Below are 132,543 nucleotides of genomic sequence, written 5' to 3'. Positions count from 1 at the left end.
CAAAGTACCTGTTCCGGGGCATTATTTGGGAAAAAGCAGGGGTGGATATTATGGGATCTGTGCTCCAATAGGAGCGTATCGTGGGCTTTTTCACAATGCCCATCATAAGGGTCAGGGCCCAAAATCTTCTAATTTCATGGGAGTCAGTGGGGTACCAGGTCTGGCTTCTGTCTCCTTGGTCAGCTGCCTGACACTGGGCTGCATAGAGGTTTGTTTGAGCTGCTAGCAGCTCAAAAAACTCGGGGGCAAACATTAAATGGAAAAATGACTTTGGCTCGCTAGCATCAATGTCACATCTGATGCCAGGAGTCCCAGTAAAAGCAGGGATTACTGGGTCTATCATATTTGGGGGCACCCAATTATATTTAGAGTCAGGCTCTCCACGCCTGGCTTTGGCAGATGGACCCTGGCCATCATCGTCTTCCTCTGACTCGTCATTATCTGACGCACAGCAGGATTCCTCAGATATTGGATCAATATCTGATGCAGTCAGAGTGGCCTCGGCGTCTGACGCGGTCAGAGTGGCCTCGGCGTCTGACGCGGTCAGAGTGGCATCGTCATCAGACTGAGTGAGGCAGTCATGAGCCTCCTCAGCGCTGAAGACATGTTGCGCCATTGTACCTACCTGGCCAATTTCTAAAACACTACACTATCCCCAATATATAATGTGGTTTTGCACTAAGCACTGCAGCTCTGCAAAACGAACTCTCTCTCTCTCTCCCCCAGTGTCGCACATCCGGCAGTAATGTCACTGACCCGGATGTGGTTCAGTCCCCCAAGGCTAATGACACACCAAGTTGTTACAGGAGATCGGGCAGCAGAAAGCCAGCGACGCTGGCTTCTGCTGCCAGGGGGGGGTCCAGGCTGTCAAACGACAGCCTGTTCTCCCGTGCAGCGGCAGGGATGTGTTCCTGACGCTGCACGAAAGGCTAGACGTCCCGGTACGTCTATAGGGGATTGAAGGGGTTAATGGCTTAATAAATTGTCCCTTTTTAGTGTCACTTCACACATGCACAATTGGACAATTGAATGATCATAAACAGAGCCAAAAGTTACCTGCATAATAAAATAAAAATCATAAACAAGTCAAGCTCTTGTTCTTCTAATCTTATCCAGCTGGGCCAAGCCAGACGTTTGGTTTAATAAAATATTGGTTAAAAAAACAAATGTGTGATTGGGTGCCAGCCAATGGAATTGTACATATTTCTATTAAAGTTTATATTCATTGGGGATATGTTAATCAACACTCTCATGGATTAAGAAGAGTGTTGGCATGTGTGAACCAATACTTCACCCCTGCTGAAATATTGAGGAGCCACGTACTTGTGGTTATATATTAATAATGCATTAACAAATACATTTTCAAGTAATGCATTGTGTGTATATCTGGTTCTGAATGAGTTTAATCAGTCCCAATACACAATATGTACATGGAAAATATGAAAGACTTTGTAAATGCCTGACCTTGGTTCATGACATGTTTACTGTTATGTGTTTGCCTCTCTACTGGTAACTATGATTCATGCAACTATTTATCAGCTACACTAGAGACACCTTGTGGCCACTGATAAATATTAAAGTGGACCAGTAAACGGAAAACCACATTTCGCAGTAATATTTTCTGATGCATCTATTTTTAATGTATCTTTCCAAAGTTATTTGAAATACGATTAAATTTTTCACACTCTTAGAACATAATTATTATGTCTGCAACTAACAATTATTTTCATAATCGATTAGTTGGCCGATTAATCGGATAAAAAAATAAATGTAAATTTTTCATTTATTTAAAATAACTGAATGTTAAAAATGGCAGAATAAAAAAAACTGATAGAAATGCATTTCTTGTTTTTATTTCCCAACCGGCCCCCCAGTTATGCACATCTGAGCCCAGGCTTTCCACACTACCTCCTAGATATACCACTCTGCCCTCCCCACAATATGCCTTATATACGCTATATGCCTTATACCACCCTGATATGCCACTGTGCCCCCTGATATGCCTTATACCCCAGTATGCCTTATACCCCCAGATATGCCATAGTGCCCTCATAGATTCATAGACTTGATCACAGCACACTGACACAATACTTTTTTAAATAAATATAGGATTAATCTTCACTGCCCCCAGGATTTAGATTCCCCTTAGTTTGCCCCCCCCCTTTACGTCTAACTGCACTTTAAGTTAACCTTATTAAATTAATTAAATTAACCCTCAGTTCTCAGCATTAAAAGAATCCTAAAGACCCCATCAACCTTAACTGCCCCTGAATTAACCCTAAACACCCCATCAACCATAACTGCCCCTAAATTAACCCCCACCTCCCCTAACTTTCAGCAGCCTCTAACAATTAGCTGAGTTGCTGAGCCATGTGGACGCTATAGGAAATGGGCAGGGCCAATCATCAGAGTGACTGCAGGGAGGGCCTGGTAAGTAGTAAATGCTGTGAGTCACACTGAATAAAACGGATTATAAAACGAGGGATATTTTTCATAGCATCCCCTCATCTTATAATGGATAAAAATCGATTCAACTAATCGATAATAAAATTCGTTTTTTACGTCCTCTGGTAGTTTCTATGATTAGTAGTTATTTAGTTGGAACTAAGGCTATACATCCTAATACCAAACAGTATAAGCACTTACTATTGTATTGCATAAGTATAAGTCCCAATATTAATATTGATGTCATAAATAGAATTATTAATTAGTTACTATTTTTCGTAACATATTGCAGAACCAATTGGCCCAACTCAAGGGAAACCTGAATCCAGTCACACATAATGCAAATTTTAGTGATAGGTTTTCTAGTTTTCTCATCCATAACAGTAAGTCTTAACAGAATTCTTTGTTGAGCTCAATAAATATATTGGTACTATTAACAAAATAGGAAACAATGATGGTAATGTCATAAATTAATTCATAAATGAAAGCTATACACACACACAATATAATTATTGCTACATGCATGCCAAGTTTGTAACAGGATTTAGGCAGATGTTTTTAAGTAAACCTACTCTCTTACAATCCAAGTAAGGTTTACATCAACAGGTTTCCACATAAATTATCTATTACATTTGTAGCTGACGTGGCACCATAGCACCTGGGATTTATCCAGACTTGACACATAACTGATACCAAATAAGTCCTTTATAAGTCCAAATATGTCCATTTTTCTATTTTATCAGCAAGGTTTAAAAAAGACCATTCATAAAATCCCATTCCCTAAATATGTAAGGAATATTAGGTTAAATTAGAACCTTACACTTAATACACTTTGCTGGAAAAAAATACATTATTATATACCTTAAATCATGTCTATATCAAATGCCACCACTTTTGTTCCAGCTTTGGATAACATTTTTATATGCTTTTTAGAGCCAGCCCGGTGAAGACAAAGACAGATGTTTCACCATTCCAAGGCAATGACTTCGACAAATTCCTTAAACAGTTTGGAATTCCACATCAAAGGAAATTTTGTTAGCTACATGCTGAATTTTTCAGACTTGACATAGATAAGGCAACATTTCTATTTAGCTTCTTACTACAGGCTCTTAATTTGTTTCCTGCTATAGGTCAGTGCCTACACTACTGTCAAGTCCACCCACACTCACAGCGGAAGTTCTCCCAGAATACCACTACCAAGAGAGGGGTACCCTTAGTAATGATAGTCCAGGATTTAGATGATCCCAACAGCAAGGAGGCCTAGTGCAGGCAGGTAATATAGGTACTGAGTCAAGCAGCAAGGTAAGATCAGCTTCAGACACACAGGGAGTCAGCACAGTAGGGGTTAACACGAACCAGATGCTGGGTCGATACACAAAGCGGGTAGTCGTACAAGCCAGAGGTCAAAACACTAAGCGGGTAGTCAGACAAGCAGGACTGGTACACGAGAAATCTAGGCAAAGGTGCAGATTCGCTAAGAAGAGAGAGTCGTCAAGCAAGCCAAGGGTCAAAACATTAGAGATCAGCAGTACAGGCAACAATACACGGTAATGGACCACAACAGGGTGCCAGAGAGAAGCATTTCCAGATTTTTAAATGTTCTAGACCCTGCCTCCTACGTCATGGCCACACATCCAGCTGTCCATCAAAGTCTCAGCATAGCCGCGACGCCCGCTGTCTAGCAGCCGGAGCTTTCAGCGACAGAGAAGTATCCTCATCTGACCCATCCTTCTGACTCCTGTGCTGGTGGTAAAGACTCGAGACTCTCGAGAGTCTCGGCTACCCGTCGTCCGCAAGTGGATACCTGCTCGCGGGCGACGGGACCCGGGACCGTGACAACTACCTTTTAGACAGCTAGTTAGATCTCAAGTAAACACTGTGAAAATAACTGACCTCTGAATTGATTTGCAACCCTTATGATAAACATACAAGAGCAAGGACTGCTCTCTTGCTTATTAGAAAATATTTTACTGCCTAATCGCAAGCGCAACATGTCAAATGACCCCTAAATAATTCATTAATCATAGCATAATCACACTATTCAATAATTCATGTCAAAATCCTTATAATTCATGATTACTAATACAGCAATCAATATGCCAATTCATTCCCAAGGGGCATAAATTCATAGATATATCTAATAGACTTTGTGTATTTTGTCAATTTGTACAAATCTCCGAAAACAAAGTGAGACTCCCCCGAATGCAAATGAAGCAAAAAGCTCAGAATTTTCTAAATTCATAGGCTCATTCACCCCCACTCTCACGGTCTGAATGTCTTCCTACCTTCTCCACTTACCACTTCTATGTCTCGCAACTCAGCTTCTTCTTCATTTCCTCGTTCTTTCCCTTCCGCCTTCTTTTTTGACAAAAATGTCAGTGCCATGACATTGAAGCTGTTGGCGGAGAAGGTAGGGGGACATTAATTTACTGCTTGCTGCCCATTCTGAGATTTATCTGTAGAAAAATGCTTATTGATCTAAAAACCAGATGCAACTTTGACTCAAATCCATACCATTTTACAGGGGGGATTGGGACAAGATGTACCTTTACTGAGTACTTTTGTTTCCAAGTCATTGAAAGTCCTACTTGAGATATTATGGATTAGTTCTTGGGTAGTTGGTCCCCATGCTTTGGTGGGTTGTTATCTTTTCACCTCATTGTGCCTAAAAAAGATGAGGAGCCCAAGAAGGAAGAAGGGGGCGAGGCCCAAATACATCTCCATTCTGGTTGACCTCTGGGTCCTCTTGGACATAAGGGAAACCTTTGTTGTCTCCTTCTGGTACCAAGTATTAACCCTGTTGCTCTGGCAATCAATATTGTTTCTTTAGATTTTTTTTTCAGGGTAAAATAATGAAATTTGTACAATAATGAAATTCCTGGCTGCCTGCCACTCCTGTGAACAACAGACAGAGCGACAGCGTGAGATAGAACAAGGTCATATAACAAGCGCACCAAACCCACACATTAAATAAAATTATAATTTTTTATTATTTTTAACATAAAAAAACACTGCGTGGTGGTCAGTGACTTTTTAGTTCAACGACCATTGATCAATCTGACAGATAAGTAGGCAGTGACTCAAACCTGTCATATATGTTAATTGATTTGAAATTGTTATCTGATTTGTAGTCACACCAAATATTGATTTTGATTTAGATTTTTCTTTTGTTCACCGTTTACATTTTGTTAAATGAATAAACTATTAACATGTCTATTTCTGAAAGCATTCTTACTTTAAAGCATTTTTACCCTTGCCTAAAACATTTGCACAGTACTGGATATTATTAGCATTCATTACAACCTACTGTGGATGGCTTTAGTATGATGGTCAGCCCTGCTGAAAACAGAACAATAGTAGTTATTTACTTATTAATTTCATGCAGTTATTACTTAAAATGCTAATGGCTTTGTAAAAGTCTTTTTTGTATTCATGTAATTTGTTTTTTTTTTGTTTTTGTTTTGGCTTAAAATATTTTTATTAATTTTCAATACCGTGTGCATCAATTAAAATATGAATTACAAGTTACATCTCACAGCGTACAGTGTAAAAAATCAGATTTTAAGGTAAGAGTTCTTTGTTGTAATGAGAGCACTTTGCTGAACACACACAGGCTGTGTATCCAGTAATATTTAACCAAAAGCTGTTGTTAACAAACTTAACGTAAAGACAAAAGCTGATCTATGACATTAGAAAAAGCAAAATAGTTAGCTGGGAGAGAAGGTTGCTCCCCACATACTAAAGCAACCTTAACCCCTTCGTGACAAAGGCTGATTCTATTTTTTGTACCCTTCGTGACAATGGCTGTTTTATCGTTTCTGCGGTGTTTGTGTTTAGCTGTAATTTTCTCTTAACCCATTTACTAAACCCACACAAGTTATATATTGTTTTTTTCAGGACAAGAAGGGCTTTCTTCAGACACCATAATTTTTTATATATGATGTAATTTTCTATAATAAAAATAATAAAGTATGACAAAAAATTGAAAAAAAAAAAAAAATTATCACTTTTATTTGAAAAATCTTTTATTCATCATAAAAAACTACTGAAAAAACCTGCTAAATAGATTCTACTATTTGTCCCGAGTTTAGAAATACCCAATGTTTTTATGTTTTTTTGCTTTCTTCTACACGTTATGGGGCAATAAGTACAAGTAGCGTTTTGCTATTTCAAAACCATTTTTCTCTGAATCTGGTAATTCTGTCTCCATGTGGTATTTGGGGCATCTTTGAAGCCAGCAAATTAAATTTACCCCACCAAACCATATATTTTTGAAAACTAGACACCCCAGGGTATTTTAGATGCTGATAGTTTAACCCTTTCCATGCACTAATCCTACCACCAACCCTTGTCAAAGTTTGTGATAGTAATTGTTTTTGCTGTTTTTTAAACATACTTTGTACTTCAGGTGTAAAATTACAGCTCCTGGTATGTTGTTGCTGTCACACAACACCCCGATATGTGTTCAGCAACATCTCCTGAGTACATTGATACCCCACATGCATGGGTTTGTCAGATTGTTTGGGGGCAAAAGGGCCAAATTTGGAACATGCCTCCTCAGCCGTATACCGCTGCATGGCAACAATTGCAGCAAAAATAGTGGGGAAGGAAAGGGTTAATGGCTCTAATAAAAAAAATTTAAAAAACCCTAAAAAAAAGTACAAAAAAAAAAAAAAGTAAAAAAAAATGTAAAAAAAAAGAACCCCAAAAACAATTGCCACTATGCAAGATCACTGTTTATGCAGTGATCAATGGCAATGAAGGGGTTAATATTAAATGGGTGGCTCTTATAAGAGCCTTTGGATCAATATATATATATATATATTATTGAGAATACCTAAAAACACACTGATCTGTCTCTCTCCCTCACTAGAAGCAAGTGAAGGAGGGAGGCAGATCCAATACTGATCAAAGGCAATGTTTAGAAAACATTGCCTTTGATTTATCAAATCATGATCACTCTTATGAGTGATCTGACCACTAGGGGTGTTATTCACTGGATGTCCATGACATCCAGCAACACCCCCCCCCCCGATGATGACAGCAGGCTCCGCCCCCGGCTTGATGGGCGCCGCCATCTTGAAACACCGCATGTGTTTCGAAGACGCCGGCACCGGGAAGGTAAGTTGAGCATTTAGGAAGCGATCGCGAGTCGCTTCCTTTGCTAAACAGGTGTTGCAAAGATGCCTCGATACTGAGGCATCTTAGCAACACCAGCTAAGCAAAGGAAGCGACTCGCGATCGCTTCCTAAACCCGTTTTTTCGGCGGCGGGCGCCGCCATGTTTGAAAGACGTGCAGTCTTTCAAACATGTTTTTTTATTTGCTCCTAGGAGCGATCGGGGGGGGCCGGGAATGTTTTTTTTGGTGTTGCTCAATGCCTCGATGTCGAGGCATTAGAGCAACACCGTTTGAGTGAAAAAATCGATCACGGATCGATTTTTTCACCCGTTTAAAGACGTGCCGGTCCTGGCACGTCAATTGTCATAATCGTCACGATTTTCGGTGACGTGCCCGGACCGGCAATTGTCATCAAGGGGTTAAACAAGTACCTGCTTGACCTTAAGGCCTTTTGGGAGCTGCTGCTGATGGGATTCACAACATTTCTGAGCGTCGGCTAGGTTTATGGAAGTCTGTCCAAGGAAACCAACCTTTGTTCATGCTGCAGCCCCCTACCTAATGCTGCGTTTGCGTGAGACACTCCTGTGCTGGACAGCCTCCGCCGACCCATTCCTCAAACGTAGGCAAAAATTTGCTTCCACGTCTTAGGTACTAAAGCTTTGGCTGTATTGAGCATGTGAATTGTGAGTGACCTTTTATTAGGTACCTTTTGCCTGTGGGATATTGTGTAGTAAAATCCTTGCTGGGGTGGCTTGAAGTTTTGGATCTCGCACTGCTCTGACCTTGTCTAGGACTAAGGTCCAGATGTTTTGTAGCTTAGGGCATGACCACAAGAAGCGGAGGTATGTCCCAGGGGCCTGTAAGCATCTCCAACAAATAGGGAAAACTAAGTTAAATATACGGTGCAATTCAGTCACAATCCTATGCCACCTAGTCAGCAACTTGTACGCTGATCCCTGATACTGCGTGTAGATGGAGCGCTTTTGTGTTAGGATAAACATTTTGTTCCATTCCTTCCTAGTGAGTGAGATTCCTGTATCTCTTTTTACCATCCTGTGTACCCCTACCCATTTAAACTTTTAACACTCCCTAAAACCCCACTTGTTCATAAAATATTTATATTAAACTAATTACAACCACCTGTAGTTGGCCACACCTTTGACACCTAAATATTTGCTTAAGCAGCCCCTTACCTTCTCTCTCAATCTGCCTCAAGTTTCTTATAGATTGTAAACTAGCAAAGAGAAGGGCCCAGTTTTCCTTTTGGCCCATATGTCTTAATATTATTTTGATACCATACCATATAACACGATTGTAAATAGGTGCACATAACAGAGTAAGTGCATCTTTATAGACCCTCTTCCCATTTGTTACATACATTGTGCGAAAGCACGTTAACAGTAACTATTACCATTTGGGTTTTTATTTTGCATTTACTTTTTGCCGTGGTACAAAGCTCACTAAAATTCAAAAGGGAAAAATGTCATTATAGCAAATTTCATTTTTTATCATAAGATCAAACATAATTTTCAAAAATATATTTTTTTTAAAAAGAAAAACCATTCTAGCCTTACTAAGCATACTTTTTTTTCGCAGACAGCTACATATTATCCATTTGCATGTGTTCTAGCTTTCTCACTCCTTTCTAATGAAAGTCTGTGTATGTAGGAACTCCATAACATTGCAACAGTCAGCTCAGTGTGGTGATTGTGCAGGGAAAGTCATCCAAAAAAATCACATGACTGAAAACAATGACAGCCTCCAAGTCTGTATTTAAAGGATGTTTATTGGAACAAAAGGAGATAAAACCAGTTTTTTTTTGTCAACGCTAACCTACATCACTGCATAACGCACTGTTTTCTGCTCAAGTTGACATTTTTCAATGAGGTGTCCCTTTTAATAGTTATAAAGCAGCGCTCTTGATTTTAAATTTCTGTAGGAGTTTATCACATTACAACGGGTTTGTATTATGGAGACTATTTGTTCCTACCAATGCGTGTCACTTTTTTCCATTAAAAACCTGTGTATGCATAATAACAACATGCAGCACAAGAAAAATACCTACCAACCACAATCATATTGGACGATGGTAGAATTTTGGGAATCAATTTGGTTAATTAATACATCTTCCCACAAATTGTACATTAAGATGGCTAGAGTCTCATCGGTGCCTGCCATGCTGTATCTTAGCAGGTTCATGCCAGGTTGTATGGGTGCAGCTTAAGCACATAAGTGCACCAAGGCAATCCTACCTATATGCGGCCTAGCTGATCATATCCCATAGGGATGTTGGCCCAGTATTTGGTGACCTAACACATTATTTTTTAAATCTGTTTGTGTGTAACAACGTATTATCACGGGACATGCTAATGAAAATATGGAATGCCCATAGACTATAATGGAAGGGAAGAGACTAATTGATTTTTAAAGAAAAGCTTAAGATATATCATTTAGATATTTGGCACATATACTCCCCTAGTATAGCTACAGTTTCTAAAACTCATATTAAGTGAAATTATAGCTGTGTTCTATGGAATGACAGGTGAATGACAGTATTGAGTGAACGCCTATAGGATATAATGGGAGAAAAATTAAACATGGTTTTCTCTGAAAACCATGTTTAATTTTTCTCCCATTATCTGACATATCATTTAGATCTTTGGCACACATACTCCCCTAGTACACACAGGATCTAAAACTCAGATGATGTGGGATTATAGCTGTTTTCTATGGATTGACAGGTGAATGCCCATAGGATATAATGGGAGAAAAATCAAACTGTTTTTTTCAGAGAAAACCATCTGACATATGAGATAGATCTTTGTCATTTTGAACACTGGTGACACTTGTAATATGTTGGCAGTATGGAGGTGCTTTGTAAGAGGCATGCTGCATGATACCATTTGAGACAGAGGCAGCATAAAACCATGCAATCAGAGGGAGAAAAAGTTCCTGGGCATGCATCCTCTGCACATGTGGACCACCTGCTACTCTCGTTTTGGAGAAGAGATGACAGATATGAAACCAATGGTTTTTCAAGGACAGTGACATTCATGTTCATTTTCAGAAGGGTTTTGTGCTTTTTGCTATATGAACCACGGCCCCATTTTCTGCTGTTCTGCTTTTTACATTTGCACTCTGTACTATGTTAACAGCAATCCATTTCCAGACCTCACACAAGTATACCATCCACTCTTCTCTGATAAAACATGTTTGCTAGCTGCTAACAAGTAGCTGCAATAGACAATAATATGTCACAATTTACTTTTGCTCTTTCTTTTTCCTTTATGGAATCTATGACTATCACTTCCCTGGTATTAAAAAGGACTACACCATGGCACCAGTGCTGTCCAGAGCCCTAGGAATCAGTGTTAAAAGGAACCAACAAAATGTCTTTGTTTAAGGCGACATTTTCCCCCACTGTAGAAAATGTCTGCTCTTCCTCGCACCAAACTTTGGTAAATGTAGGTAGGGCACATGGAAATCTTTTCTGTAAGATTTCTCTGGCAGATAAAGTCACTTATGACTTCTTCAATTGCTTCATTCCAAAGCCATTGTCCAGGATCCAGTTTTTTCAAAATATTTTCTTGCACTGTTTCTATCAATCTGTTATCTGAATCTGTTGGTGGCAGGTCATCCCATGCAACAAGCTTATTCATTTCATGCCCTTCTTTTCTTGGTGTGGAGGGTTTAGGCAGTTGGTCCAAGGATTTGATGTAAATATCAAACTCAGACTCCTTTTCGGTATTTCTTTCGTGTGACAATCCTATTTCAGACAAGCAGCAAAGAATGGAATCTGGTGCAGGCTCAATATCATAATCTCCTTTCCTTGCCTTCTTTCTTCCAGATCTTTTTGATCATCCATATTTCTTTTTGCAAAGCATTGACAATAAATATGTTTGTTTATCTGTTATGTCCTTACATCCAATTGACAGTTGAGCGGCTATGATGTGATAACACAGCCCTGTGCTGGGGCACGGACAAGAAGCAGGCTCTGGTAGGAGTTTTACGGCATGTGCGTGTGTACCATTAATACTGAGCACAACAAAGAGAGGAATATGGACATAGAGATACACCATTAGATTCTAGACAATGTTTTGCCAAAGATCTTTGACTCATTCAGTAATGTTTTCCATTCTCCATCCCTTTTAAATTCATGCAGATAATAGCACTGCATGTAAAAAATAGCAAGCACAGGGACACCAACAGGCACTTCTTTCCATCCAGTCTGGTCAATGTTGTTAGTTGCATTTCCATCATTTTCAAATGCAGTAAATTTGGATGTTACAAATTTTGCAGAATGTTTGGAGATGCAATTCTTTAGTTTCTAAAAATAAAATAGTTTCTAAAGTCTTTGCTCCACTGCACCTAAATAAATTGTAACTAGGGCTGCAACTAACGATTATTTTAATAATCGATTAGTTGGCCGATTATTTTTTCGATTAATCGGATAAAAAAATGCAATTTTTTTTTTAAATGTAATAAAAAAAAATTACAATTTACACTTTTATCTCTTTATCACAATGGCATTTTTCTATTCACCTTCTTATTTTACTGACATAATAATAAAAGCTACAAGGCAGTCATACGCGGTCATCTCATTAAATTGGGGGCCACTATGAAGAAATCGAATTTAGCCGCTATCCTGTCCCTCACGCAACAAATAGCGCGTCTAGAGATGCGCCATAAATTAACCCTCCTCCCAGCCCTTCAACTTGAACTTTCTGTGCTGCGGTCCCGGTTGGCTTCCCTTCTTGATACTAAACTTAAACGTAATTATCTACTGTCAGTTTTACGAGTTTGGGGACAAGCCGGGCAGGCTTCTTGCGAGGGCCTTGAGAGCCAAGCGCGCCCAGAGTTATATCTCGCGTATTAGAGATGACACGAACCGACTGCACTTTCGATCGGACCGGATAGCTGCATGCTTTCGCCAATATTACTCGTCATTATATAATCTGTCGGGTCCGGGGGAACCCCACTCTGGTTTGAATTCGGCCATGGACGACTACTGTCACGGAGCTGGCTAGTCCGACCGACTACCTCCGCTGTCTTGTGCTCCCTTAGCCTGGGACAACACACTTCACCCGGTTCCCCAGTCACTAGCCGAGACTCAGTGTAGGGTAAAACCAAACGAAGACTGATTTATACAACATTAAACATCAAAGAATGGCTGTCCTGGCTGTCTGCTGGAGATAATCCCCTCAGCCAGTGATGAGATGATACTGCTGGGGGTAGCCACAGAAGCCTTTACAAACGCAGGGCCCATAGTCAATAGGGAGGAGGCTGGCAGTCAGGCTTCTCCAGTGGCCCCAGTGATGGAGGCTTCCGTCACAACTACCTTTCCAAATTTATCAAACGTACTCTCACTGGGGATGACAGTTCCCTATTAGATGAGCCCATATCCCTGGCCGAAGTAGAATTGGCTATCAAAAGCTCCCCAGCTGGCAAGAGCCCTGGCCCTGATGGCCTCACTATCCTCTATTATAAAAAATTCTCCTCTATTTTAGGTCCTCAATTGGTTACTTTTTTTAATGCCATCGCTGGGGGTCTTCCGTTTGACCCACACTCGTTGGCAGCACATATAGTGGTTATTCCCAAACCTGACCGGAATTTGGATTTATGTAGCAGCTATAGGCCCATCTCCCTAATAAATGTCGACCTCAAATTATTTTCCAAAATCTTAGCTAACCGCCTCCAGCCCTTTTTGCCTTCCCTGATACACTCTGACCAGGTGGGGTTCGTGCCGGGCCGTGAGGCACGGGATAATACTATAAAGGTTGTTAACATAATTTCATACGCACAACTTCATAAGCTTCCAATGGTCGTCGCCTCTATGGACGCCGAGAAGGCGTTCGACCGTGTGTCGTGGCCCTTTCTTTTCAAGGTCTTAGCGAGAATAGGGCTTGGACCGAATTTTCTGGCTTGCATCAGGGCTCTATATACCTCACCCTGTGCCCAGATAGCTCTCAATGGGATCCTGTCAGATAGGTTCTCCCTCGCCAATGGTACTAGACAGGGATGTCCACTTTCCCCTCTCTTGTTCCTATTAGTCCTTGAACCTTTTTGCAATGCGATTCGGGCTAACCCGGGGATCTCAGGTGTCAGTATGGGTCCCCGTAGGCCGGTTTTGTCCGTGTTCGCTGATGATATTCTTTTAACCCTTACCGATCCGATCCAATCTCTGTCTGCGGTTTTGTCGGAATTGAATATTTTCTATGAATTATCAAATTATAAAATCCACTTATCGAAATCAGAGATCATGGGACTCCACCTGTCCCCGCATACGACTCACCGGATTTGCTCTACGTTCCCCTTTAAATGGAAAACTGATTATATTAAGTATTTAGGGCTGCTGATTCCGCTTGACCTCTCCAAGTTGAGAAGCTTGAACTTCGACCCCCTTCTTAACACTCTGCAGTCGGACCTGAGGCGTTGGGCTTTTCCCCACGTCTCGTGGTTTGGCAGGCTGAGTGTGATAAAAATGAATATTCTCCCCCGCTTCTTATACCTCTTCCAAACCCTTCCTATTGCACTTCCTAGATCATTTTTCCGCAGCTGTCATAAGGCCTTTAGGCTATACATTTGGCGGGGTGAACCCTCTAGATTATCATTTTCCTATCTGACTCGGTTGAAATTACAAGGTGGTTTAGGTTTGCCCAATCTAGAACTATATTGGAGAGCTTCACATCTGCGCAGAATCGTTGAATGGTCTCTATGCCTATCTAAACAATGGATTTCCTTAGAGGATTCCTTCGCTCTTTGTCCTATCGGGGCTTTAGCTTGGATCCGTGACCCAGTGCGCATGGTTCCCCATACTGCCCACCCTTTTATGATCCCTACTCTCAGGGTCTTTCGGAAGGTTTTGGGGGAGGGCGTGTTAGTCAGGGCTCCCAGCCCTCTGACACCCTTGAGCGGCAATCCAGACTTTCTCCCTGGCCTTTCTATGGGTGGCCTGGCGGCTTTTTTCCCCCCGGGACAACCCTTGCTTAGATTGTACCAGGTGTTGAATGATGCTGTGCTCCGTCCATTGGCTGAATTGGTGCAACCGGGTCATCCAGTTTCTTTCCTCTTAAAATTTTTGTATCACCAATTGAAACATTTTATATCAGCCTCGGTCGACGTGAATCTGGTGGCCAGACCCTTGACACAGTTTGAGAGATTCTGTACGGATAAAACAGCACTTCCCCACATGGTATCTAAATTATATGCTTTACAGGTGTCCCCAGAGCCGCTGTCCAAGCCATACTACATTAGCCTTTGGGAACGGGATCTAAATTGTACGTTTTCTCCCGCGGAGTGGTCCAAGATTCTTCTCATAGCACACAAGGGCACGGTTTCTAGTCGGACGCAAGAAACTACATTCAAGATAATAACTCGTTGGTACAAGGTCCCCGCGGACCTCCATAGATTCCTTCCTTCCGTTTCACCTATGTGTTGGCGTTGCGGTTCACATCCAGGTACTCTCCTCCATATTTGGTGGTCGTGCCACTTGGTCCGGCCGTTTTGGGACTCGGTGTCAGACGCAATCCGTGTGATTGCAAATCCGGATTTCTCTGCCTCTCCCGAATCCATTTTGTTGCACCACAACGACCTCCCGTTCGCTAGTTACAAAAAGTCAATGACTTTCCAACTCATTAATGCTGCCAATGCCATTATCCCTAGACACTGGAAGTCGGTCAGCCCACCCTCCTTTTCAGCATGGGTTAGTCAGGTTGAGTTTGTATATCAAATGGAAGTTCTCATGGTGTACTCCCGTGGAACAGATCATACAATCGAACTTAAATGGTTCTATTGGCGATCTTATGTGGCTGGACTGGAAAGGGCTCCGACCGGTAACTCGGGCATACCTTGTAGTGCTCAATCTACATGATTGCTATCTCTACGGTTCCCGGCCTACTACGTTCATGTACACATATCTCACATACTCTTTCCGCTGGACCGTTTTCTTATTTAGTTTTGTTTTTATGTTCACCCTGGTACTTAGCATGCCTTGTTGATCCTCTCTCCTCTAAGGTGTTACGCCTCATATTTGCATAGGGTCAATTTTTGTTATGAAGGTATGCGTATTGTTTATTCGCCTCCGTGTATTCATTTGGTGATGTATCGCTCAACTACCCTTACATCTGCACATGTTTTGCACTTCCATTTGCGATGATGTGTTCTTCTGCCTCTTTTCGGTGTCAGGTCCCTATTCAGTTTACATTCGGTATATTCCACCCCCAACCGTGTAAGAACTAATCTTGCCTTATCAACTGACTCTGTTTTTAGGCTACTTCTAGGGTCACTGTATAACTCCGGAACGCTATGGAATGTATTGTTTTGCCATTGTGAGCGGCTTCTTTATTGTATATGTTCTACTATGTACTTCGCCTGTTGATACCAGATGTCAATTGTTACTTTTATTCGAGCGATTTTGTACTGTTTTCTTTTACCAAATGTGCAATAAACGGAGAATTGAGGAATAATAAAAGCTACAAGAACCCAAACACAGTGTTTCTCAAACTAGGTTTTAATACAAAGTTATTAGTAAATATTAATTCATATGTTAACTATTTTTCATATTTAATAAAAACTATGAGAAAAAAGCCTTGTTTATATTTTCAGTTATGCACATCTGACCCTCAGCTTGCCACTCTGCCCCCAGATATACCTCCTAGATTCCACTGTGCCCCCTGATATGCCACTGTGCCCCCGATATGCCTTATACTCCTTATATGCCAGTGATATGCAACTGAGCCCCCTGATATACCTTTTACCCCCAGATATGTCTTATGCCCCCCTGATATGCCTAATATCGATATGCCTTATACCCCCTATATGCCACTGTGCCCCCTGATATGCCTTATAACTTCCAATATGCCACTCGCCCCCATTTATGCCTTATACCTCCGTATATGCCACTCTGCCCCCATAAATGCCCTGCACCACCCTGAAATTCATTATACTCCCTGATTCACCACTCTGCCTCCCCAAGATATGCCACTCTGCAATTCATTATAACCCCCATACACCACTCTAACTCCCCCAGATATGCCACTCTGCCTCCCTGAAATTCATTACACCCCCATACACCACTCTGCCTCCTCCCCTCCCATACACCACTCTGCCTCCTCCACCTCCCATACACTATTCTGCCTCTATCCCCCCTCCCATTCACCCCTCTGCCTCTATCCCCCTCCCATTCACCACACTGCCTCCTGCCAGCAACTGAGGTTCACAAGACACCAGGGAGCCGGGTAGAGAGGCAGAGTGGTGTATGGGAGGAGCCAGAGTGTTGTATGGGAGGGTGGCTCCCATACATCCCTCTGCCTCCTCCCCCCTCCCATACATCACTCTGCCTCTCTCCCGACTCCCTGGTGTTTTGTGAACCTCCGTTGCTGACAGGCACTTTCACTGGAGCTTCATAGAAGCCTCAGCGTAAGTGAAGGGCAGTAACGGAGGCTGTCTGTGCGCATCGCACAGACCCCCACCAGCTGACAGAGAGGATGATCCTCTGCACGATGTGCACAGACAGCCTCAGTTACTCCGGTTCTCTTTCGCTGGGGATTCTACATCATGTGATGCTGGCGCGGCATCGTAGAATCCCCAGCGGAAGTGGAAGGGAGAGACGGAAGTTGTCTGTGCGCATCACACGGACACCCGCCGGCTGACAGTGAGGGGAATCCAGGTCTCCTGCAGTGTTGCGGGGGATCTGGATTCCAGTGTTATAATCCGATCTCAGTTTGAGGTCGGATTATATAAATTGAGGAGTTTTTCAGAGCATTTGCTCTGAAAAAAACCTCTTCTTATAATCGATAAAAATCGATTTGACTAATCGATAATGAAAATCGTTGACAACGATTTTCATTATCGATTAGTTGTAGCCCTAATTGAAACGGGTGTGAAACATAGAAAGATATTCACTGTCGATCATCTGGGTTACGTGGTCTTTCAAAACTTTAATGTCGTTGGTTTTTCCGCTATGTTTCCTTAGCCACGTATTAACATCTCTTAAAATACTATTTGTACAAAAGTTACGATGAATCTTTGGAAAAGGTGTTTGCAGAGGTCTTGCAAAACCCCTTTCTCTGTCAGTAACAAATGGAATGGATGTAATCTGGTACCCATTTAAACTGTCACATAAGAAATCACTATGGCAGGCTTTGAATTTTCTCTCATGCAGAAGAAAAGCAAGAGGAAATATTGGGTTACTGATTAAAGTAATATTTCTCATTACCAACGTTGAAAATAAACCGAGATATTGGGTTATATCCAATTATGTGAGATAAATCACTTGGTTTTTTTAACTAAAAATTTTGTATTTCAGTCTATGGTATTCAATGAGGTGAGATAAATTAATTTAAGCCTCTGAATAGAGGAGGCTATTTCAATATGCTTATTTAAACATGTGTTAAACTGGACCAACCTAAGCTTATTCTGCTGTTTAAAACATTGCCAAATTAGCCCTGCATAATATATAATTGAATTGGTAAGATTTCTTTAAGGATGTGATTAACCCCAGCATTATTTTACAATGCTTTCCAAAAACCAACCAGGTCGATTCCCATCTTTATTCAATTATGATTTCCTACCAACCCATTCAGTGCATCCCCACAAATTATATATCGTGTTTTTAGAGGACAAGTATTATTATTATTATAAAAATTTTATACATAAACCATTTAATATAGAAAATAAATTCTTGGAAAAATGCAATTTTTTCAGTTTCTTCTAAATATGCATAGCCAGTGCAAAGTAAAAAAAAATATCTAACTTTATTTAGGTATGGAGAGAAGAGAGAGAGATTTACTACAAGACCCGCAGCTCTCATCAGTGGGGCCGAGTATCACAGGAAAACCTCGCGTGCTCCGTTAAAAAGAGCGCAGGTTATGCATGTGCACATTTTAGTTTTATTTCTACCCGCCTGCACTCAGTATCAGGTGTCACAAACACCGCCTCTAACCATACGTTGCTAAAGCAAGCGCTCGTCTCCTGCATCCATCTTATACTAACAATCAGTTTAAAATCTGATTGAAGGAGCAATACAACCTCCACAACCGACCAGTTCATTTAAAACGACTAGCACACTACGACCATTTAACAGCAAGCAACACAGAGCGGTTTGACCCATATCACTCCCCTTCCTTTTTGTCGCAGCGTGGTGACGTCGGCGAGCGTCATCTCCCTGGTAGCGGAAAATGGCGGAGGCTTTACCGGAACCCGGGCGGTATTTCTGTCACAACTGTTCAGCTGAGATTAGCCCCCGACTCCCGGTAAGATATAGGAATGTTTTCGAGGTAGACGGCGAATTTTGTATATTGAAAGGAAAAGGGGTAGCCTCGTTGTCCTGAATGCATGACTCGCATAAGTCTATGTCTGGTTTCGTGCCCCGGTGTTTGGCACAGGATACACCGATCGTAAAACCGGGGAGTATTTATGCCACCCGGGGAAAGAATGACACGTCTCATATGAGATTGCCGCCAGAATATGGCAAAATGCTTGTGTTTCATTCACAGGCAGTAAAACTGGCTGTCCTAGATAGATATTCCCAAGCATCTACTCGGTTTCTACTTGCATACGTGGTCATTCGAGATTGTCCCACATTGTCCTAAAGAACAATTATGCCAATGTATGCCACGTCTGCTTGTAATGTTTAAATTGTGCTTTAATGAAGGTGAACTCTATACATAACATACGAGTGTTAAACAGTAGAGACAGAACAGCACTGATGTGTGATTCGTATTTCTGTTTTAACATCCCTCCCCAACACACACACACACATACACACACACACACACATACACACACACACCACAGTGGATGTCATTTAATTTAAATTGAGTTAAGGAAACATAATACAAGTCCTTTTCTCAGTTAACTAATTTGCTTTTTCTAGAGCTGGGGTCTTCTTACATCTTGTTTCTCTGAGCCAAATTGTAACTAAGGCTATTTGTTATGTCATCAAGAGTATTAAAATGATAAATATCAGGTGCTGACCCCCCTCCACTTCGCTGACTGTAGCCGTATAGCTCGTTTTATTTATTGAGTGCCGACTGATTCCATAGCGCCAATAAGGAGACAAAGAAAATTGAAAATGGCAAAATTATCAATAGTTTGAACGCACTTTAAAAACTACTGGTACGAAAGGAGAAGAGAGCCCTGCTGTTGCAAGCTTACAGCTTATTGAGGGGAAATAAAACCGAAGGTGAGGGGCTGCTTGGGCAAGGATTATGTGTAGAAGTCAGCGGCATGGAGATCTCAAAGGTGGTTAGAACAGATGGATTTTTTTGGATGCAAGATTTGGGGTCAACTCAACTACTTCAGTGACAATTATAATTGCCTAATCATACACAAATTGGCTTTTAAAAAAAAAATTATATTGGTAATAACAAATGTTGGACTGTACATCTAAAAGTTGTATCAAAAGAAAGCCCTATCTGTCCATGGAAAGGATGTGTAACCCTTTACTGAGTATAGTATAAATGAAAAAGGGTATCACACCTAATGTTTCCTCTAAGCTGTGCAGGCGCACACGCATTGCGCAGTTAGCGCAAAAGGAAACTTATGCACTCACAAAGGGTTACTAATATATTTCTCACCTCACTGCCCTCGGCCTCTGAGTCTGCCGTGCTGTACTCCTCTGTGCATCTGGCAGCGACTGGCTGACGGGCAGAGGAAGACTGCGCCGCAGACTGCCGGACTGGGGTTGGGGAGGTAAAGGGTGAAAATTTGTTTGTATGAAGGGGAGGTAAGGGAAGGGTATGGAGATGATGGGGAAATAAAATAATGATGGATGTTTTGGTGGTTGAGGGACTTTGAATTATCATGTGGGGTGTGATGGTCAGCTCTACATGTGCTTTAACAACCTACACATGCATTCACACGATCACTCTAACACCTTGCACATAATGTACATGCGTACCTACATCATACCACTCTAACACCAGAAACATTTACATACACACACACCACTCTAACCCCTTGTACATAAATATATATGGTCCAAACGTTCTTATTTAATGGAACAACAAACTGAACAAAGTCGTTCAAACACCAAATTACAGAATAAAATCTCAACTAAAGACGCAACCTCATTGATTGCATTTATAATTCCAAGATTTTACTATTACATGACGTAAAGTCATGATTTTATTAATGACACGGAGGCGAGTATTATGCATTCTCTTTCTTTATTACTCCCTCAGCAGCAAAGAATTGAGGGGAAAAACTTGACTGAAAGAGTTAAAACAAATGAAATAGTAACAACCATAACACTGCCCAACGATAGCCCAACCAATCAGCAGTCCTCATCATCCTCAGGGGGAATGCAATCCCAACGAACTTCCTCTTTCTTTGCGGATCCAATGAAACCGAAACAGAAGAAACCAAACAGGAAACCGAAGCAAGGCCCCATGTAGAACTCCAACGAAACATCCATAGCAGATCAAGCTAGAGAAAATGAGAAAAGAGGTGATAGTAGTGATCAAACAGTAACCAAATCGGGTATACAAAACGAGAAATCGACTAGGCAGCTAAACATAGACGGGAAGAAATACAGAAATCGAATAAACATGGTATAAATACAGAAGTCGAATAAACATAAAAAGATCTTACCTGAGACCAGACCACAATCATTTCTCTCGCCCGGGGAGGGAAAGAATGGGTGGGAATAATACTCGCCTCCGTGTCATTAATAAAATCATGACTTTACGTCATGTAATAGTAAAATCTTGGAATTTTATTAAAGACACGGAGGCTCCTATTATGCAATTTTAAAGCTGATCAACCAGGCGTTCGGAGAAATGTTGAATAGGATGGAGATAAAATTCTTTAAATGTGGTATCCGAAGACCAGTCAGCGGCCTTAATGATATCTTCCATGCGACAACCAACCGATGAAGCCTTAGACGCCGAAGCACCCCGAACAGAATGAGGAGAAAATATGGACATATCGATACCTGCCCGAAGCAAAATCCATTTAAGCCATCGAGAAAGGGTGGAAGTAGACACCGGATGATGCGGATGTTTGAAAGAAATGAACAAAGGAAGAGACAAGGGGTCTCGAAGCATACGGGTGCGAGATTCATACTCGCGAAGACAAAGAACAGGACATAAGAGAGGTCTATGAGGAAAGGCCGGATAAAAGACAGATTTAGTATTGGATTTAGTTCTCCTAGAAATATCAAAGGAAACGCCACCAGGACGGAAGACTTTTGCATGGAAATCCAAAGCTCTGACATCGGAAACACGTTTACAAGACAAAATACAGAGGAGAAGAAGAAGTTTGGAAGACAATTCTTTAAGCGACAAATCCTGATTAGAGGACCATTGTTCTAAGAAACGCAAGACCACATTAACATCCCAAGTGGATGAATAACGTGGTAAAGGAGGCCTGGAAAAACGAATACCCTTAAGCAACCTACAGACTAGAGGATGCTGACCAATAGGGACACCATCCAGAAGATCATGACCGGCGGAAATAGCCGAGCGATACAGATTCACCGTACGATATGCTTTATGATCCTGAAACAATTCAGTAAGAAAAGACAAAACCATGTTCAAAGGGGCAGAAATGGGATCCAATGATCTGTCCAAGCACCAGCTAGACCAACATTTCCACGCAGAGGAATAGGCTCTTCTAGTACCTGGGGCCCAAGCATCGGCCAAGAGAAGGAGAGTCTGTTGTGAAACTCCCTCGACAGACCAGGGTCCCCTGAAACGCGCCAAGCTATTAGTTGAAGCTGGCCCTGGACGATCAAGTCGTGGGGTTGAAGGTCTGGATCAAGTAACAGATCCTGGAATGGTCCTGGGGAAGTCCACTGATGTTTCCAGCAGCCTGGGAAACCACGGTTGGGATTTCCACAGAGGCGTTATGAGGACCAGGGATGTCGTGAACCGTAGCATATGAAGGATTGTCCTGGCAATCATGTTGAAAGGGGGAAAAGCATATAGTAGAGACCGAGGCCACTGTTGGAGAAATGCGTTGGTGGCCACTGCTTCCGGATCTGGTCTCCAACTGAAGAACTTCGGCAGGTGGGTGTTGAGACGTGAAGCGAAAAGGTCCATCTCCATAGGACCCCAGAGCAGTTGGAGCTTGAGGAAGACGGATGGATGAAGACGCCAATCCCCTGAATCCCTGAGAAAACGTGAGTTCCAATCCGCCGTGCAGTTGGAAAGACCGGGAATGTGAACAGCTGTCACCGAGATTCCTTGAAGGAGACAGAACTTCCAAAAATCCCTCGCGAGACAAGCTAGCATCTTGGATTTCGTGCCTCCCAGGTGATTGATATATCTCACCGCTGCCACGTTGTCCATTTTGAGGAGAATGGAGCACGACGCTCCAGAGGGAGCAAGACTGCGGACGGCAAAAGATCCTGCCAAGAGTTCCAGGCAGTTGATATGCAGGTAAGATTCCTCTGCGGACCATCTGCCACCTGTAGATATGGTCCCGTAGCGCGCTCCCCAACCATGTAAGCTTGCGTCCGATTCTATGATGACGTCTGGAATGGTACCAAAGATGGCTCGGCCGTTCCACGCCTCCATGTGGGACAACCACCAATTCATCTCGTCTCTGGATTCTTCGTCGAGAGAGATGCAGGTCTCGTACGAATGAGTAGAAAGCAGCGAAGAACTTTTTAGTCTTTGAAGCGCTCTGTAGTGCAGGGGGCCCGGAAATATGGCTAGAATGGAAGAGGACAAGAGACCTATCAGTCGTGCTAACTGCCTCACGGTAACAACATCCAGTCGAAGCAATCTCCTGATCTCCTTCTTGATCGCCATTATCTTTGGCTGCGGGAGGAAGAGAGACTGTTGAATGGAGTCTATCCGGAATCCCAGAAACTCTAAGGATTGGGAAGGAACGAGGCAAGACTTGTCCCAGTTGATAAGGAAACCCAGAGACTGAAGGAGATGTAAAGTCCAGTCGAGGTGAGTTTGTAGAAGATGAGGGGACTGAGCCATGATGAGAATATCGTCCAGATAAATGATCAGACGAATACCTCGGGACCGAAGAAACGCTACTACTGGCTTCATAACCTTCGTGAAGCACCACGGGGCCGATGAGAGGCCAAAGGGAAGGCACGTAAACCTCCATTTCTGATCTGCCCACACGAATTGAAGGAGATTCTGATGATCCGCTGCAACGGGAATAGTGAAATAAGCGTCCTGAAGATCCAGTTTCACCATCCAATCCTCTGGTAACAATAGATCTCTGAGGCAATGTATCCCTTCCATTTTGAAGTGGTGATACACCACGAACGCATTGAGAGGACGAAGATTGATGACGGGTCGGACACCCCCACCTTTCTTCGGGACTAAGAAGAGGGAGCTGACAAAGCCTGGGGAGTCTATGGGGATCTGTTGAATAGCCCCTTTCTCTGAAAGTGACTGAACCTCCTTTGATATCAGAAGGACCTGCGACACGTGAAACTTTGCCGTGGGAGGAAGACAAATCTGTTGAGGCAATGCAGTTAATTCGATACGATAGCCCCTGATCGTGTCTAGGACCCAAGCATCTGAGGAGATATGAACCCAAGCCTGATAAAAAGAAGCAAGGCGACCGCCCACCTTTGGAAGGGGAGAATGAAGAATGGTACTTACCATAAGGCCGTCTGGAAGAGGGGAAACCTCGTGAAGTCCTGGAAGGCCCGGCCCGTCCACGATAGGGGAAGAAAGGCGCTGGTCGCTGCTCGTAAGAAGCCGGGCGTTGTGAAAAGGAGCCTCTGTAGGTTCCGCGAAACCTGGCGTCACGGCCGGACGAACGGCCCCTGCTTCGTCCAGCCCCTGCAAAAATCTTAGGAGCAAAAACCTTTTTCATGGAGGTTTGAGCCTTATCCAAAGCCGTGAATGTTTTGACAAATGAACCGACATTCTTGACGAATGAATCACCAAACAAAAGACCTTTAGCTGCTTGGCCGGGTTCTTGAGAAGCCATATTAATTAACTTGGGCTCAATCTTAAGCAAGATCGACTTGCGTCGTTCAGAGCAGAGCGCAGAATTAGCATTGCCAGTAATACATATAATGCGCTGAAGCCAACCTAAGGCAACATCAAAATCAAAAGTTTCAGGCGCAGCTTTACCTGACTCCAACAACTCAAAGAGTTTAGTAATCGGACCCAATATGTCTAACAGTTTGTCCTGGCAATGGCGCAGGGAGAATTCCAACCCTTTCCTGGGTTTCCAACCCGTTTTAGCGAGAAACTGGGTAATCTGGGGATCAACGTCTGGAGTTTTACAGACCCCATCAGGCACTATGGGCCGAGGGCATTCGGCCCTAAGCTTGCGCCTACTCTCTTTAGAGAGAGGCTTGCGCACACGAAGTGCCAGATATTGCGCAATATGAGATGGAGGATCCCACTCAGCAGACCAAGGGTGGCGCAAGTTAACAGGGTCAAACAGGGGGGTACCCTGAGGGTCCCTGACACCATCGTCCTCACCCTCTGTTGCCGGGACAGGGTCTGACCCTTCCCCACGAGGGGAGGATGAAAGGTCAGGAAAATCTTCAGCCTCTGATCTATCGGACTCTGGGTCTCTATAGGAATCCAGATCCTCCTCACTCAAGTCAAAATCTGACAAATCTTGAAGAGCCCTAGCTCTTTTCCAATTTCTGGCCGCTTTTTCCCGGTCAGTGGCTCTCTTGCGCGGTAAACCAGCGCTCTCAGAGACAGGATTCGAAGCCTTGTCCATCTCAACAGCAGCAAGGCTGTGCATCGGGAGTGAGGCAGTATGCTTAGACTTAAACAGAGCCTTTTTGCCAACAGGAGCAGGGATAGAAACAGCAGGTATGGAAGTAGAGGGTAAAGGGGCCTGGAGTAAAGCCTGCTGAATAGACTGGCCAATAGAATGAGACATGACCCCCATAGCTGAGGACAGAGCCTTAGAGATGGAATGGGACATAGTAGCATCTAATAAGGTTTGAAAATCCTCTGAAGATAAAGGGTGAGAATCTGTAATTTGGCCACCAGAGGGAGTGCCAGCCTCTCTAGGAGAAGCAAAATGAGCATCCTGCTGATCCATGCTGACTCTGAAGCAAGGTAAGGAAACAACCAAGGGACCTGAAAAGGAAAAATCGTGGGTTGATTAACCCAGAAAGAAAAGGGGTACGAGGATAGGATAAAGGGCACCAGACAAGAAGAAGAAAATCAAGAAACAAAGCGGCACCACGTGACCGCGACAATAAACGCGGACGAAGGTGCAATAAACAAAATGACCGCTATGGAGAGAAAGGCGCATGCGCGGATAAAACAGATACCTGCAAACCCGTGAAACGGGAAGAGGAGGAAATGCCGTGATAAGAGAATCGAAACGGAGACGGAGGTAAGAGAAGAAAAAACCGCAAACGCATAAGGAAACCCAGTTAGAAGGGTAAAGAGGAACGAAGGGAAACAGACAAAAAACGGGGCATGACAGCGGCACAAATGGAAAACGGTAAAGGGAAAAAATATATACAATAAAATATATAAACCCCGGTATAAATATGAGACAAAAAATACCAGAAATATATATAAATACAGAGAGCAAAAAATACTTAACCGTTCCTGAGGGAGCAGCAAAGAAAGAGGAAGTTCGTTGGGATTGCATTCCCCCTGAGGATGATGAGGACTGCTGATTGGTTGGGCTATCGTTGGGCAGTGTTATGGTTGTTACTATTTCATTTGTTTTAACTCTTTCAGTCAAGTTTTTCCCCTCAATTCTTTGCTGCTGAGGGAGTAATAAAGAAAGAGAATGCATAATAGGAGCCTCCGTGTCTTTAATAAAATTGTATTATATTAAAACATAGCAATACGGTCTTATTAACCTGCATGTATTCCAACAGGATGATTCATCTGGAGTAATCCGCCACATATAAGTAAACAGCAGCCTTAATTTTTGCCCTGGAACTGCCAATGACATTCCCTAATGTCAAATGTCCACATACAAAGAGGAGCGAGTGTTTTACCGACACGCCTCGTTCTCATTGATGTTTTGAGATACGATAAAGTAAAAATATCTATCTTTACTCAGAAATATATAAAATCAGATCAGCATGAAGGAAGTATATTTCACCCTTTTCGCCACCAGTCTTAGTCATAGTGCACAGGTTTACATTTGTAGAAACTTTTTGTAACAATAAAAATTTGCGCAAAAACGTAAGATTTACGAGCATGCCAACTACTAAAAGCTAGAGGAAACTTTGAGCAAAGCTAAAAAATATGAAAAAAAAAAAACCCCTCTAGGTTTTTAGGCATGTAATACCCTCAGCAAAGTGAGATTTAAGCACGCCTGCAATTTGCTTAAGGCTGCGGTCTCTAAGCAACTTTGTAAACACAAGTACATTATACCGAAACTAGTAGTTTTTTCCAGTAAGCCTTTGGGTAAAATCTTAAAGGCATGTTTCACATATACTACATAAAATGGATGAGCGAGTTGTGTGTTTTTTTTGTTTTTTTTTTGTTTGTTTTTTTTACTCTGCTATTCGCTTTTGCTATCATTTTATGTAATATGGTAGTAGGGTAGTGTTGCTGCAGTGGCAAATCATTCATCCTTGTGTGTTTATTTTTTATTTTTTTTTATTTTCACGACAAACATTACAAAAAAGAAAAACTTAAAAACCTTTCATTCTTACATCATACAAATAATAATTTTGCTAATGTATCTTTATATCATTCAAGTACACGACGGTAGTAGGACCAGGTTACTTCCTAGATCTTCAAGGAGGGAGAAGAGAGAGATAACAATGATCGAAATCATACTATATTATTAATCTGATCTATCAATTGCCAAGGTTATATCAAACTTTTAAGATATGTAGCCATTTCCGGAAAACCATCTACGCCATGGAGACCATATTGCATCATAATTTTTTATATTATGAATTCGATAAAAATGTTTCTCCATTGTATATTGATAGTTTATTTGAGCTACGATTTGGGGCCAAGATGGAGCTTGTTCCATCTTCCAGCAGTGTGCTATACATATTTTAGTTGCTGCCAAAATATTAATTGCCAGATATAATTTCATATTGTTTTCCCAAGATAAATCTATGTGAAAAAGAAAGGTATGCGCGTACAATGTCAAGTCAGTCCCAAATAGATTCTTAAATAGATTAATAATTTCAGATCTTAAAGTTAAGTCTATCACACTTCCACCAAATATGTATCATAGACCCCAATTCGGATTTACATCTCCAGCACTTGTTAGAAGTAGTATTATACATTCTATGTACATTCATCTGTGAAGGAGTTTATAGTACTGTTCATAAAGGTTTATACAATGTATCGCTTTCCTTAACTTTATCCAGGATTCGCACCATATGTCGGAGGAATAAGAACACCCAGATCGCTTTCCCATTTCACAATAGTGTTTTTGGTTTGGCGGGAATATTTTCTTGATCCAATATATTCCTTAGTCGCCTAATTACATTTTTTGCGTGTTTAGCGGTCAGGTTATGCCATCTCGTGTATTTAATGTTTAGATAGACATGGATTGGTGGGTTTCTTCATAAAGTGTTTTTACAGTAAATGCTGCTTTGTGAACGGACAGGTTTATGAAGAAATTCTTTTGAATGAAATATACCATAGCATACCATACAGATAGTATCACTATAAATAGAAACTTAACACATTTCTGTTTGCCTTGAGAAGTGCCTCTTAAATGTGCCAGAGCTAGACCCCCCCCACACATACACACACTTTGGGGTTTGTTCGTTAAGAGTTGTGGTTTTAACTGACTCGCTTAACTAATTGTAACAAGGGGCCGCACTATTCTTCTGGCTCTGCATGATTCAATGTGTAGGGATGAAGTCTTGCTGAGCTATCCAATGCTATTTTAATGTATATGATAGCTGTGTGATCCATTTACATTTTTGTGATGGCCTATCAATGCAATCATTGTCAGACCATGGAGGAGAAGGGCAGCTACAAATTCTACCTCCGGTATTTTATTTTTCAATTATATTTATTTTTTTAAAGACTGTTAGAGGTTGGCTCTTCATGTTGTATAGTGAGGACACTGACACATAACTCTCCTTTTAATGAATAAAACCCAGTACCACTTAGGGGTTCAAGATATACACTCACTGGCCACTTTTATTAGGTACACCTTGGTAGTATCAGGTTGGACCCCTTTTGTCCTCAGAACTGCCTTCATTCTTCCTGGCATACTTTATACAAGGTGCTGGAAACATTCCTCAGAGACTTTGGTCCATATGGACATGATTGCATCATGCAGTTGCTGCAGACTTGTTGGCTGCACATCCCATTCCACCACATCCCAAAGGTGCTCTATAGGATTGAGATCTGGTGACTGTGGAGGCCATTGGAGTACAGTGAACTCATTGTCATGTTCAAGAAACCAGTTTGAGATAATGTGAGCTTTGTGACATGATGCTGAAAGTAGCCATCAGAAGATGGGTACACTGTATTCATAAAGGGATGGACATGGTCAGCAACAATACTCATGTAACCTGTCACATTTAAACGATGCTCAGTTGGTAATAAGGGGCCCAAAGTGTGCCAAGAAAATGACCACCACCAGCCTGAACCGTTGATACAAGGCAGGATGGATCCATGCTTTTATGTTTACGCCAAAGTCTGACCCTGCCATCTAAATGTTGCAGCTGGAATAGAGACTCATCAGACCAGGAAATGTTCTTCCAGTCTTCTATTGTCGAATTTTGGTGAGCCTGTGTGAATTGTAGCCTCGGTTTCCTGTTCTTAGCTGATAGGGGTGGCACCTGGTGTGATCTTCTGCTGCTGTAGCCCATCTGCTTCAACGTTTGATGTATTGTGCATTCAGAGATGGTATTCTGCATACCTTGGTTGTAACAAGTGGTTATTTGAGTTACTGTTGCCTTTCTGTCATCTCGAGCCCATTCTCCTCTGATCTCTGACCTCAACAAGACGTTTTCGTCCACACAACTGCCGCTTCTCTGTAAACCTTAGATATGATTGTGCGTGAGAATCCCAGTAGATCAGCAGTTTCTGAAATACTCAGACCAGTCCTTCTGGCACCAACAACCACGCCACGTTCAAAGTCAATTAAATCTCCTTTCTTCCCCATTCTGATGCTCGATTTGAACTTCAGCAAGTTGTCTTGACCACGTCTACATGCCTGAATGCATTGAGTTGCTGCCATGTGATTGGCTGATTAGCTATTTGTGTTCACAAGCAATTGAACAGGTGTACCTGATAAAATGGCCAGTAAAAGTATATACTAGTAAAATGTGACAGCTTCGTGAGAGTTATGTGTTTCTAATTAATATTGCTCAGCAGCTTTTGCAGTTCCGTCCAATGGGGGCTTAACATATTAGCGATTATGTAAATGTTATAAAGCTCCAAAACGGCAAAACAACTGTGTTCCTTTAAATGAAGACAGAAGGTCAGGTCATGCTTGCTATTGTTTTTGTAGTATAAAATATAGTATTTCTCTCAGGGGCCTATAAATTTGATGTGTTCAATGCATAAAATAGCCTTGGTCCTTAAGGGGTTAAACCACACTACTCATTTTATGTGCTGTTAAATGTAATTTGAGGATTTCTGAGGATTTCACAGCATCTCTTTTATGTTTGGTGTGGGCACCTGACCCACCTTTGTCCTCTATGCATTAATGGGGTTTCTAGAAATTGTCCATTATTTCTGTCAATGGCAGCGTTCAGCTGATTTGGCCTCCTTTGCTCCCCCTTTAAATAACTGGAATAATTGAGTATATTGGTAAAACTGTATACAAATTATTGCCAATCATGGTATCAAAAATTCGGCCCCTTACTCTAAATGTTTTTGAGCAGAAAGCATTTTCCCTGTTTTTGAGGCACAATTGGAAATTTCTTCAATGGGGACTTTTTGCCTTTCTGGATCCAGAGCAAGGTTGGACTTGTCTTTTTTTTTTCAGGTTAAATTACTATGTTACTATGTAAAAATATGTTATGAACAGAGCAATCACTGTTTAGTGTACTATTAGACATTTACGTGCTATAGATCTGCGCAAGACCACGAAAATAGTTTGGAAGAACTGAGTAGTTTTTGTTCCAAATGGAATAATGATTCCATTCATCCTTCCTTGCAAGTGTTCTAATTTTGTTTTTGGTAATGTTCTCTGTAGGAGTATACGTGCCCTAGATGTGAGTCAGGCTTTATAGAAGAACTTCTTGAAACAAGGTACGTGTCTTTGTAAAGTCCATCAGGTAATGCTTGATCAGAAATATAACTAAAATAGTTTGTCTTAAAAGGCTATTTCAGGAGAAATGTTTGGTGATTGTAAAGTAATTGTATTAGAGAATAGCCTGAAGTGACCACTTTCATCTTTGGGTGTTCACCAACTCACAGTGATTGATGCTAATGAGAAGTTGCCACATCATCACCAACCACTCAGCAGCATTCTTCCTATCTAGAGCAGATGTCTTGCATTGTTTGTACACACCAAAACATCTTTCGGTGGGAAGTGGAGGTGCTGCAGATTGGACCAGACTTTAGAAGACCATTGCACTACATAAATGTTTTGTTCTTCCCTTATATCCTCCCCTTCCCCTGTGTAAGCATATAACATGTGCGCCCTGGCTGGGTATATTTGTAAATCAAAATCTGGTAACAATTTGTTGAAATCATGATGCAGTAGGTGTCTATACCTGATACACACCCATAAATATATTACTGAAGACAAAAGAAAACTTAAAATAAATATTTGTATCTTTTCATAAATACTATCTTAAAGTTGTATCCAAGCCAGTATTTTACATGTATTGGTAATATTGCTTGTATTCCTTTGGCTTAGATATCATTCAATACATTTCATGTGTGTTTCCTGTAGGAACACAGAGAACAATAGTGGATCTTCTAGCACAGAGCAAAACAGACATCCGTTTGAGGTAAGGTTGTGAAACTGAGGGATCAGACTAATTGCTTTCTTTAATCCGCTAGCTTTCTGATGTCTGATTTTCACATTACATTCCTCCCTTAAAGGGCCTAGAAGGTCTCGACCCTACCCAGTTCACCTTACACCCAGGCTATGGCCAAGTCACCTTTGGAATTTTCAATGAAGGCCTGGACTTCCCCATTTTTGGCACCAGTGGTCCAAGTGAGGAGACTCGTGAAGGGGAGAGCAGAAGAGAGCAACAATCTCGACAGAGATATAGTGCCAGGCAGCCACGGGCCAGACTGAGCACAAGACGGACTGCAGGAAGGCATGAAGGTGTGCCCACACTAGAAGGGTAAGTTGAAGTGATATAGACTTGTCGTGCTTCTTCTGTCGGTGATTTCTGTTATCTGCTGGAGTTTTGTGATTACATGGCATGATCTCGATAATTGCAAATCTAGCTCTTAAATGTCATTTTCAGCTGCTCACTCAGGTAGTTCACTTTCATGAACAGTCTTGGCATATGTTGCATTTTGAAATACCGTATTTGCTCGATTATAAGACGAGGTTTTTTCCAGAGCAAATGCTCTGAAAAATACCCCTCGTTTTAAAATCCGGGTCGTTTTATAATCAGACCTCAAATAGGTCTGACTAAGATCCAGATCCCCTGCAGCCATGCAGGGGACCTGGATCCTCCGGTGCTATGCCCCCCCCGCTCCCCCCTCAACTTACTGGTGCTTCTGAGTCGCTGGTGCTTAGTCTGGGCAGCGTGTAGAGCTCTAATGATTCGCTGCCCGGACTAAGCACCGGGGACTCAGATGCAGGGGACCTGGATCCTCCCGTGTTATGCCCTATACCTCCCAATATGCCACTCTGCCCCATAATATGCCTTTTAACCCCCTAAATGCCAGAGTGGCATATAGGGGTATAAGGCATTTCTGGAGGCAGAGTGGCACATAGGGGGTCAAAAGGCATATCATGGGGCACAGTGGCGTATAGAGGGTTAAAAGGTGTATCATGGGGCACAGTGGCATTTAGAGGGTTAAAAGGCATATCATGGGGCACAGTGGCATATATGGGGTATAACGCATTTCTGGGGCAGAGTGGCAGGTTGAAAAAAAAAAAAAGGAAATAACAAAATATTTTTCTCAATCGTAGCTTTAATTAACAAACAATTGTTCATAGTTTACATGAATTAACATTTACTGGTAAAACATTTTTCCTATAGGGGCGACTTATATTCAGCCTTTTTCTTTTTTTCATAAATTAATATTCAGATTTTGGGGGGTCGTCTTATAATCAGGGTCATCTTAGAATCGAGCAAATATGGTATTAGCAGATAGCAACTTGGAATTTTGTGAAAATGTCTGTTTTTAATATGCAACAGGCTAGTTTGTAAACAGAAATGTACATGTGCAGGTTACTGGAGTTAGCCATCCTTTTAAATATTGTATAGTAACTTAAATACCAGATGGTGATATTTAATGTTTAGTCAGCTGCTCTTTTGCAATGCGGTATTCTTGGCTATTTTGTGTTATCAAAATAATGGGACTCCTGCATCCTTAGGTTTTTGTAACGTTTTTCATCTTCTGCATTTGAAAACCTATAGCACAGCCATTGAAACATTACTTATTTATAGTCCTTTTTAGTTACATATGTGCTTTCCTTCTTTCCAGGATCATTCAGCAGCTGGTGAATGGAATAATTGCCCCCACAGCTATGCCAAATTTGGGACTAGGACCATGGTATGATTTTGCAGTTTATCAATTCTGTATTATTGTCAATAGAGCCACGTGTCTTCACCATACAAGAATAAGTTGTGTAGAAACCATATTATGGTGTGTGATTTTATGCTTTTAGGACAAAGTAGCCCTGACTGCAAAATGCATGTCCTTTAAACTGGAATGTTCTATGATTGAACAAATAGCGCATCCAGGCATTCTGTAATGTGTGTTCACTTCACATAATACAGATTGAAGGCTAGTCACACTTTATTGTATAGTAAATTATACTGCAAGAGTGTGTTAAGTTGCTTGCTGAATGTTTGAGTAGCTGAAACAAATACTAAATCTAGAGTTAGCATCTCTTTACCTGTGGCTAAGATTTCATTTTCTTTCTATGTAGGGGTGTACTTCATTCCAATCCAATGGATTATGCTTGGGGAGCAAACGGCCTGGATACAATAATCACCCAGGTATGTGATCCTTCTCGTAAAATCACACACAATACAGTCACTGGGCTGATGGTTTGGCCTCCATGTCTTCTAACTATCTGGTGCCATAATATTTGTAGACATGAACCCTGTAAATAACCTTTACTGAAATTGGATTGTCTCATCTAACAACCTGTAGTGGCCCGCCATCTTGTGTTTCAGCATCATTGGCAGTTCCCCTACTGGTCACCTCTCTTATCGGTGGTCTAAATTTAATAAAGTGAATGTGAGCGACTTGCAGAAGCTTTTAATGAGGCTTGCCAGGATCTCAGGCTGATAATGGACCTTGGTGAATTTCCCATCCAAGAAGTGCCATGTTGGTTGTTCATAGTTAACACAATCGGTGTTTTCATCGCGCTGCAACTTCCATTTTAGTCCGCCCAATTTTTATATACATAATTTCCTAATTGCTCTCTGCCTCGTTCTTTTTTTTTTTTTCCCCAGCCCCCAACCCCACTTAACTTTGGTCTCTCCCCATCAGTTACTCAACCAGTTTGAAAACACCGGTCCCCCTCCTGCTGACAATGAGAAAATCCAGGCTCTCCCCACTGTTCAGATAACACAGGAGCATGTGGGTAAGTGAGGTTTTGTTTGGCACTGTATAAAGTATTTTTTCTTTAAGTCACTAAGGGAAGTACTTTACCCCTTTAAATGTCTTTGTTTTGGTCTTTTTTGTAATATGGAATATATATATATATATATATATATATATATATATATATATATATATATATATATATATATATATATATATATGCATCTAAGGTTTTTTTATGGAAAGAAAAACTCTTTGGACAGTTAAGCTAATTAAGTGTTTCAAAAAAAAAAAAAAAATATATAACACAGTTTTGAAAGCTTTATGTAGCTTTATTGTGACGCAGTGTAGTGGGAACTACAAATTTATACGTGGATGCATATATATAGGCTTAGGTGTGGGGCACTCCAGCAGACGCTTGGCACTTTGCATAGTGATCAGTTTGGAACTCTGTAGTGCTCTAGCACTCAGCGGTCCCGCTCAGTGAGTGTTCATGGTCTACCACTTTGTGGCTGAGCTGTTGTTACTCCTAGATACTTCTGCTTTACAGTTTTAGCACTTACTGTGGACCAGGGCTGATCTAGCAACGCAGAAGTTTCGCAAACTGGCCTTGTGGCAAAGGTGGCATACCAAAGTCCTTAAGCTCTTCAGTACAATCCATCCTACTGCCAATGTTTGTCTATGGAGATGACATGGTTTTTCTGCTTGATTTTATATACTGTTAGTGGGTGTGACCTACACTCAGTTAAGTACAAGCCTTTGGTACAATAGGTTAAAATTTTACTTTTTTTTTCTTCTATTAAACGTAGCAATGTGAACCTACATAACGTAAATATGTATAACATTTATGGTTTCACCAACAATTGTCCCCAAACCACTCTAATGCCCGGTTCCTTATAAAGGTTAAAATGTACAGCTTAATTTTTTATTTTTTTACGTTGTTTAGCATTTGTCTGGTGGAATCTAGACATACTACCTCACATGCCTCTAAGTTCTCTAAGTGCAGAGCATTTTATGTCCCGAACTCCCACATCCAAATTTTTCACAGCTGGATAGGTGCTAAAAAGAGACCCGTAGTTAGGTGGAGGGCAGTGTTCAGCTGTCTTGACACCCAGCGGTGAAAAGTTGTGTGCTTGACATGAGAAGCAGTACGTGCCCATCTGTTGATTTAAATAATATTTGCTGAAATGTATGTAGTCGTGCTATTAAATACTAGTATGTTTATCATTATCTTTGGTAATTATGGTAGGTGTATTGGTCTAGAACAGGCATGTCCAAAGTCCGGCCCGAGGGCCAATTGCGGCCCGCATTCCGGACTGATAAGGCCCCACAGATAAGTTGCCCAAATATAGATCTGTTTTTTTATATTAAAGGCAGAGTGATTTAACACCTGTTTTAGATTTGTCATCCAAGTCACAAAATGAAAAGTATGCCGTTTTCAATAAACTTTGCAGAAAATAGTTTATTTGCATTTAATTTTAATGGTTCAAAGAATGTCAGGCAAAATGGTCGGCCCTCACACATGTTCACTTCATCAAATCTGGCACTCTTCGAAAAAGGTTTGGACATGCCTGGTCTAGAACATTTGCTCCTCCCATGGGCCTATTAAAAGCAGTTATTACTAATAGACGTTACAGAAGTAACCCATATACAATTCACATCTTTATTGAGTATTTAAATATTTGTATGTTCCATATTCCGCTCTACTACTAGCTCTTTGCTACCTCTGGTAATATAGTAGATCGCATATAGTGAGTTTCAGGTCAAATGTGAAAACACTTCCATCTTATGTAGGCAATAGTTATGGTAACTTCTAGATATCTACATTACTACCGGTTCTCCATTTTTCTTTGTTTGTAGGTTCTGGTCTAGAGTGTCCTGTTTGTAAAGAGGATTACACAGTAGGTGAAAATGTGCGTCAGCTTCCATGCAATCACTTATTTCACAATGACTGCATCATCCCTTGGTTGGAACAGGTCAGTAAGATGCCAACACATTATTCTTAATATAACTGACCATTTATTTTTTTTTTTAGTTTGTTTATGCTACAAAACTATAAACTATGATAATTGTAGGCTACTTCCTGGTTTATTCTGTACAGCATTCCCACTGATTTTTCTGGTGTTAATGTGACCAATATGGAACGATAGATGTCATATACCGTGCTGTAACAAAGTGCATTAAGAAAAATAAATCTTACACTTTGGTAAAATGTAGCTGTTATTTCTATGTAATTGTTGACAGCATAGATAAATATGGAATCTGTTAACACAATCGATATTCTCTGCAGTGCCATTGAATGCTATAACCCTAAAATAGATCAGTAGAATACGTGTATAACAGCTAAAAAAAAAATTCAGGTAAAGTCACCTTTTATTTATTATTGCATCTAGGATATTCAAATGACATTTACCTGCCTGAAAAGTCCATAGGTTCTATTGGTTAACTGTATTTCGTAGCACCTGTCCTTCCATCTGTGAATGGTGTAATCTCACCCACAATAAAATTTGCAACCAACATCAAAAAGCAGAATGCTGTATGGACAACATGGTATACATAGATCAGTTTTATATGTGCCTTGTTTCTGATTAGCTTTTGCAGTCCAATGTTGTAGTCAACAACTGTAGAACTATATCGCCTATAGTTCTCCTTTTAGGCTGACCAGCCGGGTGAGCTCAAAAGCATTGGAGATTAGGTCTGGCGGGCTGACAGAGCCAACCTTTGGCTAGCTTTTTTTTATATGGGACATTTAGAAGTAAAAGGGTATTGGTTGAGTTATAGTATACAAAACCATTCTTTTCAAATGTTAGCGTCTTGCAGTGTCGGTTCTCACATTGCAAGAAGGATCAACCTACTAGAGACTCTAATTTACTGTGATCAAGAAATATATGAGCTGAAGGACCCAGCATATAGAGAGATCAGATTAGGAACAAGAGTGAACAGAGTTCTCCTCTCAATTTTTATTTATAGGGCCATCACGCAGATGTTTCTGTTACATCAATGTCAATTCATGTTGCTCTGCTCAACAGTGGAAGAAAAGCTGAAAAATATTTTAAATAAAAAGAAAAGGATAGTACAACCTCAAAATATCTTGTACCCTTCCCAGTAGAAATATCAAATTTACAAAAGCAGCTTTTGCTCCACACCAACCCAATAGTACTGAACTGGCTTAGGCAAACACATTTTTTTAGTCTTGTTGTGACCTGCTACAAACTCTTCATGTCTTCTTCTCTGCAGCATGATACATGTCCTGTGTGTCGGAAAAGCCTGAGTGGCCAGAATACAGCAACAAACCCTCCTGGACTGTCAGACATGAATTTCTCCCTATCTTCAGCCTCTTCTTCTTCCTCCTCCTCCCCTATTGATGACAATAACTCTGCCAATAACTCATGAGCCTAAAGTTGTGGTGGGGAGCAGCTGCAGGGTTTATACTGGTCATTTACCTCTTACCTTCAGAGCAGACGTGAAGCCCTGCATGTGGGTCCTCCTCTAGGACACGTTGCAGCCTCTGGTTGTCTCCTGCCCAATGGGTAGCAGCTGGGAACCAAATGTATTTGTGACATTCATGCCACCCAAAAAAGATGAGGACATCAATATGAGAAGAGACTTTGTGGGTGTGAAACTATTAATATATATATATATATATTATTTTTTTTTTAAGAAAAAATGGGTGGCACAGTTTTAAAAAAATGGAAGTGTGGTGACTCCTTTTTTTTATTTTTAATGCGTTGACATTTTTAATCTTTAAATTAAACATCTATGGTTGATTTGCTCGTGATGCGAGCAGCTACTGCATATTGCTTGTCTTGTGAACCTTTTTTTTTTTTGGTCACACGGGTTGCTGTGGTCCTGCAGTTGGAATCTATAACTGTCCCTATACCACTGAAGTAACAACTACACTAGACTTATGTTGCATGGCCCATAAGAAAAATGTGAACCACTTGTCATATTACATGTCCCTGTGCTATAAAACCTTCTTTTTATTATTGCTTTAGCACATTTCCCCCACCGTCACTTCTAGGAACTTTATTTATCAAATGCAAAATTTTCTACAGTTCCCCCCCCCCCCCCCCCCCCCGTGCCACTAGTGTCTTATTTTACCTCCACAGTGGAACAATCCAGGGAATGTTTTGATGGTAAAAGTGAGATATAAGCAGGGGATTTTAGACATTAAATGTGCATGAACTCATAAAATGTAGCAGAAGGGTAAAAGAAGAGAGAAGGGTTTTATGCTTGCATAGGCATTATCCCCTCATGCCCACTCCATGATGTGACAGTGAGTTCTCTAGTACCAAGTGAAAAAAAGTATATGGTTATATCAAGTAACAAAGAAAAGCGGTAAGATGGTTGTGTCCTCTTCTACGGAATCACACAGACAAGGGTATGAAATGTGTTGATGGTTGAGTATAACGAGTCCGTCTCCCCCTTCTTGCCTGGCCTTTGAGACCGATTGCCAGATACATTGAATGTTTATGGTAATGCCACCTTACTGAAGCATAGGTATTGTATCCATTCTCCTCAATACGCTCTTGGAATTGGCAGTTTGGACCATAGTTCTTCTGTGGAGACAAAAAAAAAAACAGGGTTACTGTAAAAGTAGAAACCTAATGTGTTAAATGACATTGACGTTCTGAGCATCTGTCTACTACTACTACTACTTTTGCTGCTTGTTTAAGTCCTTTCCACACACTTCTGCCAAATCTTGTCAACGCTTGAGGATTTTAACACTTAATGAATCTGTTATCATATAGTCCCTCTGCAAAACCTCTACATCCTCTTCTAACAGCAGCTCTGCTCGCTGCAGCAAATATTTTGGTCCCCCACGTCTTTCTTTCCTGGAACCACAAGTCTTCTAGGTTATTGAAACCGTCAAAGATTAGACCACCCACTGTTGAACGTTTGTTTCGCAGTCCTCCTACTTGTTTTGTAAGTTTAATTGTAGGGGATGGTATGGTAGGATATTGTGTCTCAGGCCTTTCTATCAGTAGGTCCCATACAAAGCAAGCCTTATAGGGATGCAATGCATGGGTGAGAGTTCAGTTTGCTCGTCCCTTATAATTTATATCCGTTTTAGCATAATGGCGATTATGTGTGAAGGGGTTCTTTGAAAAAATGTCTAGTCAGTAGGACTATTTCATTGGTTCTGGTGGAAAGACCACATTTAGTAACTGCAGACCATAATCACTTTTTTTTTTTTTTTTTAATGAATCACACCCATTTTCCCCTACCCCTGCATCTGAGTATTCTAAAACACTGAATACAGACTGCAAGGTGATATACGTACCGCACCATATACTTTTCCTTGCTTGTCCATGGCTAAATACAGCCCACTGTCAGCAGCATATATTGCAACTATCCCCACACTCACGGAATAGATTTGGAATACACCTAGGAGTACAAAGGGAGTTGTGAGCAGACATCCATATATTTTGCGTAACTTTGGGGGGATTAGCCATTTTCTCAAGCGTTATTGAAACACAGATGTATGTACCACTACATATTACTGGGTTACTAAATTTGTAGTAGACAGACTTTAGAGATGGGAAACGTGTCTAAACACTGAGCTTTGAGCGGCTTTTTATAATGTTTTTATTTTTACTTTTTTTTGTTACACATTTACCTATGGTCGGTGAGCATTTGTCCTTCTTTTCCCTGCTATCTTTTGGCATACTTGAGCACAATCCTGCACCTCCAAAATTATTATGAAATGGGAAGTGCTTTTACAGCACTATTTAAGGCACTATTTAGTACGCTTTTTATATAGGAGACAAATGCAGTTGCCTGAAGTTTTACTAGTTCAGTGTGTTAGTGTAGCTGGTGGAAATATGTAGGCATAATGAGCAGGTCTTGCAGCCTTTCCTTTCTCAGAGCTGTCATTTCAGTTTAAAGTATTGGAAGGGGAGAGCGAAGATGCATACCAGATCCCTTTGATATGTGTTGCCAAGCAACAGATCCCAAACCGCTCAGAAGAAATTGTTACAAAAGGCAAAGGGGAAAAAAAAACATTAAAGTGGAACTCATGCTACAAATGAGCATTAAATATGGGGAGGATTATAAATACATAACAAAGATACATTTGCACATACAGATACAACAGGAGTTAAGTAACCGGAGTGTAGGAAAATGCAGGAACAACTTTCCTAGCAAGATGGTGATGGTTTATGAGAGCCCTGCTCGTGAACTTACATACTGCAAGAGAGTGCGGTACTTTTGCCTTTTTTTGATATGCAGTGTACATCCAATATAATAATGAGGAATTTACATACACTATATGCTAGTTTGCTTTCGATATCATATTTAAGTATACAACCAGAATATCTTATGGAAAAAAAAAGATAATTTGACCCCAACTAATCAACAAGATGACCTTAGAAAGCTCACTAGGTGATTTATGCATTATACAGGAGCTGCACAGCACATCTTGTAGGTTTTGCCCTGCATTCAGTCTACATTCATTGCTAACAGGTGTGTAAAATAAAGCACATTGGCAGAAAAAATGTCATAGGATGCCACCTTTGCTATAAGCTAGTTTTTAGCACTGTGCAGCAAGAGCTTCATGAAATGGGTTTTCATGGCTGAGAAGCTGCACACAAGCCAAAGCTCACTATGCACAAATCCAAGTGTTGGGTGGAGTGGTGTAAAGAACCCCACCACTGGCCTCGGGAGAAGTGGAAACGCAAATCTCTGTAGTGATGGATCATGCTCCACTAACTGGAAGCCTAATGGACAAATCTGATAAATAGGAGAACGATACCTAATGAAATGCATGGTGCTTAGTGTACGGTTTGATGGAGGAGGGATAATGGTCTGTACTGTTTTTCGTGGTTTGGTCTGGGCCCTTTTTTCCAGTGATGGGTAATGTTAATGCAGCACACAGTGGGTTTTAGACAATTTTATGCTTTTTAGACAATTCTGTGGCACCTTTTTGGTGAAGGGCCTTTCCTGTTTTGACATGACTGCCCCAAGCACAAAGCAACGTCCATAAAGATATGGTTTGACAAGTTTGGTATGGCTAAACTCAAGTGGCCTGCAGAGAGCCCTGATCTAAACCCCACTGAACACGCTTGGGATTAATGTGAATGCTGATTGCGAGGCAAGCTGCCTTGTCAAACATCTGTGCCTGACCTCACAAATACTATTGGGGCTAAATGGGCACATTTGCAAGGTGAATTTTTACTGCGCACCAATAAACTTTAACCAGTGATTTTCAGTCAGTTCCCGTTGAGTATATGCTGTCCTTATACACTAGATGGCACATGTACACACCAAATTTTGCTCACTAAAGGTAAGTGGTTTTAATTAAAAATAATACCTTACCATAAGGAGACCAGTTTTTTTAAAATGAAATCTAGGCACATTTTTTTATATATAAATTGCCAAATGGTAAAAAAAAAACATTTTATAAGCATATTTTCTTCAAACTATATATATGCAGTGTATTTGATACATGTTTATGAAGTAATTGTATGATATATGTTATTTCTCACATTTTGTCCATGAGGTAAAATACTTCTTAGAATCTTTTTGGGCAGATTGAGAGCATCATGGGCCTGGTGCTGAAGATTTGGGTGGCCTTTTTAGGGAAATAAATAATTAGACAGAATCTTAACTCCTCGGCATCCGTGTGTTCTGGATAAAGATTACATCAGAGTGGTCACAGAACGTCCTCGGGTGGGTGTTCGGTGTTCCTGAATGCCTCGCTATCGAGGCATCGTTGATGCCCCAGGGAGGGACCAGACATGGCCCCTTAAGCTGATCTTGGTGTTGCTGAATGCCTCGACATCGAGGCATTACAGCAACACCGTTTAAGCGAAGAAAGTAATCGTAGATTGGTCATTGGTCTTGCATAATTTAAAGTACTCCGAGACTATGCATTTTTCAAAAGCAAATTATAGAAATGTAAAGGGATCTCTCGACTATCATAAGTGTATATGATGGTTGGAGTGTCCACCATTGTATTTTATATGCCCTTAGTTTCACAGATGACTAGGCGTGTGTCACAATGCAAAACAATGACATTTTGCCAATTTATTAGATTTTAACATCTCCGTACTCACTGTCGGAGCAGAACCTCCGGGTTCCCTTCACATGACCTGATTGATCAATGGTCAGAAAGTAGTGGGTAGCAGAATAGAAACATCTCCATCTGACATCTCCTTCCAGGTGTTTGTAGTTGTAAACAGGATGGCTCTGCTGTCCAGTAGGACAAAACAATGAAGTAGTGAGGAACAGCAAGGCACATGGGGGTAGTGAGCAAGGACCACATTTCATCCTATGCCTTGTGGGCAGAAAAAAACTTTCATAAGTCCACCTTGTAATTACCAATGTATCCACCCTTATTACAGTTATGTTCCATTTTGTTTTTCAATTGCCCTAGGAGACCCACATTTCCTAGACACACATGTGAAACATTTATGAACTTCTTTCTAAAGAATGAGCCACTAGTACAATATACAATATATTTCCAATTGCACATCAGACATAGAGAAACTATATAAATTACAAACGTTTGACTTACATTGTCAATGTTCATCACACAATAACCAGCATTGTTTGCTGTTCATGCTTCAGTTCCTCTGCTCAAATCAAGATCTATGTTGTTTAGGCTGTATTCCATTCCTTCCTATCCCATCATATCTTCACCTTGATTTCCTTCTCACATCCTATTTCTTGGATCACACAGGCAGGTATAAATCTTAATGTGAATCACTCAAGGGATAAACAACTCATCCCGATATGCTACATTCCTGCCATCTTGCGCAGGATGTCAAGAGACTGAAGACATGTTTATACTATGAGTTGTCTGTTGCACAGGAAATTAGAGTGTAATTACAGGTGTGAGCTGGATAAATTCCTGTAACTATTTGCAAAGCTTTTATACCACAACTCGTTTATTTGCAGGCGTGATACTCCCCGGTTGCTGCTTTTTTCACAGCGGTTTACTCTTTCATTTTGCAATTTTACAATGGTTATACATTGTAAAACAGCTACTTGGTACTATAATACTGAATCTTCCAAAAGTTAATCTTGCACTATTCCTAAAATTTTAGATGTCTAATGGCAACTGAAAGAAATCTGGATCCGTGATACCCTGGTTTCTGGGAAATGATCAACGATTAGATTTTTTTTTTATCGTATTTTGCATTTTTTCACCTTAGGTTGGCTGTGATTGGACAAAACCAATCTGCTTATATAAAGTTACCAACAAGAACAAAAATAGCTTAGTAATGATCATTGCAATTTCGTTTTTTTATATATGCACACCGATCAGCCACCACATTATGACCACTGACAGGTGAAATGAATAACACTGATAATCTGCACCTGTCAGTGGGTGGAATATATTAGGCAGCAAGTGAACATTTCGTCCTCATAGTTGATGTGTTAGAAGCAGAAAAAATGGTAAAGCGAAAAGGATCTGAGTGACTTTGACAACGTCTAAATTGTGAGGGCTAGATGATTGGGTCAGAGCATCTGTAAAACTGCAGCTTTTGTGGTCCCAGTCTGCAGTGGTCAGAACCTATTAAAAGTGGTCCAAGGAAGCGAACGCAGTGAACCGGTGACAGATTCGATGGCAGCCAAGGCTCATTGATGCAACGGGGGGGGGGGGCGAAGGCCAGCCCGTGTGGTCAATCCAACATACTAGCTACTGTAGCTCAAATTACAAAAAAGTTAAAAAGCCTACAAAAGAGCTGGACCACAGAGCAATGAAAGAAGGTGGCCTGGTCTGATGAATAACTTTTTCTTTTACATCACGTGGAGGGCCAGGTGTGTGTGCGCGTCGCTTACCTGGAGAACACATGGCACCAGGATGTACTATGTGAAGGAGGCAAGCCAGCAGAGGCAATGTGCTGCTTTGGGCAATGTGCTGCTGGGAAACCTTGGGTCATGCCATTCATATGCAGTGGCGTCTCCAGCTTTCATATTTAGGGGGGCACATGGGGGGACAGGGACCAAAGTAGGGGGGGCAATTAAAAAACACTACATATACACTATATATATGTATATATATATATACATATATATAACGCTTTATATACACTATATATATATATATATATATATATATATATATATATATTGTATATAAAGCGTTAGACATACATAATATGTACTTATCTCTTTGAAGGAAAGACCTTGAAAGACCTTGATTGAAAATGTGATTTCAAAATAACAGCTGAACTGGCAGTTATTTTTCATTCTTTAATATTAGACCCTGCTGCCAATATATACAGTGGGGCAAAAAAGTATTTAGTCAGCCACCAATTGTGCAAGTTCTCCCACTTACAAAGATGAGAGAGGTCTGTAATTTTCACCATAGGTACACTTCAACTATGAGAGACAGAACGAGACAACACAGTCCATAAATCACATTGTCTGATTTTTAAAGAATTTATTTGCAAATTATGGTGGAAAATAAGTATTTGGTCAATAACAAAAGTCATAACATATCAATACTTTGTTATGTACCCGTTGTTGGCAATGACAGAGGTCAAACGTTTTCTGTAAGTCTTCACAAGGTTTTCACACACTGTTGCTGGTATTTTGGACCATTCCTTCATGCAGATCTCCTTTAGAGCAGTGATGTTTTGGGGCTGTCGCTGGGCTTTCAACTCCCTCCAAAGGTTTTCTATGGGGTTGAGATATGGAGACTGGCTAGGACACTCCAGGACCTTGAAATGCTTCTTACGAAGCCACTCCTTTGTTGCCGGGGCGGTGTGTTTGGGATCATTGTCATGCTGAAAGACCAGCCACGTTGCATCTTCAATGCCCTTGCTGATGGAAGGAGGTTTTCACTCAAAATCTCATGATACATGGCCCCATTCATTCTTTCCTTTACACGGATCAGTCGTCCTGGTCCCTTTGCAGAAAAACAGCCCCAAAGCATGATGTTTCCACCCCCATGCTTCACCGTAGGTATGGTGTTCTTTGGATGCAACTCAGCATTCTTTCTCCTCCAAACACGACGAGTTGAGTTCTACCATGGTTTCATCTGACCATATGACATTCGCCCAATCCTCTTCTGGATCATCCAAATGCTCTCTAGCAAACGTCAGATGGACCCAGACATGTACTGGCTTAAGCAGGGGGACACGTCTGGCACTGCATGATTTGAGTCCCTGGCGGCGTAGTGTGTCCTTTGTTACTTTGGTCCCAGCTCTCTGCAGGTCATTCACTAGGTCCCCCCGTGTGGTTCTGGGATTTTTGCTCACCGTTCTTGTGATCATTTTGACACCATGGCGTGAGATCTTGCGTGGAGCCCCAGATCGAGGGAGATTATGAGTGGTCCTATATGTCTTCCATTTTCGATAAATTGCTCCCACAGTTGATTTCTTCACACCAAGCTGCTTGCCTATTGCAGATTCAGTCTTCCCAGCCTGGTGCAGGTCTACAATTTTGTTTCTGGTGTCCTTCAACAGCTCTTTGGTCTTGGCCATAGTGGGGTTTGGAGTGTGACTGTTTGAGGTTGTGGACAGGTGTCTTTTATACTGATAACAAGTCCAAACAGGTGCCATTAATACAGGTAACGAGTGGAGGACAGAGGAGACTCTTAAAGAAGATGTTACAGGTCTGTGAGAGCCACATATCTTGCTTGTTTGTAGGTGACCAAACACTTATTTTACCGAGGAATTCATCAATGAATTCATTAGAAATCCTACAATGCGATTTCCTGTATTCTTTCCCCCCATTCTGTCTCTCATAGTTGAAGTGTACCTATGGTGAAAATTACAGGCCTCTCTCATCTTTTTAAGTGGGAGAACTTGCACAATTGGTGGCTGACTAAATACTTTTTTGCCCCACTGTATTAATATTAGACCCTGCTGCCGATATATATAAATATTAGATAAATATTTGCCCCTGCTGCCGATCTCTCTCTCTCCCTTCTGCCCTATCTACCCCTTCTCAACCCCTTCTGCTTAATCTATCCCTTCTCACTCCCTTCTCCCGATCTACCCTATGTCACTCCCTTCTCCCTATCTACTCCCTCTTCCCTATCTACCCCCCCTTTGAAGTTCACTTACCTTGTAGAAGTCCTGCAGTGGGATCGTGAGGCCTCTGTCTCCCTGCTCTGCCGCAGTGCGTGATGCATCACTGCTGAGCGCCGGAATATGATGTCATATTCCGGCACTCAGCATGAAATGCCGGCACTACGACCGAGCCAGAAGCCTCGCAGAGGAGAGTGAGAGGAGCCGAATGGTTGCTGAAAACGTATTCATGAGCAACCGCTCAGCGCCTCTCTCTCTCCTCCTGCTCCACAAAAAAAACCCACGGCGTTTGTATTGGGGGGCACACAGGGGGGGCCTCAGGAATGGCCTTAGGAACACAACAATGAGTCCCAAGTATTAATTTGACCTCCAAATTCCCCAGATATCAATCCAATCTAGCATCTGTGGGATGTACTGGACTAATAGGTCCAATATACGGAGGCCCCACCTCGCAACTTACAGGACTTAATGGATCTGCTGCTAACGTCTTAGTGCCAGATACCACAGTGCACTTTCAGAGGTCTAGTGGAGTCCATGCCTCGACAGGTCAGGGCTGTTTTGGAGCAAAAGGAGGACCTACACTATATTAGGCAGGTGGTCATAATGTTATGGCTGTGTGTGTCCACGTGTATATGTGCCGGAAGTTGGGACACATTTTTCACTATATTTATATTTAAGTGACAACCATACCTGGAAACTTCTCGGCTCCGGCCCTTCCCTTGTGGGACGCGGCCAGGACTGCACACTGACGTCAGCAGGCGAAGTCGGTGGGCAGTCTTGCTGACTTTGGGGGAGTTCCCACTGATGTCGGTGGCGTTCCCACTGATGTCGGAGGCGTTCCCGCTGACGGCAGCAGGAAACACCCCCATTTAATGGAAAGAATGGGCGGGGAGCGGAGCCCGGAGAATTTAGGTCTTGACCCGGAGAACCGGAGGAGCAGCGCTCACCCGGCAATCTCCGGGGCAAACCTGGAGAGTTCCCAGGTATGGTGACAACTTATCAACAGTTTGCACTAAGGGAACAAGTTGAGCTATTCATTAGTACCTAGTTTAAGGCAAAACGTGCATGCAGTCACATGATATAATACTGACAGGGACAGATCAAATTCAGGTGGCCCCTGAGGCAAAACTGTCCCAAGGGGCCTCTTTCATTTTATATATATGTGTGTTACACCACAGTGCCAATAGGTTTCCCATAAAGGCCATTTCTGTCAGGACATATTTAATCTTTACATGTTGATGTTCACTATTTATGCTGCCTTACTTTATGTGGGATGGGAATTAATTATTTAATCAAGTTTGTACATCCTCCGTAACGCAGGAAAGCATGTTATGGGTTGTGGTCAACAACATGTAACAATAAGATGTGTCTAGGAAATAATGGCCAATATAGCAACCCTTATTTGTCAATTCTTGGCTACACAGTATGATACCAGTGTTTCTTTTTTACAGTTCTTTTCTATTTTATTTATACAAGAGACAGCCACAGCAAAATTCAGCCTTAGATTGAAATCAGTTGTGTCCCCCAGAACTAATATTGAAGGGGACCACAGACAAAGCTAGCAGGGCTGTTACGCCAATCTAATTCCAGCTCTCGCATTCCCAAGAGTCAGGACATAAGCCTATTTGTTGGGACGTTAGGCAACTATGGCTATTGTCTGGCTCCACTTCTACAACATTTGGACAATCACTCCCTCTATACGGGTACAGACATTGAAATTAGAAGCACTTGTTTATGACTTGATCGGAACTTAAAAGATAGTGTCCATGCCTATAAGAGCACTGTTAGTGTAAACTAAATATAGAATGTAATTTTGTGCAGTATGCTAAATCCGTAAAATAAAGATAGCATTAAGGTTTACGAGAGGATACAGATGCTTTCTTCTACTTATAGAAGTATTACCATTTTGGGGATTATCCACAGATTTCAGTAAATGATCTGAAAAACTAAGGATATTAGATATTTGTTAGGATAGAGTACTGATGAGGAAACATTTATTATACTATATGATATGTTTCATATCTTGGTTTTATTTGAACATTTATGTACAATAAACATGTAGGTTTGCAGCTATATTAAACCATACCCCTCATTTAAGTTGGTTAGAATAGGATAGACAACTGTCCATGTTTCGCGTGGACAGTAATTGTCCTTGATATATCTCTTTATATGGTATCATGACACAGGATGACAGCATTTGAATCATAATTCATTTACAGCCCCCAGCACTATCATTGGCCCCCAACCACCAAAATTTCCATCCCCTTCCTTCTTCATGACCCTTAGCATAACTTCTCATTATCTCCATACCCACCCAGTATTTCCTCATCATCTTCATACCCTTCCAATTGAACACCCCTTCATATCATACAAACACATTTCTCCCCTCACCTCCCCGGTCCCTGAGTCTGGCAGTCTGTGGTGCAGTCTTTCTTTGCACGTCTGCCAGTCAGCACCGTGTTGGATATGATGTCATATATGGACTTTGCTTTGAGCACCGCTTTATGGACAAAAGTATTGGGACACACCACTTAATTATTGAAATCAGCATTTGGGCTAGGCCCAGTGAAGGAAAATCTTAATGTTTCCGCATACCCAGGGCCACTTTTAACGCAGGGCAAAGGGGTCAGCTGCCTTGGGCCGTCATTCCTGGGGTGCCCATAGCAACTGCCCCTTGAGCCCGCAGCAACAGCAGTCACGGGGGTTGCAACTGCGCCCATCACTCTAGGGGGCCCGGGCGACCCCCACTGTGCAAGCAACGTCTCTTTTACTGCCCAGTGGATGCAGGAACTCAGCAGAATCAAGTTACGTCATATTACGATACGTCCCGTGACCTTGCTGCATTCCTGCTTCCTCTGGGCAGTAAAAGAGAAGTTGTTCACACAGTGTACTAGCAACCCAGAGGTAAGCAGCGAGTGGCACATCTGCAGTTCATACACCCTCTCCACCCCCTTGCCTGAACGAGTGAATGAATGAGGAAATGAATATCTGTGAATGAGGGAATAAATGAGTATCTGTGAATGAGTGAATGAATATGTGTGTGTGATAGCATGCCACAGGCAGGCTGTTTGCGGGCAAAGATGCCACAGGGAGGCTGTTTGGGTGGTCCACTCAAAACTGGCTGGGAATGAGATGTAAGAGATACTAGCCCTACTGCTAGCCAGAGTCATACATTTCCCAAGCATGCTGAGGGGTACACCGAGCTCTCACTAGTGGCTGTGATAGTACGAACACAGATTGCACCTTGAAACCTTGAAACACCTTCTTATCCCCTCCTCACACATTGCACTTTTTGGTTGATATATTCATGATGAAATTTTCTACGCGCTGAAATTGCCATAATGGCGTCAGGCCTCTCAAGACTCTCTTTGCCAAAGGAACATATCCAAATTGTGTGTCCCCAAAAGAAGCCTGGGGTTCACCGTGGCCTTACAAAAGTAAGTGATATTTTCCACTTTTTTCACTGAAAACCGTGAAAAAATTGATACATCGCCCACAACATGGAATTTGGAATACTCCAGGACACAACTGTGTTTTGTACATTCCAGTCAAGAAGCATTAACACTTGTTTTACTTCCAGACAATATTTTGTTTACTATTCTTCAGACTTGTTAAGAAGCACTTTTTTGATGAGTAACATTTAGCGCTAAAGGGCTAAGAGAGAAGCAGTAGTGATTACACTGCTGACCGACCTGCCAGTTACATACCCTCAACATAGTGTGTCCTCCCAATAATAAATAGAAATGTAAAAGAAACTACATTCCCCGACAACCTGTCTGATCAGGAAGTGAGGAAGCCGTAGTTCTTTTTCCTTTCTGTCAATGTGTTCGACCTATCACTGGAACTACACTCCCCACAATACTTTGCTGTAATGTACGGTTCCGGTTGCGGCACGTTGTTCGAGATGATGGCCGCAGTTTAGGAAAGCATAGGGCACCAAGATCAAGAGGAATGTCTGTCCTGAGGCTGAGTGTTCTGTCCCGAATATTTCGGGAGCAGTATGTATCAGGGAACGGGCCGTGTCTCCTGTGCAGGCGGGGTCCTGCCAGAGGTGAGTGTGGAAGTGGGTGTAAACACGTGAGCCCCTGACCTTCCCAACTCCAGTCACCCCTGAGATGTAATGATACAGTAAACAAGTGGCAAACTATTGCCCGTGCATCCCACATTATACTAACATTTCTAACTCCGGAGGGGGTTCCGCAGCTATAAATACCCTCTGTGGGGGCCATTCTCAGACATACTGTGTCTACCCTCCAGTGTGTTATGGAAAACCTCTTAGAGCTATCATGGCCCAATATGCCCAAGTAGTTCTGACCAGTCGTTTGTTACCCTTCAGGATGCCTGCTGGGGAACGTGTACAGATGGACATCCTCTGCCAGGCCAAAGGACAAGGCTGCTGCCTTTACCAACTGCAAAATAGAGCTCCTTGAAGGTAAATAATGTTCAGTAGGCATTTACTTGCAGCAAATCATTATAGTGTGATATCATTGTAATGGAGATGGCCACTTTTATGTTCGTCTTTACTTAACATATCCTTTTGACGTTAATATCAGAATACCGCATCCTATGATCAGCTGTATTTATGACACAATGAGACAGAGCTATCATGATTGGGGAGAGTCAGTACTATCAATCAGATTATTATTATCTTTTATTTATATAGCGCCAACAGTTTACGCAGCGCTTAATACAATACATAAATTCAAGGGATATGACAAGACAAGAATTGAGACTAAGACAAACCGATACATTAGGTGGAGAGAGCCCTGCTCGCAAGTTTACAATCTTGAGGGAATGGGGTGAGGACAAACATAAGGCACAGAGATGGGTGAGAGATAGTGTGGTGGTTGTATCAATGACAAGGAAGTTCTAGCAGCTAAGATGGTATGCTTCTCTGAAGAAGTGGGTTTTGAGATGTTTCTTGAATGTCGGGAGGGAGGGTGAATGCTGAAGGTTCCTTGGGAGTAGATTCCAGAGATATGGGGCAGCTCGAGTGAAATCTTGTAGAGAAAAGGAAGAGGTGATAAGTGAGGAGGCGAGCCTTAGCCCATGGGAGGAACGTAGGGATCGAGTAGGAATCAGATCTTTCCTTTGTATTATAACGGCTCACACCGGCAGTGGTGGGCTTTAAGGAATACGTTACTAAATAGCATGTTTTTTTCCCATTTGGTTTTTGGTTAAAACGTTCACGATATTAAATAATTGCTGGAGAATCATGTGATGTTGGTCTGATCTTTGCCTTTTAAACCATACACTTCACCAGATCATTTAATATTGCCTTTTCTTTTCTGTTGGGATTTTCAGTTCTGGAGCACCGGGTACAGCAGTTGCAGGCAGAAGAGACGGCTTCAATGTTAGAACACAGGAGTTCAACAACTACTGTCCAGCTGAAAGGCAAAGGGAAGGAAGAAAAGAAAAAACCTGTTGAAACACCCAAACGCTGGATGGAAAAGCTGAAGAATGAGCAGGTGAAAATGCATCAAAGAAAAGAACGTCTGAATGGCAAAACATTGAAAACTGTTTCTCATCCTGATGAGACGTCTCAACAGGCACCAGTGCCAAAGCCACCAAAGACACCTAGCAAAAAGTCAAAGAAAACGCTTGAACATAAAAATAACATCCAGGTACCCATTGCTGCCCCAACAGAAGTAGAGGAACCTCATGTAAGTAAACTGTTACTGGAGGATAAGGATGGGAACAGGTATGGAGGAGTTCAGATGAGCATCCTTTGCTATTTGGAGACCTGCATTTTCCTGGGGGATTTGGACAGAGCTCAACAGTGCCTGAATTATTATCACCAGAATCATTCAAGGAGGGCTATGCTGACCACTGCTATGTACAACCTTCTCATGAGGGCCTGGGCCAAAAAGGTGAGAAATGGGGGGGTTAACCAAAGTGTTATGGCTTTAAAGGTGAAATGGGATGGAGAGCTGTACTCCTCTTCAGTTACTGGTGGGCAGTTGCATACATGTCACCTAAGCCAGTCGCACCAGTTGGGAGGGTATTTGGATTCAAATGAAAAATTATAGAAATTGAGGATTTTTTTAAAGCCTTGTGTATTTTTATTTGTCTTTATGTGAAGAGAACTTTCTGTAAGCCGTTTTTGTTTTTTTTGTTATCTCTGCCGTTAGAGCTCCTTGCATCATATCGGGCAAATCTTTGTAATGTTGGAGGAGGCTGGTGTGAAGCCAAATGTTGGGTCCTACGTGGCAACTTTGGAGTGCATGGGCCGCAAGGATTCTACCAAAAGCACAATCGAGAAGTAAGGATCACAAGGCTTGTGTTAACATATCTCGTTATCCCCACAAAGGGTACATAGCTGGCTGGATGTTACAGCAGAGCCTTACAGTGATCCGACTGATCATAAGAGGCTGATTAGATATGGCTTATAGTTCATTACTTCAAGATGCTTCACATTTAGTTATCATGGACTAATCTCTGTTGATCCCTGCCAGCTCTGAAATGATACATGGATTTGCCCACTCCACTATCATTGGTTCTTGATTGTACAAAGAGCCAGTATGATTCTCATAAGACAAAATATGATGTCTTAAACCCATAGCTCTTCACAGTATAATTTCTGTTCTCGTTAACTGAAGCCCTATAAAAACCTCCGAGGGCATGTAGGGGGCTGCATTGCAAACAAAGCACTCGTGTAACATGTGAAATTGCAAGTGATCATGGTATTACGTCTTCTTCTATCCCTCCCTTACTAAGAGAGTAAAATAAAGTTTCAAAAAATCTAAGATATGTTGGCAATAGGAATAAGGTAAATAAACTAAAATACCCAACCCCAGCCATCATAAATTATACATCATGGCAAATTGATCTGTGACATAGATCTCTTATTTTAGTTTCTTTCTGGGTTAGTGAGGTGAATGTATATTAGGGATGGTTTTCCTAGCTACGCTACTACATGTCATTTTTTTCTAGAGGGAATTCTGTTCATTTAGTGTTTTCCCATTCATTAGAGTTTTTAGACTAAATGGTAGGTCAAATAAATATAGTTTCTAAAAAGAGCCATTTTTATCTTTAAGCAGGATATAAGTTGTATGGGTACAATACTGGGGTGTTTTATTGTTGTACAAAAACTTAGCAAAAATGATCAATCTTTGTTCTATAACCATTCAACAAGCAGCCAGGAGCTAAACTGTGACTGAGCCAGGGGTGTTCTTATAGAGGTGTTTGCAAGCCTCTATTCTCTACACACTTCACACAGGCTACTGCCACCATATGCCGCTGACACCATCTCCCCATTTGTTCTCTCACTTATATTTCGTGGCTGGTTTGTGCATTAAAAATTATTCGGGATAGAATCACTTCTTGGCCCCAAAAAGATATTTAGTAAATATATAATACACACACACGTATGTGTTTTTGGTGGAGCTGTCTAGGGCAGTGCATTGTCTGCTTCTCATCTCTTTGGGCTGTGATACTCATTCTTAGTACTCTTTTTCCAGGTGCTTGATGCGCATGGAAGCATCAGGAATCTCAAACGAGCAGCTGTTCAAGGACTTTCCTTATGAGGGAGATGAACAATATATGGTTCTAAAAGCCATTCACACTGTACACAAGGACTTCCAACCTCCCCCTCCGACTAAAGTTGTTTGTATGTCCCCACTTGTGCAAGATTTTTACAGAAAGGTGAGCCAAACGATATAATTGGTTTGTCATCGCAAATTCCACTCTGCCTTGTACCCATTAAATAGGTGTTATGAGTTTTATGTTTTGTACTGTACACAAAGTAGTAGCTTGGCTGTAAGGCATTGCATTTCCTAACTGATAAAATATTATTAATTCCCCATTTAACTAAATAATTCTTACTTTGCCTATCTTTATAATTAAATGGACTGCAAACCTTTAACCACCAAGCTGCAGCTAATGGTTATCACAACCCATATGTGCCCATTAACTAATCAGTGGTTTATTAAAGATTTTTCATAAATTGCTGACAGCGCATGTTATTCTCTTCTGAGTATAAATTATTCATATCCCATTACCGAGACTATAAAGCACCATGAAGCACCTTACAGTTCTACATACTAAGTAACTATGTTACAATAAGCAATACATTTACTTATTGAAACCTAATCTAATATATATATATATATATATATATATATATATATATATATATATATATATATATATATATATATATTTACCACACTATTCTCCACTCTAAATAAAGGAGCCACATCCACAGTATCCCAAATTGGACTTCACGGTTTCTGATTTGCGTGACCGGTTTGACAGGCAGCTGGAAACTGAGAGTTGCGACACGGTCACGATAGCTTCTGTGGAAGCTGTCCAACCTGTGACAGATGATAAGAAGGAAGCGGTGAGTTAACCCAGTAACAATCCAATGCCCCAGATCCAGAATATGTTCCACATTGCATGAATTCATTGCCTGGGCTGCTCACATCTATTTATGTGAAGCAGTGGGAACCATTGGTGCTCTGTTATTGGAAATCTGGGTGGTTCTTACTTGTGTTTTTCATAATTTTCAGAGAGCTTTGCTGGATACTCTTCGTTCTCAGTGGGAAAAGTCTCTGCTTCTAGCCTTCCGAGATTCAAAGAAACACCTGGAAGCGATCAGCAGGAAGATACGTAAAATAAACCTGTACCCATATCTGTGTTTGCTGGATGATGAGCAGTATGTGCAGATCATGATGCAGGTGTGGCTATATACTGTGAATAAAATAATCTAATATGTACTACTATGCAAGGTTGATTACTTAACTATGAATAGTCAAATTATAGTAGTTTTACTTTTCTGATTTTAGACACCCTCCTATGGTTATGGTTAGTCTGTTAAGGGAAGCAATTGGAAGCCCCCTTACTAGTTTTTTTTTAAATATATATTTGTAACTTTTTTGTTAACATTTATCATTTATATCTCCATGTATTGTTGCATATTTAAGCTTTGAGTTTCTGCCAGCATTTCTAGTGCATACCATTTATGTTATCATAGCAGCTTCTTGTACTCGTTCTATCTTTCTCACTTTATTGTTTGTTTTTTGTTTGTTTTTTTTACTTTTGCAGTCTCTGACCAGAATACCACCTACTGGGGAATCATTTCTCTTAATGTCTCGGGAACTGGGGAATAAAATCTTTAACAGAATCTCCATCCGCAGAAAACTGCAGGGACGCTACATGGAGAAGATGCGAGAAATATACACAGAGTACTGCCAGCTTCTGGCCAAGGATGGACAAGTGAGTCTATGTGATCTGCCTGGTTAGGAACACTAAGGGATCTTTTAGTTGCATCTATTTTTTATTTGCCCTGCATCACATGTTTTATCTTTATCTGATATATCTTCTGATTTCTAAAATAGTTTTTTTGTTTGTTTTGGGTTTTTTTGTTTTGTTTTTTTAAATCGAACTGCACCTAGGTTTCTGGACTTCTGCCTCGGGAAATGTGGGAACAGTTGGAGGCGGATAGGTGTCGGAGTCAGCACCTTATTAATTTGGAAACTACTTGGCCCAATGCCTTGCTGGTGCAAGTGGGTACATACCTTGTGGATTTGATTGTGCAAGAGATAAAGCTGCCTAGCAATTTGCTCTCCCCCCACAGTGAATCCAAGCTTATCCCAGTGCTGTACCACATGTATTCTTTCCGGAGCACTCGTCAGGTATGTATACTTTAGGGTATTTTATTGGTGTTTTCATTGCCGCTTTTTCTGTCAGTGCAAACGCTGTGTCTTATGATAAAGTGCCACCCCTGTGACCATCTCCTACAATATTGAGAAAGTTGACCATGTATAATACATAGATGAATTTTCCTGAAATGAACTATTTAGCTATGCATTATCCCCTTCCAATGTAAGCTGCTGTAGGCCTTGATAATGCGTAGTCAGTTAAAATGTTGAACTCTCCAGCAACATCGATTATCGCTGAATAAGGTTTATACATAAGTACCGTTTCCTTGACTTTGGCTGTTGTCATTAATAGTGATTTGAATCGGGTACTCTATTTGGGGGAAACTTTCATGATAGGAGAGGCTTGAAAACTACCTTACATGTGTAAACTGACAAGCATGCTAATGGATGAAGTTAGTGACTTTTACACTGCAGTTTAAACACCAGTCCTCCTACTAACAAGAGAGTAACACATTACAATTACAATAGATCAGATTGCTAATCTAGTTCTCCAAGAGTAAACTTCCTTCGTTAGAAATGCTATCATTATTTTATTTTTATTTTTTTATCTATTTTCTCTTAAAACTAGGGAAATTACTTTTTGTTCAGCCAAGGTCAGTCTAGGTCTGTTTTCATGCTGTTCTTTTCCATCTTTGACTCCTTGTTTCTTCTTGACTTGTTGCCATGTCTTAACTATTTTCGTTATCTTCTCTCTATGACATTTCATGATATATTCTTCATGTATTTCACAGATTGGTCTCATTAAACCTCACCCCATCTTCAGCCAGATCTTGTCTGAAGCTGGTGAAACACAACTTACCTTTGAATCCTATATTATGCCTATGCAATGCCCACCTGTTCCCTGGACCTCTCCTCGCTTTGGGGCTTATCTTCTTAGCCCTGCTAAGCTTATGCGCTGTGTGGAGGGAGCAATACAGCACCAACTGCTTCTGGAGAAAAGTCCACCAGGACAATTGAACCCGGTGCTGGACTCTCTAAACCAACTCGGAATATGTGCATGGCGCATCAATCAGCCGCTACTGGATATAATTGTGTCTATTTTTAATGACAAAGGTAATGAAAAACTAGATATCCCCCCACCGTTATCTGAGGCGCCACAGATGCCTTTGCATGTCTCTTTGAACATTAACTCTTGGGACAAGATGTCTTACCAAAGAGATTTGGCCAAATGCCGTAAGAAGACTTCAGAGATGTACAGCCTGCGGATGGACTCGCTCTACAAGCTGTCAATTGCTAATCACCTTAGAGATAAGATCTTTTGGTTTCCTCACAACATGGACTTCAGAGGGCGCACATATCCATGCCCTCCATATTTTAACCATCTGGGTGGTGATGTGATGCGGGCACTGCTGCTGTTTGCCGAGGGGAGGCCATTAGGACCGAAAGGGTTGGACTGGCTGAAGATCCATCTCATTAATCTTACTGGCCTAAAAAAGAAAAGCTCAATAAAGGAAAGGAAGGAATATGCAGAGAGCATCATGGAAGACATACTGGACTCTGCTGAAAGGCCGCTCACAGTAAGTGTTTACTTATTATTTTGGTGTTTTTTTTCTTTAAACGTGCTTTTATAGTTGGACCGATCTTCATTTTTCCTGTCCGCTATTTGCTCACAGGGTAAGAAGTGGTGGATGGAAGCAGATGAACCTTGGCAGGCCCTTGCTTGCTGCATGGAGATTGCAAATGCGTTACGTTCCCCAGACCCTTCCCAGTATATCTCCCACTTCCCAGTGCACCAGGTAAAGTCCCAAAGAGAACAATGACCATTTACAACAAATCTAGGCTTTAAGGTGGCGAAACTCTGGGTCTGGCCGTGAGGCTATACAAAACTAGAGTGTGTAATGTTACTTTCTCTGTGATTGCACTCTCTTAGGATGGCTCCTGTAACGGTCTCCAGCATTATGCTGCTCTGGGAAGAGATGAGATAGGGGCAAAGTCAGTGAATCTGATGCCCTGTGACACACCTCAGGATGTTTACAGTGGAGTTGCCCAGCAAGTAAGAGGGTGTTATTTATTTATGTATTTTTTGGTGGTGTGAGATCTTCTACGAAACATCTTACTTTGTTGATAGCCAGCCATTCATGTAATTTGTACAGTTGAACTAAAGTCAGACACGTATTGATCCACCTGTGCATGTCTGGTCAATGTATTGTGTTGGATTTAAATATAGCGCAGAAGAGGAAAATCAGCATGATCACTTGTGAATGTTGCCTTCTGCCCCAGGTGGAAGAATTCAGAAAGAGAGATGCTCGAAGAGGAGTGAAAATTGCTCAAGTTCTTGATGGTTTTATTGGGAGGAAGCTGGTGAAACAGACGGTAATGACGGTTGTATATGGCGTGACGCGATATGGAGGCAGGCTTCAGATTGAGAAAAGGCTAAGGGAAATGGAGTCCTTCCCACAGGTAATTTTATGATCTAGGCATGTTTAGTTTTCAGTGGCATTATATACACACATGTAATAAAGGGCCCAGGTTCTTGTCTGAAATATCTAGTGCAAGTTATACAGATTACATGCACCATCCATCACCAGTGCTGTCCTATGGGCAAGCCAATGCATTACTTGTCAATTTTATGAAATTAATCTGTACGTCTAACAAGTGATAAAACGTGAACTCGTCATACATGCCAAGAGTACATACATTGAATCGTGTAAATGCAGGGACAGGGAAATAAATATATCCAACCTTCTACCACGTATGCTTATCTATGCCTCTGTTCCATACAGCCATATGGGTTTTTTTCCCTTCTAGATTATATTTCTAACCTCCCTTTTACCTCTCTTTACTTTTTATTTAGGATTTTATATGGGATGCCTCTCACTACCTGGTCAAACAAGTATTCAGCAGCCTGAAGGAGATGTTCTCCGGTACTAGAGAGATCCAGGTAAGGCCATTTGAAATTTGACAATACCTACTGGAAGTTCCTTTAATTTGTTCTTCACCTCTGACCGATTGCTCTGTCTTCAGCTCTGGCTGACTGAAAGTGCGCGTATGATCTCTAAGGCTGGGTACACTGTGGAGTGGAAAACACCTCTAGGACTGCCCATTATACAGCCATACCACCGCAGCAAGCACACTATGGTGAGTGGGGCTATGAACAAATAGGGGCTGTCGGTTTTAAGGATTTTTATCTGTGGAAGCAGTCTTATTACTGTAGTTGCCTGTCTATATATAGAGATATCTAAATATGTGTTTGTAAATACCTCGAATTAGGACGTATCCATATTCGCATAAGTGCTTTTCATTTTGTTTGCTCTGTTCTGTATAGTGGGCAGTGTTTGTTGCTTTACACCAAACATAAGCATATACAATTCTTGGCTAGATGATCAATATTCACATAGATGAGCTAGATCTGTTCCTATCCTGCACTGAAGAAACCTAAAAAAGACCAGAACAGTCTGTAGGTGGAATGCTCAGCTCACACACTTCAACCCCATTCTGTGCTTGGCGGCCACTTGTCTTAAAGTGCCAGGGCCACCTAATCATCCACAATCCGGCCCTGATTATATGACACAAACATTTGTGAAATATGAAGAAAAATTTAATTGTCGATAGAATTCTTATTGCAAACCATACTTATTAACATATAATACTCTGTATAAGGCCTACTTTGATTGTACAGAGAGTGCAGGATGTTGTGCTGCTCATACCTTAAATTGCCCTGGATAGATATTATGGCTGATAAGGCTACTATGTCCTTGTTGAGGAGGATAGTTTTTATCTGGAACACAGCCACCCAGAAAAACTCCAAGCCGTGATTTTTCTAGCCACTGTCTACAACAGTATAAAAGGCATACACAATCAGATTACCGGGTTGCTGCTAGAATAAAAATGACCAATGAGTACACAAAACAAAGCAAGAATTCAGTGCATACCCAGTGACTACCATTCAAAACCACCTATTTAAGGCAAACATATTGGGGATTCCATCACACTATATGGGTTTATATTGCTTAGCCTGCCACTACTTCAAAGTACCCCAAGTTTGGCATGTCCTATCTAGATTATCACGGCTATATTGCTTACCAAGGAGCTGTATCAGTGGGATTGCATTGCATTTTAACCCAAAATGCTATCAAGCAATTTCTCTGGACACCATTAATGAGGAGTCTGCAAATAAAAAAGAATTTGAAAACCTAAAAAGCAGAAAAGACATACACATTCCCGAGTTTCTGCTAGAATAGTAACCATAAAGTGTGACGGGATTCCCAATATTTATGCCTTGGATAGCTATTTTTTAATGATTATCCCTAGGTGTGTGCTAAATTCTTGCTTTGTTTATTGTCCAAAATAGGCTTGACATGCTAATATTCTCTCTTGCGTTTGATATCTATGCAATTCTAATTTTACCCTTTTTATGGAAACGGCATTTTGTACGATAAAACAGCAGTTTTGTTTTTTTGTGTTAATGCTCTGAATTATGTATAGTAAACATTCTGGTGTGCATGCTCGTACTAGAAAATAAATGCACCATGACTCATGAGTGCTAGATCCTCGGGGATCACGCTACAGAGAACGGATCTCCACCGTTAACTGATCGCCCATTCAATCACAGGTGCGCTTTGCATAAATTGTCTCATCTGTGTAATCCTACATAATCTGTAAAGGGAAAGAGGGCCACAAAACCAATTACTAGCAACAGAGCACAAATGATCCAGATGTTTTTATAAATCCCCTCTTCATTGCCTTTACCATCAGCCAAAATTCCACTTGACATCCTCTGAAACTTATCTTTTATTTCTTTACAAATCATTCGAAGTCTAGCTTTTTGACAAAAAGACGGCAAAATCCACCTGCAGATTATTTTTGCTATTTTCGTGTTGCTTCTACATTTTTATTTTTGGAGCAGGTTTTTTTTTTTTTTTTTTTTTTTTTTTTTAAATCCAACATCCAACATCGAACAAGCAATAGCATGACAAAAGAGATTACACAAATTAATCCTCTTAACATACAAAGATATTATGGCTTTATCTTTCACTCAAAGGGACATACCCTCTTAAAAATAATGACATTCTTAGCATTATACTTGCTTTTGGTAGAGGTAATAAAAATGATTTTCCACCTCTTATCACCCCGAGATTGTTAGCAGGTTCTTGTGAAGCAGATATGGAGAACGTTTCTCGTAAATTACTTGCCGGAGAGGTTAGCATGTGGCTTTTTGCGTCGATCTTTTTTATCTGAATAATCAGGAGCTAATCGATTTTCTCCAGCTAGCCAGAATGTCTGGAGTGTCAAATGTTTTCATCCAGTACAGCAGCTGCATTTTATTAATGATTTCACTTGTATGAATGTGTTAAATAGACCTCTACAATCGTTTCTTGTAAGTTGCATTTGTTAATCGTTAATTGGGAATTTGGATCTGGATTCAGAGGCTACAGCCATGGGATAACCTGAAAACCATCCACTCCCTCTGCTCATGTTAATCATTTAAACAAAAATAACGTTACCCAGGGGAGTGAACTTGGTAAATGACCATATTAGTGTATTCTAATGGAGCTCAAAGTGAAACCTTTAAAACAATTATCTTCTTGTATACGAAGCAATAATTCGTAAGTCATTACCACCTATTTCCATGTACGTCATTGTCTTCTGCATGTGATGCATCTCCAGTAATTTCTTTCCGCAGTTCTCCAGTAATTTGCAGATAGTCAACTTGCAGAGCAGTCACGATGCCAACGAGTGAGTGTTCTGTTGTATGCCCGCTTTCCCCACTGTTTTGCCTCTATCTACCCCTACCAACTGTCTCCCCCCTCCTCCTAAGAATCATATCCACCGTGTATTATGTGCCCTGCTGTCACATTGCAACAACCTGTGTTTGATTGTCCCAACTGACCTCTTGTCCTCTTGCCACAGACGTCCAGACACCTTGAAGCAAAAAAATGCCTTTCCTCCCAATTTTATCCATTCTCTGGATTCCACACACATGATGCTCACTGCTTTGCACTGCTATAGGTAAGTTCCAAACCTTAGTACTTAACTGCTACATACCTTTTTGAGGTGGGTTAATACCAGCTTTTCCTTCTTGTTAAAGAGTTATCTTTTAACCACCTCTGTATTATGATTTATTTGTATTCTCAAAGAACGCACTGTTAGTGGTCCAAGCTAGCAGCTCTGCATATTGTGTTATTAGGACACTCAATGTCAGCCTGACCGAGTCTAATGAAATTTTTCTGTGTTTCCAAATTACGTGCGTTAACCCTGAAAGACAGGTTTGTTTGTGATGGCTTAGTCTAAATTGGACCCCTAGGTTCGACATTGTTTCGTTAGTTTGTTGTGGAAATTGTGGGAGTTAGCTATTTTTGCTAGGTTTGGCTAGTTACCGCTACTAGAACTCTCTCTCACTTCCTGTAGCCATGGTCTCACTTTTGTGTCCGTTCACGACTGCTTCTGGACCCATGCAGACTCTGTAGACATCATGAACAAGGTAGGAAAGTATTCCTGTTATCTTATGTTTTCGCCCTCATACGTTGTGACGAAATTAGCTTACTTTTTTGTTGTAAAACTGCAAGTAATATTTCATTGCTCACTCGCTATATAGATTGCCGGGTTTCTTTAGTCTTCCTTAGAATCGCTCCTGTCAAAATATGTTGAGCAACTAGGACAGACAGTTTTCAATTTTCATAAAAAATATCTGTCAACTGTAATTAAACTTGCCAAACTCCAAACTAGATAGTTGTACAGATATGCGATCACCAGGCCACGTCTACTTGCTGTTTTAGGTATTTGCAATTAGAATACGAAACCTATTGAGGCTAAAAGCAGTAGTACCAAAATCCCCAGTACATCTTTGCCTGCACGAGTGCTACTAATTGGTGTTTCCTCCAGTAGGTATCAGTTATGGTCTTGTAGAGCAATATAGACAATGGTCCTATATAGCTTTGTGTTGGTCCAACCAGCAGCGCAGGTGACATTAACCATTCTCAGTAATGCTTCATACTGGTACAGTCTCTGCAGGCAACGGTTCCAGCAGTGGCAATAAATGTGCATGGGGGATCCAACACATGGTGGTGGTAGTATAACATATATAGTATGCATATATGTGCTTTTCCATAGGTTTGCCGGGAGCAGTTTGTGGCTCTGCACAGTCAGCCGATACTGCAAAATTTGTCAACCTTCTTAATTCAGAAATACTGCCAAGAGTGAGTACTGGAGGGAAGATGTTGTGGGTTAGGATAGGGTATGTAATGATTAGTGCATGTGGGAAGGACTTTATTAATTACGGTTTTGTTATTGTTGTCAGTTCAGAGACTAAGCTCTCAGACTGCCTCAGAATGAGCCTTCATTTCAGCAAAGTACCAGAGACCGGTAAGTAAATGGGTGACTCCCTGCCGTGTGTAAATATAGAGTTATGATGCACCTTTACTTCATTTATATTTGTCTCACCCATATGTGCAGGAGACTTTGACTTGGAGCAGGTTAAAGAATCAACATATTTCTTCAGTTGAACCAAACATCCCATCAGGTTTCGGTGCTGAGAAGACCCTCCATATTGAAAACCCCAAACTGCTGTGTTGGAGAGATACATACCCAATGGTGCTGGGCAGTTGTGTTTGGAGTCCGTGTCAGTCTATCCTTCCTGTGGAAGTTTTCCCTTGACTAAACTCCATTATCACATGTGTTAAGACAGGGAAGCTTACATGTACATTGTTGTAAATAAAACCGAGGTTTAATCTCGTTTTGTATGATAGATGCCCTTTGTCTGTTTGTGGCTAGGGAATGTGGAACTTCATTTTGAAGAGGCCTGACTACCTTTAAGTGGTAAGGGTCGTGGGTCCTCTTCACATGATTTTGTCGCTCTCCTACTTGTATCATAACTTAGTAAAATATTGCCTGCTAGCTCAGTCTGCTTTTATCAGATTATCAACATGATAGAGGTTCTCAGTACAGTGGTGAAAATTTTTTTACTGCCCACTGCAATATACAACAAAAAAAAACCCTCTTTAGTGAGTAAACATCTTTTGTTTTAATGTTTTGGTGAATGTGTGCCAGAATAAGCATGTAGCCTTATAAAACATATTTTGGGCCACCATAGTTCTGTCGTTTAGTTGGGCTCCCTCCTATTACTGTCTTCTAATAAACCACACATTTTCCAGAAATTAATATTTATTGCACACACAGAGAAGCTGGAATCATTTGCTCAATAAAGTGCAGCTTCTGAAGAGCTAGGAGTCACCCTGTTCTCTCCTATCAACACCTTTACCCCCAAAATACATTCATTAGTGAAGGCAGTGGCACTGGAGCAAGGAAGGGGAGGGGGTAGCTCCCATCCCTAAAGCTTGCTTGATGGTACCAAAAGCAAGCAGTGTTCTCCCAACATTAATGTGACCTGCAGTATTTTTATTTAAGTGAATGATCCTAATGGGGCAGTCCCACATTTTCTGTAATGGTTCTTTTACTTTCCATAACCACGTTATTTTTAAATATAAAATATTTAATTCAAGAAATGTAATGTCTGATTTTGTTAATTTTTTTTTTTTTTAATAATTACAAGTTGCTGTTTATACAGCCAAGAACTGGAAGCCTTCCACAGGACCATAATCACCGTGTTGCTAAAGGAAAATCACTTAATACAGCTATTTGTATTTTAGACATATCTTTAAGCTGTAATCTATTGCGTTTGTAATAGAATGCATATATTTCATTTTTTTTGGCAGAAAGACTAATTTTTGAGCAGTGTCTGCTGGTGCCAGCCATACGATACACACATTTACATAGGTCAGTCATGAAATAACCTTATCACTCAAACTAAGCGAGAGCAGGTGTAAACCATCACCTTGTTGACCTGTTCCAGAAGGTCCAACTATCCCTACAGACTTGGCATTCAATACATGCTTAAAAATACCGTATTGGCTCAAATATAGGCCGCACTTTTTGTCTTTAAAGTGGGGGTGCGGCCTATATTCGGGGTCTAGCGCCCGACGCCCGGGACATGCAGTTCCGGGCACCGGGCAGGCAGCAGGGTTAGGATACAGATCCCCCGCAGCGGTGCAGGGGACCCGTATCCTACTCTCTGTTACGCTCAGACAGCCTCCCCTGCCAGCACTTACCACAGGGGGAGTGCTGGCATGGGAGATTGTCTAAGCGCATCGTGCAGACGTTCACCGGCAGCGGTGAACGTCCGCACGATGCGTTTTACCTCTGCCCCCAAGACTTACCAGAGCAGACTCCCGGGTGTCTTGCGGGGCCGGCGGGGGACACCTACGCAATACGCGTATACAACTTCCGGTGCCGGCACATCCGCTGAGTCCCGGCACCGGAAGTTGTATACGCGTATTGCGTAGATGTCCCCCGCCGGCCCCGCAAGACACCCGGGAGTCTGCTCTGGTAAATGGGGGGGGGGGGGCGGAGGAGGATAGTGGCAGCATATCTCGGGTGGGGGAGCATGGCAGCATATCTCGGGTGGGGGAGAGTGGCAGATTATCTCGGGGGGGGGGGGGGGGGGGGGACACAGAGTGGCAGCATGTCTATTAAAAAGAAATTTTCTTTAAAAAAGCACCAAACTTTTAGGGTGCGGCCTATATCCGAGCCAATACGGTATATAACTGATTATCTTCTTTTCACAAAAGATTTTTGATGGGACTACCCCTCACTAGGATGCATTTGAAAGCAACACCTTTCTGCCAAACAAAGAGAAAAGTGAGCTTTGTGCCAGGTTGCAACCTCAGACGGTCGCTTCAATTATTATACCCCGTGACTGGTTGCTGAATGATGGTTGTTTTCGCCACCTACCCATTTCCCTGCATACAACAGGATTTTTTATAGTACAGATTATACAGGTATATATATCTTAATATACAGCTGTTTGATATACACAATATGGCTTTCTAAAATACACTCCATGGATTAAGGAAGATGGTGGCATTAGTGGGATATTTAATAGTAAATTAATAATAAAGTTCTGTGGGTTTAAACTATCCTAAGCAGCTGTATGGCGCCCTGATGACGGGCAATTGCTCCACTTCATAACATCTTCAAAAGGTTTGAAGATGATAGTTACTTCCCCACTGAATAGCTAGGCTGAGTACCCAGACAATCAGCACAGATGGTGCAGGTATGCATATTAATCAGATTTTAACATGCACCCATGAATTCAGATTTTTTTTTTCCTGTGGCATTGGTACCTATGTCACAAACTATGCACAGATCACACAAGGCGGCCGCAGATTTGCTACAAGTTATTCCTAAACAGTGGGTCATTGATATCTCATGATCCTACGTTATTAAGTTTAGTTTTTGCTATAAAAGGGAGCTTTAACTTTGCAACTACTACCTATAACAAATTGATATCACATGCTACAATCGTAACCTCTTTCAATAATAGTTTATATATAAATATACGTGTCAGATTTTTATAAGGGAAAAAAAAAAGTCGGCAACTACTACATGACCCTCAACCATGACACTGTCACTGGATCATAATAGTCCTAAAGTAGACTTAATCTCCTTGACAAACCGCCTGCAGTTTGCTAGACCTACCAACTGGCTTAATTTGTTTTGGGCAGGAAAAGCCTAACAGTGACTTCAGCTTCTCTGCAACTGTAATGACAACCGTCTCTGCCATTACAATCCAGCTTCCATGTTACGGAACAGGAGTTGAAGCACCAAGTGATGATAAAGTGTGTTTGTCACTTACAATACAGTTACTAACAAGTGGTCATATCATCACAGTCCTTAACACTGCCACTGATTATTATTATTTTTTTTTAATAAGTGATAGATGTCATTACTATATGCGTGGGAAGTTTGACCATATGTCCTCAACTAAAACCGATTCCTTATTTCAACATCTCAGGGGAGTTTGCCTGTGTTACAATATGAAATTGCTGATGTAATATAAAGCTTTAACAATTTGTGCACAAAATAACCCCTCTGTTGTTATGAGGACTGTAGTAGATTGCTCTGCTCCTCAAGGGAAAGGAATAATGCAGCACAAATTAAAGGAGTGGGCACAATTTTTACTATGTCAACCTCCTTTATAATTGCACACCATCAATTACCTGTCCCACTCTTTGCAGGGCAGGTGGATTATCCGCTTTCACTGTGTCACAAGTTAGCAGACAGCCGTCCCCTCCCAGGATCAGTATCTGGGGCACTGACCACTGAATCCTTCCTGCCCCCTAATGAGGTATCCCCTGCCGAGTCTGAAACACCAGCAACTGAACCAGATGAGGAAAGCTGGTGTGAAAGGGTCAACCGAGCAGGAACAGGAGCCCTTGGCCCAGATTGTGGCCCAAACCCTCCTCCCTTAGCCCCCGGAGGAGTGAAGCTGCCAGCAGTTGAAGGGGGAGCTGGTGGGCTACGAAGCTGTGATGCCCCCTGCGGCAGCGAGGGCTGTGATGCAGACAGCGGGCGAGATTCACGGGTGAGCGTGCCAGAGTGTAAAGAATGGGTACTCTTGTAGACAGAAAGCCTATGAGGGGAAACAGAAGCGCCAGACTGAGTTAGAGATAATTGTGAACCTGTTTGGCCCTTTGCTGGATACGCAAAGTTCTGGGAGACTCGTGGAGATTGCAAAGGGGGGCTGGCGATGACAGTGGTGGATCCACGTTGAGCTTGATGTGGGGGAGGATGGTGCTGCAAGAGTTGGAGAGGTGGCTGGAACAAGGCTGGAGACAGAGAGAACGCCCCAGGCCCTCCTTGAGCATACTGTAGCCTTCTCATGATGCGGGGGGATCCCACCAGTGGGCTAGCCATAGGAGGACAAAAACTCATGGCTACAGCCTGTTGCAGGGTAGCTATGGCTGAAGTAACCTGCGGTTGAGGTGATGGTGGATTGCAGGTGGCATACATCCCCCCGCTAATTTGATGTAGTTCTGCCTGCTGCACCATTTCCCGGTCATACTTTACAATTTCCTGGATTATCTCATTCTCCTGATTGTTGAAGACCCCTGAATTCAGATCATGTTGAACCTTGTGCATGAGAATGGAGTTCTTCTTCCCTGTGGGTTAGATCAAGGTTATATACAATTCACTTAGAGTAGCTTAATTTTATTTTGCTTGTAATCTGTCTAAAATTCTCAACCTGTCATAATATATCACATACGTCAATAAGGTAATACTTTTTATGCTATATGGTTAAGTGGTGAAGGTAGGGAGAAAATGGTGTACTCATGTAATAAACAAATATAGAAGGGATGAGGTAGACCTGCAGATATCCTTACCAATCCTGTCCAGTCTGTCTATGGCCACGGTCTCAAATGCACGCCTCATCATCGGGTATTCCTCCAAAACCTCATTGAAATGATCCACGGAAAGAGAGTAGAGTCGGCAGTACGTATCAGCGCGGACACTGGCTGTGCGTCGGCCACGGGTCAACAGGCAGATCTCTGACCAACACAAAAAAAAACAATTACAATGTTTGATTCAGTGGGATTGCTACTTGTATATTCTCCAGGCATCTGTAATTAATGCCTCTTAAACATTGTCCACTAATACTGTACACCACTATGCAAGGGAAGAGTAAGTGAATGCAATCCCTAAACTGAAGCAAATGATTACCCGTTACTGAGCACAGTAAGCAAGATATGCACTGCCACTTAAGCAACATGTCCCACAGTGTCATCTTTGTCGCCAAACAGTTGCAAGGGCCACCTTTGCCCCAAACAGCTTATCCGTGCCCCCAAACAGCCTGCCTGTTTTGACACCACCTGATTAATCATCCCAAAAGCCTACATGTCACCTCTTTTCCCCAAAAAACTTACACATTCATGCTGATATACACCTACACATAAATACATACACATTCATGCTCATATACACAATCATGTTAGGACACACACTTATACATAAATTCTCATTCTAACATACATTCATACATACTCCCCTTCCCTACCCTCCCACTGACCAGCTCCCCTTACCTCACCTGCACATTTCTCTCTGGTGCTCGCACCACTGTTCGAGCTGCCTTGCTTTTATATAATATGACCCTGGTTGCATTTCTGCCTCCCTGTGCAGGGGAACAATTTGTACGATCACCAGAGTGGTTAGCTCTGGGCAAATGGCAGAAGACCATAGTTTGTTATGCCACTGCCAATACCATTTAGAATACAGCGTGCACATAAGGATAAGAGGAAGCCAGCAGCGTTGCTTAAAGGGACACTACAGCCATCATTTGTACTTTAATGCATGATATAACTGAGAGAACCCTTTTAAATCTACATGATGTCCCTACTACAAATGCACGGATGGGTTCTCCAGAATCCCCATTTGCATTTGCCTCTTTGCCTACTTGAACATATAAATTTAGACCAATATGCTCCATCACTGTCTCAGTGAACACCATCGGCTGATCGTTCGAGATATCTATGCAGAAAGCCCACCCCACTGACTAAATTGAAAGCTTTTCCTGCCACTGATTGGCTGCTGGAGTGCCCCTCTAACTTCATAATTGAAACAGACATTGATAAAATTATATTTAAACAACTAAATTAACATTAAAAACAATAGAAATTCCTGGCACGTCTAGCTGGTGGCCAAGGTCTGCACTGGTAGGAAGTGGAAATGTTCAACTCCTCCTACCCTCCAGGAAGTATTACCGTATTTGCTCGATTATAAGACGAGTTTTTTTCCAGAGCAAATGCTCTGAAAAATACCCCACGTCTTATAATCGGGGTCGTCTTATAATCAGACCTCAAATAGGTCTGACAATGAGACTAAGATCCAGATCCCCCGCAGCGCAGCAGGGGACCTGGATCCTCCTGACTCCCCCCCCCCCCCCAACTTACCGGTGCTTCTGAGTCCCTGGTGTGTAGCCGGGGCAGCATGTAGATGTCTATGTCATTCGCGTAGACAACTTCCGCCGCAGCCGGAAGGAGGTGCGGTTAGCAGCGGGGGTTGTCTGCGTCCATCGAGCAGACCTTTCCCGGCTGTCAGAGATCAGAGTTCCGCTCACCGGTGTGGGGAATTCTCTCTGACAGTCTGGGGGGTGTATGCGCGATGGCGCTAACCGCATCTCCTTCCGGCTGCGGCGGAAGTTGTCTACGCGAATCACGTAGACGTCTACACGCTGCCCCGGCTACACACCAGGGACTCAGAAGCACCGGTAAGTTTTTTTTTTTTGGGGGGGGGGGGTTAAATGGGGGGCATAAGGCATTTCTGTAGGCAGAGTGCTCTATGAAATGCCTTTTAACCCCCTAAATGCCACTCTGCCTCCTGAAATGCCTTATACCTCCCTATATGCCACTCTAAGTAACATTTTGTCTGGAGAGACTTTTCCCATTCTAAGGATTTTTTTCCTGCAGATATTTTTTCAGGCCCATCTATTATTGCTAATTACAACTGTGACAACAGTTCTCAAACTATTTGTCCAAGATAAGTAACCATATTTGCATATTTATTTAAAATATCACCATCATAAACAGTACATGGAAACTTTAAAATGTTAAATACATCAAACGCGTATGTTTCTGTACTCTACATGCACCTATGGATGCACTCATATACATACTGGTATTATGCAATGAATATTTTTACTCGAGCTAGAACAGAAAATAATCACTGTTCTTTTAGCTCCATCTTTAACAGTTGATTTCTGCGTCACAAAGGACCAAAGCAAAACTGACCCTGAATCACAAGTTGGGAGTGCCGGGAGATGCATGGGATTGCAAAGAACATCTTACCTCCAAAGTATGACCCATCTGAGAGCTTGACCTCCTTGTTGCCTTTGGTAAGGACACTAACCACTCCATGTTGAATGAAGTACATCTTCTTTCCAATGGTTCCTTCACGAATGATGTAATCTGTCGGCTGGAAAACTTCAAACTTCAGTTTGGTCAGCATGGCTGTCACAAAGCAGGGGTCAGCATTGGCAAAGAGTGGCATAGATGCTACAAGCTTCCGGCAGTTAAAGTTCACAATTTCCTAGTAACGAGAAAAATTAAGAATTTGAAAGAGGACAACATATAGGGAACAACTGTAGTGCTGGGGGAAAATGCTGAAGGAAGAATAGAGGAAATAGCATACAGCATATCAAATTAGAAAAAAAACATTTTACCCATATCTTACAACCCAAAAGAATCCTTGTCCATTGCATCACAGCTAAATTTAATTCTTATACCTGCAGACATCCCCTGTGCAGGCACTCACTCCTAACATTACCCATGTGTAATGGCTTCCAAGCAATCACCTCTCGCAGGGGTTCATTAAGTTCCTCTAGGATGCTGTCTTCATCAAACATCTTGCCCTGGTAACGATGCTCATAATAATCATGTATCCTTTGGCGAAAATCAGCTGGCAGCTTATGAAAGGACATGTACTGTTCCACTTGCTTGTACTATTGAGAAATTGAAGAAATACATTATAGAAGTAATTATAGAGAGCTATACCATGGGGATGATGATCATTATGCAGGTGCCAGAGCCACAACTTCAGAGACAGAGTGTGTTATTTCAAAATACAGAAAGACTAAGTCATACCACCATGCAATCAAAAGTGGGAAGGCAATGAAGTACTTTCAATCCCCGTCCCTACCCCGCACCTCCTCACCTTCTCTTGATATTGCCTTCGGGAAGAGTCCAGTGACTGGATAAGAGCCGTGGCATGTCCTATGAACATGGCATAGCATGTAGCGCCCACTATCATGCTCAGCATGGTGAGCCAGATGTCAGTCATGCTCTCGGGAGCCTGGCGCCCATACCCGATGCACAGCATGTGGCTCATGGCTTTGAACAGGGCGAAGGAGTACAACTCACTCCATGTGTCGTTCTGCACAAGGGCACAAACAGGAAGACAGAGTTATCATCCAGCAGGAAATGCCCATCCCTCTTCTGCCAGCTAGGAAGGAAGCAAGCACAGTGAGAGAAACTGGTGCACATGTGCCTGTGCTGACAATATGTGGCATGAATGAAGCATGCCACAAATGTGCATACATATGTAGTGTGCAAGGACATGGGCCTCACGCCCCCAAGGACTCATGTAAAGATGCATGCTGCAACCATCCAGGAGCACGCATCTGGTTTGTGCACATACACGTGTGCAAAACACGGTGTCCAACACTCATGCACTAATATGATGCGTCTCTCTGACAGATCCAATACATCGCCCTGGACCCAACTACAGAGCACACATTACCCAATTTAGAAGAACGAAGATATGCTTGAGCTGGGATTACTGAAAGGAGAGTGAAAGAGGATGAAGAGGAGAGTTTTAGCAAAACAACAAGGTGAAAAGATGGTATGGCTGATAATACTGACAAGTATGGAAAACAGTGCATTGCAGTAAAGAAATGGAGATTATGTGGAGATTGAAGAAGTAAAGTCAACAAAACAATGTAAAGGTTAAAAAAAAAACCAAAAACAGCAGAAGTGAGATCAGAAAATATGGGAAGAGCTATGGGGGTAAAAAAGTAACAAGGGTAAAATGGGATAAAAAGGGTATTCTAAAAAAGGAACAGGTGGAAATAATAAAAAGAAAACAGAGACAAAGCAAATAAATTATGATAAAAGAATAACAAAATTAGAAAGGATAAAGTGGGGGAAGCAGAAAGGAAGAGATAAAAATCTATAAATTTTCCTGTGCTGAGCTGTTCATTTGCAGCGCAGACACACACCAAGTTACTGATCCCTCTCTTCTGGGCACTACCCAGGCCCTCTGTGAATTCTCAAGTGCCAGCTTGCAGCTTCTTGGCACCTGTCTCATGTGACAAGCATGATCAAAGTAGGAGCTTCAAGGACTTAACTCCTACTCTACCTGACACAAGAGCATTCAACTTTCCTAGCAGATTAGCTTGAGTTTCAGAAGATCTTGACAGTATAACAGTATATTGGAATTCCATGGCCTCAAAATTAGTGTAATTAAGTTCTTAAGGGTCTTTATCACGTATAACAATCTCTGCAAGGTGCTACATAATGACAATATATTTTTTAATTATTATTATTTATTTATTTATTTTTAACATTGACACCTACAGATCTACATACAAACCGACAGGAGTAGAATTGCATTATGAGAGGTAGCAGAGAGAAATTAGAGAAATTAATGTGATAGAAAGTAACAGAGTAAATGGCACTTACCACCATTCTATTTATAGAGACCCAGCAGTTACTGGGGAAATCCTGGAGCATAGGAACTAGAAATTGAAGACACCCATCCCAATGGCAGAGGAGCAGCATCATAGCAATCAGGTTGATAATCCGCATCACTGCGCTGGCAAGGTCATAGGTCATGTGGAAAACCTGCAAAGAGACCAGTGCGAATGCTTAGCATATAAGCAAATATTCATGTAGGAACTTGCTTTCTTTAAATTAGACTTCTTAAGTCATGATTCGCTGAGACGGATTGCAAGATGTAAAGCAGTCATAAAGCTAATGTGTCAATTGTGTTATAACTCCCCGAGTACTCTATGCATAATAAAGGGCTATTCCCTTGAAATTTATATGCAAGAATTGAGCCTAAATAATCCAAATAGGTGACTTTCAAGAAACCTTACACAGTGTGGTCCAAGCTATTCTTGGAACTAAAGTTAAATTGACCCTTCATAATGTAAAGTGAAAACGGCAAGAAGAAAATAGCAACTCGTCGGCAAACTCTCGTACCAACTCCCTCTTTAGAGAATAAAGGTGCCTATAGCATAAAACATATTTTGATTCCTTGATCTGCAGGTGTACTGCAACTCTGTTGGATTATGAATAAAGCCTGTTAAACTCAAAGTTTTGTTAATAGTTGTTTTCATGGCTCTGTATGACATTAGGGCCTCTTTTGTCTCCATGTATTGATTGAAAGTTGTTTGCAGCAGAAGTACTGCCAGTGAGCGCACTGATATCCATCCTGCTTGGCAGTACATAATTCATGACAACACCAGTCGATTTTGACAAGTTAAGATTTTCTATAGTGGTTCAGTAGTTCATTAATAGGCATTTAAATTAGTAGAGGGGTCAATGAGATGCTAGAGGGTAACACTAGTTGCCCCCTGTTGCAAACGGGAAAAACCAAACAGCTGGGTCAGCAGGGAGTAGAGAAATCCTAACTGCTTTACAGGGACTATGTTTTGGGCAGTTGGTAAAAGAGTCAAGTTAGAAAGATGTGTTAGATTTAGTATTTATTTACAAATGGATGTCACTTGTAGGAGTGTGAACTAACCTAGGGGTTTCTAGTTTTTATAAATATATGGTTTGATGGGGGTAAATTGAATTGGCCGGCTTCAAAGATGTCCCAAACAGGACATGGGACAGGATTACCAGATTTGGAAAGAATAGTTTTCCAAATTCTGCCCCCATGTCCTATTTGGGTCATATTTGAAGCCAGATAATTCAATATACCACATCAAACCATACTTGTTTGAAAACTAAACACCTCAGAGTATTTCAAATAGTGGTATTTTAACATTCACCATGTACTAATTTTACCACCAGCCTTTGCCAAAGTTTGTGGAAGTATTTTTAGGTGTGAATTTCAAGCCATTAGTATTTATGTCCCTGACAAACAACACCCCAATGTGTGTTCAGCAACATCTTCTGAGTACAATGATACCACCAATGCATGGGCTTGTTGGATAGTTTGGGGGGCTAAAAGGGTACATTTATTTTCTTTTCATTTTGACATCTGGCTTGTGCCCATGTCCTATTTGGGCATATTTTTTTTTTAAAACTAGACACCTCATTGGTGTTTGAAAAGCTAGTATTTTAACTCTTTCCATGCCAGGATTTTTAGGAAGATACAGCACTAAACTTTTTTCTTTAGAAACGGTATGGTTCCCCTGATGGTGACATCACTACATAATTATTTTTAAATGTTACCAAATATTTATTTACTTTAACTATTTTTATTTTTTCCAATTGTATTTATTTATTTTTACTAATCACATTGTGATTAGTAATCTGGGTTTAATGGATTGCATGGTTGAATGCAGTACTTGAAGTCAACCTGGAAGGAGAGCCCAGAGTTCCACATAAGGAGGAAACTTTTTTTTTTTTTTTTTTTATTTAGGCAAAATCTCTAGATTTCCGTGTTGCTGAATGCCTTGACATCTTAGATCGCTTTCTAAGCTTCTTTAATGCCATGACGTTCTAGGCACAACATCGGCCGTTAACTATTTTTTCCGTGACGTGCCTGGCATGTTATTGGTCATTAAGGGGTCAAGGAGGCAAAAAGCATTATTAGATGTGCCAATACACACCTAGAGGAGAAAAACTGTCAGGTTAACAAAAAATTGGTGATAAAACATTTTCAGATGTATAAAGAAGGAATAATTAAAGACAAGTAAAGGGAGTTATATTAATGAGGATAATAATCTAGCGGATTGCCTAATTACTTCTGTGCAGGATTTGCATAGGAAGATGAAGGGAAGGGGCATCATTTAGAAAGGAAAAACAGTGAGACATCTAAAGCATTTGAGTTTACAGAGGAAAACGTTCTACTTGAACACTCCAAAGAAGAAACAGACAAATACGTGGGACCCAAAGTTATTAAAGGAGACACGGAATGTCCGGGCAAAACCTTTAGAAGACTTATTAAACCAGTTGGTATTCATCGGAATAGTTCAAGAAGAGAGGGTGTTGGTAATTGTGGTACCACATCCAAAGAAAACTCTGCAACCTACAGACCAGTAAGTCTTATACCAGTAGTTGGTAAATTAATGGAAACCATGGTAAAGGAAAGGCTAGTTCAGTATGTGAAACAGCATGTGCTTATTGTAGGCGGATCTTGTCCATCTAAATTTATTTTTTTGCTCGGTTGACTAAAATAATAGACCAGAGAGGAGCAATGCATATAGCCTACCTAGATTTCAGTAAGGCATTTGACACTGCTATGGGGGACAGTGTTTGAGTTTGGATGTTTGGACTTAAAAATCCCAAGGCAGAATAAAGCATTGGATGCACTGTTCTGTCAGTAACAACATAAGAGAGAGAATTGGGAGTAATTATTTCTGAGGACTTAAAAGTAAGCAGGTAATGCAATAATGTGTCAACAAAAGCAAGCAGAGTGTTGGGTTATATAGCTAGAGGCATTAGTAGCAGGATGATGGTGGTGGTTCATGCACACACATGCAGAGCTGAACACATTTATAACAGACATTTTCAGCAGGTTTTTTTTTCACTTTAGCAATATGCAAAGTTTGTGCATCCCCAAAATTAAACTAGACATTGCTCTCATTATAAGCCATACTTTTTATTCATGTTGGATCATAATAACCAACTAATCAGACCACCACAATGCTTACCAGTGGCGTCGCTACAGGGGGGCAATTGCCCCCCCTAGGATATTCCTTGCCCCCCCTGTTGCCCCCCCGCCGAATTTGGAGTCACCCAGGTCAGTCCCGCAATGGGACTTTAGCCTCTCGACTGCTAACGACGGCATTGTGCCGTCGCTAGCAGTCCCAGTCTGGTGCTAACGACGGCACCATGCCGTCACTAGCACTACCCTACCTTGATGGAGGTCTGTGGACCTCCATCACCACCTACCCCGGCGATCCGCCCCTCAAACTGAAGGGCATCACTGGGGCCACCCGATCCGCCCGGTGACTTCACCGCGCAACTTTATTAACAACTGACAATTGTCAGTTAAAGAGGTATGGGGGCATGCTGCTTAGATGCCTGTATCTCAGGCATCTAAGCAGCTACAGACCCCCAACATATACCGTTGGAAAGGTAATTACTTCACCTTTTTAAGGGTATATAGCTTGTAAAAGGAATAAAAAAAATTAAGTTAAAAAAATAAAAATTTAAAAAAAGTTTAAAAAATTATTTAATCATAAAAAAAAAAAAAGTTTAAGTATTCTAGCTAAATGATCCACTGTGGTAGCCAATGTTACCACAGTGATCATATAGCTATAAAAAGTCACATTCCCTTTTTAAAAATGGCCGATATTAATTTTTAATCCCATGATCCCTTTGATCATGTGGTTAAATTTAGCCAACGGTAGAGGGAGGCAATTTTTGAAATCCTGATGAACTGCAAATATTAATAAAATCAGCCATTAACCCTGTGTGGTACGTGAGTAACCATCTTATCCCTGGAGCGCCTTGCATTTTTACTGCAAAACTTATTTTTGCTGTAAAAGTGATTTTTTTCTCCCTTTACCATCATTTCTTTGGGCTTGTAAGGGGAAAGAATGGTGTGTGCTTCTGTGAGTGAATGTATGGAAAGTATGGTGTGTGCTTCTGCGAGTGAATGGAGATATGAAAGGCGTGTGAAAGATCAGTAATTAGGGTTGAAGCCTTGACGTGGCATTACTGCTCACGTAGGAAGTTAAATTATGGTACAAAAAGTACACATTTGCACGAACTACACCCCTTGGCGCATCAAATGAGGGTCTCTATGTGTTTCTAGTACAAACCTGAAGTGCGCAAGACACAAATGAACATGTCGCTATGGTTAGAATTATTTGTGCAGTCAACTTTTGTCCTAGAAATACATGTAGCCCCTCATTTGAAGCTCCAAGGGGCGTAGTTTCTTAAAATGGATGACTTGTCCGAATGAGGGAGAGCATGCGTTAATATGTGGATGAATTGTCTGAATGAGGGAGAGCATGAGTTAATGTGTGGATGAATTGTCTGAATGAGGGAGAGCATGAGTTAATATGTGGATGAATTGTCTAAATGAGGGAGAGCATGAATTAATGTGTTTGTGTGTATCATAGATGTATAATTGTTGAAGGGCAAAGATGGCACTAGCAGGATGTTTGAGCCTTGGGGACCAAGATGGCACAGGCAGGGTGTATATGGGACAAAGATTGCAAATCTTGTGTGTTATCTGGGTGCTGGCCAGGTTCTATGTGGGCAGTGTGGACGCCAGGGCTGACTTACCTCCCCCGGGTTAGCCCCCCCATATTAAATTTTTTTACAAAAGATCATGGCATTTGTTAGATCATTGTTAGATCAGGTTTGATCAACTGTTTTTTTCGTTAGATCTACTCTAAAATAGGCAATATTAACAATCTTTTTCAGGGGGGGCTAACCCGTAGCCAGCCCCCCCTCAACAAAAATTTCAACAAAATGTTACTGATTATGATAGCTCTACGTTAGATCAGGTTTGATCAGACAACATTTTTGTTAGATCTAGTCTAATTACTGAGATATTGCATATTTAATGAGGGGGGGCTGGCCCCCCCTCAACTGAAATTTGGATTTTTTTTAATGGATCTTGGTAGATATTCGTTAGATCAGGTTAGATCAACTGTTTTTTTCGTTAGATCTACCACGCAGGAGGCGGTATTCACAATCCTATTTTGTGTGCGGGGGATGGGTACACATACGGTCTGGCCCCCCCTCAACTGAAATTTTGATTTTTTTTTAATGGATCTTGGTAGATATTCGTTAGATCAGGTTAGATCAACAGTTTTTTCGTTAGATCTATCACACAGGAGGCGATATTCACAATCCTATTTTGTGTGCGGGGGATGGGTATACATACGGTCTGGCCCCCCCTCAACTGAAATTTGGATTTTTTTTAATGGATCTTGGTAGATATTCGTTAGATCAGGTTAGATCAACAGTTTTTTTCGTTAGATCTACCACGCAGGAGGCGGTATTCACAATCCTATTTTGTGTGCGGGGGATGGGTACACATACGGTCTGGCCCCCCCTCAACTGAAATTTGGATTTTTTTTAATGGATCTTGGTAGATATTCGTTAGATCAGGTTAGATCAACAGTTTTTTTCGTTAGATCTACCACGCAGGAGGCGGTATTCACAATCCTATTTTGTGTGCGGGGGATGGGTACACATACGGTCTGGCCCCCCCTCAACTGAAATTTGGATTTTTTTTAATGGATCTTGGTAGATATTCGTTAGATCAGGTTAGATCAACTGTTTTTTTCGTTAGATCTATCACACAGGAGGCGATATTCACAATCCTATTTTGTGTGCGGGGGATGGGTATACATAGGGGCTGGCCCCCCCTCAACTGAAATTTGGATTTTTTTTTATGGATCTTGGTAGATATTCGTTAGATCAGGTTAGATCAACAGTTTTTTTCGTTAGATCTACCACGCAGGAGGCGGTATTCACAATCCTATTTTGTGTGCGGGGGATGGGTACACATACGGTCTGGCCCCCCCTCAACTGAAATTTGGATTTTTTTTAATGGATCTTGGTAGATATTCGTTAGATCAGGTTAGATCAACTGTTTTTTTCGTTAGATCTACCACGCAGGAGGCGGTATTCACAATCCTATTTTGTGTGCGGGGGATGGGTACACATACGGTCTGGCCCCCCCTCAACTGAAATTTGGATTTTTTTTAATGGATCTTGGTAGATATTCGTTACATCAGGTTAGATCAACAGTTTTTTTCGTTAGATCTACCACGCAGGAGGCGGTATTCACAATCCTTTTTTGTGTGCGGGGGATGGGTACACATACGGTCTGGCCCCCCCTCAACTGAAATTTGGATTTTTTTTAATGGATTTTGGTAGATATTCGTTAGATCCGGTTAGATCAACTGTTTTTTTCGTTAGATCTACCACGCAGGAGGCGGTATTCACAATCCTATTTTATGTGCGGGGGGATGGGTATACATACGGGCTGGCCCCCCCTCAACTGAAATTTGGAAAAACAATTATGGATTTTGGTAGATATTCGTTAGATCTGGTTAGATCAACAGTTTGTTTCGGTTGGAGGGACAACCCATATGTATTCCCATCCCCCCGCACACTATATAGGATTGTCAATACCCCCTCTTGTGTGATAGATCTAACAAAAAAAACAGTTGATCTAACCGGATCTAATGAATATCTACCAAAATACATGAAAAAAATTCCAAATTTCAGTTGAGGGGGGGCCAACCCGTATGTATACCCCCCCCCCGCACAAAAAATAGGATTGTGAATACCGCCTCCTGCGTGGTAGATCTAACGAAAAAAACTATTGATCTTACCAGATCTAAAGAATATCTACCAAAATCCATTAAACAAATTCCAAATTTCAGTTGAGGGGGGGCCAACCCGTATGTATTGCCATCCCCCGCACACAAAATAGGATTGTGAATACAGCCTACTGGGTGATAGATCTAACGAAACAAACTGTTGATCTAACCAGATCTAACGAATATCTACCAAAATCCATAATTTTTTTTAATGGATCTTGGTAGATATTCGTTAGATCAGGTTAGATCAACAGTTTTTTTCGTTAGATCTACCACGCAGGAGGCGGTATTCACAATCCTATTTTGTGTGCGGGGGATGGGTACACATACGGTCTGGCCCCCCCTCAACTGAAATTTGGATTTTTTTTAATGGATCTTGGTAGATATTCGTTAGATCAGGTTAGATCAACTGTTTTTTTCGTTAGATCTATCACACAGGAGGCGATATTCACAATCCTATTTTATGTGCGGGGGGATGGGTATACATACGGGCTGGCCCCCCCTCAACTGAAATTTGGAAAAACAATTATGGATTTTGGTAGATATTCGTTAGATCTGGTTAGATCAACAGTTTGTTTCGGTTGGAGGGACAACCCATATGTATTCCCATCCCCCCGCACACTATATAGGATTGTCAATACCCCCTCTTGTGTGATAGATCTAACAAAAAAAACAGTTGATCTAACCGGATCTAATGAATATCTACCAAAATACATGAAAAAAATTCCAAATTTCAGTTGAGGGGGGGCCAACCCGTATGTATACCCCCCCCGCACAAAAAATAGGATTGTGAATACCGCCTCCTGCGTGGTAGATCTAACGAAAAAAACTATTGATCTTACCAGATCTAAAGAATATCTACCAAAATCCATTAAACAAATTCCAAATTTCAGTTGAGGGGGGCCAACCCGTATGTATTGCCATCCCCCGCACACAAAATAGGATTGTGAATACAGCCTACTGGGTGATAGATCTAACGAAACAAACTGTTGATCTAACCAGATCTAACGAATATCTACCAAAATCCATAATTTTTTTTCCAAATTTCAGTTAAGGGGGGGCCAGCCCGTATGTATACCCATCCCCTGCACATAAAATAGGATTGTAATTACCGCCTCCTGTGTGATAGATCTAACGAAAAAAACAGTTGATCTAACCGGATCTAACGAATATCTACCAAAATCCATTAAAAAAAATCCAAATTTCAGTTGGGGGGGCCAACTCGTATGTATACCCATCCCCCGTACACAAAATAGGATTGTGAATACCGCCTCCTGCGTGGTAGATCTAACGAAAAAAACTGTTGATCTAACCGGATCTAACGAATATCTACCAAAATCCATTTTAAAAAATCCAAATTTCAGTTGAGGGGGGGCCAACCCGTATGTATTGCCATCCCCCACAAACAAAATAGGATTGTGAATACCGCCTCCTGCGTGATAGATCTAACGAAAAAAAAACAGTTGATCTAACCTGATCTAACGAATATCTACCAAGATCCATTAAAAAAAATCCAAATTTCAGTTGAGGGGGGGCCAGACCGTATGTGTACCCATCCCCCGCACACAAAATAGGATTGTGAATACCGCCTCCTGCGTGGTAGATCTAACGAAAAAAACTGTTGATCTAACCTGATCTAACGAATATCTACCAAGATCCATTAAAAAAAATCCAAATTTCAGTTGAGGGGGGGCCAGCCCCTATGTATACCCATCCCCCGCACACAAAATAGGATTGTGAATATCGCCTCCTGTGTGATAGATCTAACGAAAAAAACAGTTGATCTAACCTGATCTAACGAATATCTACCAAGATCCATAAAAAAAAATCCAAATTTCAGTTGAGGGGGGGCCAGACCGTATGTGTACCCATCCCCCGCACACAAAATAGGATTGTGAATACCGCCTCCTGCGTGGTAGATCTAACGAAAAAAACTGTTGATCTAACCTGATCTAACGAATATCTACCAAGATCCATTAAAAAAAATCCAAATTTCAGTTGAGGGGGGGCCAGACCGTATGTATACCCATCCCCCGCACACAAAATAGGATTGTGAATATCGCCTCCTGTGTGATAGATCTAACGAAAAAAACTGTTGATCTAACCTGATCTAACGAATATCTACCAAGATCCATTAAAAAAAAATCAAAATTTCAGTTGAGGGGGGGCCAGACCGTATGTGTACCCATCCCCCGCACACAAAATAGGATTGTGAATACCGCCTCCTGCGTGGTAGATCTAACGAAAAAAACAGTTGATCTAACGAATATCTACCAAGATCCATTAAAAAAAATCCAAATTTCAGTTGAGGGGGGCCAGCCCCCCCTCATTAAATATGCAATATCTCAGTAATTAGACTAGATCTAACAAAAATGTTGTCTGATCAAACCTGATCTAACGTAGAGCTATCATAATCAGTAACATTTTGTTGAAATTTTTGTTGAGGGGGGGCTGGCTACGGGTTAGCCCCCCCTGAAAAAGATTGTTAATATTGCCTATTTTAGAGTAGATCTAACGAAAAAAACAGTTGATCAAACCTGATCTAACAATGATCTAACAAATGCCATGATCTTTTGTAAAAAAATTTAATATGGGGGGGCTAACCCGGGGGAGGTGCTGACTTTGGGGTGTGCAACCTGTGATCTATGTCTGTAATTTAGGGGGTTTAAAATATAAATGTTTTTATGTGAATTCCAATTGACCTACACCTGCAAAGCTGGGTTTCTGTGTTATTCTGTAGATCCATATCTGCTATGCTATGTTTCCATACATTAATTATGTATACCTGCAAATACAGGGTTTGTTTGTCTTGTTCAGTTGATTAATACCTGCAATGCTGTTTCCATGTATGTATTTGATCTATACCTGCAATGCTACATTTCATATATTATTATTGTATACCTGCAAATACAGGATTTGTATGTCTGATTCTGTTTATTTGATATATACCTTCAGTGCTGAGATCACAAGTGAATTTCAATTGATCTATACATGCAAAGCTGGGTTTGTGTGTTAGTGTTGATCTATACCTCCTATCAGCAGCAGGATATAATATTTATATATATATATATATATATATATATATATATCGGCAGCAGGGACTAATATTAATATATATGGGCAGCAGGGGCTAATATATATATATCAGCAGCAGGATCTACTATTAAGCCCTGAAATCATTTAGTGCAAAAGTTAAGGTATTGTGTTGTTTAAAGGATTTCAAGGATTAGTCGTACTAAATTGTGGCTTCAGGCTTCCCATGTTGAATGATCAAGTATTGTATTGTCCAATAACAAAAGTATCATTCCATAGCACATTACTTTTGGCAATATATATATATATATATATATATATATATATATATATATATATGTTTTTTCAGTGGTATGATTTAATGGTGGAAATTATTAATGCCCCCCCCAGTTTGACTGTGGTATCTTGTGTGCCCCCCCTATATATTGTTTCTAGAGTCGCCACTGATGCTTACAGTAAATCATATGAATTGGTTTCTAGTTCTTAGCAATGCCCCCCCCCAATCAAAACAGCAAGGGAGATTAATTTAACTCGTAATGCACTTGACTATGGTTTTACACACAAACAGCAAAAATATAAAGTGACCTAGGCTAACAGGCTATTTCAAGTAAAGAATTATGGGGGATTTTTTTTTTTTTTTTATTATTTGGAAACCTAACCATATATAACGCCTAAGCCTTTTACGGCATTTTCCATACCGCTTAGGGAAAGTGTGGAAGAATGCTCAGATTTCACACTCACTGTGGCTGAAGCCTTTAGACATTGTATAGAATGCCTGATTTTCACACTTTGCCTCTAACAAATTTATAACGAAAGACAGGCCAGGCAACCAAATGACAGGAAGCTCACACCGTCTCTACCCAAACATCTGAAATGTACACAACTGGCACCAGTATAAAATAGAAACGAGATATAAAACCAAATGTTTATAGAGGCTTTGGAGATCCCCAAGTTAGATCAGATCTGTACTCTTTTGTTCACGCTGTGTACATATTTATTACAACACTACGTAGCTATTCATCAATAGATTAATTATTTTTTTCACTCATTCTATTTAACACACTCACAATAATGATCCTCAAAAATTACAAACGGTCCCGGTCTGCTCATAAAATATACATTTTAAATGAATTAGTGATTTAGGATCCGTAACTACTTGTCAAGTTCTACATTTTAGGAAGGAAAGAGCACAGCACCAAAAAATATCCTTATATTTAATATAATTAGGATGTATTTTAAACATTGTTACACTGGGTAAGAACTGTAGGCACCAGCTCAGGCTAGTATAGAATTTAAGCATTTTTAATTTTAAGGTAGGGGTTCTGAAATATTTTCAGGAATTAAAAATGTTCTGCCAAAAAGATACCTTTATTCTATAGGGTTCTAATGCTTTCAAATCTGGAGTTACTGTTAATTAGGGTCATAATCCGTGGTTGACAGAGAATTTAAGGGATGGGATTTACATAAGAGTTTCCAGGGAAAGATTCATACTGTGTATTAATGATGTTGTGGATGGTTTCCTTGGGAAAGGTTAAACAAAGCAAATGTTAGGTAAGACAAGTTTACTACTAAGCTTTCAATATATGCAACAGAATTGGCTTTTGTCTACATGTGCTGGATTTAAACGGGTAAAAAAAAAATAACAAAAAGGAAAATCCTTTCGGAAACTATTGTTGCGTTTTACCCAAATAAAAGTTTTAAGCCTCTAATCAAGCTTGTTCCCTATATATTTAGTATTATCAAAAATAACACGCGTTTGAATGTGTAAAATGTATAAAGATACAATTTTAATATTAAATATGCTCCTTTTGTGTTGCTGCCACCCAAGCAGTATTCCTCTTGTACTGGCAATATCATCACACAAAGGGGTGCATACACATACAGGAAACTATATATATATATATAGTATAAAACCATACAATAAAATGCACCCAATGCAACTCACAAATAGCTCACAAGGCTCATCAAACAGAATCTTCTTTAATCTTGGCTCTATAAAATATAAATGGACACCAATGGCACGGACACGAATAAAAAGAAACTTACGATAAAAGGATGTCGCATCAACATATGACTCTAGCTATATAGTCCACATCTCCAAGAAAATTGTCTTCTGCTAGGCTGCTCAATGCATTTTGGCAGCAATCCCACTGGCTTTCTCATGAGAATAAAGTCTCTGTGTTGTCCACCAACCTTCATTTATAGTTTTCTTAACCATGGACCACCACACTTCCATGTACATCATGGCAGAACATACATTTCCTCCCAGTTACCACGGCAAGCCACACACACTTCCGTATACATTGTGGCACCCCTCTTCCATGTATATCATGGTGGAACATCTTTTTCTACCCGGTTTATCGGTTACCATGGCATACATAATCACGAGTGAAAGAGGAGAGAACCTCAGCCCATGCCCAGAAGTTGCCCTAAGCGCCATATAGGTCGCTGGCAACTCTCTGAGCGAAAGGTGAGGGGTTCCAGAGAAATGGTCTACTTAATGGTCTATAGAGAATGTAGGAAAAGGGGAATTTCCCATGTACATCTGTCAATCGCTGCATGGCTGCACGTTTTGTGATGCTTCAATGTGCAAATGCATGGGGGGATTCGTCAGGCTATTTTGCATGCAGGAGATGTGTTCAGCCGTGTTCCTTGCACTTAATATTCAGAGCCCAGTGCACATGCAGCCAATTAGTGGAAAGAGTAATCAGAGCACTGGGAGGATAGCAGCTGCAAGGCTGTTTCTTCCACATCAAGTAAGTCTTATTTGATTTTTTAATTTTCAAGAACGCATATTAAAGTACTCCGTGTACTTCAATATGCATTCTTCTTTCGTGGAGGCGTCAGGGACCATTAGTATCAATCCCATTGTACATTAAAAGATAAATCACGGATGTGCTTTTTGCTTGTCAATCAGTGTACTTCAAATCCCGGAGCCAGAGACTGGCAGCAGCCTACGTCAGAGCCAGCATTATCTAATCAATTTCCTGTCTTGAAGTTTACCAGGGCTGGGCTTGCGATCACGAGGCAGCCCTGGCACTTATAGTCTAGAGAGGCATGCTGAAGCGACAGATCAGGTAAGTATGGGGCACAGATGGCCAGCAGCCTACCATGCATTTGCCCAACGTGCCAGGTGCCCAGTCTTGGCTTGAAGTTTACTACTTTGACCACACCAACCCTTACAAAGGCTGTCTATCCGAACGAACAACATTTAGCGACTTGACTATTGGTAAGAGATGGAGTTTATAAGAAATAATTATGAAGATTTGAACAGTTAGATGGCTGTTCCCATGGCATACACTAAAGGTGGATTTGTAATGCATACAACTAACTAACTGGCAAACATATGTACATACCTGGGAACGCTCCGGGTTTGACCTGGAGCTTGCGGGGTAAAGCACTGCTTCTCCGGGTCAAGACCCGATTCCTCCAGGTCACTGCACACCAATTTTCCCTTTAAATGGGAGTGTTTCCCATCGGGACCTCCCACAACGTCAGTGGTCTTGGCTGTGTCCTGCAAGGGAAGGCTCCGGGTAGCGGGAGCCCAGAAGTTCCCAGGTATGCATATGTACCTGCCCCTGCAATAGGTTTAGCCGCCTTCCAAACAAACTTTTTCACACTTTGGAGTGCATTTGGAAGTAATAAACATGATTTAGCGAGCTTGGCAAGTTTCCGATTATAGGACTTTTAACTTCACACAATTCACACAATTAATGTGGGAATTAAGATTTTCAGGGCTAGTAAAGTCCTTTTGAATAAAACAGAATTAGCGTTATGCGTTATTTGGTACTTAGGCTGAAATTCGATACATCAGGGGTCGCGCACACCTGGGAAAAGATTCCTACAAATGCAAAACAAAACATCCCTATCAGGTAAACTATTAGACTGAGTTACAAAGAGAGAAAAACAGAAACACTATAAAAGAAATATCATATAATTTGTTTGCAGTGATTCACATCCAAAATCATTAATTAGTGGGGTAAACAGTAAGTATGGATTGCTGCCATCTAGAGGACCCAAGCCAGTGACGTAAATGGCCCAGTATCACACAGGCACTCCGCTTATACATCACTGTAACCTAGAAGAGCTCAAGAAAGGTAATTATGTGGCTCCACACACACATACATACAACAAGCTATGTCAAGCAACAGAAGTGCATAATTATCAGCTAGCAACATAGATATATATGGAACATGTGCTACATATTATTGTTATTTAAAACTCACAACCAGAAGGAAATAGTACCGTATTTGCTCGATTATAAGACAAGGTTTTTTTTCAGAGCAAATGCTCTGAAAAATACCCCTCGTCTTCTAATTGGGGTCGTCTTCTAATCAGACCTCAAATAGAGGTCTGATTATGAGACTAAGATCCAGATCCCCCGCACCGCTGCAGGGGACCTGGATCCTCCTGTCTCCCCCCCCCCATTTAACATCCCCCCCACACACACTTACCGGTGCTTCCTGCTGTATTGTCGGGGCAGCGGGTTGACATCTACGCGATCCGCGTAGAGAACGTCCGCTGCAGCCGGAAGGAGGTGTGGCTAGCAGCGGGGGTTGTCTGCGTCCGTCGCGCATACCTTCCCCGACTGTCAGAGATCAGAGTTCCCCACACCTCCTTCCAGCTGCAGCGGAAGGAGATGTCAACCCGCTGCCCCGGCAATACAGCAGGAAATTGGAAGCACCGGTAAGTGTGTGTGTGTGCGTGTGTGTGTGTTAAATGGGGGCATAGGGCATTTCTGGAATGCCTTATACCCCTATATGCCACTCTGGCACTTAGGGGGTTAAAAGGCATATTATGGGGCAGAGTGGCATATAGGGAGGTATAAGGCATTTCAGGAGGCAGAGTGGCGTTAAGGGGGCATTTAATAGAGCATTCTGCCTCCTGAAATGCGTTATACCTCCCTATATGCCACTCTGCCCCATAATATGCCTTTTAACCCCCTAAATGCCAGAGTGGCATATAGGGGTATAAGGCATTTCTGGAGGCAGAGTGCTCTATACAATGCCTTTTAACTCCCTTAATGCCACTCTGCCTCCTGGAATGCCTTATACCTCCCTATATGCCACTCTGCCCCATAATATGCATTTTAACCCCCTAAATGCCAGAATGGGATATAGGGGTATAAGGCATTTCTGGAGGCAGAGTGGCACATAGGGGGTCAAAAGGCATACCATGGGGCACAGTGGCATATAGAGGGTTAAAAGGCATATCATGGGCCACAGTGCCATATTGGTGTGGCAAGCCTGGGGGCAGATGTGCGTAACTGAGGGACAGGTTGGAAAATACAAGGAAATAAAAACAAAAAAATATTTTTCTCAATCATAGCTTTTATTAAAAAAATTGTTTACATGAATTAACATTTACTGGTAAAACTTTTTTCCTTTAGGGTCGTCTTATATTCAGGCTTTTTCTTTTTTTCCTAAGTTAATATTCAGATTTTGGGGGGTCGTCTTATAATCGAGCAAATACGGTATTAATGCTTCTCTCACGCAACACAAAACATACATAAAGGGGCTAGAAAGGTTGATTTAAAATATTTAAATAAAAACAGTGATCCAAACTTAAGAAAATTGAAAGGTCACAGACCTTGAAGCACCACTAAAATCAGGTTAATTTAACTTAACCCCTCCGCAGGGCACAGTAGCAGCACTAACAAGGATCTGCTAAGGATGCGCTCATTTCTGGTGCGTAAGTTAAGGCTGTCATAGCCAGGCCCTTTGGGACTTGATTTGTTATCCGCTGTGGCAGACTAAGCAGAGGGTCTGCCAATGATATCGTTATTTAATTTGCTGGAGCTGTCTTGTTATCCAAAAGCTTGTTAGGTTCCTATCACTGTGTCAATAGGAATCAGTATCATTCCACACACGGTTCTGACCCTTCAAGCACACTGTCTGGTATTCCTTGACACAATTTATAGTCCTGTAAAGGTTCTGCTGCAGAATGGTAAAGGGTTTACAGAGAGGGCATAATTAGGGGCCCCGGTAAGATACTTCCAACCCTTCTATGACACTGACAGGATTCAATCCTCACCAACTATCTAAGGTATGGGGCAACTCACTGGCGGATGCCGCTGATCCCCCTCACCAGTGGGTAACAGTAAAAGACGTATGATGACTGAAAAACATTTTCACTGGTAAATACACTAAAGCACTCAATGGGGATTACTTATAAAAATCAATCCTGGTGAACAGTTTGGAAAGTTGAGGAACCTTCAGGCACCGGCTATTGATTTCCACACATTATATCTCCATGCAGCTGTAATGCTCTTTCTACAAAATCCACAATGACTCAGATTGCCTTCCTCCTTTATATTACAAAAAATATGTGGACATCCCTCCTGATTTATGAGTTTAGGCATTTTGGTCACACCAATTAAAAACAGGTGCAAAAAAAACCAAACAAGTAGGCATGCCATCTTCATAGACATACACTGGCAGTAGAATGGGTCGTTCTCAGTGACTTTAACCCCTTTAATGACCAGTGATGTGCCAGGCACATCACGGAAAAACAGTCACTTGCCTGGCGCATCATGGCATTAAACAAGCTTAGAAAGCAATTGTTTCTTCGCTTAAACGGTGGTGCTGTAACACCAAGATCGGCATCAGGGGCTTCGGGTGGCCCCTCCTCCAGGCGTCAACGTCCACTGTATGGCGGTGGACGCCTGTTTTAAAAGAGTTTAGGAGGCGATCAACAATTTGCCAGCCTCAAAGATGTCCCAAATAGCACATGGGTCAGTGTGACCAGATTGGGGGGGGGGGGGGGAATGGTTATGTTGCTGTATAAGCAACATAAAAACATTGAGATTTTTAAAAGCTAAACGCATTAGCTTTTTTAGATAAGCGACAGATTATCAGATAAGTGAGAAATTTTATTTTTTCAATTTCATCCTGTTCCATTTTAAGTATACTGGGTAACTCACATTTTGTTTTCCCTACTACAAATTACATAGTATGAACATCCTTCCAAACGTAGCCTTATAAAATAAGACTTAACTTTTTCTGATGATATATAAGACACCACCTCACATTTTTAACGTATTAAATAAGTCAGACTTACTCACCTCCTCCCACTGATGTATATACCGAATAAGTCTCGAAAGCCGAAGTAACCGCAAAAGACTGAGGATCTTGGTGAACCTTACAATTCGTAGAGCCCGAGCTGTTTTATACACTTCAGAGTCAATGCCCCTTTCCACAATTAGGAATATGTAATCCACAGGGATGGAGGACACAAAATCTACCACAAACCACGTGCGAAAGTATTTGCGCTTAATTTTCTGTGGATCTAGAATAATCTCAGTATTGTCTTCAATTACAATGCCTGTGCGAAAGTTCAGAACCAGGTCCATGAGGAAGAAGGTGTCCGACACTACGTTAAACACAATCCATGGAGTGGTGGTCTCTTCCCTGAAGAATGTGATGCCCACAGGGATGATGATCAGATTCCCCACCATGAAGAGCAGCATTGTGAAGTCCCAGTAGAACCTATGGGTGTAAAAAGTATGGTGAGGTAGGCATGTATATAATTGGCATCAATTTCACATTTAGTCAGTAAACCTACAAGTAAGTCTTAGGAGTATTGTAATTAACAGTGACAATAAGCAGTATTGCACACACTGAGCTTTGACATTGAGCTTTATGATCTCTTTTTATATGCCACCTGATCATCAGAAATCACATTTTTTAGGTGGACAAAACTGAAATAAACATAGTAACATGCATTACACATTAATAAATAGTGGACACAGAAGTGTTGCGTAACCATGGCATATATTTATGGTATTATATTGCTTCATTGATTAAACAGTATCCTGCCCTCCAGCCGGTGCCTTAAAACGGTGCCAATGAAGGATGAAAAATACAGGCGCACAGATATGTGAGCAGATTAAACCGGCTGAATAGTTATCATCTGCCATCAAATTCTGTGTTTCTATAGTAATTTCTTAGTGTACCAAGTGAAAAATAGTAATGTCTACATGGTAACACAAAAAAGGCATCATATGTATGTCAATGAAAAATGGTAGATGGCAATTTGTATTTTTCTTATAACTTACTACTTTTTGTTATATGTAAAAGACTGGCAGCGAAGCTCAGTGAGCTTGTACTACTAGACTAGTACGACTAGATGGACACTACTGGAGCTACATGATGTCAAACAGAAAACAGGATTTTTGCATGTTCATTTAGGGATAACTATGTGCATACTTTTGTGAAGGACATAACATCACTGGATTTAAAGCATAGTGTTATATGATCTTGTTCCTCTGATATGACCTTTAGAGACTAATAAAACATTGACCAGGTAAAATATCATATTTAGCTGCTATAGCCAGTAACCAGAGACCATCTAATCTCTAAATGTTATCAAAAATAGATGTACAACAATGTATGCAAAATGTACTTAAAGGGGTTGACCCCTCTAATCTGCTGAATTTTACACTTTCACAACTAAATGTAGCATTAGAAACATAATTCCCTCATACCAAAATCCATTCAAAGTTATTATTTGAAAATGTTCCTTTTTCATATTTGGGAGAGAGGGGCAGGGAAGCGGGGTAGCATATGTGTGTGTACTGTAGTGTTAGATTCAATGTGTATGTGTGTATGTATAGTGCTAGAGTTAGTATGTGTCCTGTAGCATCAATGTGTGTGTATGTATAGCTGTGTAGGGTGTCAAATTCACAAGGGCAGAAGGCAGCAGTGTAGCGCCACGAGGCGAGTAGTGTATGTTAGGGTATTCAAGTGTATAATGTAGTATAATGTAGTGTCAGAGTCAATGTGCCCCTTTTTCTGTCAGCAGCAGATCCTTGTAAGTCCTGTAAGTTGCGAGACGGGGCCTCCATGGATGTATCTTGGTGCCATGTGTTCTCCAGGTAAGCGACGCACACCCGGCCAACATAAAAAAACATGATTAATCAGTCCAGGTCACCTTCTTCCATTGCTCTGTCTTTCAGTTCTTATGCTCACGTGCCCATTGTAGACAGTGGGCAGGGGTCAGTATGGGCACGGGTACTGGTCTGCGTCTAAACAGCCCCATACGCAACAAACTGCGATGCACTGTGTGTTCTGACACCTTTCTATCAGAACCAGCAGTAACCTTTTCAGAAATGTGAGCTACAATAGCTCGTTTGTATTTGGTGGTTGGATTTGACCACACGGGCCAGCCTTTGCACCTTCGTGCCCCCCCCCATACATCAGGGAGCCTTGGCCACCCATGAGCCTGTTGCCAGTTCACCGCTTTTACTTAATTGGACCACTTTTGATAGGTACTGACCCAGTCGTCTAGCCATCACAATTTGGCCCATATCAAAGTTGCTCAGAACCATTCTTCCTGCTTCTAACACATCAAATTTGAGGACGAAATGTTCACTTGCTGCCTAATACCATATTTGCTCGAATATAAGACAAGCATTAAGAATACAATGCTCTGAAAAATACCCCTCGTTGTATATTTGAGGTCGTCCTCAAATAGAGGTCTGACTACAAGACTAAGATCCAGATCCCCTGCAGCACTGTAGGGGACCTGGACCCTCCTCTCAGGCAGCAGGCGGACGTCTGAGCAATGTTCATATCCCACTCACTGATAGGTGCCATGATAACAAGATTATCATTTTTTTTACTTCACATGTCCATGGTCATAATGTCATGGCTGACCGGGGTATGTGTGCATAGTGTTAAAGTGTGCATTTTTTATAACAAGTATAGTGTTAGCCAGTGTGTGTATGTTGTTGGCTAGTGTGTGAATGTTTATGAGTGTGGTGTTAGGTTGTATGGTGTTATGTATGTTATAGTACGGCATTAGCATGTTAGGATATAGTGTGTGTATTAGTGTATGGTGTAGTGGTGTATATATGAGAGTAGTATGTTAGCTTGTGTGGTTCTGTTGTAACAGCGCTACGAAATCTGCTGACACTATATGAAAAAAAATGTAATGTGTTTGTGAGCATAACACGTTAGTATGTATCTATAGTGCTAGAGGTAGTGTGTGCACAGTGTTAGAATCAGTGTATACTTGTGTGTGTATATATATATACGTAGTGTAAAATGTGTTAGTGTGTATTGTGCTAAAGTCAGTGTATGTTATATATATATATATATATATATATATATAATTATAAACACACAAACACACACACAGTATATACGGTCACTTTATTAGGTATACCTTGAAAGTACCGCATTGGACCCCCTTTTGCCCTCAGAACTGCCTTCATTCTTTGTGGCATACTTTCTACAAGGTGCTGGAATCATTCCTCAGAGATTTTGGTCCACATGGACATGATGGCATCACGCAGTTGCTGCAGATTTGTACATCCATGATGAGAACCTCCCGTTCCACCGCATCCCAAAGGTGCTCTATTGGATTGAGATCTGGTGACTGTGGAGGCCATTGGAGTACGGTGAACTCATTGTCATGTTCAAGAACCAGTTTGAGATGATGTGAGCTTTGTGATAAGGTGCATTATCCTCCTGGAAGTAGCCATCAGGAGAAGGGTACACTGTGGTCATAAAGGGATGGACATGGTCAGCAACAATAATCAGGTAGGCTGTAGCATTTAAACGATGCTCAATTGGTACTAAGTGGCCCAAAGTGTGCCAAGAAAATGTCCCCCACCACCACCAGCCTGAACCGTTGATACCAGGCAGGATGGATCTATGCTTTCATGTTGTTTACACCAAAGTCTGACCCTGCCATCTGAATGTCGCAGCTGGAATCGAGACTTTTCAGACCAAGCAACATTCTTCCAGTCTTCCATTGTGCAATTTTGGTGAGCCTGTGCAAATTGTAGCCTCGGTTTCCTTTTCTTAGTTAACAAGAGTGGCACCCAGTGTGGTCATCTGCTGCTGTAGCCCATATGCTTCAAGGTTCAGCCTGTTGTGCGTTCAGAGATGATATTCTCTAAAATTTTCTCTTTTTCGGCCATTCTCTAGAGAGGTTGTGCGTGAAAATCCCAATACATCAGCGGTTTCTGAAATACTCAGACCAGCCCACCTGGCACCAACAACCATGCCACGTCAAAAAGTCACTTAAATCCCCTTTCTTCCCCATTCTGTTGCTCGGTTTGAACTTCAGCAAGTTGTCTTGACCACGTCTACATGCCTAAATGCATTGAGTTGCTGCAATGTGATTGGCTGATTAGCTATTTGTGTTAACAAGCAATTGAACAGGTGTACCTGATAAAATGGCCAGTGAATGTATATATATATTGCTAGTCAGTGTTAGTATGTGTGCGTATATATGTAATTTCAACATGCGTGAGTATATATATTGTAAGTCAGTGTTTGTGTGTGTGTATATATTATATGGTGTAAGTGTGTAGGAGGGTATGGTGTTTGTGTTACTATATGGCATTAGGGTGAGTGTATGTCAGAATATAGTTTCATTGCGTGTGCATGAACGTATGGTGTGAACATTACCGTATGTTGGTTACAATGTACAATTTAGTAATTTGACATTTGATTATTAATTTGATTTACTAATAATTGAATGTATTTTTCAGCTTGTTAAATAGATTAATATTTTATCAATTGTTTATTAAATGGATCATTAATATATATTTGCCGACTGTTTAATCTATTGATCAATACTTTATTAAAACATATGTATATACATAAAACAATTATATGTAAATACTTTACATGTATTTTGTGAGATATTATTTTTAGACTGGGACATATTTCTTAAAATGTTATATTAGTGAAAATATGATCATATGACATAACATTGGAACTTTTTAAATGTGTTAATAATGGGTCTCTCGAAATGTTAACCCTTTAATAGCCAATCTTGAAGATTCTATGTAGTGACTCCCCAAATTTTCTAACCAAAGGGCTCTAGTACCAGACCTTGACTTTATTATTATTTAAAGACACACTTAAATGGGTCACATGCATTCAAGCAGGAATATCAACCATAGCATACTGGTAGCAAAAGCACCAATTGGTAGGGAACAATGGGGGGAAGCAAATAAAGAAACTAGATGTTAAACATTTTGGTGCCACAGCTTCCCAACGCTTGAAATGTATCATTTGTAATAAATGTGTATGGTAACTAAAACCTACTATTTTCATTATAGTAGTCCTTGCATGCATATGAGATTATTCCATGCATATCACTAACAAGTAGTAATTCAGGATTCAAGTAAATCAAGAGAATTGTGACCTGGCAAACCTGATTACTTCTTATTTACTTCTCAGACAGTGGAGGAATTCAAAACTGTATTTTCAAATGGCTACTACGTTTAATGTACATTTATTTGCTTTCTGTCAAATTTTGTTACTGTACTCATTCCTTTTTATACATGTCAGAATGCATTCATATTTTATGCCATGAGCCTGTTAACAGAATGTCACAAGCAGCAAAGCGAGCAACTACCTCCTGTGATTTAATCTGTTACAACAGTCTGCAAGTCCAATAAAAAAAAACTTAAACAAAGAGGATAAAAAGTCTGCGTTCCCCACTATATTTGGTATGGTGCACACTAACAGCAGAAAACGCAGGCAGACCACATTCTGCTTCTATTTGTACATTCGCTGATGGCTATTAATGTGCACTGAGAGTTTTGTGTCTCACAGCTCTGTGTAGGTTTCAAGTGCTCACTTTACTTCGCCGTTGAGAATTAACAATAAAGGTCACCAAGCTTTCCCATCTCTCGTACTTTAAAGCATCTTGGTTAAAACACTTAGGGATAAGCTGTAGGTGGTTGTAAGTCTTGTTTTCCATGTGGCCTAAAAGATACTCAAGAAGAAACAGCTTGCGCGCAGGCCCTTTTCACAAGTCAGCCTCTTTAATGATTAAATTACACAATCCCAAAGGGGTTCACATACATTCAATAAATAGATAATAATTGAAAAGAAATACCCGCTACACCGGTCACGTGACAGTACTAGGAGGGCTGAAATATTTGTAGCACGAACCAATAAAAGTGGGGTTTTGGGATCAATCAGGTGCAAAAATGCCACGTGTGAACACTTATATTATATTATCAGTTTCATGACTGGTATGTTGAAATCTTAAAAACACAGGGACAACTTCCCATACCCTGGGATTTACGCTGCTGTGGGTCCGCATTAACCATGCAAGGACATTCTAAAAAAAAAAACAAAAAACAAAAAAAACACAACAAACACAAAAGACCAACCAAATTTGTGTTCCTCAGACCACTGTAGTCCTATGCGTAACCGCACTAAAAACGTCGTTATCGCCTACCTCCTCTTTAAAGAAATATAAGTTCATAATTTATTTAATGGTATAGAGCTACACAGTCTATGCTTCCTGTGGAAGACTCAGCCTTCAGCATAAATAATGGCTGAGCAGGCAGGTTTATGGCATGACACAAGCCATACTATGGCCAAACTATCAAGCCCTGCCCATGCCAAAAGAAGCTTGCCTGCAACATAAGTACAGGTGTTTACAAAGATCAAAAATCTATAGCTTGCAAGCTTCCTCTCTGACTTAATTATCCCAGTTTGAATATATATAACTTTTACAGCACCCTTGCACAAAGAAGCACAAATCATACATGAATACCGTATTGGCTCGAATATAGGCCGCACTTCCCCCCCCACTTTAAGTCTTAAAGTGGGGGTGCGGCCTATATTCAGGGTCTAGCGCCTGACGCCCGGGACATGCAGTCCCGGGCAGGCAGCGGGGTTAGGATACAGATCCCCCGCAGCGGTGCAGGGGACCCGTATCCTACTGTCTGATACCCTCAGACAGCCTCCCCTGCCAGCACTTTCCACGGGGGGGGGTGGGTGGCTTGCCGGCACGGGAGGTTATCTAAGCGCATCGTGCGGACTGTCACCGGCTGCGGAGGTTGTTTACCTGCATCGCCGCAGCCGGTGACCGTCCGCATGATGCGTTTTACCTCTGCCCACAAGACTTACCAGAGCAGACTCCCGGGTGTCTTGCGGGGCCGGCAGGGGACATCTACGCAATACGCGTATACAACTTCCGGCACCGTTTTGCATAATGTCCCCCGCCGGCCCCGCAAGACACCCGGGAGTCTGCTCTGGTAAGTTGGGGGGGGGCAGAGTGGCAGCATATCTCGGGGGGGGGAGGAGGATAGTGGCAGCATATCTCGGGGGGGAGGACAGTGGTAGCATATCTCGGGGGGGGGAGGACAGTGGCAGCATATCTCGGGGGGGAGAAGGACAGTGGCAGCATATCTCGGGGGGGGGCAGTGGCAGCATATCTTGGGGGGGACAGTGGCAGCATATCTCGGGGGGGGGGGGAGACAGAGTGGCAGCATGTTTTTTTTGGTGCTTTTTCTTTAAAAAAGCACCAAACTTTTAGGGTGCGGCCTATATACGGGGGCGGCCTATATCCGAGCCAATACGATATATAGAACGTCCAGGTAAAATAAGCTAGTATTCAGCTAAGCTTGCCACCTAGCCTTATGGCTCTTTCTCATGAAGTTCCTATCAAGAATGGTTGGTTTCTGAGGGTCCCACTCGTGAGCTTATAAAAAAAACTCAGATATACAATCAAACTGATATTTAGAGCTGCAACAAGAGTAAACATGAAGGAAAATGCCTGTTTCAACCCAAAGCTGGTCTTTTTAAGGGGACAAAATATCAGGCCTGTTTAACTGTATTCAACTTTAGCTATAGTATAGTATCGTAATTTCAAGTAGCATATTTTTTCGATTATAAGACAAGGTTTTTTCCAGAACAATCCTCTGAAAAATAAACAAGGTCGTCTTATAATCAGACCTCAAATAGAGGTCTGCAGGGGACCTGGATCCTCCTTTCTGGTAACCTCAGCCGCTGCCGGCTATCACTGAGCGCCGGCGAAAGCACGGGCAGCAGCGGAGGTTGTCTATGCGCATCGCGTGGGGGGGGGGGAGCATAAAGCTTTTCTGGAGGCAGAGTGCCCCATGATATGCATTTTAACACCCTATATGCCACTCTGTCCCATGATATGCCTTTTAACCCCCCTATATGCCAGAGTGTATAAGGCATTTCTGGAGGCAGAGTGGCATATAAGGGGTTTAAAGGAATAACAAGGGTTCAGAGTGGCATATAGGAGGGTATAAGGCATATCAGGGAGGCAGAGTGGCATATAGGAGGGTATAAGGCATTTCTGTATGGCAAGCCTGGGGGCAGATGTGCATAACGGTGGGGGGCAGGTTGGCAAATAAAAGGAAATAAAAACAAAAAAATATATTTTTCTCAATCATAGCTTTTATTAAATGAATTAATATTTACTAGTAAAACTTTTTTCCTATAGGGTCATCTTATATTCAGGCTTTTTCTTTTTTCCTAAATTAATATTCAGATTTGGGGGGGGGTCGTCTTATAATCGAGCAAATACGGTATAAGCAATTACAAGCATGATGACCCATAAAAATAAATCTATGGTTGTACACACAGAACAAAATGTGGCATACTCCAGTAGTAAACCTCTGTGCCACTTCCATATTTTTAACTGTTAATGTCATAACAAGAAGCTATTCTTGTGCATTATGCATTCCCCTTAGTAAGGGTCTGCACAGTTTGCCCCAAGACATGCGGTATCCCAGAAGCCATGAGATTCCTGGAAGACAATAATAAGGCCCCTTCAAATGGCATAAACTTCTTTCAACAGATTTAGATTGTATCTTAGTCTTTTGGGGTTTTATTCTTACAAAGATCAGCCATACAGTTCTGATTTTTGGCAGTTATTTTTATAAAGTTGTTTCCATGGAGATTCATACTCATACATGGTGACTCACCAATGATGTCACTGTCCACTACTGTTTTGAAAGACAAGGAAATGTAAGGGGGGCACTAAACCACAAATAATCCGATGTATATGCAGATTTTTGTTAGTGTGTGAGTTTATAAACATATAGTATATTATCTAGAGAGAGATAAATGATATGCACATTAGATTGAGAAAACTAATTATTGAGAAGATAATTAGAGAAGTCATAATCAGAGCCACAACGGACACACTAGATGGGCCGAATGGTTCTTATCTGCCGTCAAATTCTATCAGCGCCGCGGAATATGAAGGTGCTATTTAAAACAATAATAATAATGATAAATAATAATGTAATACTACCTGTTTCTGCATTTCTCCAAGCCCAATAATGGCTCTATCAGTGAGCAAAATGGCGTTATCCTGAAAACCCAGCATGTTCATAGCTCTCTGGATTTGGAGATTGTGGGCTCCATCAGTGATAATCTGTATCTCTGTGAATATGTGAAAGCAGCTAGATACTATGTAACAAGGGTCGCACTCACTTTTTCCTTGCCTTCCTTTCTTCCTAATTGGATTTTATAGCCATTCTCCTGGATTAGCTTCTTATTAATTAGATATGCGAGTTAATTGGAAACATTTCCTATTGAGACTCGGGAGGAATCTAAAGGGAGGAGCCGGATTTTAATTCCCCGAAAGAGAAAACCGCAGCGATTCTAGGGTCTTAACTCACCGCTCTGCACAAGTTACACAGCTCTGATAAAAGCGCCAGACAGGGGCCGAAACCTTGAATTTCGGTGTGATTCTTTACACATATATATATATATATATACATATATACAGTGAAGGAAAAAATGATTTGATCCCCTGCTGATTTTATTCGTTTGCCCACTGACAAAGACATGATCAGTCTATAATTTTAATAGTAGGTTTATTTGAACTGTGAGAGACAGAATAACAAAAAAATCCAGAAAAACGCATTTCAAATAAATTATACATTGATTTGCATTTTACTCATTGAAATAAGTATTTGATCCCATATCAATCAGCAAGATGTCTGGCTCCCAGGTGTCTTTTATACAGGTAATGAGCAGAGATTAGGAGCATTCTCTTAAAGGGAGTGCTCCTAATCTCATTTTGTTACCTGTATAAAAGACACCTGTCCACAGAAGCAATCAATCAGATTCCAAACTCTCCACCATGGCCAAGACCAAAGAGCTGTCCAATGATGTCAGGGACAAGATTGTGGACATACACAAGGCTGAGGGTGAGAAGGTGAAAACAGTTGGTGCAATTATTCGCAAATGGAAGAAATACAAAATAACTCAATCTCCCTCGGTCTGGGGCTCCATGCAAGATGATCTCAATGATCATCAGAACGGTGAGGAATAAGTCCAGGAGGATCTTGTCAATGATCTCAAGGCAGCTGGGTCCACAGCCACCAAGAAAACAATTGGTAACACATTACGCCGTGAAGGACTGAAATCCTGCAGCGTCTGCAAGGTCCCCCTGCTCAAGAAGGCACATGTACAGGCCCGTCTGAAGTTTGCCAATGAACATCTGAATGATTCAGAGGAGAACTGGGTTAAAGTGCTATCTGGCATCAACTCAACTCGCCGTGTTTGGAGGAGGAGGTATGCTGCCTATGACCCCAGGAACACCATCCCCACCGTCAAACATGGAGATGGAACACTATGCTTTCGGGGTGTTTTTCTGCTAAGAGGACAGGACAACTTCACCGCATCAAAGGGACAATGGATAGGCTGAGGATTGGGTGAGAACCTCCTTCCCTCAGTCAGGGCATTGAAAATGGGTCGTAGATGGGTATTCCAACATGACAGTGAACCAAAACACACGGCCAAGGCAACAAAGAAGTGGGTCCAGAAGAAGCACATTAAGGTCCTGGAGTGGACTAGCTAGTCTCCAGACCTTAATTCCATAGAAAATATGTGGAGGGAGCTGAAGTTTGAGTTGCCAAACGTCAGCCTCAAAACCTTAATGACTTGGAGAGGATCTGCAAATAGGAGTGGGGCAAAATCCCACATGAGATCTGTGCAGACCTGGTGGCCAACTACAAGAAACGTCTGACCTCTGTGATTGCCAACAAGGGTTTTGCCACCAGGTACTATGTCATGTTTTGCAAAGGGGTCAAATACTAATTTCACTGAGTAAAATAAAAATCAATTTATAATTTATTTGAAATGCGTTATTCTGGATTTCTGTTGTTATTCCGTCTCTCACCGTTCAAATAAACCTACCATTAAGATTATACTGATCATGTCTTTGTCAGTGGGCAAACGTATAAAATCAGCAGGGGATCAAATAACTTTTTCCTTCATATATATAAAAGTGTTTGTGTGTGTGCACATAATTCAGTACACATCAGCCGTGTATAGCAGAAAACATGGGCTAGTTGACAGCATTTTGAAATACCGTATTGGCTCGAATATAGGCCGCACTTTTTTTCGCCCACTTTAAAGACTTAAAGTGGGGGAAAAAAGTGCGGCCTATATTCGCGGCCTATATGCAGAGGTTGTTTACCCGCATCGCCACAGCCGGTGACCGTCCGCATGATGCGTTTTACCTCTGCCCCCAAGACTTACCAGAGCAGACTCCCGGGTGTCTTGCGGGGCCGGCGGGGGACATCCGCTAAGTGCCGGCACCGGAAGTTGTATACGCGTAATGCGTAGATGTCCCCCGCCGGCCCCGCAGGACACCCGGGAGTCTGCTCTGGTAAGTCGGGGGGGGGGGGCAGAGTGGCAGCATATCTCGGGGGGGGGGGACAGTGGCAGCATATCTCGGGGGGGAGGAGGACGACAGTGGCAGCATATCTCGGGGGGGGAGTGGCAGCATATCTAGGGGGGGGGGAGACAGAGTGGCAGCATGTTTTTTTGGTGCTTTTTTAAAGAAAAAAACTTTTTCTTTAAAAAAGCACCAAACTTTTAGGGTGCGGCCTATATACGGGGGCGGCCTATATCCGAGCCAATACGGTACATGTTGTTTGAATAACCAATGGAAAAAACAGAAACATGGACTTTTGAAGAACAAAGAGTTGTAGGATATTTTGCTAAGCCCCCTAATCTAAAAGTTAAAACTGAAGTAGTTTTTCTATCCTCGATACATTTTATGGTATCTTCAGTACTAACATGTTCAATCCTACCCTTAGAAGTGCATGATTTGGGGACATATATATGTCCTGTGTGTTAGGTATATCTCATCATGGTTTAGAGAAACACGCAGGGCCTTTTGTTTACTTCATACGTGGACAACATTTGGTAGAGCATTTCATGATAGCAGAATCATGAGGTGACAATTCATATTTAAATGCATCTCCCAGGCAAAGTAATAACGGGGATCTAGTCAAAGGGTTAAAAACAGCATTTAGACCCTCTACATTAAGTGAAAGCTGCTTATAATGAATGAAGTAATGTAGTTAAACATTGTATTTATTTATCTACGTTTTCAGTTTTGAGTTTGAGGGTTAGTTGTCGTAGGACAGATACATATATCGTCCCGATTATCTAAATGTCCTAGACCTAGTTTCACCACATGGGCCATGTTTTCCAGGACACAATGTTTACATATTGCTGACCAGCTCAGATAAAACACTGCCCTACAGTATGCATAGATTTATGGAAAAGACCCAATTAGTCTGTTATACATCCCCCATACTACAGGGCAGCACTTGTTGGCAATATGCACTGGTCAGGTTTGTAAAAATTTCACGTGTCCTGGAAAACATGGCTGATTTGGTCACCCTACCGAGAACTAACTTGTATGTTTTCAGTTTATAGTTTGAGGGTTAGTTGTGGTAGAAGTGATACATACATCACCCTCATTATCTAGATATGGAATGTGATGATTGCCCAAGACATACACATACACAGTCCAGGCAGGATCTCAGCACTATAATTTTAAATAACATGCAACAGCAGTCACATTAACTGTTCCTAGAATCTGTGTGATTATTCCTCCCCTTTACATTATTCCACCCCAGCCCTGTGTAATCTAGATGATTGTGAAATGGTGGGGAAAAGGGAAGTGAGGCCACAATAACTGCTTTACAGGTTGTGCCACGAAGGACCTCTGAACTCAGCATAAGAAAATGAGTAAAATGCATACAGCAGTTCAACAGCAAAAGAATACAGTCGCTATAGTATTAAATGAAGATTTACAAAAGGCGCACACACAATCGGAACCAGAAGAAACAGTGAACAGGTTCTCTACACAAGCAGATATACCACTATCCACACACAGACTTTAGTCTGGCCACATCAGCCTGTGCTGCCCTACAGGATGGATGTGAACGACAGAGTGACATTGAAGTGCTTTTCTATCTGTCAAACTGCAACACCTGCTGCTAAATGATGCCCATGTGAACAATGCTCCAGGGAACATGCGTTTTCACCCATCCTCCTGCTCACTCAACACCACTGTTTCCGTTGAATATACGTCACTGCCCAGGGCCACCAATTGGGGCTGATGACCTTAGATGTATACTGTGAGGTCATCCTTCTGCAGAATTTGCTATACCTGAACGGGTTCATTTAAAGGAAAATGATTAAGCGTCAATCAGAACCAGTCAGAAATTGCAACTGGAGACATTTGTGTTTTTTCTCCATCATACTATATTAATACTATACTTACTGACACAAACAAAGACATAGAAATAGTGTGTGATGAGGTTTACTGCATATCAGTGTGTGCTTTACCCTTTACTCTTACAAGCAAACCATAAGGTTTTTTTATATTAAATGATGTAGAATGGCTGCAGGTATTTGAATGTCAACACCAGGAGTAAGGTTCCACTAACAGGGAGTAGAGCATGCTTACTGAGAGAAAGTTGTGGTCCTTCAGCACCATGGACAGGGTAACTTACGCTGTGGACAACATACCGAGCTATCATCTGGTATAAAACAGATACTAAGAACTGACAGCTCAATTTCTTGTTAGAGTTTCAGACTTTAGAGGACTACACTGTCACTAGTATGCAAGTCAACACAACATCAAGGCAGAGCTCGGTCTGCTGACATTATAGTAAATACTGATATCTTTAAAAAATCAAAACTTCAAACCAGACACATAGTACATATTCAGATACTCCTTGGTAAATTTTAGAGAGATATGTGTTCTCTTTGATTGCATTATTCCTTATGCAAATTGTGCGTTTCATATAATATACGTGTTATTTATTGGTATCCATGTGTATTATTTTCACATTTCCTCGCTGCAATTTCCAACATGCCCTGTTCTGTGAAAACACTTTCAATTATTATATCAGACTCGGTCAGGGAAAAAGGAATAACTAGGAACAGGAGTTGGTCATTAACACCAGCTCTGAGGTGAATACGATGTCAAACTGTAATATATGGATTATGCTTATTAGCAAGATACAGTCAAATCCATCACTGTCCTACTGACATTGGGCACAGCAAACCATTCTACTCATACTCTCGTCAGAAACCTTGTTCTTACACCATAAAATCAACTATTTAAAGATTGCTTTGCTGCTCACCAAAGTAGTAGTTATGAACAGCAGCAGAACAAACACCACACAGGTGGCATGTTTCATCCAACTATCCATCCAAAGAAATATAATTCATTCTGTAACCATCTACAAAAAGTGAGTGTTCTTCCTTAAAAAATATAAAATTGGGATCATTCTGGATACATTAAGTCAAAATATGGTAAAAGCATATTTTAGAACTGTATGAATCCTTGACTACAATACAAATGCCTCCACTGATGTCGTAATATGAAGAATCAAATGCCTTTATGATTATAAAGATAAAGCAAGAAAACATTTGTCACATTGTGTCTATATGTTCTGCGTTAAGATATTAACTACATAAATCAGGAACGTATTAAAGCCCTGGCTGCATATGGAAGGTCGTTATCCAGGTGATGTATGACTGAAGCTTACATACATCAAGAACATTGCAACCTTGAACAGTAGCAGGCGAGGGAGGAGAGAGCTGGTAACCCATTCAATACTAGACAGACCTGTGGAGGAGGCCTTATCTGTGGCAGAAGAGCTGATGCATATCAACCTAGCTAAATACCATATCATTCTATTCCAAAACAGAAATGGTTCCAAGCTGCAATCTAGGCAAATATCCAACATTTCTTGAGAACTTCAGCACCTGACTGGTGAGGTGTGGGGAGCATTTGGATGATCTGAGGAATACGCCTACAGCATCCATCTCAATGCACCAGGGCCAGGTTTCAGTGGTGACATTCTTGTCTGGTTTCAAGGTTTAACCTTCTAAGCTTTGGATGCTCACAGGAAGTGATGACCTAGCTTCAGTTGGGAAACTACTAGTGGGTTCCAAAAAAGCACAGATGGCATTTTGGAACACAAACAAAACGTATTTAATATGATGTCAGATACAACCTCATCAAGCTACACGTCTGATAGATGCCCATTGGCTTGACATCCCTGTCCTTCCTTTCTCTTCCCCATCACTATATGCACACACATGCCAGACACAGTGACCTTCGATTCACCCTCTAACACCTTTCTGCCAGGACCAGCACGTTAGTGATCCCGGACCTCCAGCCGCCTACACACATAGTACTAAGCACCGGTTGACATGGTTTACTTCTAGGCTCCCTGGACCGGCAGGGTATTTGACCCACGTCTCCTGACACTGCTTATACATGAGATGCTATCACAGCCCATCATCCCTGGCTTGTCCTTTGTTGTCTTTTTCTCCCCACCTGCATCATTCATCCCACCCTTCTATTTCTGATGACCCTCTTATAATTGCACTGCAGTCATTGAAATAACACCCCCCCATCCACTGGCAGGTTACCCCAAACTTCCACATTGCCTTGCAGCACAACGATGAGCTCCCCATCTCACTGGCCTTCTCAGCCCCTATTTGTCCACCACATAACCTCTCACCCCCCACTCCCCACCACCAGTCGAGGTACCTGAAGTCACTGTAGGGGTGTATGATCCAGGACCCCGCGGATTTCACCCTCTCCTGCTCTCTCTCTACTGCCTTTTGGCTGCCGAACATCCGCAGGGAAAACTTGTTGACCCCGGGCTGGAGCATGGCGGAAAGCTGGCGATGCATGAAGCTGCTCCGGACATCTCCATCACCGGCCTCTCCATCTTCCGTCTCTTTCTCCGGTGAGGACCCCCGTGGGGGTTCGGTGGAGAAGGACACCTTGTGTTCCCGGGGCGGCGCCTCTGATAACTCCCGCCTGCATTCTCCATTCGGGCTGCCTTTCCCGGTACCGGGGGTTCCTGCCGAGCTGCACGGGCTGCGCGTTCCCCGCCTCCCAGCGGGACGGGGCTGCTGTTCCTCAGCCGCTGCAGCTCCAGCGGCAGCTGCCTCTACTCCCCTCATCCCCGCAGCGTTACAGCTGCCGCCTCCCCGCCCGTTCGTGGAAGCGGGGACCTGCGGAGTGAGCGGAGGGCGGGACGGCAGGGCGTGGACACCCAAAGAGGCGGAACCTCTCGGAAGAAAGAACCAATTGCTTTTGAGAAGGAGGGGACAAAACCGCTTATCCAGTTAGGACAAAGAAAGGAGGGGGGATCGCTTGTGTAACGTAACCAAGTAGCAGGAGGAAAAATGGGCACGGACGTATGAGCTAGCCAATAGAGAGCAAGAATACGCCAAATCCTTGTCAGATTGTTTAGGCAGAGTAGTAAGAGGGTGTCAGGTTGTAGGGTCGGCCCAGATACGCGAATGCGGTCCAATCAGGAAGCTCGGAGCCTGAATGGGTGGGGAAGGCTATGGAAAACAGGCACGTTGTAGGCGTTTCTAACGGAGGAGTGATTGCAAAAAGACAATTAATAAATAGGTAGGAGACAGGAGTAGTCCTTACGCGTGCCTTCTGGGGTGGGAAAAATGTATGATTGACAGAGCAGTATTAGGGGGCGGTGATAGGGCGCAGAGCGACAGTAGGAAGGGATACTAGAGGAAGGTTACGATGGGTGAAATTAGGGGTAGTTTTGCTTTGGTACATGCATAGTGGGTCATTGGGGAAGGATTTTTAATTTGTGGGCGGGACCTTAATTTGCGTAATAACTTCTTCGGGGGCGTGTCCTATTTGGAGGAGCCTGAACATGCTTTCCATAATGAATAATGTGAATATAGCAACTAGGTTACCGTAATAGCCATTAAAGTGTTGAACCACAGTGACCCTTATTTATCACGGGTTATTTTATTTGCACCTCTTTAGCACAGATATTCATTTATCCATACATCTCAAATGGGCCTGAGTCACTTTCCTAGGAGATAAGAGTGTGTGCCTAGTGTATCTCTGTCCTGCAGTGTCAAAAGTCACAATGCACAGAAACAACATTAAATGCGTAAGGCGACACAATTCATTACTTTTTATTTTTTAAATGCTTTACATCATTAAAAAAACTTTTTTAATGATGTTTCATTAAAAAAGTTTTCATTAAAAAAACTCATTGTAAACCACAAGCTGCATCTCGAACTACACCCCCCAAAAAGGCTTCCATGTTTAGCCATGTTTTATGTTGGAAGGTAAAGCCCCATTTCTTAAGGTAGGTACCAAATTAGTGGACCTTTACCTTTTCACTTTTACAGGAAAGTGTGAGTGAGAACTGTGGCTTTGTGTGGTCTTTTATTGTATTTCTGTAACCCATCAGTGTAATTACCCGTGTCTCTATCTTTTCCATGCATAGGTTTATGCCATGTTGGTATTTTAATATTTAATAACTCTGTGTTTGGGTAAGAGTAACAGTAATAGTTACAGTGAACTTAATTGAGCCTTCTGGACATGGATATTTGAAATTATAATAGTTTAAACTGATTGCTAATTATAACACCCTAGTACAGGGCAGTAACTAGAAACCACATGGCCTCAGTATGGAAATTGCCCTGCCATCCCTGAGTTCACCAAGCAACAGGTTATCAGTGCCATATGTGGTCCCAAGCAGCCTGTGTCATCTTTGTCCCCAAAAAGCTTGTCATTGCCCTAAACAGTTTGGCTGTGTCACCTTTGTCCCCAAAGATGTTGTCAGTGCCCCCAAACAGCTTGTCTGTGCTATCTTTGCCACCAAACCTCTTGTCGTGCCCCCAAACAGCCTACCTGTGCCACCTTTACCCCAAACAGCTTGTCTATGCGATCTATGCCACCAGCTTTCAGTGCCCATAAATGGCTTGTGTGTGCCATATTTGCCCTCCAAATACCCTACCTGTGCCTTTGCTTACACCACTTACCTTAAGTGAATGCAAAAAAAAGAGCATTACAGTATGGTGTAATACCTGTTTTTACTGGACTAATATTTAGTTTTTGGGATTTCCAGAATCTGTTTCATAGATAGCAGGAGAAAGCATAACTGTAAACTTCCCAAGGTAGGCTACCCATAGCACTCCCGCTTCAGGGAGTGCTATGAATCTACTCCCAGACAAACTTTAGTGGTCTCTTTAGACCCCAGTGCGCAAGTGTGGGATGTTTTTCTATTGGTTTTAAAGGGAGTACTTTCCTGCCACTGATTGACTTTGTGCTTTATATTTTTAATTTTCTTTTCATTTGGAGGATTTTTTTACACTGTCCAGTTACGGGTGGGTTGAGTGGACACTGGAGCTGTAACGAGGTTGGCACCCTCTGTTAAGCCCAAAGCAATACTAAAGGCAAATCATTACAGCTCATTTTTTAAGCTCATTGTGCTCAGATTAAGAGCTGCAAGGGAAGATTGAACCCCAGCATCTTCTAAGGAGGCACTCCCTGTGGAGATATGCCTCCCCTTCCTTCCCTCCCAGACATTCGCCCGAAGGAGGGCTGGATCTTCTTGCTCCTCCTCGTGGTGCAAGGAGGAAGACCACTGTAACCTTCAGGAAGAGGTGAGAGCCACAAGACATCAACCGTCCCTCTCACTAAAAAGCCAAGATACAGCCTCACAATCCAGGGGTAAGTAACAAGACACAACCACAATCAGGAGCTCACAGAGGATCAAAATGACTGAGCACGGAGTAACACTCAGTGCTGACTTTTAAAGCAACCACCCGCTTAGGCCATGCCCCCTGAAGGGATATATAAGGAAGAAGTGAAAGAGCATGTGTGCCAAGGAGCAGTACACAAGAAAATAAATGCAGGCAGGTATGGAGAAAGAGAGAGACAGAGGCCCATGAACTGCAGGAATCAAGGTGAGTTCCACTGAGGTCCTGACAGAATCAATGTTCGTATCTGTTTACACTGTGCAACATTTTCCAATACTTAAGAAAAACAGGCAAAAAATAACACACAAACAAGTCTAATCGTGAGGTAAATCAAAACAAGCCATATAAGGCCCCAGTCCTTCAGCTGGTATAAAATGTTTTCCTCACCAGGCCCAGAAGGGCCAGGGAGGTAAAAATAACCCATGTAGCATCTGGGTGATCTTTGTGTACTTATTTGCTCCCCACAGTGATGAGACCCAACCAAAACTGTGAGTGGGCCAAGAAAACTGCCCTGGGGGCTTGCAGAAGGCACCTTAAGGCCAGAGGATCAAGCTTTCCCCTGTTACTCCCTTGATCTTAGCTAAAAGGACAACTGACACATTTGTGGTATATGGTCTGAAGAGCACAACATTTGATTTCCACAACAACACATAACCAGTAAATCATAGCAATCTAAGATAGTCCTATATTGAGGCAAAATAAGAAGAATGTGGAGGGTGATAAATAGTTAAAGGTGTCTCTTACACATATTTTTATTAATTATTGATATAGTACAAGAGTAAGGCAGGGTGGATGATACACAACAGCAGCCATGAGGCAATGGTTGATAGGAGAATGGTAGTTTTTTGGTTAGTTGGTATCCCATAGTCAATGGTCACCTGGTGTTATCGCAACTCAGACCCGAGAACACATATTTTTGCACTGTACCAATGAAGATGTTTTCCTTTCATTAAATCGTGGTCTGCTTTGCTAATTGTTGCTTTGTAATCTGGTAATTATGCTGCTACACACAGAGTATGATGCATCAGTAAGTCTATAATTGGATTTCTAATTAGGCACAGGAACCCAGTGATAAAATACCCCACAGGAACATACTGTAGGAAGCTATACACTTACCTATTTTTACATACTACGGTCTATTTATATTCTTGATTGCTCAACTGAGCAATGTTGTCACTTTTACAGAAAGCTCACAATCCTGGCAGCGAAAAAACACTAACAAGCTCATTAGCTAGTGATTTGTTTACTATTCATTCTTAATTGCTTTTCAGTGGGAAGGGTGAAGGACACACAACTTATTTTTTTACTGTGCCAGAAAAGGGTGAGTGTAATCTTTTGGGCATGGCCTCTACTTTAATGCAGGTGAACAGCAGAAACCTACCATTTGAAAGATGTTGGCTAGTGAAATTGTTTAGATATATATATATATATATATATATGGATAGGACTTTCAAAATACAATGCATTGCTAGCATATACAGTATCTCACAAAAGTGAGTACACCCCCTCACATTTTTGTAAATATTTTATTATATCTTTTCACTGACGAAATGACACGGTGCTACAATGTAAAGTAGTGAGAGTACAGCCTGTATAACAGTGTAAATTTGCTGTCCCCTCAATCAAAATAACTCAAAACACAGCGATGTAGGGCTGAAACAACTAATCGATTAAATCGATAATGAAAATCGTTGTCAACGATTTTAATTATCGATTAGTCGAATCGATTTTTATCGATTATAAAAAGAGGTTTTTTCTCCTTATATAATCCGACCTCAAACAGAGATCGGATTCTACCACTAGAATCTAGATCCCCCGCAACGCTGCAGGGGACCTGGATTCCCTCACTGTCGGCCGGTTTCTCACTTCCGTCTCTCTCCCCCCTCCCATACACTCCTCTGACTCCTCCCCCTCCCATACACCCCTCTGACTCCTCCCCCCTCCCATACACCGCTCTGCCTCTCTCCCGACTCCCTGGTGTTTTGTGAACCTCCGTTGCTGACAGGCACTTTCACTGCAGCTTCATAGAAGCCTCAGCGTAAGTGAAGCTGAGTAACGGAGGCTGTCTGTGCACATCGTGCAGACCCCCACCGGCTGACAGAGAATCGAGGTCTCCTGCAGAGGATCATTCTCTCTGTCAGCTGGTGGGGGTCTGCGAGATGCGCACAGACAGCCTACGTCACTGCCCTTCACTTACGCTGAGGCTTCTATGAAGCTGCAGTGAAAGTGCCTGTCAGCAACGGAGGTTCACAAAACACCAGGGAGTCGGGAGAGAGGCAGAGTGGTGTATGGGAGGGGGGAGGAGTCAGAGGGGTGTATGGGAGCCACCCTCCCATACACCACTCTGGCTCCTCCCCCTTCCATACGCCACTCTGCCTCTCTACCCGGCTCCCTGGTGTCTTGTGAACCTCCGTTGCTGACAGGAGGCAGAGTGGCATATGGGAGGGGGGAGGAGGAAGAGTGGTGTACAGGAGAGGGAGGAGCCAGAGTGGTGTATGGGAGGGGGGAGGAGCCATAGTGGTGTATGGGAGGAGGGTGGAGGCAGAGTGGTGTATGGGGGGGGAGGCAGAGTGGAGTATGGGAGGGGGGAGGAGGCAGAGTGGTGTATGGGATGGGGAGGAGCCAGAGTGGTGTATGGGAGGAGGCAGAGTGGAGTATGGGAGGGGGAGGAGGCAGAGTGGAGTATGGGAGGGGGGAGGAGGCAGTGTTGTATGGGAGGGGGAGGGGCCAGAGTGGTGTATGGGAGGGGGAGGAGCCAGAGTGGTGTATGGGAGGAGGGTGGAGGCAGAGTGGTGTATGGGGGGGAGGAGGCAGAGTGGAGTATGGGAGGGGGGAGGAGGCAGAGTGGTGTATGGGATGGGGAGTAGCCAGAGTGGTGTATGGGAGGTGGAGGAGCCAGAGTGGTGTATGGGAGGAGGCAGAGTGGAGTATGGGAGGGGGGAGGAGGCAGTGTTGTATGGGAGGGGGAGGGGCCAGAGTGGTGTATGGGAGGAGAGAGGAGGCAGAGTGGAGTATGGGAGGGGTTGAGGAGGCAGAGTGGTATATGGGTGAGTTATAGTGGTGTATGGGGGGTATAATGAATTTCAGGGTAGCAAAGTGGTGTATGGGGGTGTAATGAATTTCAGGGAGGCAGAATGGCATATCTGGGGGCGTTAGAGTGGTGTATAGGGGGAGGTAGCAGGGCCGGCCCGACAATGGAGCCAAGTGGGGCAACCGCTCCAGGCGCACTTTTGAAGGGGCGGCACTTTGCCGCCCCAAGCCCTTTTTTTTTTTTTTTTTAAAAAGCGAAAGAGAGAAAGGGGCGCCGAGTGGTTTTCGCTTACCAAGCTGTCAGTACCCGCTCGGCGCCCCTCTCTCTCTCCTCTGCGGCGAGTCTCCCTGTTCGGTCTCGGTGCCGGCTTGTAATGCTGAGTGCCGGAAGATTTCCGGCCCTCTTTTCCCTGAATCATCTGAGGATCTCGGTTCCTCTCTCCATCCCTTGAGTTCCTTGTTCCCTGTCCTTTGTTGTGTCCTGTACTGTGTATGTATTGTCTGGCTATGTTTCTTGTTTGGTCTTCCTGTCCTTGCTCGCTCTGTTCAGCTGTTTCTCTGCTCAGCTTCTGTACTCCCAGCCTGCGGCATCCTACACATGATTCCAGTGCTATGTCTCATGCCCGCTCCAGGGTGCCTGCAGGATATCACTTTGTTTTGTTATGGACAACATCCGCTGCTATGTCAGGGCCCTGGTATGTGGTTGCACAACCCTAGGTGCTCAACACCCGGGTGAGTGCAGTTGCCCTGCACCAGGCCGTGCCCAACTCTGCTACTGCGCAATAACTCCTGAACACCATCTTTGGGCGTTCTGGGTCATTACAGTCATATGTATGGACCCAGTCCCTGACACAAAGACAGCTTTATTTTCCTTTTTTCTATGCTTTATGTTCTGTATGCCTGGACAAATTGCTTTGAAATGTTGCATACAAAATTGTTTCCATAATATGATAGAAGATGTAAACAAATTATATTTGGGAAAAGATGAAAACAGTTTTATAAGTAAGCTATCAAAGAACTGATAAAACAATAGGTCCATTGTTTAATGAAAGACCGCATAAAGACCCCACTCCCACCACAGCTGTCTAGCAACTTGGTGGTTACCCTTCCTGGTCACCAGTTATCTATCATTACATCCTTATTTACAGTAGACGGGGAAATTAATACAGTAACACCAGCTCATCCACTGGTCGCTAGTCAGACGGAACCCACAAAAAGTGGTCACCCTCTTAACACAAAATAACATATGAGTCACTCGTATCTTCACAGCCTCAGCTGCCCTGAAATGCATTGTTGTTTTAAAGGTTAAAAAAAAAAGTTTTTTTTATGGCGCATGTGTACATTTATTGACTAAACTAATCCCGGGTAATGTGGTGTAAAATAATTTCAGTATTAACAGGATAAACAACAAGGCAGTGATGTAAGGAATGCAGTAAAACAGTCCTTCATCCTGATGGATCTGAGAATAATTGGATATATTGCATACTGTGACTTGCTACAAGTCATAACCAGTTACAGAAAAGGTGTCTGGAATACATCAGCCTTAGCCAGCTGCCCTTCCTCCAACTATCTCAATGTAAAGAAGTGTATTTTATGTCTGCCACACTCCATCCCTGGCTATCATAAACACACATATGTAAGTATTATATAGATTCATTTCTAGGAGGTAATCAAGTGCTTCCTTATACTTTTCCTTATGGATTAACAAAATAATGTATCTGTATAACATAAATAATAGCAAACGTAATTCTAGTAATAACCATATGCACTGATGTTAGATTCTAATTTGAGATTCATGGTGACCAGTCTGATCAGATCTTCATAAGATCTTTCGGTTGCAAATAACATTTTATATTCCCTAGCCTACACTGTTTAAGTGTATGCACATAGGTCTGGCGCATTTGAAGACCAGAGCAGGCCAATGCTCCAGCTCCAATGTTGCAACGGAGTGGAAGTCCATACCAGATTGTAGTCCAGTTGACATTTAAACTCCCTGAAAGCTCACACTCAGGGAGACTGGTGATGGGACAGGAAGGTACCTGTTTTGGTACAGGCCAAAAAAGGCCCTGAAAAATTTCCCTGAGCCAAGTGGACCTCAGCTCAAAAGGGGTTTGTCACAATATATACGATTTTTGGGGTTTGGGTTTTCATCAGTAATAACCTTAAAACAATGGTAACAGAATGGCGACAGGATAGAGACAATGAAAACTCATCCTCCTCAGCAGTATCACATACAGTATAGGGATGAGCGTCAGCAGGATTTTTTCCTGGGTGGAATATCCTCCTCACTTTATCTCCTCTCTATTGCCTACATTTGTTGTCTCAGGAGAGGGTTTTCCAGTTGGGAGTCAAATGTTAATTACCCATTAATAGAAATAAATTATATGACCACGGTAGTAGTAGTAGCTAACAGACCATCATGTACCTGCACAAACATTTAGTTTACAATAGCTGGGGTGGTAAAGATAAATTCTTATGGTGTTCACCAGTAATGGCTGACTGTAAATCATCGGAGCTGCAGTCAACAACAAAAAGGTTAGTGTGTGGTATAGGCCACCACAACTCCAGTCTATATAGAGCTCAGCTATATGGCTGGCTGAATATTATTTAAGATCTAGTTAACAATAGTCAGTGTTTGTAGTGAAGACTTATTATAGCCCTCCCCCTGTAGCCCAGTCTGAGGTTACTAGCTACTATTCCTGTAATAATCAACTCGCAATGTTGCTGCTCAACATCACAAGAATTGCAGACAAGAAAAGTTAAAGTTGTGCAGTGTAGTGTAGCTCTGTAATGCATTGAAAACTTTCTGAGGTATTACAAAAAGGGGGTAGTTAGAGGGTAGTAGAAAAAGGACATAAAGGCTTTGAACCAAAAGAAGACGCTGGGTAATTATGCAGCAGTTGCTTCTGAGGGGATGTTGTCTCTGTTTGGGTGTAGTTCATGTACCCAGTCTTGCTGGGGTTTATAGAGTGGGCTGGGTGTTAGTATCTCGCACTTTTGACCTACTAATTTTTTTTACGGGACACATTGTTGTGATCCCGTCACGTTTAGTCAGTCCGGTGCACCTTGCCGGCTGCTACTTGCCGTCCTGCCATCAGCGTCGTTAGTATACTGGTGGGGGATTTGTGGGGTTGGCCGTTATTTGACCCCACAACGCGCCCAGTGCCAGTAGACGCTCCTGGTGGTATTTGTTGTATATTTTCTCCTACCCCTTGTCTGTTCGTTTTCCTTCTCCTACCCTCTCTGCCCTTTTACCGTCCCTCCCACCACCTTTTTTTTTAAAGGCTTACTTAGTTGGGCAAATGGCCTTCCGGCCAGCGAACCTAATTGTATTCTCTCTCAATGCCAAGGGCCTTAATGTGCCAGAAAAATGCTCAGCTCTACTGCGGGACCAGATAGGTCAACATATCTCACCAAGACTTTCCTACTGTCTACCTCAGTAACAATCAGTAGTCTAAATCCAAGGGTGTAGCAATACTGATCTCTAAACACCTCCCATTTACTGACGTTACTCAACTCACAGACCCTGACGGTAGGTTCCATTTTTGTGAAGGGGAAGGTGGCTGGTAGTATGTACACATTTGCTAACTTTTACGTCCCCAACGCCAGACGAAACGTCTGGCTCTCCAAAACGGAGGTTAAGGGGGTTTCAAGAGGGCCTACTGGTTTTTGGTGTATACCTCAATGTACTTCATCCTCAACTGGACACGTCCACGGGTTATTCCCAGACCCCTGTCCATGTCACATGGAAAATACAGACACTGTTGACAGAGGCGCAGATGGTCAACTGCTGGAGAGCCCTTCACAATTCAGAGTGGGGACTAGGGACTTTAGCTTTCTCTCCGTTTCACACAAGCGGTACTCCCATATAGACTCCCTATTTCTCACACATCATCATTTATTGTTCCTGACGGGAGCCAAATATGGTTCGATAACGTGAGCTGACCACACTCCCATGACACTGACGCTTACATCCCCCTCACCTGACCTACACAGCGTACATGGGGACTGAATGAGTCCTTGTTGGTTGAAGCTCCGGCTTTTCACTACTGTTGTGATCCTCAAAGATTATTTTTCTTCTAACCTGTCACCAGACATACCCCTGCCTACTGTTTGGGAGGCACATAAGTGCGTGGTTCGAGGTCAGTTTATTAAGTTGGGTGCAGAAAGGAAAAAGGAATATACCCAGTAACCGAGCACTTTACACACAGATAGAGAACCTAGAAAGAGTACACAAGGATTAATTGCAGGATAGCGACTGCAGACAACTGCTTGCACTCTGCAGAGAACTCGCTGCCATACTTAATGCTCAAGCTCAGAGACATCATGTTACACTTAAGGCTATTTATCATGAACAAGGGAACAAACCTGGGAGGTACCTGGCTAGGGCCTTACGCAAGAAATGCCAGCAGTCCTACATACCCAAAATCCGCTGCCCTAGGGGTGTCACACGCCACCTGCCGTCGGAGATTGCTAGGGAGTTTGTTTCCTTTTATTCTAGCCTCTATAACCAATCCCCCACCCATGCCTTACCAGCTGCCGCAGACGACCACAAGTTGGCTATTCAACACTATTTGCAGCAACATTTGACACGTAAGCTAAGCCCCAGTGACTCGGAGGCGCTAGAAGCTCAGATATCGATTGATGAGTTGATGAGGGCATCTCTCCACGACGGGGAAATGTCCTGGACCAGACAGACTGTCCCTTGGCTACTATAAAAGGTTTTTCGAAGCTTTAGGGCCCCGCCTGACGATTGTGTTTAACTCCATATTAGGGGGGGATAGCTTTCATCCACATACTTTGGCTGCCGCAATTACAGGCCTATCTTGCTGTTGAATGTGAATCTGAAGCTGCTCTCTAAAATTCTTGCCATGCGGTTTCTTACGGATGTGGTACACCCGGATCAATCAGGGTCATGCCGGGGCGGGAGTGCAGGGATGGTACACTGTGTGCGGTCAATCTTATACACTCGATTAGAAGTACAGGCTCTGAGGTTATTCTGCTCTCAACCGACGCAGAAAAAGCGTTTGATCGACTTGAGTGGACGTTTATGCTTGCGGTACTTAGAGATTTGGTCCCCATATGATGGGGTGGGTGGCCGCCCTATACTCCTGCCCCTCGGCTAGGGTTCGGATTAATGGCGTGCTATCAGACTCGTGGGAACAAGCCTTTCAGATAACATTATCTAAGTCACAGTGGGAGAAGGTTTTAGTGCCGACGCATGTGAGTTCCATAAGCACCAAGACTCAGGACTTATCTTATAAGCTCCTCACACAATGGTACTGTACACCCTCTAGGCTTCATGCCATGTTCCTGGACCACCCTAATGTGTGTTGGAGATGTGGGTTGTTGGTGGGGATGGTGGTTCATATCTGGTGGGACAGTCCTCTCATTGCCCAATTCTGGAAGGCAGTATACGGCACAAATTAACTGACCATCGGCCACCATTCCATCCCGCTAGTTGCTTGCTACACCACACTTCCTTGCCGCTTTCTGTCTTTAAAAAAATCGGTGGTCAGGCATTTGTTAAATGAGGCTAAGGCTGTGATCCCCCTGCATTGGGGGAAAGCTTTCCCACCTTCTTTTAGGGAGTGGTTCGTGAGAGTAGAGAGTGTAAGGGTCCTGGAGGGTCTGGTCACCAGATCAGAAGATCTTAGTGAAAAACATAGACGGGCACAGTTTTATTGGTCCCAATTCATGGCCGAGCCTTCGACACAGGCCATGCTCGCAGTCTGAGATCCAGCTCCTGCCCTCACCCCCCCCTTTCTCTGCCAGTTTGACGTGATTTGTATACAATTTTATTTCATCAGTATTGTTTCCATGTTTGTTTTTTTGCTTTCTGTTAACCATTGGTAGATATCATATTTGTAGGGTCTGTCCGATTGTGCTGTTACCATATTCGACTTACCTGTACTGGATATTTTCCTGCTGCGCCAAGAATTTGACGTGTATTTTCTAGACTTGGGCACCAGGGGGCTCTTCGTGTCCGTCTTCGTGCTCGTCTTTGGAGAAAAAAAACAACTTTATTACATTTATTTAATGTTGTAGTGCTACCCTACCCAGCTGTACCTATGTGCACTAGCATACCTAGTTTAGCTAAATTTCATGGGACAGGAAAAAAGCAGGACTGTCCCTGAAAAAGTTGGGTCTGTTGGCAGGTATGTGGATGGAAAAATGTTATAGGGTGAAGTGTGAGTTATAGCGTTAATGCAAGTGAGTGTAGAAGTGAAGGCCAGGGCAAATAACAGGAGGAAAGGTACATGTGATTTGTGAATTGTACGTATGTGTGTTATGTGTTATGTCACTGTGTTATTTGTGTTATTGTGTGTGTTATGTGTTATGTTTGGTTGGTTGTGTATCAGACAGAAAAAAATGAAATGAAAATGGAAAAGGCGAATGAGTGGGCAATTGGCAACCCACTCATTCGTTTCACCCCAGGGCAAAGCATCCAAACAACTGTCAGTCCTAGACGTTTGGCAGCGGACTTCCCGAGCTCAGACACAAGGGCCTAGCATAAGCTGGCTACTGCGGCGGAGGTAGCAGGCGTTGCCACACTGCAAACAGACGCAGCCAGGGGGGAGAAACTACCCTTACCATTAGGGACATTTTGGCCATGACTCTAGCCAGGAAGCGAACTGGCAAAGAAGAGACGCTGGAACCACCACCACCCGCAGCATTGAAAAATGGAAAAGGCGAATGAGTGGGTAATTGGCGACCCACTCACCTGTTTCACCCCAGGGCAAAGCATCCAAACAACTGTCAGTCCTAGACGTTTGGCAGCGGACATCCAGAGCTCAGACACTAGGCCCTAGCGTAAGCTGGCTACTCCGGTGGAGGTAGCAGGCGTTGCCACACCGCAAACAGACGCAGCCAGGGGTGAGAAACTGCCCTTACTATTAGGGACATTTTGGGCATGACTCTAGCCAGGAAGCGAACTGGCAAAGAAGAGACGCTGGCACCACCAGCAGCAGCATTGGGAAAGGCGAATGAGTGGGCAATTGGCGACCCACTCACCTGTTTCACCCCAGGGCAAAGCATCCAAAGACTGTCAGTCCTTGGCGTTTGGGAGCGGACTTACAGAACTCAGACACAAGGCCCTAGCGTAAATTAGCTACACCGGCGGAGGTAGCAGACGTTGCCACACCGCAAACACGTGCAACCAGGGGGAGAAACTACCTTGAACATTTTGGACATTTGAGGCATGACACTAGCCAGGAAGGGAACTGACAGAGAAGAGACGCTGGCACCACCACCACCACCAGGAGCATTGGGAAAGGCGAATGAGTGGGCAATTGACGACCCGCTCACCTGTTTCACCCCAGGGCAAAGCATCAAAGACTGTCAGTCCTAGGCGTTTGGGAGCGGACTTACAGAACTCAGACACTAGGCCCTAGCGTAAATTGGCTACACCGGCGGAGGTAGCAGACGTTGCTACACCGCAAACATGTGCAACCAGGGGGAGAAACTACCTTGAACATTTTGGACATTTGAGGCATGACAATAGCCAGGAAGCGAACTGGCAGAGAAGAGACGCTGGCACCACCACCACCAGCAGCAGCATTGGGAAAGGCGAATGAGTGGGCAATTGACGACCCGCTCACCTGTTTCACCCCAGGGCAAAGCATCAAAGATTGTCAGTCCTAGGCGTTTGGGAGCGGACACCGGCAGAGGTGGCAGACCTTGCCACACCACAAACACGTGCAACCAGGGGGAGAAACTACCTTGAACATTAGAGAAAGAAAATTAACTTTCCAAGCTAAGAGCTGGGTAACCCAACTTGGGCAGATTGAATTTAAGAAAGGCAATCTGCTCCATCAGATGAGGTGCCATGCGTGAGCGCTGTGGACTCAGTATGTTTCCAGTCATAGAAAACACGCGCTCCCTTTGAACAGTGGTTGGCGGACATGATAGAAGCTGCTGCGCAACCCATGAGAGTGCAGGCCACACACTCTTCTTTTCATCCCAGTAGCTAAGAGGATCAACATTAGGTGCAGAAGGAACTTCACAGAGGTAAAGTTTGACCATTTCAGCAGCACTACTCTTCTTTCTGCTGCTAGCTCTGTCAGATGGTCCAACTATACTCCCAAGTGCCTCTTCCCAAAATGCAGCTGCTCCACTCAGCTGTGTTGTGATGCTTGTGGCACTGCTGCTGATGCTGCTGCTAGGAGTAGCAGACCACATCATCTCTTCCTCCTCCTGCACCTCTCCCTCCTCGGACAGCATTGCCATTTTACGCTGCCAGTCACGCACCTTGTTGACCAATTGCTCCCGGTAGCTACTGAGAACATTGAATTTCATTGCTAGCTTTCCCTTAATTCTTGGATCGCAAAGGCACGCTAGCATCATTTCGGGACTCTCTTCCATGCGTTTGCGAAGGTGTACTTTTAGCAGATCCTTCAGCTTCCTGACTATGGCTGCTACGTCAGGATGTAGAGTGCCACCTTGAACAGCCTCACTGTTTTCAAGGAACACATCCATCTTGCTGCCTAGATGGGAAAACACTGGGTTTACCTGGGCCAGACTGGCAGTGTTTGAGCTTAAATTTTCAGCGGCATCCCTGAATGGTTTAAGGACTGCCACTAGCTGGGCGATCACTGTCCAGTCCTCCCTATTCAATGGAGATGTAATCCCAATATTGTGCTCTGAGGCAAGATTATGGATTGCCCTCTGCTGCTCCAAAATCCTCTCCAGCATGTCTAATGTGGAGTTCCACCGCATACTGACATCCTGTCGTGGGCAGTGTACGGGAAGACCTGACCTCTCTTGCTCTTCCCTCAAAAGTTGGCTGCCTTAACACTATGGTGAAAGTGCCCAGCGATCTTTCTGCAGTGGGACAGAACTACTGCTGCTACATTAGTTCCTTCTGACATTGCTGCCTTCACTACAAGATGGATGATGTGGGCTGCACAGCGCACACCAACAATATGACCATCTCGCAGCGCTTTCACCATATTGGCACCTCCGTCAGTTACCACAAAACCAACTTCAAAATTGATGCCTGCCTATGCTCCCATCCAAAGGCTAAACATTTTCCTCATTGCATGCAGAATATTTTGGGAAGTGTGCTTTTCATCCATCACTCCTGCATGGAGAAGGAATGCTCGGTAGCCTGCTGCAGCAGCTTCCTTGGGCACACCGGGCTGCCACCAGTGTGCTGTCAAAGAAAGAAAGGCATGCTGCCCACTAGGTGCACTCCACAAATCTGTTGTGGAATGAACAGACTGACCAGCAGCCTTGCAAAGCTCCTGTTTCACTGCTGAAACACAATACCGATAAAATGAGGGGACAATGTTCCTGCTGAAAGTGGAACGTGACTGAACTGTATATTGTGGAGCCACAGCCGCCATCAATTGTTTGAAAGGCTCCCCTTCAATCATGGAGAAGGATGCCCCTCCAACAGCAATGAACTGACCAATAAGTCGCGTTACTTTATTGGCCTGCTGTTTGGACATTGACCTTTTGGATTGGAATGCCACAAATTGTTCCAGGGTGGGCTGGACATGCAGTGCTCCAACCTGCCTTGGTCTCTGGCTGCCAGCACTAGCTGCTGCTGCTGCTGCTATTGGCTCAGAAGCAGCTGTTGGGGTTTTTCCACTCTCTCTGGAGATGGTACTAGTTGTTGTTGTAGTACCACAGCCACCAGCTATGCTGCCTGCACTAAGTTTTACTTCTGCATCTTTCCCCAATAGCACAGCGTTGTGTTGAGTGCTGAGGTGATGCTTCATGCTAGCACTGGTAAAATGGCCAGACACTTTCCCTATGCTTATTAGCTTCCCACAATGTTTTGCACTTTCCATAGCGCCCTTCTTCAACATTTTCAAAGTGCTCCCAAATCGGGGCGCGCATAGCCTTGGTGTGTGCCTTGGGTGCTGCTTCTACTGCTCGGGGTGGATGAACAGAGGCAGAACTAGTGGTGGTGGCACTGGTGGTAACAGTACTGGCCATAGTGGGACTGCTAATTGCTTTAACTCTAGATTTGGTAGGTTTTGCTGCTGGTGGTGGTGATGATCGTAGCGGAGAAGGTGGAGGCTCAGGGGAAAATTGTGCACTAGTCATTTGGACACTGCTCCCTAAGGAATCTGATTCCTGACCACTCATCTCCTCTACTTCCTCTGGCTCATAGTCTAGTTCTTCATTAGCCAGATCAAATGGAATTCCTGCTAGGCTGGAGCTAAGACTGATATCGTGACTAGTAGTAGTGCGAGCAGGAAGAACAGACTCTGCACTTGGCATCTCAGTCTCAGGCTCCTCTGCTACCTCGCTAGGTGGAGTTCCACTATGTGTAGCCCTCTCTCTAACTGTCTTTACAAAAATATTGTAAGGACTTGGTGGCTTGCTAGAGGTACTCGGAGGACATGGCGTGGCGGTACCGGTGGGAACAGTAGGCGCAAGTGGTTGTAGAGGCGGCGGTGGTGGTGGTTTGGGAAAACCCCTCTGAGTCTTGCTGCTAATTTGGCTCTGCTTGGTACCTTGCATGCTGCTTGTGGATGGGGAAGATGCTGCTTGGGGCAAAAGGCACTTCTTTTTACTCACTGGGCTAGTAAAAGTACTAGTTGTGCTACCCTTTAACTTTGAACGTGCTTCTGGTGCTTTAGGCTTTCCATAAAAAAACATAGAGCTTGTGGGCCTAGCAGCACTACTACTGCCTGCTTTTGGTGCCTTTCCTTTACTTGATGATCCTTCAAGCAATGCTTCCCCAAATGATAAGCGAGAGCTTGGCCTACTTGGCCAACTAGACTGACGCAAAGGCTGCATCTTAGAACTGGTGGTGCTGCTGGTGGTGGTAGATGGAGGTTGTCCCTCCTTGGTCCCAAAAGGAGGATCCATTTCAAGTTTTGTGTTGTGTGTGTAGTGTAGTGTTTAAAAAAAACTATAAAAAATAAAAAAAAATTAAAAAAAAAAGGGGATAAAAAAACTAAAGACTTTGAATGTACACGGGCCTAAGAGCCTAGCCTACTACTATGCTAAGCCTAAAGCTATATTCCTTAGTATTCTAGTCTAACTCTAGGCAGACACTCTCAAGCCCACTAAACTAAAGTGAGGTTAAATTATATAATATTATTAATAGATTAGAATTACTTATATTATGGATTATAGATAGAATATAGATTATGAATTAGAAAGAATTACATATATATATTATAGATTATGAATTAGAATTTATTATATTATGTTATATAATAAATATTAGAAGAATTACTTATATTATGGATTATAGATAGAAGAATATAGATTACGAATTAGAATTTAGAATTACTTATATTATAAATTATGAATTAGAATTTATATTATGTTATATAATATATTATAGATTAAGATTAAAGATTAGAATTATTTTAGTACTACAGCTAGTACCTTGAAGCTTTGCTTAGTACAGTTGTTGTCGTCACACAGTCAATCTTTCTTGAAAAGAAATTAGAAAATAAAATGTCACAGCAAAACAGTTAGCTTCACTGCTTGCTGATCAAAAAAGAACACAGCACTTATGCGGCTGCACTCACTAGCCCAACAAGTTCACTTCACTGATGGACTGAGGTGAGCAAAACAAATGAAATAAAATTCAATATTATTAATTAAGAAAAATTGTTTGGTCTCTTGCTGTTGCTAAAACAAAGCACAAAGCATAAGGAGCTGCAGCACCAGTACTAATAAGATTAGCTGAACTATAAGCTAGTAGTAATTAATTATTAATTTTATTTATAGCTAATTAACTATTAAGCTAGCTAAAATGAATTATATAATTAATATTACTGATTTTAGATTAGACACTAGTAGATGTCCTGAATGTGTACAGTACACTCTACACTAGTATACTAACTAACTATAGTATATATATATATAACTGACAAATATATATATAATTTTATAATGTATTCAATTATTAATAATATATTCTATTAAATTATTTATAAATTATATTATTTAATTTATCTAACCAGGACAGGCAGTAGGCACTAGTGCCAGCCCAGGGCAAGGGCACCCCTAATGAGGCACTGGGTGCACTGTCAACTCAACAGCACTACACAGTTGATGACAGACAAAAGCACTGAAAAAAAATTAAATAAAAAAATGATTAAATTAATAAAATTATTAATTCAGTAGATGTAGAACTGAACACAGTACACTGTGAGAAATGGCAGGCTGAGGCTTACCAGTCTCACACAGAACAGAACAATCTCTCTCTGTAACGCTCGGATGCAGCACAGCAGTGTTGCCAAAGCAGTCACAGCGAAAAATGAATGGATCTCTCAGGCAAGCTCTGATCTTATAAAGGCGGTTTCAGAATTCAAAAAACAGCAGCACAGGCATTGGACGAGACCCTTAGCGTGACGTCACAAGAGTGAGCTGATTGGAGAGACGAGGATCAGCTCACTCCTGTTTTAAATTTTGGCGGCTGCGCTGCGAAAATGAAGACGATCACTGGTTGTGAGTCTTCGTCTTCGCCTATGTTTTGCCGGCACTGTATTCTGTTCTACGTTCCTTCGGAACGAACAAAAAAAACGGCCTCTTCGTGCTCGTTTTCATGTTCGCCCGAAGACGAATGCGCAAGTCTAGTATTTTCCCACCTTTCCTTTCTCTCCTTTTTGCTCCCGTTTTTCCTTCACTCCCCCATCTTTACACCCCCTGTTTCCCCTTTTTATGTGTTGAAAAATACACTTTGATTTACAAAAAAAAGCTAACCTTTGCCACTCCAGTTGTTGAGTACTCACTTCCCCATGGTGCTTAACCCCTTAACGACCTTTGCCGGTCGTTAAGGACCGTCAAAGGTCGTTAAGCGACCGTTTTTCCATGACGGTCCTGAACCGTCAAGAAATTAAATAAGTTTAGAAAGTGATCAACGATCACTTTCTTCGCTTAAACGGCGTTACTGTAATGCCTCGATGTCGAGGCATTCAGCAAGGCCGAGATCAGCATCGGGGGCCATGTCTGGCCCCTCCCCGGACGCCCATTTAAAAGCGTTTAGGAGGCGATCAACGATGGTGTCGTTGGAATGTGGCAGAGCCTGTCCTGGTGTGTGTGTGGTTGGCTGTCTGTGTGGCAGGGCCTGTTCTGGTGTGTGTGTTTGGCTATCTGTGTGGGAGGGCCTGTCCTGGTGTGTGTGTGTGTGTGTGTGTGTGTTTGGGTGTCGGTGTGGCAGAGTCTGTCCTGGTGTGTGTGTCTGGGTGTCGTTGTGGCAGAGCCTGTCCTGGTATCTGTGTGGCAGACAGTGGCGGAACTACCAGGGTCGCAGGGGTCGTGACTGCGACCGGGCCCTGGAGTTCTGCCACTCAAGGGGGCCCAAGCAGGGCCGGACTGGCCCACCGGGATACCGGGAAAGTTCCCGGTGGGCCCGCAGATTCGTGGGCCCGGTGGAGCGGGATTGGAAGCCGCCTCCGGCGCCAGGGGCGGGCTGGGCAGGGGGACAATTGCGTACTGCGTACTGATGCGGCCGGCGCTACTTTAATTCTTTTTTATTATTATTTAATATGGCAAGCCGGACCGGCTTGCCATATTAAATAAAAAAATTAAAAAAGTATTAAAGTAGCGCCGGCCGGCTGCCGTGTACGATGGCCGCCTAGTGATGGGAGCAGTGTGAGGGGTGAAAGCTCCGCCCCTCACACGGACCTTTCACCCCTCACGCTGCTCCCATCACTATGCGGCCATCAGATTGTTGGAAATCTAATCTAAACAGCCGCTGCGTGCTGATGCCGTTTAGATTAAATTTCCAGCAATCTGATGGCCGCCTAGTGATGATGAGACTGAGAGCAGGGTGAGGGATGAAAGCTCAGCCCCCTCGCACTCAGACTGCTGGAGCACCGGATGTCGGGTCAGTGACATCCTGTTACCATAGAAAACGGCAGTCTGCAGCTACCAGAGGACGGAAGACAAGATGAAAAAGCCCCAAAGTGGAAGAAGTAGAAGGTCAGTAAACTAATTTATTTTTTGTACAAACTGTAATACTTTTTTGTATTTTTTTAAAATGTGTGTGTATGTAAGTGTGCTTTTTTTAAATTAATTATTTGTGTATGTGTTCACATGTTCAGCCCCCCCATGTCATTGCTGTCCCAATTCAGCCCCCCATGTAATCTCTGTCCCCAATGAGCCCCCCCGAGTGTCACCCCTGTCCCCATTCAGCTCCCCAGTGTCACCTCTGTCCCCATTCAGGAGGCAGAGTGCCCCATGATATGCCTTTTAATGCCCTTTATGCCACTCTGTCTCTATAAATGCCTTTTAACCCCCTATATGCCACTCTGCCTCCAGAAATGCCTTATACCCCCTTATATGCCACTCTGTCCCATGATATGCATTTTAACCCCCTATATGCCACAGTGGCGTATAGGGGTATAAGGCATTTCTGGAGGCAGAGAGGCATATAGGGGGTTAAAAGGTATATCAGGGGGCAGAGTGGAAAGCCTGGGGCAGATGTGCATAACCATAACTGGTGAATAAAAGGAAATAAAAAAAGGAAAGATAGAAGTGGGGGTAGGGAGAGGGTAGATAGTGTGAGAGGAGGGTAGATTGGGTTGGGGGGGGCCTTAACAGATTCTCGCTGGGGGCCCTGAGGTTTCTAGTTACGCCCCTGGTGGCAGAGCCTGTCCTGTTGTTTCTGTTTGGGTGTCAGTGTGGCAGAGCCTGTCCTGGTGTGTGTGTTTCGGCGTCGGTCTTGCAGAGCCTGTAATGCTGATTCGGTGGCGCAACGGGCCACTTGACTAGACTTGCCCCCCAGGCCTTAGGCTGCCAGCCCTCCTCTGGCAGGAGGTGTACAAAACTAAATAATTTGGCTGCCAGGTGTTTTTCTGCCCTCTATGTTTACCTAAACTACTCTAAACAGCCTACTGTTTCTCCCTACCCTGCTGCTGCTTCAGTGGACCTCTTTGAATTTCCCTGCACCACCCTCAGGAGGCAAATGTGTACATCTCACCTATATTTCTTTAGAATTACGGTATTTGTTAGAACAAAGCAGGGTATTTTAGACTGTGGTGGATTACAGATAGTGTGCCAAATGAGATTAGGAGAGTATGTAATCCACTTTAAAGCAACCGACTCAATATGTGCGATGGAGTACATTCTTGTAAAATAATTGTGACAAATGAGTTTGTATATATAAAGCAATGCATCCAATATATAGATAAAGCAGCGCTACTACTTTTCCAAATAGCTAGTTCACTGTCCCATTTTGCTGTAAAGCTCAAGGACCAATTATGGAAATCGGCACAGGGAGTTGTAAAAACAACGGAGGTCTGTTCTGTTGCAGCATAGACCACCATTGCAGCTCCCATCTTGGCCATCTTGTTACGCTCTACAGCCAAGATGTTTTGTTGGTTAAGGGGAGCAGGTAGATGCCATGCCTCTGAATCCACCCAATCCCACAAATGACCTTTCCTACTCTGTCATCTAATAGGGTGTAAGGGTTAGGTAATGATTCAACGGGAACTCCCTTCATTTTTTATTACTAGTATCAGCTTAAATATACATTTTTAAAAGTATTGTGCTGTTTTCTTTTTTTTTTTTTAAATAGTTATAGTTTTGCATAACGCAATGTTTTTTGACATCTGCACATTAGTCATTTTGTTTTCTAGATGCCTTACCTTGGCCAAATTTATTTGACTGCTTATCAAACTGGCTCGGTCTTAATCACCCATGTCTACAGAGGGAATAATTAAATTGTACAAGCAAGACATTGTTAGCATTACCATAAAGAATTCTCTGTGGTGTAGGGTAGAAAAAGTATTATGGCGGCCTCCATGAAAATAATGTACGTTTATTGGAGAAAAATATTTTTTTCGCATGGGATACCTCCTTTAAATAACAGACATGTCAAAAGTAGAAATAAATCCCTAAAGCTTCCCTATGCTCTGCATATTGTGTCAAGGAGGGGCCAATAATTGCCCCACCTATCTCCGTCCACCCCCTGTATGGTGGGGTAAGAGATAATTAAATAATCATAGGGGTTATATGCCAATTTGTACCCCACATTCCCAATTCCCTGCCAATGATGCTCAAAGTTCCATATACCCAACATTCAGCCAATGGAAACGGGCCATCCAAAAAGAAGTAAAATAATCTTCCTAATCTTCAGCCACAGGCTTGGTGGGATCATTCTTATATACTATGTGCAGCAGCAGCCCCCAGTGTTAAAAACCTGTATTGCATCTCCTTAGACTTCAAAGGGCTCAATGGAGGCTTATTTCATTTATTTAACGTAGTGGAGGGATGTAGGTTTTGAAAGTTACAGGTGAGGAAGTTTGAGTTCAAACAATGCTCCTGGGCTCCCTTGCTGGAGCATTGTACATTCTGGCCCTGCATTATTGCAGTTTTGGACACTGATTCTATTTTGCCCTTTGTACCTTGCATGGCAGTGATTATACAGATGTTGACCTTTGTCTTGGACTTTGATTATTCTTTGGATTATCCTTTGGTGCTGTTGATTTGTTCCACTCTGTTTATAACCCTGACTCCATTGCTGTCTGCCTATACTTTGTTGCCGCTGCCTGTTCCAATGGTTGTGTGTCTGTGGATTGTGCGCGTAAAACGAAATCTAAGACTGCAGCAGACAGCAGTCTCCACAGCAGTCTCCACAGCAGTCTCCACAGCAGTCTCCACAGCAGTCTCCACAGCAGTCTCCACAGCAGTCTCCACCAGAGCTACCTATAGAATGGAAACACCAGCGTTTTCTACATTTTGTAGCTGATGCAATAAAGTTGTATTAAATCACATTGTGCTTGGGAGTTAGGAAGATATATAGATTATTATTGGTCTGCACAGCCAATAATGATCATTGTATATAATATTTAATACACATTTCTTTTTATTATAATGCACCGTTGTATTAAAAAGATTTGGATGTTAATACGTATTTTGACAGACTTTGGAGAGTTTGACATAGAGGAGCCGAAATATGAACTGTAATTCTACAGATTAGAACCCTTTAGCGCACGTTGGTATGCAGATAATGTCCTATTATGTTAACGTTAAAGCACTCCGCAATACTTTAAATTCCTAGGACGGCAAAAGGGATAAATAATCTTTTACAAGCCGGGGAAAAGATTCCTTCTTATCTGGAAGGAGTATACTGCTTTAACCTTTAGCGTGCAACACAGTGTTTGCTCCTTTAGCATTAAAGGTTAAATCGAGTATTGGGCAGCATGAAGCAGTGTATTTATAGGATTTGGTTTCCCTTTATGGGAGAGGGTTAACTCTGCAGCTATTTAAGCAGATCTCCTCTGAGCTCATTACCTCTGCTCCAGGGAATCTGTTTTGTAGTGACATTTTGAAGGCACCCTCCCAGTGTGTACGTGTGTAACTCTTACTCACATCATTATACACTCTTCATTCCTTTAAACTTTGGTGCCAGCACAGGTTCTCAAAATAGAAACACCATTTTGCTAGTGACACCTAGTGATGGATATCAATTCCCAGGCTGGGGATATGGTACACAAGTGACATTGTGCAAAGCTTTAGAGGTGACATTTATGTGTCAGCACAGACAATGACAAATAACACAACTAAATGTGTGCACATATTTTTGGCTGCAATCTATAATAAGAAGCAGGTCAGTAGAATAGCATTCTGGTCTTTTAATTAAAATCAGTGATTTCCCATTCCACATGACCACAATCCAGGAGAACATTTTCCATATTTATCAAGGCAAAACTATGGCAATGCTATAGTTCTATATTTATCAGTGGTGGAGTGCAGCTTCTAAGCTATATAGGTGTGTTTTTTGGTTTATAGTATAGTATTATAGTATATAGCATAGTATTATTATTCATAGTTAACCTAGTTTAGGATAAACCATGCTTGCTTGAAAATGAGAAAAAAACTTTAGGAAAGACCTCAGGTGGAAGTTTCAACACCACTGCATGAGGTAAAACTCTGAGGAATGGTTCTTTCATAGACATTGCTTGAAGCTCCCTGATTCTACGGGCAGAAGTGACGTCCACTAGGAGGATGACCTTAAGAGTGAGTAGCCTGAGAGAAACATCTTCCAGTGGTTCAAAGTGAGAGGAGGACAATTGTTCTAATACCAGATTAAGATCCCACGGAGGGATCGTAGGATGGTGACGAGTTTGCAATCTAGAGATACCCTTGGAAAATCTTTTAATCCATGGATGTTCGACGAGACAGAAATCTAGAAAATTGCTGGGAGCAGCTATCTGTACCTTCAAGGTGGCTGGTTTAAGGCCATTATCAAACCCAGTTTGCAGGAAATGAATGTCAGCAGAAGGTGTATTCATTCTATTCTAACAAAATGTCCAGGTCCTCTGGCAGAAAAATAGCCCCAAAACATATTTAACCATGGGAATGAGGTACATTTCCATATGGCTACCTCACCAAACCCACCTCTGGTGTTTATTACCATAATGCTCTATTTTGGTTTCATCTGACCATAGAGCCCAATCCCATTTGAAGTTGCAATAGTGTATGGCAAACTAAAGACAGTTTAGTTTGTTTTTGAAAGAGAGTAGAGGCTATTTTCTTATTTTGTGAAGCTCAACAAACTTTTGCCACGCAAGCTATATTTCTTGGTCTTACCCATTGTGATGAATGACTAAGGGGTTTGGGCCTATGTCTTGCCTAAGATCAGGGGAGGGCTGGCAGCCTAAGGCCTGGGGGGCAAGTCTAGTCAAGTGGCCCATTGCGCAACCAAAGCGGCTGCGAGCGACATTGAAAGCGGCCGTCATGCGGCAGTCACTCCACCGGCACCTAATGAAGTTAAAGCGGCCGGCGTGCACGCACCGCGCCACCCAATAGCCGTGCCTCAGCTCTTTATCCCACCCCTTTTAAGATGTGGGACGAAGATCTGAGGTATGGCCATTGGGCCTGACTGCCGCACGACGCAAGGGCGTACCTAGAGTATTTGGCACCTGTGGCAGATCCTGTATGTGGCATACCCCCCCCCACACACAATTTAAAACTGCATAGTTTCTATGGTTAGGCACACATTGATGGTGGTACAGCATAACTGCTATCATTATATACTTAGGGATTATGCGGTACCACCGTCAATGTGTGCCTATACTTTGAGCCCGACACTGACAATACTGCAGTACAACCCCTATCACTATATACTAAGCCAAACATTGATGTGGTGTAGGCCTAACACTTCAGTGACTGACTTAGTACATAGTAGGGATGCACGGAAATGAAAATTCTGCATTCATTTGGCCAAAACAAAAAAAAAATCAATAACAATATTAATATATATATATACATATATATATACATATATATAATTAACAGCAATCACAATCCTATCATGCCCAGGTTCTAGCATGTACTGGCTGACTTAGCATGATAGGCGTGTGATTGCTGTTTGCAATCATATATATCTATTAATACTGTTATTGAATTTTTCTGTCCAATTTTGGTATGTAATTTACTTTTAATAAAAGTGTTGTTAACACACCACAGTTGGACAAAAAAAAAAAAATTGATAACACCAATCACACTCCTATCATGCCTAGACAGCCTCCCTATGCCATGCTATCCCCCCACACTTCCATGCAATCTGAAACCCTCATTCACAAACATTCATCATAAACTACAGCATAACACCCGTCACTCTCACACACTTACTAATATTTTCCTACCTTTCCTCTGACACTGTCACTTTTCCTCCTCCTCTTCATTCTTCCTCTTCTGTGTCCCGTCCTTCCGGTGCAGAGAGCGCGGAAGACGGTGGGCGTGGCTTCAGTGTTGTGCGCCGGGATTTGACATCAAGTCCCGACGCACAGCCACAGCTGCCGCACGCATCGTTTTTGGCACGGTGGCCAGTCCCGGTGGCTGCCATAAATGTTCGTCTGCCGGCCGCCCGGCCAGCCCGCCGGCACGGATTCAGCCCGCCCCTGCCTAAGATGTATACCCCTGTGAAACAGAAACTCATGGTTGAACAACTTCTTGTTCTTAGTCAACCAGGTGTAGTAAAAAATGTAAAATATCAATGGGAATATACTTCAAATATATTTTTCTCATATGAATTAAAAAAGGTGCCAATAATTGTGCCACACATTTAACATATATATATTTTTTTTTGACCAACCTGTGTGCAATGGTTGGAGATCCATGAGAACAGATTGTTTTGTATGGTTTTTTTTCACATCACCCTGTGGTTTACCAGGGGTGCCATTATTAATGGAGGGCACTGTATATAAAAATAACTAATATGTAACTGTCTGAAAACATTATATCATGTAAAAAGTAGAACTGTTTTTGAAAATGTATGTTTAATGCCATGCAAGTAAAATGATGTTCCCCCTTTAATAAAATTAGCAAAATAACAGGAAGAATAATCATGCAGATCCAAGAAACGGTTGTATACTGAGAAGGTATCAAACACATTTATATTATTTTAAACTGTACACATGAGGTAAGTTTATATAGTGTACTGAACAGTGGTGTCGGCAGGAGGGCCAGAGGGGGCCATGGCCCCCCTACATCATGCTGTGCCCCCCCAATTGAAACGCTGTCCTTTTTTTTTTTAATTCAGCAGTGATAGATGGAGAGGAGAGAGAGAGGTGCGGAACAGTCGCAGAGGAATACGTTTTCAGAAACCACTCGGCGCTTCTCACTCTCCTGCTCTCGGTGGGAACTTCTGGGCAGGGCCGGCCCTACAATGGAGCCGACTGGGGCAATTGCCCCAGGCGGCACTTCAGAAGGGGCGGCACTTTGCATTTTTTTTTTGAAGCGGAGGAGAGAGAGAGAGGCACCGAGTGGTTTTCGCTTACCCGCTCGGCGCCCCTCTCTCTCTCCTCTGCGGCGAGTTTCCCTGTTCGGTCTCGGTGCCGGCTTGTAATGCAGAGCGCCGGAAGTGACGTGAATTTCCGGCGCTCAGCATTACAAGCCGGCACCGTGGCAGCACAGGGAGACTCGCCGCAGGACTGTTTAAGGGTAAGTACCGGTGGGGGGGTAGATAATGCCGACGCCCCCCCCCGGCGTCGGCGGGGGGCGGCATTTTAAACTTCGCCCCAGGCGGCGTTAAGTCTTCGGCCGGCCCTGCTTCTGGGCTCCCTTGCGGGACGGGACACGGCCAGGACTGCATACCGACGTCGGTGGGCGGTCCAGCTGACATCGGGGGAGTTCCCGCTATATCAGCAACAGGGTCTAATATTTATATATATATATATTGGCAGCAGGGGCTAATAGTAATATATATATTGGGAGCAGGGGCTAATAGTAATATATATATATTGGGAGCAGGGGCTAATATTAATATATATTGTCAGCAAGGGCTAATATTAATGAAAAATAACTGCCAGTTCAGCTATTTTTAAATAATATTTCAATCAAGGTCTTTACTGCTAATGCATATATATATATATATATAT

General features: G+C 42.3%; 3 protein-coding genes across 3 annotated transcripts; 2 read left to right on the top strand and 1 right to left on the bottom strand.

Annotated features, from left to right (window-relative positions):
- Window positions 1-18,741: 18,741 nt before the first annotated feature.
- LOC149289430 (E3 ubiquitin-protein ligase RNF126) lies at window positions 18,742-37,509 on the top strand. The gene is made up of 9 exons (XM_089490615.1): window positions 18,742-18,816; window positions 30,620-30,675; window positions 31,325-31,382; window positions 31,477-31,724; window positions 33,046-33,114; window positions 33,494-33,563; window positions 34,063-34,156; window positions 35,977-36,092; window positions 37,354-37,509. Exons 1-9 carry the CDS (start codon window positions 18,742-18,744, stop codon window positions 37,507-37,509), a joined length of 942 nt encoding a protein of 313 aa, XP_089346741.1.
- Window positions 37,510-50,054: 12,545 nt separating this feature from the next.
- On the top strand, window positions 50,055-63,207 carry LOC149289429 (DNA-directed RNA polymerase, mitochondrial-like). The gene is given in 21 exon segments (XM_089490516.1): window positions 50,055-50,154; window positions 50,440-50,535; window positions 51,408-51,973; window positions 52,235-52,365; window positions 53,564-53,747; window positions 54,295-54,444; window positions 54,614-54,781; window positions 55,149-55,319; window positions 55,499-55,738; window positions 56,497-57,282; window positions 57,379-57,501; window positions 57,636-57,758; window positions 57,986-58,165; window positions 58,560-58,646; window positions 58,730-58,843; window positions 61,389-61,441; window positions 61,616-61,714; window positions 62,114-62,186; window positions 62,816-62,921; window positions 63,008-63,067; window positions 63,158-63,207. Coding segments are annotated over 21 exon segments (3,660 nt in total).
- A 3,598-nt stretch (window positions 63,208-66,805) lies between these two features.
- Window positions 66,806-105,361, bottom strand: LOC149289428 (potassium/sodium hyperpolarization-activated cyclic nucleotide-gated channel 2-like). The gene is made up of 8 exons (XM_089490571.1): window positions 105,216-105,361; window positions 89,656-90,079; window positions 72,772-72,933; window positions 71,246-71,464; window positions 70,887-71,033; window positions 70,381-70,621; window positions 67,924-68,088; window positions 66,806-67,701 (listed from the first exon to the last, which is right to left on the bottom strand). The coding sequence occupies exons 1-8, from the start codon at window positions 105,359-105,361 to the stop codon at window positions 66,806-66,808; spliced, it is 2,400 nt and encodes a 799-aa protein (XP_089346697.1).
- Between the last annotated feature and the right edge of the window lie 27,182 nt (window positions 105,362-132,543).

The sequence above is a fragment of the Sceloporus occidentalis genome, unplaced genomic scaffold, assembly GCF_023333645.1.
Source record: "Sceloporus occidentalis isolate IW3139 unplaced genomic scaffold, rSceOcc1.0.p SCAF_45, whole genome shotgun sequence".
In the NCBI taxonomy this organism is placed as follows: domain Eukaryota; kingdom Metazoa; phylum Chordata; class Lepidosauria; order Squamata; family Phrynosomatidae; genus Sceloporus; species Sceloporus occidentalis.
This window is presented reverse-complemented; position numbering and strand designations above follow the sequence as displayed.

What these genes read in the sequence shown, in the direction of transcription:
- LOC149289428 (XM_089490571.1), bottom strand. Translation starts at nt 105,361, where the DNA reads ATGCATCGCCAGCTTTCCGCCATGCTCCAGCCCGGGGTCAACAAGTTT. An exon ending in AGATGGGTCATACTTTGGAG is followed by an intron (nt 68,089 to 70,380) that starts GTAAGATGTTCT and finishes TGTGTTGGTCAG; the next exon opens with AGATCTGCCTGTTGACCCGT. An exon ending in AGACAGACTGGACAGGATTG is followed by an intron (nt 67,702 to 67,923) that starts GTAAGGATATCT and finishes TCTAACCCACAG; the next exon opens with GGAAGAAGAACTCCATTCTC.
- LOC149289430 (XM_089490615.1), top strand. Translation starts at nt 18,742, where the DNA reads ATGGCGGAGGCTTTACCGGAACCCGGGCGGTATTTCTGTCACAACTGT. An exon ending in AATTTGGGACTAGGACCATG is followed by an intron (nt 33,115 to 33,493) that starts GTATGATTTTGC and finishes CTTTCTATGTAG; the next exon opens with GGGTGTACTTCATTCCAATC. An exon ending in GATAACACAGGAGCATGTGG is followed by an intron (nt 34,157 to 35,976) that starts GTAAGTGAGGTT and finishes CTTTGTTTGTAG; the next exon opens with GTTCTGGTCTAGAGTGTCCT.